The 144,179-nt window shown below is 47.0% G+C and overlaps 1 protein-coding gene across 3 annotated transcripts; it reads right to left on the bottom strand.

The window, feature by feature from the left end:
* Positions 1–1,734: 1,734 nt before the first annotated feature.
* LOC119934454 (CXADR like membrane protein) lies at positions 1,735–103,968 on the bottom strand. Of its 3 annotated transcripts, none has more exons than XM_038753951.1 (7): positions 103,187–103,968; positions 28,835–28,992; positions 14,630–14,831; positions 13,089–13,256; positions 12,115–12,237; positions 7,213–7,354; positions 1,735–4,854 (listed from the first exon to the last, which is right to left on the bottom strand). In XM_038753951.1, exons 1-7 carry the CDS (start codon positions 103,212–103,214, stop codon positions 4,554–4,556), a joined length of 1,122 nt encoding a protein of 373 aa, XP_038609879.1. In that variant the 5' UTR covers positions 103,215–103,968; the 3' UTR covers positions 1,735–4,553. The 3 variants fall into 3 exon arrangements, with proteins under 3 accessions (XP_038609879.1, XP_038609880.1, XP_038609881.1); XM_038753952.1 differs by lacking the exon at positions 103,187–103,968 and adding an exon at positions 45,583–45,605; XM_038753953.1 differs by lacking the exon at positions 13,089–13,256.
* Positions 103,969–144,179: the final 40,211 nt, after the last annotated feature.

Raw genomic sequence — 144,179 nt, forward strand, 5'->3', positions numbered from 1 at the left:
TTCTGGGCATATCACCCCCCCTCCTCAAAAATCTCCAGTGGTTGCCTATCAACCTCTGTATCAAACAAAAACTCCTATTAGTTTCAAAGCCACTAGTTTCCACTTGCACCCTCTTACCTCACCTCCCTCCTCTCCTTCTACATCCCAGCCTGCACACTCTGCTCCTCTGTTGCTAACCTTCTCACTGTGCCTCGTTCTCACCTGTCCCACCATCGACCCCTGACCACTTCCTACCTCTGGCCTGGAAAGCCCTCCCTCCTCAAATCCGCCAAACTAGCACACTTCCCCCCCTTCAAAGCCCTACTGAAGGCTCACCACCTCCAAGAGGCCTTCCCAAACTTCCCAAACCCCTTTTCCTCAGCTTCCCCTCCCCTCCGTGTCGCCACGACTTGCTCCCTTTGCTCTACCCCCCGCTCCCCACCCCACAGCACTCGTGTATATGTGTACATACCTATAATTCTATTTTATATTGATGCCTGCTTACTTGTTTCAATATCTGTCTCCCCCTTTTAGACTGTAAACCCAGTGTGGGCAGGGATTGTCCCTCTTTATTGCTGAGTTGTACTTTCCAGGTGGTTAGTATACAGTACACAGTACACTCTGCACACAGTAAGCGCTCAATAAATACAATTGAATGAGTGAATGAGTTTGTGATAATGGGGAACAAACAGGCTCTGATTACTGGAATCCACAAATAACCCTATTTTAGCCAATCAATCAATCAGCCCACTTATTGGCAAATTTGAGTAGTGAAATAGCCAAAACTCAGCTAATCAGAGGGTACTGGGAAGAGGAGCAAAGACCAGGCCTTCGTTGAATCTTCCAGAGATGGCCATTCATATCTCTGCCTTTCTTCTCTTTGGAAAACGTCAGTGAATACGTTCTTTTGCTGCAAAAGAGTCTTTTTAAGGATAATCAAAACCTATTTATTAAATATCTATGTACGATTGAATGAATGAATGCAATGAGGGGTAGACATATTGGGGAAAGTAGGAGAGAGGTGAGGGCCTGGCTTAGGGGAATTGTTTGATTTAAGAATTGAATATTAATCCCCAGTTTAACAGTTATCTCCCCCACTAAAGTCCTTGAAGGCAGGGACCATGTCTACCAACTCTTTTATACTATACTTTCCCAAGTGTTTCGTATAATGTTCTGCATGTAAGTACAATTCATACTACAATGTAAGTGCTCCATAAATACCACTGACTGATTGATAATCCTATTTTGAAACCCTGTTCTTGGAGCCGTTGTCCTTAGACCCTCCACCCAAAGGAGCTCCCTTCTATCCCATGACCCGGTTTAATGAGAACCCCAAATCTTTCAGTGCTTACAGAGTTATTCTGGGAAGTGAGTGAGGGATAGGGGAGAGAAAAGACAGGTAGCAGATCAGGATGGGAGCTTTTAAAGAGAGAAGGGCCAGATTAGGCTATTTTAGTCATTCATTCATTCAATAGTATTTATTGAGTGCTTACTGTGTGCAGAGCACTGTACTAAGCACTTGGGAAGTACAAATCGGCAACATGTAGAGACGGTCCCTACCCAGCAACGGGCTCACAGTCTAGAAACCGTAGGTACAATTACAAACCATTTTCCGGGCTGAAAGGTAGAGAAGACCAGATGCTGGTTTTGACTCCACCATCTCTGTGTGATTAGCAAACTACTGAGCCTCAGTTTCCCAGTCTCTCAAGATCAATCACTTCCTCTGTGCTCCTCGGAAGAAAAGTGCTCTATAAATTCAAAGACATTTATTTTATTAACAGCACTGCATTTTACAAGTCTTCTTACAACATTCACTGGAGGAGAAAGCCATAACATCAAACCACAAAACTCTGGTTTCCTTTATAGTAAATCAACCACAGTGGCATTAGTTTGAAGCTTCTGCTTTACCCTAGTAGCAGTGCAGCTTTTTGCAATTGCATGAGGAAGCCTTGGTTTAAATTCTGATAAATGGGAAGGATATTCAGCCAGCCCTTGTCCTTTAATGCTTTTTTCCAGCTTTGGTCCTTCACTGCTTCTGCTGAGCAACTGTGCCGAGAAACAATTCTGCAAGGCAGGTAATCTGAGCGGCAACCTTTCCCCTCTGCAAAATCTTTATTTAAAAAAAAAGGTCTACAGTTGTGATTCAAGGGAATCTATAATAAATATTTTGCTTTTATGCCTCTTAAACATGGTTAGTATTACACTGTTGCAGCAGACAGAAGAAAAGTAAAATCAGTTTTGGCATTTGAAACAAAAAACAACTACATAAGCATGAATGCCACAGCACTAGTGAAATCATTTGAATATTACATGAAGTTAGATGCTTTAAGTATTATTTTACAGAATCAAGTTTGGTATATTGCTTTCTCCTTCATATCCTTCTTGTTCTGTAGATAACTCATATCTCCTTTGCAATCAAATTGGTCATCCTTTAAATAAAAAAAAACCTACCTCTAGTAAATTCCCTTTTTGGTTTCATATTAAAGGCTCTAATTCTGCTAACTGGTAATATGGAGTGGAAGAAGGTCAGAACGAGGTGGTTCTGAATTGGACCTCTTTCAATTCAATGATGCGCACTTTGAGTCCTGTCCCCAGTATATCAAGCAAAGACCCTGGAGGATACAATATCTTATGTCCAGACTTCAGCCATTATATAGCTTTCAGTGTCCTTGTATCCATCCCACTCTCCCTCCCTGACCTTAACTAAAATTAATCAATGCTATTTGCTGCCCTGTTTTTGCAAAGGGTGTTGGCAAGAGCAAATAGAAGTGGTCAGGGTGTGCCTGGACCCAGTGTGCAGTGCAGCAAGATGCCAGGAGTTAATTGTGACACCAGAAAACCAACCCTTCAGGGAGCAGTAACCCTTTGCAGCTCCCCCCTCCCGAGTTAAGACCAAGCTGGTACAATCCTAAAGTCCAGGGCCCCTCAGACATTCCGGCGGGCTTGTTTACATGGACTCCCATTTAGAAACCCTCCTCTATTGCTCTAGCAGGGAGCTCTTTCCATTGACGAAAGAGAAAATTCCCCTTTACTGCTGCCAGATTAGCCATTGGGCTTGCCGACCCCCTGTTCCCTGTGGTCACCCCAACAAGTGCCCCTCCCCATTCAGCTCCAAGCTGGCTGCTGAGACTAAAAACAGTATCCGCCGCAGTGGGTCAGGAATGCCCCCATGATAGAAGCGGGGTTCTGGAGAGGGAGGGACTGAACTTTGACCTGGGGATTCAAAGCCTAGCTCCAACCTTGCCAGACACCTTTTGACTTGGGACTCCACTCTCTCCTTGCTTGGTATACCCGGAGTCGGAGAAACCTGGTCTTAGCAGACGAGACGTCGTGTTCCTTCAGGCCTGGGAATCCGTCCCCGTCCCCAGCCCAGAACCATGGGTCTTCTCTGGAAACCAAAGCATAGGAGCAAGCCCAACTCTGGGCAGGTTGAAGGATCGCATCCATTCTAACTCCAGCATTCAGTCCCTTTTCTTCTCCTTGGAAACAGGAGACCCCAGTGCTGTCTCCAGCCCTGCTGCAGGGCCAACCCTCAGTTGGCCTTGGCGATCTCCACAGCTACCACCTTGGCTCTAATCCTCATTTCACTCCAGGCTTCCTTTCCCAGTAAAAAGCCCAAAGCCCTCTTCTGGCCTCCAAAGCCTCCCAGAGGTGTGGAGTGGAGGGAGTGGGTGAGCAGGAGGGAAGCCAGAATCTGGCCTCAGCAGGGCAAGCCAGCATGGATCCAAGGGGTGGGGTGGGTTTTTTCCCAGAGCTCCTGTGTGCCCAGAGACCCACATAGTACTGTTCTTTATGGCTGCTTTGGAACACCAGGGCTCAGTTCCCATTTCAGGGTTCAGTTTCTGGAGATGCAATGAGCCAACAGTCTCTTGCTCTCCTTCTTCCCTCAAGCCTCTCCTCCTCCCTAAGGACTTTTCCTCCACTTCCCTGATCTGGCCTCTTCCCCTCCCCATCCAGAGAGCATCCAGACCTCAGTGCAAGTAGAGCTGCAGGGATGGTAGTGATCAGGTGCTGAGCCAGGAGGAGAAGTGAAAGCTAAGACTGGGTCTCCAAGCTGTGGGGCCCCTGCGTGGAGTGGGGGGGCTGTTCAAATCGCCCCACTGACCCACAGAGGGTACACAGAAGCAACTTTGGGTTGGGGCTAGGAAAGAGAGCGAACCCTGCGGCCCCTGTGTATCTCGGGGCCACTGGGAGTCAATGGGCTGGAGCCAGTCCTAGCCAGGCTTGTTGTGTTCTGGCCTCCCTTTGACCTGCCTTTCCTAACTTACAGCAAGGCAGGAAGCTGGGCAGAGCGGGCTTCCTGCCCAAGCTCTTGCTTTCAGTTTTTGCTCATTTGGTGCTTTGGAGAAGCAGTGTTCTTGGTGAGTCTGTCCCAGGTCTCTAATGGGTTGGAGGGGGATGGATGTGGGGGACGGATGGATAGCTTGGCGGAACCTGGGGGTGGCAGGTGGCAGCTGTTCCTCAGATGCTAAGAGGGCCCTCCCTCCTGTGCCCTCTTCCCCCCAAGAATCTGTGTAGGAGGAGATTCTGCCCTGGGCCAGCCTGGGGGAGAGTCTGTTAAGGCTCAGACCATCTCAGACGGTCTGGAAGGGCTGGCTCAGGCTGGGGGTGGGACCCGGTGGAGTGCTCATCTTGCTCAAGGTGGTGGAATGCACTTTACTAGGCTCTGCACCTGTGGCCTCCAGACCCACCAGGCTGTATGGGTGGGTCGAGATCCCGGGAGGGGGCACAGCATCTGCTGATGGTGTCCGCTGGCTGTGGAAGGCGCTGTTGGCTGTGGAGCGGGTGGAGGAGGAGCCCGAGCGGGAGCTGCGGGACCCCGAAGACGATGAGCTGGGTTTCACCAGACGGGCTTTGGGAGCCTCTGCATCTTCCCTGGGAACAGCAACCAGAAGGAGTTAAAAATGTGGGAGGGCGGGAGCAACCTCAGTCAAACAGTCACAGTTCTAATCCATGCCTTAAGTACTTCCATCAGTCAATCAATCAAAGGAAGTAACGTGACTTGGGAGCCAGAGGACCTGGGTTCTATTTCAGCTCCACCACAAGCCTGCTGTGTGACCTTGGGAAAATCACTTAACTTCTCTGTGGCTCAGTTTCCTCAACTGCAAAATGGGGATTCAATACATGCTCTCCCTCCTACTTAGACTGTGAGCCCCATGTGGACAAGGATTATGACTGACCTGATTAACTTGTATCTACCCCCATGCTTGATAGTAACTGGTAACAAATACCATAAAAAAATCAGATTGATCGAGCACTGGGAGTTAAGTAGAATTAGTACACCTGATCCCTGCCCTCAAAGACCCTACAATCTAGCAGGGGAAACGGACACTAAAATAAATGGATGCACAAGTAATGCAAGATAAGGATTTGTATAGAAATGCTATGTGGGACTGTGGTGCTTGGGTGATGTAGAAGTGCTAACAGCAGTAGTGGGAAATCAGGGTGGGAAGATGGGAAATTAATCAATCAGGGAAGCCTCCTTGGAGGAGATGTGATTTCAGAAGTGCTTTGAAAGAAGGGGAGGGTAGTGATTCGTTGGATATGAAGGAGGAGAGAGTTCCAGGCAGGGAAATGGACTGCAGCATGATGTCCAGGGAGATTTGAGACTGAGACACTGTGAACAGTGAGCTGGACAGGAACAAAGAGTGTGAGCTGAGATGTAGTGACAGAAGAGAGTAGATAAGTGGGATTCCCACTTCCTTTCCATCTTTCTCCTGTCTTCTCCATCCCTGACTTATGGCTCTTCTACAGGCAGAATTCAACACTTCCTACTGAAGGCTTCAAGAGCCAAACTCATAAGTTGTTTCCCATTTGGTAAAGTCTCTCACTCTCCCCACCCCCTGGGCATGAGACCTCTGGCAGCCTCCACACCTGTTATATCTTCCGCTTAGTCTGCTCCAACCTATCCTTTCTTTTTGGGGGCAGCAGGTGATCCTGGTCCCAAGATCCTCCTGGCAAACCCTGAGACCCCTCAGCCTGTAGATGAGTAGGGCAGAGATATGTATATGTGTGTGTTTGGGGGCAGGGGACATGGTTGGAAGAGGTGGCTTGACAGAGCAGACTAGAAGTTGGCAGGAGGCTGGACATTTATAAGGATCAGAGAACAAAAAGAAGTAGGTAGTAGCTTCTGGGTGTGTCCAGAAGTGAGTCAGTGAGAAATCTGGGTGGGCAGGAAAGGGCTGCTAAGAAGAGGGTGAGGAGGAAACTGAGTTGGAGAAAGATGAGGGAGGAGAGCAGCTGGGCGGGGGTAGCGGAGCAAAGTGGGAAAGGGTGCCCCAGGATAGGAATGCACTATCGATTTGTAGGGTGTGTCTCAGCCCAGAAAGCAGTTTGCAGGAAACAGGCCAGCCAGTCAGCCACCGAGCAGGGGATTATGACCGTTCCTTTGAATGGAGGGCAGAAAGTCCGCGATTCCCACAAGCCAAGGACCAACGGGGATGTGAGGTTCTGCTCTAGCCACGGAAGCCTACCCCTTCATCTTCTCCTTCCCCTTTCCCTTCTCTTCCTCCCTCTTCTCCCTTTTCTTCTTCTTTCCCAAACAATCCTTTTTCCTTGGGCAGCAGGGGGAGGGCATAAGGGAGAGCAGCACTGGGAAGCATCTAGTATGGGTGATGTCCTCCTAAAATCCCATCTCCTCCAAGAGGTGTTCCCTAACTAAGCCCTCATTTCCTCTATTTGCCCTCCCTTCTATATCACGTATGCCCCTGGACCTGCACCCTTTAAGCACTTGATCGTCATTTCAACCCCAACCTCACAGCACTTATGTTCATATACTTATACTCTCCCATTTCTCCTACCTGTAATTTATTTTAATGTCTGTCTTCACCTCTAGACTGTAAGCTCTTTATGGGCAGGGATCGTGTCCACCAACTCTCCCTATTTCTGCATATAGTAAGAGTTCAGTATATATCACTGATTGATAAATCACTGTGTCACTCTCCTCCTCCCTTCCCTATCTTCCCCCCCTCTCCCCTCTCTCTCTCCCACTCATTAATGAGGGGGACTTCAGAATAACCATGAGACTAGCCTTATTCGGAGGTCTGCAGCCTGGTACAAGTACCCACCAACAAGGCAGGTTTACAGGCTCTGGCTAGGGTGTCTTCTACCGAGAAATCATTGGTTTCAAAGCCCCTCCGACTCACTCTTCAAAGGCAACTGGACGTGCTTCCTGCCTGGTATGCCACCTCTGCAGGGCTCTCTGGAGCTGGGTGGACACCCAGAGGTATTTACCTGATCTCATTGGGTCTCTCTTCCTCCTCATGCCTCTTCTTGTCTTTCTTCCGAATCAACAGCCACACCAGGAGCAGGACCAGCAAGGCTCCTGCAGCCATCCCGGCCACAGCCCCGGCCATCATGCCGACGCTCTGAACATCTGTTTCCTCAGAAAAGGGCAGGAAAAAAGTGAGCAGGAACATTATTAGTAATCAATGGGAGAGATCCATCAATCGATCAGTCAATTGATTGAGAGGGACAGTGTCTTTACTGTCATCTTTCAGCTCTATCCCTCCTACCAAACTTGTTCATCTCCCACTACAACCCATCCATTATGCCATCATCTCCCTGTGCCTTGCTCTCACTCTTGGCTTCTTGCTCACATCCTTCCTCTTTTCTGGAACTTCTTCCCCCCCTTCATATGCAACAGACCACCACTTTCCCTATCTTTTCCCCATCTTCTAAAATTACATCTTCTCCAGGAAGCTTTCCTCTACTAATTTCTCATCTCCCCACAGTATTTTCCCTCCCTTCTGCATCACCTGTGCATTTGGGTCATACCCCCTAAACACTTTGATATCCGCCCCACCCACTCAGTATTTATATACGTATGCTTATACTCTTCTGTTTCCCTTAGCTGAAATGACTTTCTGCCCTGCTAGACTAAATCAAGCGTATTTATTGAGCGCTTACTATGTGCAGAGCACTGTACTAAGCGCTTAAAAGCTAAAGCTCCAAGAAGGACTAAAAGCTCCATGAAGGTAGGGGCTGTGTCTACCTCCATTTTATTGTACTCTGTAAAGTGTTCTGCCCACAGTGAATGTTCACTCAATCACCTTGCCCCCTCCTACCTGACCACGCCCTCTCCTACCTCACCTCGCCACTCTCCTACTACAAACTAGCCCACGTACTTTGCTCCTCTAATGATAACCTTCTCACTATGCTTCTATCTCATTCAGTCAGTCGTATTTATTGAGCACTTACTGTGTGCAAAGCACTGTACTAAGTGCTTGGAAAGTACAAGTTGGCAACATACAGAGATGGTCCCTACCCAACAACAGGCTCACAGTCTACAAGGGGGAGACAGACAACAAAACAAAACAAGTAGACAGGTGACATATATCATGTGAATGAATGACGATAATAATTTTATCTTGCCATTGACCCCTCACCCACGTCTTTCCTCTGGCCTGCAATGCCCTGATCAATCAATCGTATTTATTGAGCGCTTACTGTGTGCAGAGCACTGTACTAAGCGCTTATTGTCTCCCCCTCTAGACAGTGAGCTCACTGTGGGCAGGGAATGTGCCTATATATTGTTGTACTGTACTCTTCCAAGTGTTCTACAGTGCTTTGCACACAGTAAGTGCTCAATAAATATGAATGAATTAATGAAGGCACATTTCCTCCAAGAGGCCTTCCCTGACTAAGCCCCCCTTTCCTCTTCTCCCACTCCCTCCTGCGTTGCCCTGACTTACTCCAGTTGTTCATCCGCCCCCGCCATCCCAGCCCCACAGCACTTATTTACACGTCTTCCCATAACCTTAGATTATCCTTGACTCCTGTCTCTCATTCAACCCACATATTCAATCCATCACTAACTCCTGTTGGTCCCACCTTCACAACGTTGCCAAAATCCACCCTCTCCTCTTCATCCAAGGTGCTACCACGTTAATACAATCACTCACCCTATCCCACCTGTATTACTGCATCAGCCTCCTTGCTGATCTCCCAGCCTGTTATCTCTCCCCACTGCAGTCCACACTTCATCCTACTGCCTAGATCATTTTTCTAAAGAAACGTTCATGACATGTCACCCCACTCCTCAAAAAACTCAGTGGTTGCCTATCCAGCTCTGCATCAAACAAAAACTCCTCCCTATTGGCTTTAAAGCACTCCACCACCTTGCCCCATCCTACCTCACCTCGCTACTCTCCTTCTACATCCCAACCCACACATTTGGCTCCTCTAGTGCTAACCTTGCTGTGCCGTGTTCTCGCCCCTCTCACCGCTGACCCCAGCCCACATCCTGACTCTGGCCTGGAATGCCCTCCCTCCTGAAATCTGACAGACAATTCAAAGCCTTATTGAAGGCACATCTCCAAGAGGCCTTCCCAGGCTAAGCCCCCCTTTCCTTTTCTTCCATTCTCTTCTGCATCACCCTGACTTGCTCCTTTTGCTCTTCCTCCTTCCTAACTCCACAGTACTTACGTACTCGATGTCTGTTTCCCCCACTCTAGACTCTAAGCTTGTTGTGGACAGGGAATGTGTCTGTTTATTGTTTTACTGTACTCTCCCAAGCACTTACTAGACTGCTTTGCACACAGTGTGTGCTCAATAAATGACTAAATGAATAAATCTGTAATTTATTTATATTAATGTCTGTCTCCCCCATCTAGACTGTAAGCATATTGTGTTCAGGGAATGTGAATGTGTCTGTTTATTATTGTATTGTACTCTCCCAAGCGCTTAATACACTGCTCTGCACACAGTAAGCGCTCAGTAAATATGATTGAATGAATGAATAAATCCCACTGATTGGCTGATTCCTGATTGCTGTATCCAGCAGTGCTTGGATACATTGGCAGTTGAATGGGAGTGACACAAAAGTAAAGTGTGCCAGAGGGTCCATGCTTACATTAGTCAATCAATCAATCAGTTGTATTTGTTGAGTGCTTACTGTTTGCAGAGTACTGTACTAAATGCTTGGGAAAGTACAGTACAATAGAATTGGTCGATGGGATCTCTGCCCCCAAGGAGCTTACAATTTACAGGGGAGACAGACAATTACAAAAAAAACAGAGGGGAAATGGCGGGACTTTAAGGATATGTACAAAAGTACTGTGGGGCTGGGGTGAGTAACAAAGTGCATACAGAGTCCACATCCAAGTGCACAGTGGACACAGAAAGGAGGGCAAGTAGGGGAAATGAGGAAAGGGAACTGCTCCTCCCAGTGTCCCCGGCTGCCTCCCTGCCAGTGGAACGACCACTGGGTTTACTGGAGGCACTGCATTTCTCAGTGTTTTTCCTGAGAAATTTCTTCCTGTGCACTAGGGTGCTCAAGCCAGCTGGAAAGGAAGAACTGAGGCAGGGCTTACCAAAGACACTACTAGCCCTAGGCTCAGGGAGTGGCCAGGACTGAGCTGAGGGTGGCCCTGGAGCTGGGACCCTTGGTGAGACTCAGATTCCCCTTCATTCATTCATTCATTCATTCAATTATATTTATTGAGCGCTTACTGTGTGCAGAGCACTGTACTAAGCGCTTGGGAAGTACAAATCGGCAACATATAGAGACAGTCCCTACCCAACAACGGGCTCACAGTCTAAAAGGGGGAGACAGACAACAACACAAAACAAGTAGTTAGGTGTCACTACCATCAGAATAAATAGAATTATAGCTATATACACATCATTAATAAATAGAGTAATAAATATGTACAAATATACACAAGTGCTGTGGTGAGGGGAAAGGGGCAGGGTAGAGGGAGGGGGGCGATGAGGGGAAGAGGAGGAGGAGAGGAAAAAAGGAGGGGCTCAGTCTGGGAAGGCCTCCTGGAGGAGGTGAGCTCTCAGTAGGGCTTTGAAGGGAGGAAGAGTGCTAGTTTGGCGGATGTATGGAGGGAAGGCATTCCAGGCCAGAGGTAGGATGTGGGCCAGGGGTTGAAGGTGGGACAGGCGAGAAGGAGGCACAGTGAGGAGGGTAGCGGCAGAGGAGCGGAGTATGCGGGCCGAGCTGTAGAAGGAGAGAAGGGAGGTGAGGTAGGAAGGGGCGAGGTGATGGAGAGCTTTGAAGCCAAGAGTGAGGAGTTTTTGCTTTATTTGAAGGTTGACAGGCAACCACTGGAGATTTTTGAGGAGGGGAGTGACATGCCCCGAGCGTTTCTGTAAAAAGATAATCCGGGCAGCAGAGTGAAGTATAGACTAAAGTGGGGAGTGACAGGAGGATGGGAGATCAGAAAGGAGGCTGATGCAGTAATCCAGTCGGAACAGGATGAGCGATTGAACCAGCAAGGTAGCGGTTTGGATGGAGAGGAAAGGGTGGATGCTGAAAGGTCAACCTGGGCTTCTTACCCCACTTCCTCTCTCCTTCTGCCTCCCCATAACAATGAAGAGAAATGGCACCCTTCCCCTGGAGCCCTAAGCAGGGCTGGGTTGGGAGTTGGATTGGGCAATGTGGGATGCAGAAAAAACAGCTCCTGGGCAGGGACGATTGAATTTTTCTCTTCCCAGAATGTAATGTTGAGTCTCTAACTTGCTACACTCAAGTATAGTCAACCGTATGGCCAATAGATGCCCATGCAATTTGGTGGAGCCCTCAGATTCAAAAATTTGATCCCAAGCCCTCAATTACCAGGGATTTCCATTATCCAATCCAGGGATTCGGTTTCCCCTTCCCAGGTTGGGTAGAGGGAAAGCCTTAAGACAATCTGCTGTTCCAGCACCGTCCAGCTGGACCCCCTCATCTGCCTGTCCAGGATTCTGTCTCTAATGTGTTGCTTGGAGATAGTGGGATCATGGCCCTTTTGCTCATCCATCTTCACTCACTCCATCAACCCACCAGGGCTATTTATTGAGCACTCAGTGTGGGCAGAGCATTATGCTAAGTATTTGGGAAAGGACTATACAGTTGGTAGACATTATCCCTGCCCTCCGGGAGCTGACTGTCACGTGGAGAGGCTCTTGCTAAGATTTTCCTAACAAAAATGGGACTGGAATCAATCAACAATATTTACTGAGCACTTACTGTGTGCAGAACACTGCGCTAAGAACTTGGGAAAGTACAATTCAACAGAGCTGAGAGAACACATGAGCTCCCTTAAATTAGGAGGAATCTGGCAATTGGGTTTGGCCCCCAACGGGTCACCTTGAAAGAAAACCAAGGGAGGAAAAAGGCTCTTCCAGCCCGGCCCTGATACTTACACTGTACAGCCACTTCAGCCTGGCAGCTCTCCTTGCCAGCCTCATTGCTTGCAGTGCACTGGTACACCCCAGAGGCGGACAAAGTGAGGTTCTGCAGCAAAACTCGCCCTGGGTGGTCATAGTCTGTCCAAGGAAGAAGGAGAGATCATGAGTCCCCTAGGAGGTGGCGTGGACCCTGGCTGATTCACCTGCTTTGTTCTGCACCCCCAACATCCTTAAGCACCTCTTTCTAAGAATAACAACAGTGGCATTTATGAAGTACTTATACTGTGTGGTAAAGGCTGGGGTAGGCAGATACAAGGTTATGAGATTGGACTCAGTCCCTGACCCACACACATTGCAGGAGTGAGGGCTCCCGATGCTGTCTTCTCCCTCTTTAATGGAAAATAATAATAATAATAACTGTGGTGTTTGTTAAGCGCTTACTATGTGCCAGGCACTGTACTAAGTGCTGGAATGGATACAAGCAAATTGGGTTGGACGCAGTCCCTGTCCCACATGGGGTTCACAGTCTCAATGCCCATTTTCCAGATGAGGGAACTGAGGCACAGAGAAATGAAGTGACTTGCCCAAGGCCACACAGCAGACATGTGGCAGAGCCCGGATTAGGACCCATGAACTTCTGACTCCCAGGCCCGTGCTCTATCCAGTATGCCATGCTGCTTCCCAGGGAAAAGATGAAGAGATAGAGGCCCAGAAAGGTAAAGTGACATGTCCACCATCACCACAACAGGCTCGTGGTGAAGCTGGGATTTGAACCCAGGTCTTCTGGCACCCAGTCCTGTGCTCTTTCCACTAGATCTTGATGCCTAACTATTAGGAGCTCAGAGCCTTTTCCCATATCTTTTCTCATTTTGCGGCAGGATCCTTTTAGAGATGGAGAAAGTTAGGCCTGGATAGGTGAAATGATTTAGTTAAGGTCATCCAGTGAGCCAGTGGGCCAGCCAGAATGAGTGTCCAGGAAAGGGACATACCTATCTGTGATTTGGGGGGCAGGTGTGGGTCACCTCCTTCCCTCTCTACGACACGCTGCCAATGGTAGGTGATGGGCTTGGTGCCTGAGGCCGATGTGCATTGCAAGGTCAGGTCTCCTCCTTCTGTCAGCTCTCCTTCCATTTCACACTTTGGCTTGGATGGCTTCACTGACAAGGGAAGAATTCCAAATCCAATTAATGGTCTTCTCCCACTTGGGAAGATGGGTCCCAATCACCTACTCTGTAGCGCCCCATACTGTCCCTTCTAGACTGTAAGCTCACTGTGGCACTGTAAGCTCTTAGTACAGTGCTCTGCACAGAGTAAGCAGTCAATAAATAAGATTGTCTCTCTGCTTCCATTTCCTCCAGGCCAGATTCCAGCTGCTGCCCTCTCTATATCCCTGGCCACAGAATCAGTGCCAGTTCTGTCCTTCTCAAGGAAAGGGTTTTCCAGGCACATAAATGCTCGGCAGAAACACTCTGGGCATGTTACGCCCCTCCTAAAAAATCTCCAGTGGCTACCAATCAACCTACGCATCAGGCAAAAACTCCTCAATCTCGGCTTCAAGGCTCTCCATCCTCCTACCTCACCTCCCTTCTTTCCTTCTACGGCCCAGCCCGCACCCTCCGCTCCTTTGCCCCTAACCTCCTCACTGTGCCTCGTTCTCGCCTGTTCCGCCCTCGACTCCAGGCCCACGTCCCCCCCCCCCGCCCTGGAATGCCCTCCCTCCGCACATCCGCCAAGCTAGCTCTCTTCCTCCCTTCAAAGCCCTACTGAGAGCTAACCTTCTCCAGGAGGCCTTCCCAGACTAAGGCCCCTCCTTCTTCTCCCCCTCCTCCCCATCCCCCCCCCCGCCCTACCTCCTTCCCCTCTCCACAGCACCTGTATATATGTCTGTACAGATTTATTACTCTATTTTACTTGTACATATTTACTATTCTATTTATTTTATTTTGTTAATATGTGTTGTTTTGTTGTCTGTCTCCCCCTTCTAGACTGTGAGCCCACTATTGCGTAGGGACCGTCTCTATATGTTACCAACTTGTACTTCCCGAGTGCTTAGTACAGTGCTCTGCACACAGCAAGCACTCAATAAATACGGTTGAATGAATGAATGAATGAATGAATAAATGGAAAATTTAGGACAGAACATGTGTGTGAGAGAAAAACATCTACGGGGCAGAGTTGGAAGAGGTTAGTATCCAGTATTTATCTTTGCTAAAGAATAAGGGAATATAAGGAAATATGTAGGAGAGCTTTGGGTTAGAGATGCGCAAGAACTTCCTGACCAGAATTAAATCCCAGAATCGGAGATCAAGGAAAGTGTGGATTCTTCTTCCCTGGGTATAATGGTTCCAAACTGTTTATATTTGCCTCTGGCCCAGAGGCAGGGGGCTGGATTCAATGACCTCTCATAGAGGTCTGCCCCTACTGGGAGAATCTGTAATTTGGGACTCCTGATCCCAGCAGCCGGGAAGAGGGAGGCGGGGTTGGCGCCGGGCTGATGGCCCTCCTTCCAATGGGGCTGGTGGATTCTCACCTAGGACCTTGAGCGTGATGTAATTCCAGTGGTAGCGGCCTGCATTCTTCACCTTGCAGGTGTACTCGCTCTCGTCGCTGGGCTTCAGGGAAGTGATCTTCAGGGAAGCGTCCCCAGCCAGGTAGTTGGCTGCAAAGTCCACCCGGCCCTGCTGATCTTCGTTCAAGTCATCATAAACTTTGCCACTGGAGAAGGAGATCACCTGTGGGCAGGGAATGTGTCTCTTTATTGTTGTATTGTATTGTATTGTATTGTCCCAAGACTGACTGGCTGATTGACCTGTGGAGGGGAGGGTCAGGGCGGAAGGGGGTTACCGAGCTCACAGGACCCATGGGGAGTGTGGAAAGTCACCACAAATACAAGATCCCTGGGGAGAGGGAGAGGTTGAAGGGGTTACCATGTATACTCACCGGAGTCCTGGGGAAAGGGAGGGGTCGAGGGGGTAGAGGTCACTGCACACACAGGATCCCTGGGGTGGGGAGGGTGTCACTGCTTACACAGGAGTCCTGGAGAGAGGGTAGGGACTCCTGGTTGGGATGATGGGTGAACTAGTGCTCATCAGTGAAACCAATGGGAACAGGAAGTTGCCCAAGTGTTCTTTAAGATGGATGATTTGGTGACAGACCTCAGATAATAATAATAATAATGTTGGTATTTGTTAAATGCTTACTCTGTGCCAAGCACTGTATTTTTTATGGTATTTGTTAAGTCCTTACTATGTACCTGGCACTGTACTAAGCGCTGGGGTAGATATATTTAATCAGTTTGCACACAGTCCATGTCCCATATGGTACATGGGACAGTCTTAATCCTCACTTTACAAATGAGGTAATTGAGACACACAAAAGTTAAATGACTTGCCCATGGTCACACAGGAGACAAATGGCACTGTATTAAATGCTGGAGTTAATGATAATATTGATAACGGATTATCAAGAGTAAGCACAGTCCCCATCCTACCTTGGGCTCACAGTCTGAAGGAGAGGGAAAACAAGTACTTTTTCTCCATTTTGCAGATGAGGAAAATAATAATATTAATTATGGTATTTGTTAAGCACTTTCTATGTGCCAAGCACTGTTTTAAGCGCTGTGGTAAATATAAGGTAGTCAGGTTGTCGTATGTGGGACTCACTGTCCTAATCCCCATTTTACAGATGAGGTAATTGAGGCCCAGAGAAGTGAAGTGACTTGCCCAAGCTCACACAGCAGACAAGTGACGGGGTCAGAATTAGAACCCATGACCTTCTGACTCCCAGGCCCCTGCTCTATCCACTACATTGTGATGCTTCTATGAAGTACTGATAAGTTAAGTGACTTGCCCAAGGCCACTCCCCCTCTTCAAAGCCATACTAAAATTCACTTCCACGACCCTATTGCTCTCCCTACTGCGTCACCCATGGATTTAGTCCCACCCCCAAGCAATTTGATCCTCAGCACACAACCACCCCCACAGTATTTACATACGTACCCTTATACTCCATTGCCTCCTCCTTCCAGTAATTTATTTTAATCTGTCTCCTTCGCTAAACCTTAAACTCCTTGAGGGCAGGGATGGTGTTTACTTATTCTGCTGTACCGCCCAAGCCTTTATTACAGTCCTATGCATATAATAAGTGCTCACTAAATGACTGAAGTGGAGGAAACAGGATTAGAACCAGTTTTCCTGACTCAGTCCTGTGCTCTCTCCACTAGGTCACATTGCTTCTCAAGTTTCCTATTTCAAAAAACATGTCCAGCAACTCAGTTATATTGTACTTTCCCAAGTGCTTAGTACAGTGCTCTGCACAAAGTGCTCAATAAAGATGATTGATGGACTCTCAGACCCAAGGTAAAGTTAATAATAACTGTGGTATTTGTTAAGTGTTTACTGTGTACCAGGCACTGTACTAAGCACTGGGATGGTTACAAGCAAATTGTGTTGGACACAGGCCCTGCCCCATGTGGGCCACACACCCTCATTCCCCCTTTTACAGATGAAGTAACTGGCACAGGGAAGTGAAGTGACTTACCCAAGGTCACACAGCAGAAAAGTGGCAGAGTCGGGATTTGAACCCATGACCTTCTGGCTTCCAGGCCCGTGCTGTATTCACTATGTCGTGACCATGCTGCCTTTGGGCTTCCTTCAGGACAGCCTTCCTGGAGCAGACACCAGGCTTATTGGGAAGATAAATCAACCCCTGATGCTTTTGCTCTGTGCAACAGGGAAGGCACAAGGACCTGCCTCTTTATGTTTACTTAATAATCACTATAATTACCGTATCTACAAGCATTTGCTGTGTTACCAAGCACTGTAGTAGGTATAAGATAATCAGATCCTGCACAGTCCTTGTCCCACCTAGAGGTCACAGTCTAGGGGGCATAGACATTGAATCCCCCATTTGACAGATGAGGAAAATGAAGCCCAGAGAAATTTAGTAACTTTTCCAAGGTGGCATAGCAGCCAAGTGGCAGGGTTCGAATTAGAACCCAGGTCCCCTGACTCCCAGGCCCGTGCTCTTTCTCTTAGTTCCCACTGCTTCTCTGTAAATAGCTGGCTTGATTATCCACTGGAGGGGGAGGCGGTGAGGAAAGGAAGCATAAATAATCCATAATTCTTTGGGGCCGTTCATCTCTTTGTTTTCTCCCCATGTTAATTGGAAGCCAAATAGACCAATTTTAAATCTCGTTGCCCCTCCCTCCCTCCCTTCCCATAGATGCCATAGACTCCCCCTCCACCCCCCCACCTCGGGAAAAAGGCCCTTGTTATCACCACGTTATACATTAACGACAACCTCATTCGCACCTACTCAGCCTTCCTGTCCCGCCATCGACCCCCGGCCCACGTCCTCCCCCGGGCCTGGAATGCCCTCCCACTGCCCATCCGCTAAGCTAGCTCTCTTCCTCCCTTCAAGGCCCTACTGAGAGCTCATCTCCTCCAGGAGGCCTTCCCAGACTGAGCCCCTTCCTTCCTCTCCCCCTCGTCCCCCTCTTCATCCCCCGCATCTTACCTCCTTCCCTTCCCCACAGCACCTGTATATATGTATATATGTTTGTATATATTTATTACTCTATTTATTTATTTTACTTGTACCTATCTATTCTATTTTATTTTGTTAGTATGTTTGCTTTTGTTCTCTGTCTCCCCCTTTTAGACTGTGAGCCCACTGTTGGGTAGGAACTGTCTCTATACGTTGCCAGCTTGTACTTCCCAAGCGCTTAGTACAGTGCTCTGCATACAGTAAGCGCTCAATAAATACGATTGATTGATTGATTGATTGATTCCCAGATCTCTGGGAGTGGGACTCAGGAGCAGAAGGGCAGTTCGTGGGAGTAACTGAAAACATGAAAAATCCACCCCTGGGTATTCAAACTGGGATCATCCAAACCGATTCGGTGTGCCCTGGCCACCCCGCAGGCTGGGCTTCAGGGCCTCCCGATCTGGCCCCATGCAGGTCCCCCGGTCACGGGGATTAGAGAAAACAAACGGGCAGCAGCCCCGACTCGACACCCTCTCTCTGCTGTCTCTCAAGCCCCTACTGACAGCAAAATTCCACGCCCACGGGAGTTAGGGCGGGTCACTGTGCCTTCCTCAAAGGGCCTATCATTCATTCATTCATTCAATCGTATTTATTGAGGGCTTACTGTGTGCAGAGCACAGTACTAAGCGCTTGGGAAGTAGAAGAGAAGCATCGTGGCGCAGTGGAAAGAGCTCGGGCTTTGGAGTCAGAGGTCATGAGTTCAAATCCCGGCTCCACCAATTGTCAGCTGTGTGACCTTGGGCAAATCACTTAACTTCTCTGGGCCTCAGTTACCTCATCTGTAAAATGGGGATGAAGACTGTGAGCCCCCCCATGGGACAACCTGATCAATTTGTAACCTCCCCAGCGCTTAGTACAGTGCTTTGCACATCGTAAGCGCTTAATAAATGCCATTATTACAGGTCGGCAACATGTAGAGCCGGTCCCTACCCAACAACGGGCTCACAATCTAGAAGGGGGAGACAGACAACAAAACAAAACATGTAGGCAGTTGTCAAAATCGTCAGAACAAATAGAATTAAGGCTATATGCACATCATTAACAAAATAAAGAGTAAATATGTACAAGTAAAATAAAATAATAAATCTGTACAAATATATATGCAGGTGCCGCGGGGATGGGGAGGAGGCGAGGAAAGGGGCTCAGTCTGGGAAGGCCTCCTGGAGGAGGTGAGCTCTCAATAGGGCTTTGAAGGGATCGAAAGGTTCTAGGCCCAGCTCTACCGCCGACCCAAGTGGGGAAAACTTATAATAATAATGATGGCATTTATTAAGCGCTTACTATGTGCAAAGCACTGTTCTTCTAATGGGCTCCGTCCTCAGTTTGCCTAACTGCAATATGGGGAGCTCCGCTCTTCCTGGCTCCGAGGAGCGGATGAGGAGACCATGAAACCAGAGAAGGTCTTGAAAGACAGGTTTCCCGGGCGCCAGCCTTCGCCGCGGCTTTCTCCCGCCCTTCCCCCCGGCTCGGCTGCAGATTCGGAGCTTGGCGACCGGCTCGGCTCGTTCCAACAGACGACCCGGCCGGCGGCCCACCCCGGGGAAGATCGCCTTTCCTGTCTGGACCGTGTTTGCCTTTCGGGGTCTATAAAACGGAGGGCAGCTTTCCTCAGCAGCCCCTCTGCGCCCGAAAGGGGCTCTGCCAGCAGTGAAGACCCAGGCAGCAGGGTACAGCTCGGGCGGCGGCCGTCGGTTCGCCCCGGGGAGAGTGGGGGCGGGGCGCAATCTGCAGGTAGAATTCCTGGACAGAGGGACAGTTTGGGTTTTCTTGCGCGTTCGGGAGAGAACAGATGGATGGGATTCACTTTCTGGCAAGAGGTTGGTGGCTTCACTTTCTGGGAGAGAGCCTGTCGAAATCTGCAGTATACCAGATTTCAGGGGAACTAGGTCTGTCTGTCTCTGGCTCTCTCTCTGATCTCTGTTGTACTGATTCTATGTTTTGGGCTAGAATCAAAATAGGGAGGGAGACCCAAATAGTCCCGGACACTCAAAACTCCTTGGTCTTTTGTCTGTTTTACCAAGGATCTCCTCGATTTTTAAATGGTATTTGTTAAGTGCTTATTATGTGCCAGGCATTGTAGTAAAAGCTGGGGTAGGTACAAAAAAAATGGTATTTGTTAAACACTTACTATGTGCCAGGCACTGCACTAAGTGCTGGAGTGGATACAAGCAGGTTGGACACAGCCCCTGACCCTTGTGGGTCTCAGTCCCTATTTTACAGATGAGGAAACTGAGGCACAGAGAAGTGAAGTGACTTGCCCTAGGACACACAGCAGACATGTGGTGATGCTGGAATTAAAACCCATGACCTTCTGACTCCCAGGCCTGTGACTACACACCATTCACTACACCATTTGGCTTCTCTGATACAAGCTAATTAGGTTGGACACAGCTCCTGTCCCAGCTGTAAAATCCCTGTTTTACAGATGAGATAGCTGATGTGCAGTGAATACCTTCGATGTGCAGGAGGGCTCTGGTTTTTGCCCTAATTAATTAATTAATTAATTAATTCACTCGTATTTATTGAGCTCTTACTGTGTGCAGAGCACTGTACTAAGTGCTTGGGGGATTACACCACAACACTAAACAGACACATTCCCTGCCCACAACGATTTTACAGTCTGGGGTGGGGGCGGGGGGAGACATCAATACAAATAAATTACAGATATTTACATAAGTGCTATGGGGCTGGGAGAGTGGAAGAACAGAGTCAGGGTGACGCAGAAGGGAGTAGAAGATGAGGAAAAAGGAGGTGCTGAGTCTGGGAAGGCCTCTTGGAGGAGGAGATGTACCTTCAGTAAGGTTTTGAAAGTAGGGGAGAGTAATCGTCTGTCAGATTGGAGGAAGGAGGGCGTTCTTGGCCAGAGTCAGGACATGGTATAGGGGCCGGCGAAGAGGTAGGCGAGATCGAGACACAGAAGTTTAGCGCTATGGAGTTAAGGCTGACGCAACTCCTGTCCAGTGCTCAGACAGTTGGGTAATCATAGGTGGTATTTTCGCTGAAGCCAGTTTGAATCAGTCTCTATTGCCTGAAGCAAAAACTGTTTCACCACGGATTAACAGTCTCACCAAACCTGAATCGCTAATGCCCAGGTGTAAAGACGCACCCACGATGACTCTATATTTTGGGTAGGGCCGAACTGGCCAGTTGTCTACAGACCGCTCAGTGCCACAAGACTTGTAGCTGGGTGAATCAGAGCTGGGGGTGAAGTGCATTTTAGGAGACAGGCTTTGGAGAAGAGTGATTGAGGCTCAACTGGGAGCAATTATTTATTTTTTCTCTGAGGCCCAGTAACTTCCTTTTCTCCCCTTCCATCAATCAGTGTATTAAGCATGAGGAAAAGACCACAATTAATCAATCAGAAGTATTTATTGATAGCTCACTCTGCACAGAACATTGTACTAAAATATTGGAAAAGGACAATAGAGTTAGAAAACACGATCCCAGCCCTTAAGGAGTTTAAAATCTAGAAGAGGAAACAGACGTGAAGACTGACATGGGCTACACTCTATACTAGCTAGATCAAGAGCTCGTTGTGTGCAGGGATTGTTGTATTGTTTATTGTTCCGTTGTACTTTCCCAGAAGCAGCGTGGCTCAGTGGAAAGAGCCTGGGCTTTGGAGTCAGAGGTCATGGGTTCAAATTCTGACTCCACCAATTGCCAGCTGTGTGACCCTGGGCAAGTCACTTAACTTCTCTGGGCCTCAGTTACCTCATCTGTAAAATGGGGATGAAGACTGTGAGCCCCCCGTGGGACAACCTGATCACCTTGTAACCTCCCCAGCACTTAGAACAGTGCTTTGCACATAGTAAGCACTTAATAAATGCTGTCATTATTATTATTATTACTACAGTGCTCTGCATACAATAAAGGCTCAATAAATACGATGAATGAATGAATGAAATTATAGGTAAGGAAAGCAATAGTTCAAAGATACATACTGCAGCCTAAGGGCTGGGGTGAGAAGCTGTGTGCTTGGGAAATACAGGCTCAAGTACAAAGGAGATGCAGTAGGGGGAGAAGAGATTGGGGAGCTGAGAGAGAATGGGCCTGGAAGTCAGAAGGTCGTGGATTCTAATCCATGTTAGTACAATCACTCATCATATCCCAGCTGGATTACTGCATCAGCATCCTTCCTGATCTCCCAACCTCCTGACTCTCCCCACTTAAGTCTTTATTCACTCTGCTGCCCGGATTATCTTTCTACAGAAACGTTCTGGGCATGTCACCCCCCCTCCTCAAAAATCTCCACTAGTTGCCTGTCAACCTCCCTATCCAGCAAAAACTCCTCACTTTGGCTTCAAAGCTCAATAGTGATCCTTGCCCCCTCCTCCTCTCCTTCTACATCCCAGCCTGCACACTCCACTCTGGTGCTAACCTTCTCACTATGCCTTGTTCTTGCCTGTCCCGCCGTCGACCTCTGACCCACTTCTGGCATGGAATGCCCTCCCTCCTCAAATCTGCCAAACCATCATCATCATCATCAATCGTATTTATTGAGCGCTTACTGTGTGCAGAGCACTGTACTAAGCGCTTGGGAAGTACAAATTGGCAACATATAGAGACAGTCCCTACCCAACAGTGGGCTCACAGTCTAAAAGGGGGAAACCAGCACACATTCCCCCGCTTCAAAGCCCTACTGAAGGCTCACCTCCTCCAAGAGGCCTTCCTAAACTAAGCCTTTTTTCAGCTCCCCCTCCCCTCTGTGCTGCCCCGACTCACTCCCTTTGCTCTACCCCCCACCCCACAGGAATTGTGTATATAAGCAAATATTTATAATTCTGTTTATTTTTATTAATGATGTGTATATGTCTATAATTATATTTATTTATAATGAAGCTACTGATACCTGTTTACTTGTTTTGATGTCTGTCTCCCCCTTTCTAGACTATGAGCCCCTTGTGGACAGGGATTGCCTCTATTTGTTGCTGAATTTTACTTCCCAAGCACTTGTTCTGCACACAGTAAGTGCTCAATAAATATGGTTGAATGAATGAATAATCCCACCTCTGCCACTTGTCTGCTGTGTGACCTTGGGCAAGACACTTCACTTCTCTGGGCCTCAGTTACCTCATCATCATCATCATCAATCGTATTTATTGAGCGCTTACTGTGTGCAGAGCACTGTACTAAGCGCTTGGAAAGTACAAATTGGCAACATATAGAGACAGTCCCTACCCAACAGTGGGCTCACAGTCTAAAAGGGGGAGACAGAGAACAAAACCAAACATAGTAACAGAATAAAATAAATAGAATAGAATAGATATGTACAAGTAAAATAAATAAATAAATAGAGTAATAAATATGTACAAACATATACATATATACAGGTGCTGTGGGGAAGGGAAGGAGGTAAGATGGGGGGATGGAGAGGGGGACGAGGGGGAGAGGAAGGAAGGGGCTCAGTCTGGGAAGGCCTCCTGGAGGAGGTGAGCTCTCAGTAGGGCCTTGAAGGGAGGAAGAGAGCTAGCTTGGCGGATGGGCAGAGGGAGGGCATTCCAGGCCCGGGGGATGACGTGGGCCGGGGGTCGATGGCAGGACAGGTGAGAACGAGGTACGGTGAGGAGATTAGCGGCAGAGGAGCGGAGGGTGCGGGGTGGGCTGTAGAAGGAGAGAAGGGAGGTGAGGTAGGAGGGGGTGAGGTGATGGAGAGCCTTGAAGCCCAGGGTGAGGAGTTTCTGCCTGATGCGCAGATTGGTAGCCACTGGAGATTTTTGAGGAGGGGAGTAATATGCCCAGAGCGTTTCTGGACAAAGATAATCCAGGCAGCAGCATGAAGTATGGATTGAAGTGGGGAGAGACACGAGGATGGGAGATCAGAGAGAAGGCTGATGCAGTAGTCCAGACGGGATAGGATGAGAGCTTGAATGAGCAGGGTAGCGGTATGGATGGAGAGGAAAGGGCGGATCTTGGCAATGTTGCGGAGCTGAGACCGGCATGTTTTGGTGATGGCTTAGATGTGAGGGGTGAATGAGAAAGCGGAGTCGAGGATGACACCAAGTTTGCGGGCTTGTGAGACAGGAAGGATGGTAGTGCCGTCAACCTCATCTGTAAAATGGGGTTTGAGACTGTGAGCCCCATGAGGGACAGGGACTGCGTCAAACCCAATTTGCTTGTATTTGCCCCAGTGCTTTGTACAGTGCCTCACACATCACTTAACAAATACCTTAATTATTATTATTTTTTATTATTAAGGATACCAACCAATCAGTCAGTTGTACGCTTACTATGTGGACATATGTGATTTTCATAAGGCTTTGAAGGTGGGGAGAGTGGTGGTCTGTCACATATGAAGGGAGAGGGAATTCCCAGCAGGAAGGAAGTTGTGAGCAAGAGGCTGGTGGTGAGAGACAAGGTCAAGCTACTGTAAGTACGTTGGTGTTAGTGAAACGTGCAGGCTATGTTATAGTAAGAAATCAGCAAGGTGAGTAGGTAGGAGAGAGTTGATCGAGTGCTTTAAATAATAGTAATTATGCTATTTGTTAAGAGCTCACTATGTGCCAAACACTGTTTTAAGAAATGGGGTAGTTGCAAGTTAATTATGTAGGGCACAATCCCTGTCCCACATGGGGCTCCCAGTCTAGGGAGGTGGGAGAACAGGTATTAAATGAGAAGCAACATGGCTTAGTGGAAAGAGCATGGGCTTGGGAGTCAGAGGTTGTGGGTTCCAGTTCCGGCTCTGCCACTTGTCAGCTGTTTGACTTTGGGCAAACCACTTAACTTCCCTATGTCTCAGTTACCTCATCTGTAAAATGGGGTTTAAGACTGTGAGCCCCACCTGGGACAACCTGATTGCCTTGTATCTCCCCCAGCGCTTAGAACAGTGCTTGGCACATAGTCAGTGCTTAACAAATACCATCATCATCATTATTGTTATTATTAAATCCCTATTTTACAGTAGAGGAAATTGAGGTACAGAGAAGTTAAGTGTTTTGTCCAAGGTCACAAAGCAGGCTAGTGAGGGGTGGGGAATAGAACCCATTAAATCAATCAGTGGTACTTATTAAGTGATCTGTGTGCAGAGCACTGTACTTAGCATTTGGGAGAGTATAATACAACAGAGTTGGTAGAGAAAAATAGCATAGCTTAGTGGATAGAGCTTGGGCCTGGGAGTCAGAAGAACCTGGGTTCTAATCCCAGCTCTGCCACATTCCTGCTGTGTGACCTTGGACAAGTCACTTAACTTCTCTGGGCCTCAGTTATGTCATCTGTAAAATGGGGGTTAAGAGTGCAAGCCCAATGTGGGACAGGGACTGTGTCCAACCTGATTTACTTGTATCTACCCCAGTGCTTTGAACAGTGCTTGGTACATAGTGAAACACCTAACAAGTACTTTAATTATTATTAGGGAAGCAGCATGGCATAGTGGATAGAGCACGGGCCTGGGAGCCAGAAGGTCATGAGTTCTAATCCCGGCTCTGCCACTTGACTGCTGTGTGACCTTAGGCAAGTCACTTCACCTCTCTGTGCCTCAGTTACCTCATCTGTAAAATGGGGAATAAGACTGTAAGCCCTATGCAGGACAGGGACTGTATCCAACCTGATTTGCTTGTATCTACCCTAGCACTTAGTACAGTGCCTGGCACATAGTAAATGCTTAACAAATATTATTATTATTATTATAGTCATACCATTCCCACAATGAGCTGGTAAGGAATTTCTGTTTGATGTGTATGTGGATGGGCAACCACTGGAGATTCTTGAGGAGTGGGTAAACATGGACTGAATTTTTTTTAGAGAAATGATCTGGTCAGCAGAGTGAAAAAGCTTGGCATATTGGATAGAGCATAGGCCTGGAAGTCAGAAGGTCACGGGTTCTAATTCTAGCTCTACCACTGATCAGCTGTGTGACCTTGGCAAAGTCTCTTCACTTCTCTGTGCTTCAGTTACTTCATCTTTAAAACGGGGATTAATACTGTGAGGGACAGGGACTGTATCTGACCTGATTACCTCGTATCTACCCCAGTGCTTAGAACAGTGCTTGGCACATAGTAAGTGCTTAACAAATACCATTATTATTATTAAGTAAAAGAAACAGGAGGCAGGGAAGTCAGGGAGGAGGCTCATGAAGTGGTCAAGGTGGAATCAAGAACAAGTGCTTGGATCAGTACAGTTGCAGTTTGGATGGAAAGGAAAGGGAAGATTTTAGCAATGTTGTGAAGCAAGAATTGACAGGATTCCAGGGTTGTATTAGCCTGCCCAAGTCTTGTTTGTCTTCCAAGTTTACCAGACAAATTGCTCCACCAACTAACCTGTCTACTTGTTTTACCCATCTACTTGTTTTGTTGTCTGTCTTCCCCTTCTAGACTGTGAGCCCGTTGTTGGGTAGAGATTGCCTCTATCTGTTGCCAAATTATCATCATCATCATCAATCGTATTTATTGAGCGCTTACTTTGTGCAGAGCACTGTACTAAGCACTTGGGAAGTACAAATTGGCAACATATAGAGACAGTCCCTACCCAACAGTGGGCTCACAGTCTAAAAGGGGGGAGACAGAGAACAAAACCAAACATACTAACAAAATAAAATAAATAGAATAGATATGTACAAGTAAAATAAATAAATAGAGTAATAAATACGTACAAACATATATACATATATACAGGTGCTGTGGGGAAGGGAAGGAGGTAAGATGGGGGGATGGAGAGGTGGACGAGGGGGAGAGGAAGGAAGGGGCTCAGTCTGGGAAGGCCTCCTGGAGGAGGTGAGCTCTCAGCAGGGCCTTGAAGGGAGGAAGAGAGCTAGCTTGGCGGATGGGCAGAGGGAGGGCATTCCAGGCCCGGGGGATGATGTGGGCCGGGGGTCGATGGTGAGACAGGTGAGAACGACGTACGGTGAGGAGATTAGCGGCAGAGGAGCGGAGGGTGCGGGCTGGGCTGTAGGAGAGAAGGGAGGTGAGGTAGGAGGGGGTGAGGTGATGGACAGCCTCGAAGCCCAGGGTGAGGAGTTTCTGCCTGATGCGCAGATTGATTGGTAGCCACTGGAGATTTTTGAGGATTTTTTATAGTTTCTAAGTGCTTAGCACAGTGCTCTGCATACAGTAAGCACTCAATAAATACGATTGAATGAATGAATGAATGAATGAATGAAAGAATGGCCATGCACAGGGTGGGATATGACAAGCATCTGCACGAGGGAGGGTGGCAGTTTGGGTGGGGAGGGAGAGATGAATCCTGGACATGTTGTGAAGGTAAAACTGACAACATTTGGTGATTGACTGAAGATGGGGGTTGAAAGGAAGAGATGAATGAAGGATATTGCCCTGACTTTCCCTTTGCTCTTCCCCTGTCCCAGCCCCAAAGCATTTATGTACATATCTGTAATTTTATTTATCCCTTTGCTCTTCTCCCCTCCCAGCCCCAAAGCACTTAAGTACATATCTGTAATTTTATTTATTTGTATTGATGTCTGTCTCCCCCATTCTAGACTGTGAGCTTGTTGTGTGCAGGCAATGTCACTGTTTGTTGTTGTAGTGTACTTTCCCAAGTGCTTAGTACAGTGCTGTGCACACAGTAAGCACTCAATAAATATTACTGAATGAATGAATGGGAGGATGGTGTGTTTTCCAGAGTGATGTGAAAGCCTGGAGGGGTTGAGGGGATGGAATTTAAGTGGAAATGTCTTAGAGGCAGGAAGAAATGTGAAAGATTGCAAAGGGGGCGAGAGGTCTGGACAGCACCCACCCAAGTTCAGTGGAAAGAGCATGGGCTTGGGAGTCAGAGGTAATGAGTTCTAATCCCAACTCTGCCACTTGTCAGCTGTGTGACTTTGGGCAAGTCACTTAACTTCTCTGTGCCTCAGTTACCTCATCTGTAAAATGGGGATTAAGACTGTAAGCCCCACATGGGACAACCTGATCACATTATATCCACCCCAGCGCTTAGAACAGTGCTTTGCACATAGCGCTTAACAAATGCCATCATTATTATTGTTATTAGTCTGGGTGAAATTCTCTGAGAAACACCATGGATTTTGACAGAGGCAGGGTTGGATGGAATCCACTGCATTTTGAATAGATAGGATCATTTCCAATGTAGATCCAGACTGAACACTTATCTTTGGTAGGAGAGACCATGGCCTTCTGTGACTGGGACAAGCTTATCCCAGGGGTGCAGTACCCCAGCGTCAGAACCTCAGATTTCAGGAGAGGAAGCTGGCACAGAGAGAGTTTAAATTCACTGCTAAGTCTCTTGGATGCACACTCCAAGTACTCCTCTCTAAAGCAGTCTTCCTTAGAGGGGAGAGGAGCCCTGTCTAAACAGCCAGGAGAGCAACATCGGAGGCCAAAGCTCTGTGAGTTCTGCCCCCTGGTAAATTCCACCCTTAGCCTGATTCCAGTCCCAAAAGACCATCTAGGAATGCAGCAGCTAATGACTTCCTCGGGTCATGCCAGCACTAGCCAGCCAAGGCCCATGTTCATTTATTTCAGGGAACTGGAGTGGCCTAGGGGAAAGAACATGGTCTTGGGCCTGGGAATCAGTGGACTTGAGTTCTAATCCCTCCTCTGTTACCCACCTGCTATGTGATCTTGGTCAAGTTCCTTAACTTCTCAGTACCTCGGTCCCTCATCTGCAAAATTGGGATTCGATAAATGTTATTCCTCCTACTTAGAATCTGAGCCCCTTGTGGGACCTGATTATCTTGTATCTACCCCACGCTTAGTACAGTGCTTGGCACATAGTAAGCACTTAACTAATTTTGAGTGCCAGAGGGGGTCAGAGGAAGGACAAGGCCCCAGTGGCTCTCTGTGAGGCTGGATCTAGTTTTCCAACTCATACAATAATACATGTCTAGAAGAGGCCCGGCCTAACATCGTGACGTAGTGGAGAGAAAACAGACCTGGGAGGATGTAGGTTAATCCTAGCTCAACCAATTGCTTGCTGTGTGACCATGGGCAAGTCACTTAACTTCTCTTTGTTTCAATTTCCTCATCCATAAAATGGGAATTCAGTACTCACCTTAGACGGTGAGCCTTGCTGGGACAGGGACTGTGTCTGACCTGATTATGTTGAACCCACCCCCGCACTTAGTACAGTGTTTTGCATATAGTAAGCACTTAAACGAATGCTATAAATGCTGGAAGCTCTTATCTAACACACCAACTGACTGAGGCCATTTAAAAATTCCTTCAGCTCCAAGTCAGTGTCACTTAGAGAATGAGCTCGTGTTTGCCGGGTAGAGACTCACCACTTTGGGCTTTCCGGCTGTGTCTTTCATCAGCCACTCGATGTCCAGGCTGCGCTGCTCCTGCAGGCCCAGCTGGTGGTGGCAGGGCAAGATGACTTTCTCATCGGCCACCTTCTTAATCTCCATGTGAGCCCCAGACATCCCGGCATAACTGGAAACTGGAAGAGAGAAGTGCACAGTAAGGTGAGGATGGGTTCCCCCCTGGATCTCTGAAAATGCAGGCAGGAGGAGTCTTGGGGGCGGGGTCGTGCTCCTGACACCACTGAGGGTCTTCTCAGTCCATCTTAGTCTATCAGTAGACTGAAAGCTCTATATGGAGAGGGATCCTGTCTCCCAACTCTGTGGTACTGTACTTTCCCCAGTTCTTAGAACAATACTCTGCACATGGCTCAGTAAATACCACTGATTGAGTGATCAGTAGTATTAATTCAGTTTCTACTAGATCCTTTAGCGCTTGTTGGAACACAAAAGAAGCAAAGCATAATTTCCCCACCCTCAGGGTTTTCAGTCTAATGAAGGAGACAGGCAGACACAAGAGTGCAAAAGTATAAAAAAGAGAAATAATAATTATGGTATTTGTTAAGTGCTTACTATGTGCCAAAAACTGTCCTAAGCGCTGGGGTAAATACAAGGTAATCAGGTTGTCCCACGTGGGGCTCACAGTTTTAATCCCCCTTTTACAGATGAGGTAACTGAGGCACAGAGAAGTTAAGTGGCTTGCCCAAGGTCACACAGCAGACAAGTGGCAGAGCAGGGATTAGAACCCGCATCTTCTGACTCCCACGTCAGTGCTCTTTCCACTGTCATGCTGCTTCTCTAAATGCTTCTCTGTATGCACACACCAGCTCAATCAGTGGTATTTAGTGAATGCTTACTATGTGCAGAGCACTGTACTAAGTGCTTGGGAGAGAACATTATAACAATTAGTGGACACTTTCCCTGCCCATAATGAGCTTGCAGTCTAGAGCGGTGGACAGCCATTAATATAAATAAGTAATTTATAATGTATAATTTAAAGATAAGTATATAAGTTCTGTGTTGTTGAGGGGGGGGCAAATATCACATGTCTAATGGTCACAGATCCAAGTGCATAGAAAATGCAGATGGGAGAGCAAGCCAGGGAAAAGAGGGATTAATTGGGGAAAGGCTCTTGGAGGGGAGGTGACCCTGATAATGCTTTTAAGGTGGAAAGAGTGGTGACCTGGCATATATGGAAGAGGAGGGAGTTCGAGGCTAGGGGGAGGATGTGGGAAAGGGCAACCCAGCAGCAAGATAGATGCGATCAGGGCACAGTGAGTAAGCTGGTTTTAGAGAAGCAGGCTGGGCTGGTGTAGGAGATTAGTGAGGTGATGTAGGGTGGGGTGAGCTGATTGAGTGCTTTAAAGCTTATAGTAAGGAGTTGGCTGTACAGATGGATGGACAGCCATTGGAGGTTCTTGAGGTGTAGGGAGACACGGACTGAATGTTATTGTTGAAAAATGATCCGTGCAGCAGAGTGAAGTATGGACTGGAGTGGTGAGGGGCAGAAGGTCAGGAGGTCAGCAAAGAGGCAGATGCAGTAGTCAAAGCAGGATAGGATGAGTGCTTGGAGCAGGATGATAGCAGTTTGGATGGAGAGGAAAGAGTGGATTTCAACAACTTTGTGAAGGTAGAACCAATAGGATTTGGTGACAGATTCATTCATTCATACAATTGTATTTATTGAGCACTTACTGTATGCAAGGCACTGTACTAAGCGCTTGGGAGAGTACATTATAACAATAAAGAGACAAATTCCCTTCCCACAACGAGCTCACAGTCTAGAGGGGGAGACAGACATTAATATAAATAAATAAATAACAGATATATACAGAAGTGCCATGGAGCTGGAAGTGGGGGGAATGAATGAAGGGAGCAAATCAGAACCATGAAGAAGGGAGTGGGAGAAGAGGAGAGGAGGGCTTAGTCAGGGAAGACTTCTTGAAGGAGATATCTCTTCAATAAGGCTTTAAAGGTTGGGAGAGTAATTGTCTGTCTGATATGAGGAAGGAGGGCAATCCAGAACCAGAAGCAGGATATGGGCAAGAGGTTGGCAGTGAGACAGGTGAGATCGAGGTACAGTGAGAAGGTTAGCAATAGAACAAAGGGTGTGGGCTGGGTTGTAGTAGTAGAGTAGTCGAGTAGAGGAGGGGGCAAGGTGAGTAATTGCTTTGAAGCCAATGGTGAGGAGTTTTTGTTTGATGCAGAGGTGGATGGGCAACCACTGGAGTTTTTTGAGGACTGAGGAAATATGGTTTGAGTGTTTTTGTAGGAAAATGATCTGGGCATCAGAGTGGAGTATGGATTGTAGAGGGGAGAAGCAGGAGGCAGGGATATAAGCAAAGAGGCTGATACAATAAGTAAGGTGCGATAGGATAAATGCTTGTATTAATATGGTAGCAGTTTGGATGGAGAGGTAGGGGTGGATTTTAGTGATGTTGTGAAGGTAGAACTGATAGGATTTAGTGATGGCTTGACTATGTGGGTTGAATGACAAGAAGGAGTCAAGGATAACGCCAAGGTTATGGGTTTGTGAGACCAGAAGGATAATGATGCCATCTACAGTGATGGAGAAGTGAGTGGGAGGACAGGATTTGGGTAGGAAGATAAGAGGTGAGTTGAGGACAACACCAAGGTTATGGGATTGTGAGATAGGAAAGATAGTGGTATTATCTACAGTGGTGGGAATGACATGGGGAAGACAGGGTTTGGACGGGAAGATAAGTTCTGTTTTGGACATTTAGTTTGAGGTGTCAGTTGGACATTCAGGTAGAGATGCCCTGAAGGCACAGGGAAATGCAAGATCCAGGGAAGGAGAGAGCTCCTGAGATATACTTAAATGCTGGAGGAGTTGGAGTGTAGATCTAGGAAGGCTTACTGGAGGGTACCAATATGGCTTCTTCCATCATTGACTCCCTCACCAGTGAGTCCCACCTACTTCTGACTTTTAACTCCCTCCCAAAGTCTTTGGTGCCCCTATCTCCTTTCCCCTCACCCCCAGTGTCCTCGCTATTATGTGGTAGAGAGAGGCCATTAGAAGTGATTTTTAAACAATGGTATTTGTTAAGCACTTATATGACAGGCACTATATTAAGGGCTGGAGTAGATTCAAGCTAATCAAGTTGTACACTGTCCTTGTTCCACATGGAGCTCTTAGTCTTAACCCCATTTCACAGAGGAGGTAACTGAGGCCCAGATAAGTTACGTGATTTACTCAAGGTCACTCAGCAGACAAGTGGCAAAGCTGGGGTTAAAAACCAGGTCCTTTGACTCCCAGGCCTGTTCTCTTTCCACTAGGCCACTCTGCTTCTCTTGGTGATCTCCCCGAGGGTCTCCTTCACCTTCTTAAAGTTCCCACCCTCTCCTGCCTGCTCTTAAAATCTGAGCCCTCCACCTGTACTATGGACCCCATCCCTACTCATCTCTTAAAAATGCTTACTCCCTCCCTTCTCCCTCCATTTCCCCCTCTTTTACTATATCTTCAACGTCAATCAATCAGTCCGTGGTATTTTTTGAGGGATTACAGTGTACGGAGCGGTGTACTATGCACTTGGAAGAATACAATACAGAAGTACAATATGCACATAGTAAGCGCTCAATAAGTACGATTGAATGAAAAACTGGTAAAAACGTTCCCTTCCCACAAGGAGCTCATAATGTAAAGGGGGAGGTAGATATTAGAATAAACTACAACTATGTACATAAATGCTATGGGGCTGAAGGTGGGGTGAATATCAAGTGCTTAAAGGATACAGATCCAAGTGCATAGGTAACGCAGAGGGGAGCGGGAATAGGAAGATGAGGTTTTAATTGAGGAAGCCTACTCACTGTCTTTTCTGCCTCCACTCCCCAGTAACAGTGGTAACTTCTCACTGTTCTCTGGCTGCAGACTCCTTACTTCTCTCCCTGCTTTCAGCTTCTCTGCTCTTCATTTGACAGCGCACAAAACTACCGGGCTCCGCTTCTTAATACAATATTTAAAAGGCACCATTTCATTCATTCATTTGTTCATTCAGTCGTATTTATTGAGCACTTACTGTGTGCAGAGCACTGTACTAGGAGCTTGGAAAGTAAAATTCAACAATAAAGAGAGACAATCCCTGCTCATAGAGGGCTTACAGTCTGGGGCGGGGGGAGACAGACATCAAAAACAAGTAAACAGGCTTCAATATAAATAAATAGAATTACAGAGATGTACATATATACATAAGTGCTATGGGGCGGGGAGGAGGGGGAAGAGCAAATAATAATAATAATGATGGCATTTATTAAGCGCTTACTATGTGCAAAGCACTGTTCTAAGCACTGGGGAGGTAACAAGGTGATCAGGTTGTCCCATGAGGGGCTCACAGTCTTAATCCCCATTTTACAGATGAGGTAACTGAGGCACAGGGAAGTTAAGTGACTTGCCCAAAGTCACACAGCTGACAATTGGCGGAGCTGGGATTTGAACCCATGACCTCTGACTCCAAAGCCCAGACTTTTCCCACTGAGCCACGCTGCTTCGAAGTGACCTGGGAGGGAGTGGGAGCTGAGGAAAAGGGGGCTTAGTTTGGGAAGGCCTCTTGGAGGAGGTGCGCCTTCAGTAGGGCTTTGAAGTGGGGGAAGAGTGATTGGTGGATTTGAGGAGAGAGGACGTTCCAGGCCAGAGGTATGACATGGGCCAGAGGTCGGCGGTGAGACCGGAGAGATCAAGGCACAGTGAGAAGGTTAGCACCAGAGAAGTGGAGTGTGTGGACTGGGATGTATGGGATGTAGAAGGAGACAAGGGATGTGTGGTAAGAAGGGGCAAGGTGATGGAGAGCTTTGAAGCCAATAGTGAGGAGTTTTTGTTTGATACGGAGGTTAATAGGCAACCACTGGAGATTTTTAAGGGGCGGGCGGGGTGGGGGTGGGGGGTGACATGCCCCAAACGTTTCTATAGAAAGATAATCTGGGCAGCAGAGTGAAGTATGGTCTGAAAAGAGAGGCAGGAGGTTGGAAGGCCAGAAATGAGGCCGATGCAGTAATCCAGTCGAGATAGGATGAGTGATTGTATAATGTGGTAGTGGTTTGGATGGAGAGGAAAGGGCGGATCTTGGTGATGTTGTGAAGTTTAGACTGGCAGGATTTGGTGACGGACTGAATACCTGAGGTGAATGAGAGAGTGGAGTCAAGGGTGACACCAAGGTTGCGGGCTTGTGAGACAGAAAGGATGGTTGTGCCATCCACAGTGACAGGAAAGTTTGGGAGAGGACAGGGTTTGGGAGGGAAGAAAAGGAGCTCATTCTTGGACAGAAGCCTGTCTTCACTACATATTAAGCAAAAATGGATAAGCCCTGATTTCAGGTTCTCTGTCTACCTCTACTCTCTTCTACTCTTCTTCTACCAGCTGTCTATTTCTACTCCCTTCTCCCATTCCATCCCAGCTCATACTCTTCATTCTTCCCAGGCTAACCTCAGCACCGCCTCCCCGCTGCGGCCGAATTCCACGAGCCTGGGCCTGCAATGCGGCGGGGGGGGGGGGGGGGGGGGGGGGCCCATCTCCACTTCGCACCGCCTCTCGCTTATGACTCACCCGGCTCTAACTTTGACTCATCATATGTGACTTTCCTCCTGAACGGAACTCCCTCTTTGCTCAAGTAAACCCAACCTTGTCCTTCCCAGCCTTCAGAGCCTCCAGTGGGGTGAGGTGAATTTTAGTGGACATGCATTCAAGAAGAATGATTAAGGCTCAGATGGAGGAAGTGATTTCCTTGGTGTCCCATAAACTGAGGCCCAAAACTCATTTTTCTCCCCTTGCTGTAGTCTTCCCCACTGAGGCTTTCATTTGTCAGGCTCTCACCCCTGAGAGGTGTTATCTGGATATCCCCACCAGTGCTGAGAGAAGGCAAATCTCCAGTCAGAGCTCCAGGGGCTTTTACCACACCATCGCTGCCCCTTTACTACCCGCATGCCACCTCCACACTGGAAACTTGTGGTTTTTTGAGTTGGGGTGGGGCCTACAGGAGACAACTCCAGGAACAAAGCACAGGGCCTCTAAAATTCTATTTATCTATTTTGAGGCTATTGATGCCTGTCTGCTTGTTTTGTCGTCTGTCTCCCCCTTCTTGATTGTGAGCCTATTGTCGGTTAGGGATTGTCTCCATCTGTTGCCGAATTGTACTTTCCAAGTGCTTAGTACAGTGCTCTGCACACAGTTAGTGCTCAATAAATATGATTGAATGAATGAATGAAATGAATGGGTGGAGAAAAATGTGAGAGGCTGTGGCTGCTGGCAACCAGAGACTGCAGACAGCAAGGGTTGGGGTATATGTGTGCGGGGGTGGGTAGGAGGGCACTTGCCATCCCCACTCTCAGTTTCTGTCACCCTCCCACCGCTGGTCCCCCAACCCAGAACCAGATCCAGCTTACTTCCAGCAAATTCTGGGATAGATACAAGTAGTACTAACAGTTAGCAGCAGTAGTAATAGTATACATTAAGCAATTTCTGTGGGCAGAGCACTGTAGTAAGCAATGGGAGAGAATCAGAAATAATCAGATCCAAGTCCCTATTTACACATGGGGTCACAGTCTCAGAGAGAGAGAGAGAGAGAGAGAGAGAGAGAGAGAGAGAGAGAGAGAGAGAGAGAGAGAGAGAGAGAGAGAGAGAGTGAGAGAGAACCCAGGTCACACAACAGGAAAGTCAGAGTCAGGCAGGCTTGGAAACCAGGACTCCTAATTCCCAGTCCTGTGCTCTTTCAATAGGCCACACTGCTTCCAGGACCTTCCATGACCCTTCCAGAATGTTCCGGGTCATGCCATTCCCTCAGTCTCCTTAGTACTTTTGCATATATTCATTTAGTATTTATTGACTTTTTTAGTTTATATGCTTTTACTACTTCATGTAGTGTAATTTTGCCATTTGTGACTACTCCAGTCAATCAATCAGTAGTATCTACTAAGCACCTAAGCACTCCCTCTAGACTGTAAGCTCCCCCTCTAGACAGTAAGCTCACTGTGGGCTGGGAATGTGTCTGTTGTATCGTTGCAGTGTACTCTCCCAAGTGCTTAGCACAGTGTACTGCACACAGTAAGTGTTCAATAAATATAATTGATTAACTGCAGAGCAGTGTACTAAACACATGGGAGATTAAAATAGAATTAGTAGACATGATCCCTGCCCTCAGAGAGCTTGTGATCTAGCAGAGTCAGATGTTAATTCACAGAATAGAAGGAAATTATGTAATATAAAGTTATGAATGCTGAGGTGGTATGGATGGGCTGAAGTTGTCACTGGAAAGTATGCAATTTGGGGTGGAAAAAGAGATCAGTAGGAGGAAAAATGCTGATTGAGTGTTTTAAAGCCAATGGTTAGCAGTTTCTCCCTGATACTGAGAGGAATGGACCATTGTTGGAGGTCTGGAAGGAGTGGGGAGGTGTACTCAAGGCTGTTTTTGAGAAAAATGACCAACCCGGGCAGTGAAGAATGGACTGGAGATTAGAGAGCCTGGAGGCAGGGGTCTCAGCGAGGAGGCTGATCCTATAGTCGAGTCAGGATATGACAAGGGGCTGAAGTACTGGTGGTAGTTTGGATGAATAGGAAAGGGCAGGTTCTGGAAATGTTTTGGAGGACAAACCATCATGATTTGGTGACAGACTGAATAATGTGCTGAAAAAGAAAAAGGAGTCAAAGATAATGCCAGGAAATAGTGAGGCCCAGTGGAAATAACACAGGCTTGGGAGTCAGGGAACCAGCTCTGTCATTTGCCTGCTGTGTGACCTCGGGTGGATTACTTAACTTCTCTGTGCTTCAGTTTCCTCATCTGTAAAATGGGGATTTCCCTCCTACTTAGACTGAGTCCCAGGTGGGATAGGGACTTTGTCTAACCCAATTATCTTGCATCTTCAGTAGGGCTTGATACACAGTAAGCACTTAACAATAATAATAATAATAATAATAATAATAAAGTTTACAGGCTTGAGAGATGGGGAGGGTGGTGTTGTCAATTTTGATGGAAATATTAGTTGGAGAAGAGGATTTGGGAAGGAAGATAAATTCAGTTTTGGACATGTTGAGTTTGAGGTGCCGGCGGGACATCCCTGTAGAGATGTCCTGGAAAGCAGGGAGAAGTGTAAGATCATAGAGGAGAGGTAGATTTGGGAACCATCCCAATCAAGGTGGTAGTTGAAGCCATGAAATAAAATGAGCTCCCCAAGGAAGAATAGATTGAGAAGAGACGGGTACCCAGATTAAGCCGTCAGGGACCCCCATATTAATAATAATAATAATAATAATGATAATAATAATGGTATTTGTTAAGTGCTTACTTTGTGCCAGGCACTCTACTAAGTGCTGGGGTGGATACAGTTAAATCGAGTTGGACACAGTCCCTGTCCCCATTTTACAGATGAGGTAACTGAGGCACAGAGAAGTGAAGTGACTTACACATAGTCACACAGCAGACAAGTGGCAGAGCCAGGATTAGAATCCATGACCTATTGATTCCCAGGCCCATGCTCTATCCACTACGCCATGCAGTTTCTCATATAAACTAGTTAGATTGGACATAGTCCCTGATCTAGCTGTAAAATCCCCATTTTACAGATGAGGTATCTGAGGCACGAAGATTGCCTTCAGTGTGCAGGAGGGCTCTGGTTTCCACCCAAATTCATTCATTCATTCATTCAGTCAGTCGTATTTATTGACTGCTTATGGCGTGCAGAGCACTGTACTAAGCACTTGGGAGAGTACAAGCGCTGGAAGACAGAGGAAGAGCTGGCAAAAGAGATTGAAAGGATCAGGTAGAGAGGGGGAGAACCAGGAGAGGACTGTGTCAGAAAGACTGAGGTTTGATGGGGTTTCCAGGAGAAGGGGGTGGTCCATAGAGTCAAAGGCAGCCAGGATGTTGAGGAGGATTAGGATGAAGTTGAGATCATTAGATTTGACGAGAAGGAGGCCATTGATGACGCTGGAGAGAGTGGTCTCACTAGAGGAAGGTGGGGGAAGTCAGATGTTACTTTGGGCAAGTCACTTAACTTCTCTGTGCCTCAGTTACCTCATCTGTAAAATGGGGATTAAGACTGTGAGCCCCTGCTGGGACAACCTTGTAACCTTCCCAGCACTTAGAACAGTGCTTTGCACATAGTAAGTGCTTAATAAATGTCATCATTATTATTATTATTATTATTGTAAAGGTTCAAGAAGACATTTAGAGGGGAAGTGGAGGAAGCTTGTGTTTGCAGTCCATTTGATGACTATCTAAATGGTTGCCCATTTCTCTCTGCATGAAGCTGAAAGTCCTAACTTTTGGCTTCAAGATGTGATGAATTGATTTTAATTGATGATATTTATTTAATGCCTTCTGTGGGCAGAGCACTAGGTTACGTGCTTGGCAGATTATCACAGAATTAGTATTCCCGGTCCCTACCCTCTAGGATAATAATAAAAAAAATAATAATGATAATGGCACTTGTAAAGTGCTTACTATGTGTGAAGCACTGTTCTAAGCGCTGGGGTTGATACAAGGTAATCAGGTTGTTCCACATGGGGCTCATCGTCTCAATCCCCATTTTACAAATGAGGTAACTGAGGCCCAAAGTCACACAGCTGACAAGTGAAGGAGCTGGGATTAGAACCCACAACCTCTGACTCCCAAGCCCGGGCTCTTTCCACTAATCCACTAAGTGTGTGATTGCTACCGGGAGCGTGGGGTTGAGTATCCAAGTGTTCAGGGGACACAGAAGTGCCTAGGTGGAATGGGAGGAAGTCAGATTGGGAAATGAGAGCATAATCAGGGAAGGACTCCTGGAGGAGATGTGATTTCAAAGGGCTTTGAACACATGGAGAATGGTGGTCTGCAGGATGTGAAGGGATAAGCAGTTCCAGGGGAAGGTGTGAGCAATAGGCAGCAGGACAGACAAGAGCAAGGCACAGCAAATAGGCTGACTTAAGAGCTGATAAATTCACTCATCCATTCCATCATATTTATTGAGCATTTACTGTGTGCAAAGCACTGTACTAAGCACTTGGAAAGTACAATTCAGAAATAGAGACAATCCCTGCCCACATGGGATTTACAATCTAGAAGAGAGGAGACAGACATCAAAACAAGTAAACAGGTATCAATAGCATCACTATAAATAGAATCATCGATATATACATATCAAAACAAGTAAACAGGCATTAATGTAAGTAAATAGAATTATAGATATGTACATATATACACAAGTGCTGTGGAGTGGAGAGGGGGTAGAGCAAAGGAGTAAGTGGGGGCTATGGGGAGGGGGATCTGAGGAACACCGTCAATCTCTAATGTTTATCAGCATTCATGCATTCATTCAATTGTAATAATAATAATAATGATAATGATGGTATTTGTCAAGCGCTTACTATATGCCAAACACTGTTCTGAGTGCTGGAGTAGATACAAAGTAATCAGATAGTCCCACCTGGGGCTCACAGTCTTCATCCCCATCTTTACAGATGAGGTAACAGGCACAGTGAAGTTAAGTGGCTTGATCAAGATCACACAGCAGACAAGTCCAGACCCTGGAGTAGAACCCAGGTTCTCTGACTTCCAAGCCTGTGCTCTTTCCACTAAGCCATGCTGCTTCTCAATCACATTGATTGAGTGTTACTGTGTGCAGAGCACTGTACTAAGCGCTTGGGGAGGTACAATACAGCAAAGAGAGATTATCCCTGCCCACAACGAGCTCACAGTTTGGGGGTAAGGGGAAAAGGGAGAGGGAAACAGGCATCATCACCAAAGGTGTTTATTGTGCATTCAGTACTTACAGAGTGCTGTACTGAGCACTTGGGAGAGTACGAGATGGTAATCAGACACGTTCCCGGCTCAAAATGAGTTTACAGTGTAGACACCCCCTGCCAGCCCCCTCCCAGGACAGGACAGCATTAATGAGGGGGGTTGGGGAAAGCCGGACCCTCCCCCACCCAGGGCCCCTCTCTGTCTTTTCACCCCTAACGCCCCCCATACACACACACACACACACACACACACACACACACACACACACACACTCTTATTTTTTCAGTCATATTTATGAGTGCTTACTGTGTGCAGAGCATTGCACTAAGCGCTTGGAAAATACAATACAGCACTCACAGTTAGATAAGTGGCCTCTTCCCCCTTTTCTCCTGGGGAGGCAGCATGAAGTAGCAGAAAGGAAACAGGACTAGATGTTCAGTCCTGGCTTCTAGTCCCAGCTCTGCCACTTGCCTGCTGTATGATCTTGGGGAAGTCACTTAATTTCTCTGTGCCTCAGTTTTCTCATCTGTAAAATGAGCCTCTTAGACGGTGATCCCTGGGTGGGGACAGGGACCATGTCCAATCTGGTTATTTATCACTACCCCAGTGCTTAGTAGGGCTGTTAGTATGTACTTGATAAATGCCGTTATTATTATCATTGTCCACTCTCTTTCCTTTTTTTATGATATATGTTAAGCACTTACTGTGTGTCAGGCACAGTACTAAGCGTTGGGATAGATACAAGTTGGATCCAGTCCATGTCCCACATGGGGCTCACAGTCTTAATCCCCCTTTTACAGATGAGGTAACAGGCACAGAGAAATGAAGTGACTTGTCCAGGGTCACACAGCAGACAAGTCATGGAGCTGGAATTAGAACACAGGTTCTTCTGACTCCCTGGCTTTTGTTCTATCCACTAGGCCATGCTGCTGTCTTCTCCCACTATATCCCAGCTCTCATTCTTCTCTCCTCTCAAACTAACCTATTCACTGTACCTTGGTCTCATTACTCTCACCATTGACCTCTTGCTCCTGCCCTCCCTCTTTCCTGGAACTTCCTCCCCCTTCACATATGACAGACCTTTGCTCTCCCCATCTTCAAAGCCCATCTGAAATTGCACCTCCTCCATGAGGCCATCCCGATTTTTATCTAATCTACCCACCTGTTTCTCCCATTACTGCCATTTCAGCATTCCTCCGTGGAAAGACTGCGGGCTTGGTAGTCAGAGGTCATGGGTTCTAATACCGGCTCTGCCACTTGTCAGCTGTGTGACTTTGGGCAAGTCACTTAACTTCTCTGGGCCTCAATTACCTCATCTGGAAAATGGGGATTAAGACTGTGAGCCCCATGTGGGACAACCTGATCACCTTGTATCCCGCCCCAGTGCTTAGAACAGTGCTTTGCGCATAGTAAGCGCTTAACAAATACCATCATTATTATTTTCTGGGCCTCAATTACCTCATCTGGAAAATGGGGATTAAGACTGTGAGCCCCATGTGGGACAACCTGATGACCTTGTATCTCCCCCAGCGCTTAGAACAGTGCTTGGCACATAGTTAATGCTTAACAAATACCAAAATTATTATTATTATTATTATTCCTGCATTTCCTGTGAATTTGTGTTCTCACCATCCTCCATAGCCCATATGCAAATATTTTATGTGCATAAGCACCAACTTCCACATATCTCCCACTTTTCCACTTTCTCCCATCTGTAAATTACGTTAGTATCTGCTTCCGGACTAGATTGTAAGCTCCTTGGAGGCAGGGATTGTGTTCTCTAACTCTACTGAACACTCCTAAGCATTTAGGTCAATGCTGTGCACACAGTGAACTCAGTGGGCCGGAAATGTGTTTGTTTATTGTTGTGTTGTATTCTCCCAAGCGCTTAGTATAGTGTCCTGCACAAAGTAATTGCTAAATAAATACGTTTGAATTAATTAATTAATTGACTGACTTTGTTTCCCAGTGAAAGCAGAGTCCTGAAGCAGGTCGACAGCCCTCTTTAGCCGTGAAAAAATTCCGGCCTGGACCACTAGAGGGAGCGCCAACCCCGGTTTTGACCACCTAGGTCAGCAGAAAAGGAGGGCAAGGGGCGCCAACGGCTCTCTCTGTCCTAGTCAGTCCCGAACTGACCTCAGCTGCTGCCACTCTCTGCCCTGCTGGCCAGCCATACAGGGAAGCCCAGCAGATTGAGTGGTGGCTTCCCGAGTCTAAGCTGGAAGGAAACTTCCACCAGGAAGTCCAAGATTTCTGGGACCTGGATGGAGCAGGGCTGAGGGTAGGGCATGTGTGGCAAAGCCAATCAACCAGTCAGTCAGTCAAGAGTATCAATCAAGAGTATTGATTGACAATGCTCTGCACATAGTAAGCACTGTATACATACGATTGAATGAATGAATTGGACGCCAAGGCTGTGCAGAGCACTGTACTATGCACTTGGAGGGTTCCTCCATCCTTGGAAAGTGTGTGAGTGCGTATACTCATCTGTCATTCCTGATGGTGGTGAAGTAGTAAAGGTGGTAACGGTAGAAGTCTCCCTGGAGAGAGATTTGGATTTGTACCATTCAGAGAGTAAATCAGAATTGAGAATCTGATTTTGAAGGTAGCTCTGATGGAATGGGATTCCGGGAAATGGTGCAACCACACTGGAAGCACTGTAATGTGTAAGGAAAGGTTACGATGAGCATAACTGCTCGGACCGTTGTCCAGTTTAATGGCCATGCTGCAGTATCTAGAGTGTTGCGGAAGGGAGTCGTTCAGAAAAGTTGTATGGTGTTATTAAAGTAATAATAATAGTATTTGTTAAGCATTTGCTATGTGTCAATCACTGTTCTAAGTGCTGGGGTAGATCTCAGCGACTCAGGTGGACACAGTTCCTGTCCCACATGGGGCTCACAGTCTTAATCCTCATTTTACAAATGAGGCACAGAGAAATAAAGTAACTTGCCCAAGGTCACATAGCAGACAAGTGGAAGAGCCGGGATTAGAATCCAGGCCCATGCTCTATCCACTAGGCCATGCTGTTTCTCATTTTAAAATATGAAAGCTGTTATGCCAAAGAAGTTTGTCAAAGTGTATTTTGGTAACTACCTCGATATTTACCAAGCCTCACTCTTGAAACTATCTTCATATTTACGAAGTCTCACTCTCACCCACATCCTACCTCTGGCCTTGAACACCCTCCATCCTCATCTCAGACAGATAATTGCTCCCCCTTCCCTCCCCCCCCCCCCCCCACTTCAAAGCCTTTTTGCAGGCACATCTCCTCCAGGAAGCCTTCCCTGACTGAGCCTATCTCCCCTCTTCTCCCACTCCATTCTGCACTGCTCATACTTATTCCTTCATTCATCTTCCCTCCCTTCTCCACAGCACAATCCTAGCGCTTAGAACAGTGCTTTGCACATAGTAAGTGCTTAACAAATACCATCATTATTATTATGATTGTATGTATATATCTGTATTATTTATTTATTTAATTAAATTAATGTCTGTCTCCCCCTCCAGGCTGTGAGCTCATTGTGGGCAGGGATTACGTCTGATGTTATATTGTAGTCTCCCAAGCACTTAGTGCAGTGCTTTACACAAAGTAAGCGCTCAATAAACATGACTAATAATAATAATGTACATATCTGTAATTTATTTATATTAATGTCTGCCCCCCCCGCCCCCAACACACACACACACACACACACACACACACACACACACACACACACACACACACACACACACTGTAGACCATAAATTCGGTATGGGCAGGGAATGTGTCTGTTTTTTGTTAAATTGTACTCATGCAAGCACTTAGTACAGTGCTTTGCACACAGTAAACGCTCAGTAAATATAATTGACTGACTGACTAAAGTATTGACAAGGATAATCAAGATAAACACTTGAATTGATAATCAAATAGCCGTATATAGGTAAGTGCTGCGGATGGGTATAAATAAAAGCCTTGGGCAGAGCAAAAACACTGACCATTGCCTCCCCAGCTGAACTAGCTGCTCTGCTTCTGGACTGTGAGCCCGCTGTGGGCACGGATTATCTCAGTTTCTTGCTAAATTGTACTTTCCAAGCGCTCACTACAGTGCTCTGCACACTGTAAACGCCCAATAAATACGATTGAATGAATCCGAGATTTGGTCGTGGCCAGAAGGGGGAGGGGCAGAGGAGCCCGGAGGAAGGTGGCCCGGAGCAGGGGCTGGGCTCCAGGGTGGTCTTGCCTCAGGTACGATCTTTCCCGGCTCTGTCCCGCCTTCCACCACCGCTGCCCTTCGCCAGGAGCCGAGTAGAACCTGCACTACCCAACTCCGGGACTCGACCCGAACACTTGGACTTACACTTGGGTGGGTTCTTCCCCCGCCCCTCCCTCTCTCCCCACGTAACTTCTCTGGCACATTGCTTGGCACACTGAAAGCATTTAATACATACCACAGTTATTATAATTCCTAATTTTGTCCCCCTGACGTTGGCAGCCTCCGCGCTGCACCGTACCTGGACCCTTGTGCCCGCGATCCCTCAATGCAGCTCATTTGAAGTCCTCCTCCTTCCCCCAACATTTTTCCCAGTCGAGAGGCATCTCAAAGACCCGGTCATCGTCGCCATCAAACACTGATTTACGACCCTCAAGTACTTGTTGCTCTGGGAATGCAAATTGGAGTGGAAACAGGGGCCCCCTGCCCCAGGGGAGTTTAACAGGCCAGCAGGGAGACAAAACCAACACAGGTCCAGATAAAGAGCAGACTTAGAATACAGAAACTCTCAAGGAACAAAGACACAGAAATGAAAGAAAATTGGATGTATAAATCAGAGAAGGCTTCCTGGAGGCTCTGGGCTTCATCTAAATGCTTATCTCCTCTTGTAAAACACCCAGTGCTCCCACCTCCCTCCCTACCTGGTAGGAACTCCCCTAATTCCTTCCCCTCTGTTTTCAAACATTCCTACTCTCCCCAATCCTACAAAAGTCTTCTCTAGACCCCACTTAACTATCCTCTGCCTCCTAGTCCTCTCCAAACTCTTCAAACAGGTTGATTACACCTACTGCCTCGGCCTTTGCCTCTACTTCCTCTCCTCCAACTTCCTTCTTCGAGCTAATACAATAATCGGTTTTGGCCCCTTTCACTCAATCAATCAATGGCATATACTGAGCGTTTGTTATGTGCAGAGCACTAAGTGCCTGGGAGAGTACAAACAAGAGAATAAGCAGACATGTTCCCTGCCCATAATGAGGTTACAGTCTAGAGGTGGCGGCAGACATTAATATGAATAAATAATTTATAATAAATAATTTAAAGATATGTACATTTTTAATGGCATTTATTAAGCGCTTACTATGTGCAGAGCACTGTTCTAAGCGCTGGGGAATTTACAAGGTGATCAGGTTGTCCCATGTGGGGCTCACAGTCTTAATCCCCATTTTACAGATGAGGTAACTGAGGCCCAGATAAATTAAGTGACTTGCCCAAAGTCACACAGCTGATGAGTGGTGGAGCCGGGATTTGAACCCATGACCTCTGACTCCAAAGCCCGTGCTCTTTCCACTGAGCCACGCTGCTTCTGTAATAATAATAATAATAATAATGGCATTTGTTAAGCACTTACTATGTGCAGAGCACTGTTCTAAGCGCTGGGGGGAATACAAGGTGATTAGGTTGTCCCACGGGGGGCTCACAGTCTTAATCCCCATTTTCCAGATGAGGTAACTGAGGCTCAGAGAAGTGAAGTGACTTGCCCAAGGTCACACAGCAGACATGTGGGTGAGCCAGGATTCAAACCCATGACCTCTGACTCCAAAGCCCGGGCTCTTTCCACTGAGCCACGCCGCTTCTCTACATGAGTGCTGTGGGCTTGGGGTTGGGGCAAATATCAAATGATCGCTCTCTCCAAGGTCACCAACGACATCCTTCTTGTCAAATGACCAAATGACTCCATGACCTCTGCTGCTGCCTTTGACACTATGGACCAGCCCATTTTCCCCAAAACACAATCTAAACTTGTTTTTACCATTTACAGTCCTCTTCTGGTTCTCCTACTTCTGGTAGCTCCTTCTCAGTTTCTTTCACTGAGAAGAAGAAGCAGTGTGGCTCAGTGGAAAGATCACAGGCTCTGGAGTCAGAGGTCATGGGTTCAAACCCTGGCTCCGCCAATTGTCAGCTGTGTGACTTTGGGCAAGTCACTTAACTTCTCTGGGCCTCAGTTACCTCATCTGTAAAATGGGGATAAAAAAAAACTGTGAGCCCCCCGTGGGACAACCTGATCACCTTGTAACCTCCCCAGTGCTTAGAACAGTGCTTTGCACATAGTAAGCGCTTAACAAACACCATCATTATTATTATTATTTCACTGGCTGCTCCTTTTCCTCCCACCCCTTAATTGTAGAGGCACTGTCCTTGGCTCTTTTCTTTTAACCCATATATTGTCTGTCTGTCCTTCCTGTAGATTGTAAACTCATTGTGAGCAGGGAATGTGTCTGTTCATTGTTGTACTCTCCCAAGCACTAGAACGGTGCTCTGCACACAGTAAGCGCTCAATAAATACAACTGAATGAATGAATGAATGAATGACCTTCTAACTACCAGGCCCGTGCTCTATCCACTATGCCATGCTGTTTTTCAAAATATTTACATAATATTTACAGAATTCCAGAATATTCCCTCACCACTGGTCAAAGCTCTCTGTACAGAAGTTTTTTTTTTTTTTACAAAATATTTACAGAATACGCCCCCACCTCCACCCCCAGGTCTTTGCTCTCTGTGTGGAAGTCTTTTTTTTTTTACAGAATATTTACAAAATTACATACTATTCCCCTACCATGAAGCACTTCCCCTTCCCCTCACAGGGGCCAACAACTCTTCTCCAGCCTACCTCTATCCTACGACTTTCTCCACCCTGGAATGGGTCTGTGTCCCTGACCAGGCTGGAAGCCCCTGGAGGACAGCAGTCACGCCCACCCCATAGTCCTCTGGATGGTCAGTTCCTTGTGGGCAGAGGATGTGCCAATTCTGTTATTCTGTTGTCCTCTCCCTAGTGCTTAGTCCAGTGTTCTGCACATTGCGAGCGCTCAATACATATGATTGAATGACACTCTCTAACGCTTAATCCAGTGGTCCGGAGGTGGGCCGCACCTAATGAATAATAATAATAATAACTGTGTTATTTGTTAAACACTTACTATGTGCCAGGCACTAAGCGCTGTGGTGGATACAAGCAAATCGAGTTGGATATGGTCTCTGTCCCATGCAGGGCTCACAGTCCCAATCCTCCAATCCCCATTTACCAGATGAGGGAACTGAGGCCCAGAGAAGTGAAGTGACTTGGCCCAGGTCACACAGCAGACAAGTGGTGGAGCTGGGATTAGAAGCCATGACCTTCTGACTCCCAGGTCCGGGCTCTATCCACTATGCCTATGCCATCTGCTTGTTTGGCCACTTCCTCCTGATTTTTGAAGATGATGATGGTATTTGTTAAGCGCTTACTATGTGCCAAGCACTGTTGGAGAAAGAGGGTGAGCCCTCCTGTTGTTGCTTTCCCCCCTCCTCCCACTAAGTGTGGAGTCATTCAATCATTTATTGAGCGCTTTCTGTGTGCAGAGCACTATACCAAGCTCTTAGGAGAGTATAACACAACAACAAACATGTCTCCCCACTCCTCAAAAATCTTCAATGGTTGTCCATTCCTTTCTGTGTCAAGAAGAATCTCCTGACCACTGGTTTTAAAGCACTGTCAACTCTTTTCCTCCTAATTATCCACTGTCTTCTCACTATATTCCAATTTGCAAACTTCATTCCTTTCAAGCTAAAAGAGAGGTTCACTGCGCCTCATTCCCATCTCTCCTCCTGTCCACTTCTTGCTCATGGCCTGAGGTAATACCATCTGCAGCACTTACCTGTATCTGTCTATTCAGTTGTCCATGAAAGTGTTTATCTTGATTATTCTTTTATGTCAATTCATTCGTTCATTCATTCAATCATATTTATTGAGGGCTTACTATGTGCAGAGCACTGTACTAAGCGCTTGGGAAGTACAAGTTGGCAACATATAGAGACGGTCCCTACCCAACAACGGGCTCACAGCCTAGAAGGGGAGACAGACAACAAAACAAAACATGTGGACAGGTGTCAAGTCATCAGAACAAATAGAATTAAAGCAAAATGCACATCATTAACAAAATAAATAGAATAGTAAATATGTACAAGTAAAATTACAAGTAAAATAAATAGAGTAATAAATCTGTACAAACACATATACAGGTGCTGTGGGGAGGGGAAGGAGGAGGGGAAAAAGGGGGCTCTGCTACTACTACCACTACCAGGTATGACAGATGAGTGTTCTCTCTCACGCACACACACACACGCACACACACACACACACACACACACACACACATTCTCTCTCCCTCTTTCTGGATGGAGGAAGCCTCCAAGTGCATAGTACAGTGCACATAGCGCTCAATAAATTCTATCAATAGACTGATGGACTGATTGGTTCATTGGCTTTGCTACCCCTCTCCATCCAGGTTCCAGGAATTCCAGCTGAGACTCAGGAAGCCACCACTCAATCTGCTGGGTTTCCCTGGATGGCTGGTCAGCAGGGCAGAGAGTGGCAGCAGCTGAGGTCAGTTCGGGACTGACTAGGACAGAGAGAGCCGTTGGCTCCCCTTGCCCTCCTTTTCTGCTGACCTGAGTACACGGGTGGCTAAAACCGGGGCTGAAGCTCCCTCTAATGGTCCAGACCGATAATTTTTATGCCTACAGTAGTATGTCGATCTGGTTCAGGATTCTGTTTTCACTGGAGACACAGATCAGTCAATCTATCAGCACATTCACTGTGTGTACAGCATTGGCCTAAACGCTTGGGAGAGTTCAATAGAATTAGAGGACATGATCTCTGGCTTTAAGGAGCTTACAGTCTAGCCCAGGAGCAGACGTTGAAGTAATTTACAGATGAGAAAGTGGGAAAAGAGGAGATATACAGAAGTTTGTGCTTGATGTATATAAAATATCTACATATGGACTGTGGAGGATTGTGACTACACAAATACTCAGGAGGTGCAGGAGTGCTGAAATGGCAGTAATGGGAGAAACAGGCGGGGAGATTAGAGGAGGACTCCCCACTCCCCCATCTCTTGCCCCTAGTGACCTGGCCAACTTTATTGAGGAAATCAAAGCTATCAGGTGTGATCTCAGTCAAATTTCTCCTGTTCCTCTTCAGTCCCTCCCTCCTCCTGACCCTCCTTCCACTCTCCTATCTTTCTTAGCAGTATCTCAAGAAGAGACCTCCTACCTTCTCTCAAAATCCCCTCCCCCCGCATATCCAACCCCATGTCTTTGCACCTTAATAAAAGACTTGCCCCCTCTATTTTTCCCTCCCTTATCTTCAACTGTTTGCTTTCCAATGGCATCTTCCCTACTGCTTTCAAACATGCCCATGTCTCCCCATCCTAAAAAAATCCTCCCTTGACCCTGTAACTCCCTCCAGTTATCACCCCATCTCCCACCTACTATTGTTCTCCAAACTCCTTGAGTGAGTTGCATAAGCCTTCTATCTTAAATTCTTCTCCAATTTTCTCCCTGACCCCCTCCAATCTGGAGTCTGTCCCCTTCACTCCACAGAAACCACCCTCTCACAGGTCACAAATAATCACCTTCTTGCCAATTCTAATGGCCTCCGCTGCATCCTAACCCTCCTCAACCTCTCAGCTGCCTTATCCAATCTTGGCTTCACCAACACTGTTCCCTCCTGGTTCTCCTTCTATTTCTCTAGCTATTCATTCTCAATCTCTTTCAAGGGCTCCTCCTCTGCCTCCCATCCTTTAACTGTGAGAGTTCCTCAAGGCTCAGTTCTGAGTCTACTTCTATTCTCCATCAACACCCACTCCCTTGCAGAACTCATTCGCTCCCATGGCTTCAACTACCACCTCTATGCAGATGATTCCCAAATCTACATCTCCAACCCTGATCTCTCTCTCCCTGCAGTCTCTCATTTCCTCCTGCCTTGAAGACATCCCTACTTGGATGTCCCACCAACACCTCAAACTTAATATGTCCAAAACAGAACTCTTTATCTTCCCACACAAACCCTGTCCTCCCATTGATTTTCCCATCACTGTAGACAACACCACCATCCTTCCTGTCCACAGGTCTGTAACCTTGATATTTATCCTTAACTCTTCTCTTTCATTCAACCCACAAATTCAATCTATCACTAAATCCTATTGGTCTGACCTCCACCCTTTCTTCTCCACTCAAACTGCTTCCATGTTAATCCAAGCATTTATCCTATCCCACTTTGATTACCATATCAGCCTCCTTGCTGACCTCCATGCCTCCTGTCTCTCCCCATTCCAGTTCATACTTTACTCTGCTGCCTTGATCATTTTCCTACAAAAACCTTCAGTCCATATTTCCTCACTCCTCAAGAACCTCAAATAGTTGTCCATCCACCTCTGCATAATAATAATAATGGTATTTATTAAGTGCTTATTTTGTGTCAAGCACTGTTCTAAGTGCTGGGGTAGATGCAAGGTAATCAGGTTGTCCCACTTGGGGCTCACGGTCTTAATCCCTATTTTACAGATGAAGTAACTGAGGCACAGAGAAGTTAAGTGACTTGTCCAAGGTCACACAGCAGACAAGCCGTGGTGCTGGGATTAGAACCCATGACCTTCTGACTCCCAGGCCCAGGCTATATCCGCATCAAACAGAAACTCTTTACAATGGACTTTAAAGTGCTCAATCAATCTGCGCATCAGGCAGAAACTCCTCACCCTGGGCTTCAAGGCTCTCCATCACCTCGCCCCCTCCTACCTCACCTCCCTTCTCTCCTTCTACAGCCCACCCCGCACCCTCCGCTCCTCTGCTGCTAATCTCCTCACCGTACCTCATTCTCGCCTGTCCCGCCATCGCCCCCCGGCCCACGTCATCCCCCGGGCCTGGAATGCCCTCCCTCTGCCCATCCGCCAAGCTAGCTCTCTTCCTCCCTTCAAGGCCCTACTGAGAGCTCACCTCCTCCAGGACGCCTTCCCAGAATGAGCCCCTTCCTTCCTCTCCCCCTCGTCCCCCTCTCCATCCCCCCATCTTACCTCCTTCCCTTTGCCACAGCACCTGTATATATGTATATATGTTTGTACATATTTATTACTCTATTTATTTATTTATTTTACCTGTACATATCTATTCTATTTATTTTATTTTGTTGTATGTTTGGTTTTGTTCTCTGTCTCCCCCTTTTAGACTGTGAGCCCACTGTTGGGTAGGGACTGTCTCTATATGATGCCAACTTATACTTCCCAAGCGCTTAGTACAGTGCTCTGCACACAGTAAGCGCTCAATAAATACGATTGATTGATTGATTGATTGATCTTGCCCCCTCCTACCTCACCTTGCTGCTCTTCTATCACAACCCAGCCTGCACATTTCACTCCCCTTATGCTAGCCTACTCACTATATCTCGATTTTGTTTATCTTGCCCCTAACCTCTCTCCCACATCCTGCCTCTGGCCTGGAATGCCTTCCCTTTTCATATTCGGTGGACAATTAATCACCTTACCTTCAAGACCTTCTTGAAAGCACAGCTTCTCCAAAAGGCCTTCCCTTACTAAAAACTTATTCCCTCTTTTCCCACTCCCTTCTGTGTTGCCCTGATTTGCTCCCTTTCTTCACCACCCACTCAGGCCCATAGCACTTTTTGTACATACCTGTAATTTATTTATTTATATTAATGTCTGTTTCCTCCTCTAGACTGAGCTCGTTGTAGGGAAGGAATGTGTCCATCAACTCTGTTGTATTGTACCCTCCCAAGCTCTTAGTACAGCACATAGTAAGTGCTAAATAAATATGATTGATTTATTGAAGGACACCAAGATTGGACTTTTGGGATGGGGATGATAGTGGTGTCATTGACTAAGATAGAAAAGTTAAGGGGAGGAGTGGGTGAAGGGGAAAGATGAGTGTTTTTTATTGTATTTGTTACTATGTGCCAGGCACTGGGGTAGAAACAAGCTAATCAGCCTGGACACAGATCAGGTCCTCCATGGGGCTACTTGTCAATCCCTATTTTACAGTTGAAATAGTTTAGGTACAGAGAAGTTAAGGGACTTGCCCAGAATCACACAGCAGACAAGTGATGGAGCTAGGATTAGGTCCCAGATCCCTCTGAGTCCCAAACCCATGCTCTATCCACTTGGCCACACTGCTTCTCACATTGTGAACATTCATTCATTCATTCAATCGTACTTATTGAGCACTTACTGTGTGCAGAGCACTGTACTAAGCACTTGGGAAGTACAAGTTGGCAACATATAGCGATGGTCCCTACCCAACAGTGGGCTCACACTCTAGAAGGGGGAGACAGAGAACAAAACAAAACATGTGGACAGGTGTCAAGTCATCAAAATAAATACAAATAAAGCTAGATGCACAATAGAGTTACGTTCATATCTTATATACTGTTTATATCTTATATTCTCCATTACTCCCTCTATAATCGTTGTATTTATTAAGTGCTTACTGTGCACTGAACACTGTACTAAGTGCTGGGGTAGATACAAGATAGGTTGGTTATAGTCCTTGTCCCACATGGGGTTTATAGTCTAAGTGGGAGGGAGAACAGATATTGAAGCTCCATTCAATTCTGGTTCAGGATCACACAGCAGGCAAGTAACAGAGCCAGGATTAGAATACCCAGGTCCTCTGTCTCCCAGGCCCGTGCTCTTCCAGCTCCTTGAGGAGAGGTATCATGTTTTCTAACTCTTTTATACTATTCTAAGTGCTTAGCGCAGTGCCTTGCACAAAGTAAGTGCTTAATATTGATTAACAGATTGATGATGGGGAGAGGGTATCTGGGGAAGATGGAAGGACAGGCTGTTTTGGAATGAAGGACTGCTTGAAGAAAGAAGCAGAGGCAGCCGGAGGAAGGTTTGCAAGCAGCAGTGAAACTGAGAAGTCAGAGAGTGAGCTGGAGATGGGTCTGCTGTGACTGCCGACCTCCCAGATTGGACAACAGCGCTGGCCAAGAGTCATTTCCCTTCCTTCTGTGCCTGGCCCACCCTTCTGCGACCAGCACTTCCTGCCACTGAGCCAAATGTGCCTGTGACTCAGGCCCCACAGGCCCCCACAAAGCCACCGGCACTGCTTCCTCCAGCTCTGGGTGGGGGCAGCTGGCTGCAGCCAAAGCTCTGGGGCCCCATGACCAGGTCAGTGTATCCATCTGGCCAAGAGGAAAAGGCAGGCCTCTCTCTTAAGGGTAAAAGGACCACAGGACCTGGCAGGGCAAGATGATGGGGCCTGGGTCTGTCCTTCCAGTTCTCAGCAGTGAGTTGCCTGGACCCAGGTCCTCAGGCCTAGTGCCGAGGCCCGGTGCCCAGGCCACAGTGCCCAGGCCTGGGCTCAGCAGGATGGGAGCCCACTGAGCCAGAGTGGGTCTTGGCGATCTAGGGTAAGGCGGCCAGGCTTTTGTTGTGCTCTGTGGCTGTGTTCTTGGTTTATTGGGGTTTGTAGTTTTGTGAAGCAGCAATACCGACTCAGGGAACCCACAGGGATACAGGGGGCCCTGGAGGGGTGGGTGGGGCCCCAGGCAGGTGGGTTTATCTGGGAGGGCCTCAGGAAGGAGGGGGCGGGAGTTGGGTCAGGGCATACCAGGTGGTACTTGGTTCATTTCCCAGCCCGCCGCAATGAGGATTTCAAACCAAGGCCAGGGACAGGAGGATGGGGTGGGCCAAAACAGGTGCCCCACCATTTCACCTGGGGCATGCTATCAGTATTCTTTTTGCCCTCCTGATTTATGCTCATCACCCTGTGTTCATGAGGGTGTGGGTAAGAGAAGCAAGTATGGCTCAGTGGAAAGGGCATGGGTTTGGGAGTCAGAGGACGTGGGTTCTAATCCTGGCTCTACCACTTGTCTGCTGTGAGATCCTTGGGCAATCCACTTTACTTCTCTGTGCCTCAGTTACCTCATCTGTAAAATGGAGATTAAGATTGTGAGCCCCACCTGATTACCTTGTATCTACCTCCGTGCTTAGAACAGTGCTTGGCACATACCATAATAATAATAATAATAATAATAATAATAATAGTAATAATAATAATAATAATAATCTACCCTTCTGAAGCCCAAGACTTGGTCTGCTAGAGGGACCCCGGGCCCAGGAACTCTGCAGGGCAAGTCAGGCATGACGCCAAACCCCAACTGCCACAGAGAGCCCACAGGTCAGGGGTGGGGGATGTGGGGGGCAGGTTAGGCACAAGCCTGCTGCTCCAAGGGGTTGGGGAGCAGGGTTGGGGTGGGGAGTGAGGGAGGAAGGACTGGTGCCCTCTCCCTGACTTTCCCATCACTGTTGACGGCACTGCCATCCTTACCGTCTCACAAGCCTGCAACCTTGGTGTCATCCTCGAATCCACTCTCTCATTCACCCCTCACGTCCAAGCTGTCACCAAAACCTGCCGGTCTCACCTCCACGACATTGCCAAGATCTGCCCTTTCCTCTCCATCCAAACCGCTACCCTGCTCATTCAAGCTCTCATCCTATCCCATCTGGATTACTGTTTCAGCCTCCTCTCCGATCTCCGATCCTCCTGTCTCTCCCCTCTTCAATCCATACTTCACTCCACTGCCTGGATCGTCTTCGTGCAGAAACGCTCTGGGCATGTTACTCCCCTCCTCAAAAATTTCCAGTGGCTACCAATCAACCTACGCATCAGGCAGAAACTCCTCACCCTCAGCTTCAAGGCTCTCCATCACCTCGCCCCTTCCTACCTCACCTCCCTTCTTTCCTTCTACAGCCCAGCCCACACCCTCCACTCCTCTGCCGCTAATCTCCTCACCGTGCCTCGTTCTCGCCTGTCCCGCCATGGACCCCCAGCCCACGTCATCCCCTTAGCCTGGAATGCCCTCCCTCCGCACATCTGCCAAGCTAGCTCTCTTCCTCCCTTCAAGGCCCTACTGAGAGCTCACCTCCTCCAGGAGGCCTTCCCAGACTGAGCCCCCTCCTTCCTCTCCCCCTCCTCCCCCCTCCATCTCCCCCTGCCTTACCTCCTTCCCCTCCCCACAGCACCTGTATATATGTATATATGTTTGTATGTAATTATTACTCTATTTATTTATTTATTTTATTTGTACACATTTATTCTATTTATTTTATTTTGTTAATATGTTTTGTTTTGTTCTGTCTCCCCCTTCTAGACTGTGAGCCCACCCGTTGGGTAGGGACCGTCTCTATATGTTGCCAACTTGTACTTCCCAAGCGCTTAGTACAGTGCTCTGTACCCAGTAAGCGCTTAATAAATACGATTGAATGAATGAATGAATGAATGAATGGTGGCTCCCCCCATCCTCACTGCCTCTGAGCTGAACGCTGGAGGGCTGACCAGCAGGACGGGCCCTGGGAAAAGAGAGGGGGCTAAGCCCCAGCCATGGGTCCACAGCTGGCCAGCTGGCAGCAGCGAGAAAGGAGGAGAGCACATTCCCAGCCCACAACGAGCTTAGTACAGTGCCTGCACCTAGTAAGCACTTAACAACTACTATTTTTTTTAAAAAAAAAAAGGAGGGGAGAAGCCAGTGGGGGTGAGAAGTGTCTGTGAGAGGCTGTCAGGGATGGGAGAGGAGAGGATGGAGAAGAAAGGAAGGGGAAGGAGGGGATGGAGAGGTGGAAGCAGGTTGGAGGATTCTAGGACTGAGCTGGGCCCTGGCTGCAGGCATCTCTGCTGCTCATAATAATAATAATGATGGCATTTATTAAGCGCTTACTGTGTGCAAAGCACTGTTCTAAGCGCTGATCCCAGTGGTGCCCTCATCCACCGGGGGCAGAGAGCCTTCCTGACCAGGCCAGCCAGCTCTGGAACCTGAAATTCTCCTTGATGGACTTGAACCTGGGACAGTACAGCCACTGGGGCTCTCATTTGAGTTTGTTCACTCTCACCGGATGGTGCAAACTGGGTCCTGAGAGAAGGGGAGTGCTCTGCCAGAGAGCATTAGGGCCTCTAGAGTGGACAAAGCATGGGCCTGGCAGTCAGCAGTCCTGAGCTCTAATCCTGGCTCTGCCTTCTGCCTGTTGTGTGACTTTGGGTAAGACACTTTACTTCTCTGTACTTCAGCTTCCTCATCGCTAAAATGAGGATTCATACTTAAATACTTCATGTGGGACATGGAACCGTGTCCAATATTACTTGGCACATAGTAAGTAGTTAACAAATACCGCAATTATCTTTTATCATTTTTATCATCTTTTATCATTTTATCATCTTTTACCATTCCACATAAATTCACTGTTCCTTTTTCCAAATGAGGACCTTCTTCTGTTCACCTACAATTCAACATAAACACAAGTGGAACGCGAGGGAACAATAGGCAGAGAAAGGAGACTGATTTAGGTTTCTGGAAGGAGCTGTGGATCTACAGTTAGGAAAAAGAAATGCAGCTACCAACTGGGAAGAGTTTAGGTGTGGCCCTTCAGAGGCAGGGATGAACTGGATAAGGACTTAGATCCCCTCAAACCCTCTTACAGTTCTGTAACTCTATTTTGTTCAAATCCAAGGATTTGTGTCTTTCACTGATCCTCTGGAATCCTAGACTGGAAGGGAAAAATTCATATAGTGCATCACCCAGCCTTGATACAGGACCACCCCCAATCATACGCATAGCAACAGTAATAATAATAATGATAATAATATCAGTCTGGAAGCTCTCTGTGGGCAGGAATCACCATCTGCCAACTGTATGGTATTGTCCCAAGCAGTGTTCTGCAAACAGTAAGCACTCAGTAAGTACCATTGATTGATAACTGCCATTTGTTAAGCATATACTATATGCCAAGCATTGTACTAAGCGCTGGTGTATGAACAATGTAAGCAGCTTGGACACAGTCTTTTTTCCCGGGTGGGCTCACTACCTTAAAAGAGAGGGAGAAATATCTCAGCAGCATTGCCTAGTGGAAGGAGCATGGGCTTGGGAGTCTGAGGACCTAAATTCTAATCCCAGTTCTGTCAGTTGACTCAGTGCTTCAGTTACCTCATTTGTAAAATGGAAATTAAGACTGTGAGCCCCATGTGGGCCTTGGAGTGTGACCATTCTGATAGTTTGTATCTATCCCAGTGCTTAGTACAGTGCCCGGCACATAGTAAGCTCTTGACAAATACCAAAAAAACCTATTTCATTTGCTATATCCTGTAGAAGAGGTCTTCTATAAATCCTGTGATTTGCAATCAATCAATCAATCAATCAATGGTATTTATTGAGCACTTACTATGTGCAGAGCACTGTACTAAACACTTAGGAGAGAACAATACAAAAGAGTTGTTAGGTACGTTCCCAGCCCACAGGCTTACTCACTCATTTATCTCTAAAGATGTCCAAGCTACATTCCTCTTGCCAGTATGGTAACCAGTTGGTAGTCTCTGGTAATTTTCCAGAGATTGTGAACATCTCATTGCTGGGCTAACTATGCACATGGAAACACATGCATTTAATGCAAGAGTGCAGCCCTGAAACTGGATACTGCAGCCCACACTTGATACTTGTTTTACACATGATGGCAGATGTGCTTGATCAGCACACCCCCTAAGGACCTGGGGAGACTAAACATGGAAGTCCTGGGGTCCCTGGTATCATGTATCTGTTCATTTTAGCTTCCACAGCATCCCTCATCTCTCTGGCAGCACCGTGCTATTTTGGGATCAGAACAGAGGGAAGGGAAGGGTGCATGGATTTCAGTTCAAGTGGACACAGGGCCAGTGGACTCATGGCAAATCCCAAATTTGCCCCAAAGTTGGAAGTGTTTCCGCCTCCAGTGGCATGTGGGAAAAATTTAGAACTCGAGGCCTTAGCCATAATCAAAACTGTCTGAAACCTGCAACGTTCTCTGTGCCTGCAGAGCGGGAAACAAATTCTCACACTGTCACTCTCTCAGTCTGAAGCAATGGCACACGTAGGCAATTGTGCGAGCAAACCCATGTGCTCTGTCATGCTGAACACATTCACACGCCCAGAGAAGGCTATTTATAGATTTCCTCTCACTTTGAAGGCCAAGGTCCTTTCTTAAACATGATTCTCTTATTCCTTTCAGCAGAGAGATTGTCCTAGGGAGGAGCAGTAATTAAAGATTCTTCTTGCCACCGAAAGGAAGTTGGTCTGCTCTCAATTATCCATGGGACTAAAGGTAAGGGAGTGGGTGCCTAAAATAAATTCACAAAGAATCCAAATCCTCATTTCTCCCATCCAATTCAACCTTCTCCTCAGGTAAATAACAAAAAGATGTGAATGTCACCTCTTTGCACATTCTCTAATGGAGTGAGTAGCTGATGAGCAGTGAAATGTCAGCAGGCACTTAGCAAGTGAGGGGAAAAGGAGCAGGCTTGAATAATGTCCACCACGTATTTGCACATTCCTTAACTCAGTGCATTTATTTTGACTGGTCGAGTTGTTATATAGTAAAAAAATTTTTTGTTCATCTACACCATTAGACTGCTAGCTCATTTTTTTTTAATGGCATTTGTTAAGCGCTTACTATGTGCCAGGCTTTGTACTAAGCACTGGAGTAGATACAAGCTAATCAGGTTAGACACAGTCCCTGTCCCACATAGGGCTCACAATCTTAATCCCCATTTTACAGATGAGGTAATTGAGGCACAGAGAAGTGAAGTGACTTGCCCAAGGTCACACAGCAGACAAGCGACAGAGCCAGAATTAGAAACCAGATCCTTTTGAGTCCTAGGCCCATGCGCTATCCACTAGGCCATGCGCCTTATGTAGGCAGGGAATGGGTTATTTTGTCATTTTGTACTTCCCTACCCTTGGGCACAGTGCTACTACAACTATTACATAATGGTCTTCCAAAATGGAGGACTTAATTAGAAGATCCTGAAGTTCCCCAAAAAATGGCACATCTAACTGATCTGGAGTTCCCTACACATTTTTGTTCTGTTCCTGAATTACTTTTCATGTACACCTCAAATGTGTACAGCCCATGCTTTTAAGGAGCTCACAACCTTCTTGAATATTGTCTCCCACCCCCTGGGCACCCACATGAGGTGGACAAGGAGTCTTTGCCTCAATTTTTTTTTTTAAGTTGGGGAAACAGGTGCCTAGAGGTTGTGACTTGCCTAAGGTCAAATAGCAAATGCAGAATTCCTTGGTATAGAATCTAAGATTTCTCTTTAGGCCTCCTTTCCCTTGACTCCCCTGTTTCTTGGAAAAATAATTTGTCGACTCTTGGGATCACTCCAGGTTATCCCCTGTCTGGTTGCAGAAGGCCTCTGGTTCCTGAGGAAAGTAAATTTATGACGGTGCTAAGGACAGGAATGTGCTAGGTAAAGCTTATTGGTGGGAAAATAAATACCGTATCACCATTTAATGCCTCTAGCACAATCAGGCTATTCCAAATAGCCTAGGGGAAAGGGCCTGGGCCTGGAAGTTAGGGGACCTGAGTTTTAATTCCAGCTGTCCTCCTTGCCTGCAGGCAGACCCTGGGCAAGTCACTTCTCTACTTTGGACCTCAGTTTCCTTTTCTGTAAAATCCCTCCCCCTTGGACTGTGTGCAGAATTTGGGCCAGGAACTGTATCCAACCTGATTGTTTTCTATCTTGTACAATGTTTGGCATATAGTAAGTTCTTAATGAATACCACAATTATTATTTATTATTCAGTAGAGGTAATTTATCCAGGTTACAGAAGTCTAAAAATGTGATGCTTTTTTTGGAATGATCTGGCTATCTCAGGTGAAAACACTTTCTGGTCTGAACTGTCTGAACTAATGTCATTTAGAAGCCAGATTTATCTGGCTGGTTTGTGGGTGAAGACACTGGCCATGTCTGTGAAGGACCAATCTAATTGGAGTCTCCTCATCCTTAGCACTTAAGCATCTATGTAGAACACACATATATTTTGATATTTCAGCCTAGTATGTTTACCTACTTTCCATCTGATCTTTGTAAATCGTTTTACCAGTCGTAAATCATTTGTATGTAAAGTGTTTATAAATTGTAGTCCACGTGTAAATTGTTTTTTATGCCTGTCTCTCCCATAAGTAACTTGTGGGAAGGCAATGTATGTTTTCCTCCCACTGTACTAAATACTCTAAGCACTTAGAGCTTGCCTTCTATTGTGTTTAGTAAATACTAACGTCACTATTACTGCTGTCGGGGCCAAGTTTATTTTTACAGATTCCACACTTACTTTATGATCGTAATGATACTTCGAACATTGACTACATAGTGTTAGGGTGCTAAGGTCTGGTAGAAGTCAGTGGTATGTGGCTGAATTGGTGCGATTGGGTGAAGACTGTAATAACCTCAGGCAGGCTTCTTGATTGGTTTAGGAGCCTGCTTGATTAATAGGAGTTCCCTCATCCTGCTGTTCACCCATCTGTCTCAGACTAGCTTTTCTCTGGACAGATTTGGACAGGAAATAGGATTTTCTACAAAAAACTGTTCCTGGTCTATGCCCAGTTGGCCCCAGACCTGAGTCTACCCCAAATCCAGCAGGAGAGAGTTCCCTTGGGTACCCCTCCTTGCTTTGTTCATTCATTTGTTCATTCATTCATTCAGTAAGTCATATTTATTCAGCACTTACTGTGTGCAGAGCACTGTATTACATGCTTGAGAGAGTTCAATATAACAATAAATGGACACATTCCCTGCCCACTAGACAGACATTAATATAAATAAATAAATTACAGATATGTACATAAGTGCTTGGGGACTGGGAGGGGGGAATGAATAAAGGGAGAAAGTCAGGTGACGCAGAAGGGATTGGGAGAAGACGAAAGGAGGGCTTAGTCAGGAAGGCATCTTGGAGGAAATGCACCTTTAATAACGCTTTGAAGTGGGGGTGAATAATCGTCTGTCAGATTTGAGGAGGGAGGGCATTCCAGGCCAGAGGCAGGATGTGGGGTAGGGGTTGGGCAAGGGCTTTGGCCAATGAGAGTGTTAGTCTGGGGTGATGGGTCCTCTGCCTTGGCCCACGGCGTGTTTCCATTGACTGCAGCATTGCCTTGGGCCTCTGCAAAAGTTGCAACATCTGTTGTGACTCCCTTCACTTCTGACACAGTGGAAAATTAGGAAGATGGGATCTATTTTGTCTCAAAACTGATGGAGAGCACCCCCTTCCTCTTCCCCTCCTCACCTTCATTACAAAAGGTAGAAGCTGAACTCAAGAACAGGCTACCTTCAGAGTTGCTGAAGAGTCTATTTGGTTGCTTTTAACAAAGCCAGAAAAGAAAAGAAAATGGAATGAGACTGAATTCTACTTGTGTATTTTGACATGAAAATAAGAATCTCCTGCTACCCTGGAAGTGATTCCCTGGTCTTTTCTTTCTCATGGACAATAATAGTAATTATGGTGCTTGTTAAGTGCTTACTAAGTGCCAAGCATCGTAGATGCAAGATCATCAGTTTGGACGCAGTCCCTGTCTCACTGGGGCCTCATTGTCTAAGAGCACTTAGAACAGTGCTTGACACATAGTAAGCACTTAACATCTACCCTTTTTTTTCAAATAAACATAAGGGGAACAGGTATTTAATCCCTATCATAAGATGAGGAAACTGAGTCACAGGGAAGTTATGTGACCTGCCCAGGGTCACAAAGCAGCTAAATCGGGGAGCCAGGATTAGAATCCAGGCTTCCTGACTCTCAAGCCTGTGCTCTTTCCCTGTCTGGAGCTGGGAAACAGTGTGGCCATGTGAAGGCTTATATCTGTTGAGCAGTTGCACCCTCACCCAGTAGCTAGTAACAGGCTGGGACTTGATGCAGAAAGTTCATGGTTTGGCCCGATTGGAAAGAGGCCTCAATCTTCCACTGAGACTTTGCTGCCCTCAGTCTCTGGGTGGCAAATCAGTGGACTGATCCTCTGGCACTGCCTTCCCTTTTAGATCCTTCAGTTCCTGGAGGATTGTCAGGGGAGAACACATCTCCTCATCCTGCTTCTCTCCCTACTGCGTCACCCAAGCACTTGGATCCCTATCTTCTGAGCACTCTGCTACTCAGCCCACTTCCACCCCCACAGCACTCAAGTACATAGCCTTAGCCTTAGCCATAGCCTTACATAGTCTACTCAGTGGCTTCCTCCACTTGCAATTCATTTTAGGGTCTGTCTAGATTATAAACTCTTTGAGGCAGGAATTATGTCTACCAGTTCCATCATGCTTCCCCAAGTGCTTAGTTCAGTGATCTGCACAATAAGTAAGTACTCAGTAAACTCCATCGTTTGAGGAGGAGCCCAGAATGGTATTTTCTAGTTATTTCCCTCAGCATTTAGCAGCGTGATCTGAAGAGACACGTACGCTCTTCATCATGCCAACTGCCGCACCCCTTCTCCTGTAGTCATCACAAGCCTAGAGAAGTAGCAAGGCCTAGTAGAAATAGTGTGGGCCTGGGAATCAGAGGACCTGGGGTCTAATCCCAGCTCTGCTGCATGCCTCCTTCATGCTCTGGACAAATCACTTAACTTTTCTGTGTTTCAGATCCCACAACTGTAAAATAATAATAATTATGGTATTTTTTAAGCCTTACTATGTGCCAGGCATTGTACTAAGCACTGGGATGGATACAGCAAATTGGGTTGGACACACTCCATGTCTCATGTGGGGCTCACAGTCTCAATCCCCATTTTACAGCTGAGGTAACAGGAACAGAGAAGTTAAAATGGGGATTCAATACCTGCTCTCCCTCTCAGACTGTAAGCCCCATGTGGATCAGGGACTGTGTACAATCTGTCTATGCCCCAATATTTGGCACTGAGCAAGTGCTTCAGAAATACCTTTGTAATTATTAGATGGATGGCTAAGAGAGGGGAGTTTGTTCTGAGGCTCAGATGTGGCTTTGCTCCCCCTTGCCCCACTTTCACTTGTCTGACTGTCACCAGGCTCACAGCAGTGGTGGATGTGAAGCAGTGCCCACTGACCTGGCTGGACTCCTTCCAGAGGGAGAGATTTGAGTGAGAAATCATTGAGGGAGTATCTGATGAACTTGAAACACGCATCATTTCAGCAAGGAGGTGAGTGGGGTGAAATCTGGCAGAGCCCGGAGCCAGGGTTGGGGAGCTTTTCAGTGCAAAACCAAGAAAATCTACTCCCTTTTTGTTCCAGGCCATTCTGCGCTGGGTTGGCACCCTTCTGTTGGGTTGACACTTGCTGCTGAGTGAACAGGCTAGAATGTCGACTTAAGAGTCTTGTTCAGGAGCCCCGGGACCACTTCTCACCTACCATGAGAGAGTGTGAACGATGTCCCTCCTCCTGTCCTCCCCAGCTCCTCCAGCAGTTATATGCTGTGTGATCTTGGACAACTCATTTAACTTCTCTGTGCTCTGTGTTAGACTGTGTCCAACCTGATTAGCTTGCATCTACCCCAGGATAGGATAAGAGCTAGGATTAACATGGTAGCAGTTTAGATGGCAAAGTAAAGGCAGATTTTAGCAGTGTTGTGAAGTTTGAACTGATAGGATTGAAGCAGCGTGGCCTTGTACATAGAGCATGGGCCTGGGAGTCCGAAGGTCATGGGTTCTAATCCCAGCTCTGCCATATTTCTGCTTTGTGGCCCTGAGCAAGTCACTTCACTTCTCTGTGCTCAGTCCCCTCATCTGTACAGTGGGGATTAAGACTGTGAGCCCTATTTGGGACAGTGAGTATATCCAACCCAATTTGCTTGTATCCACCCCAGTGCTTAGTACAGTGCTGGGTACATAGTAAGTGCTTAATAAATACCATAATAATAATAATTATTATTATTCAATAAATATGATTGAGTGAATGAATGAATGACTGCGTCCAACCAAATTGCTTGTATCCACTCCAGTACTTAGTACAATGTCTGGCACAAAGTAAGTGCTTAAGAAATACCACAATTATTATTATTACTCACAGTCATGGACACTTTGGGCACATAAAAAGGCTGCCCCTTGTTGTATCATTACAGTTCATATTTGCAGCTCTGGTTCTGTGTTTCTTCTGCCTCCTTGTCTCTCTTCCTACATGAGGCTTTTGTTCAAAAAGAGTCACTGCTTTCTCGATGGGTGTGCCCCAGGCTGGCTTCTCTATGATAGGTGACTTTCAGTTTTCAGCTGGGGTGGAATATAGTCTGAGATTTCCTTTTACCAGGTCCTAGTTTCTCCACAGGGCCCCAGCCCAACTGGCCTCTGCCCTCCCGTTCCAATTAGAAACATGGATTTCAGTCCAGAGAGTTCCTTGCACTGTCCACTCTATATGAATTAGTGTGGAACCACCCTGAGAGCAGTGGACGTGTCTGTATCTGTTATTGTCCTGTGCCTTCTCACCTCTCTGAAGACAGGGCAGGATCCATCTATGTTTCCACTTGCAATACCAACTGAAACAATGTTGCCTAGTACAAAGTGCACAGGCCTGGGAGTCAGAGGACCTGGGTTCTAGTCCCAGATTAGACCCAGGCTGTCTGAGCCTGGGCAAGTCACCTAATTTCTCTGGGTCTCAGTTGCCTCATCTGTAAAATGGGAATTCAATAACTGTTCTCCCTCCTACTTAGACTGGGAGCTCTCTGCAAAACAGGGACTCACCCGAGCACTTAGTACAATGCTGACACTTAGTAAGTGCTTAAGCTTAGTACAGTGCCTTGCACGTAGTAAATGTGTAACAAATACTATTAAAAAAAAAAACAAAGACCACTATCATTACCTGAAGACAGTGCTCATGGATGGAGGAGGGGAAGAGAAAGAGGCAGGAGACACAGACAACACAGACAGCCACACACATTCCTTTCCCATTGTAACTATCAAATTCCTTCCCCACCCAATTAGTTATACAGGCTGAGCACAGTGCTTGCTGGGAAAACCTCTTCTTGGAAGAAAATCAGTTGGTGAATCAGCATCAAGAGCCAAAGAGGCCGGTTGTTCTAATCTCCAGGCAGATGATGCTAATGCACTAGGCCTGGATCCCTGCAAGCCTCACAAACTTTCTTTCTCTTTTCAATTTTTTTTAATGGTATTTGTTAAGGCTACTATATCCCAGTAGACCCTTTGCCTATGTCCTGCCTGTGGCCTGAGATTCCCTCCCTCTTCATATCCACAGACCCCCCCCACCCTCTCTACCCTTCCCACCGTCAAAGCTTTATTAAAAATACATCACCTCCAAGAGACCTTCTCTTACTAAGTCCTCATTTCCTCTTCTCCCACTTCCTCTGTGTCACCCTTGCACTACAATTTGTACCCTTTATTCACCCCTCTCTCAGCCTCTCAGCACTTATGTACATATCTTTAATTTAATTTATTTACATTAACGTCTGTCTCCTCCTCTAGACTGTAAGCTCGCTGCGAGCAGGGAACGTGCCTGCCAACTCTGATATATTGTACTTTCCCAAGCACTTAATACAGTGCTCTACACAGAGTAAGTGCTCAATAAATATGATTGATTAATTGAGGGGAAACTTAGTTTCCTGTGCTGAGTGGACCCAGGTGTTCTTTTTTCCCCATATCTGGGTACCAACTTCCCTTTTTTGTGAGGACCAATCAATCAATCAATCAATCATTCAGTTAGTGGTATTGGTTGAGTGCTTTCTTTGGGCAGGTGAACTCTGGTTCTTTAGCCCAGCTTGCTCAGAGCTGAGTCCCATCAAGAATGTCAGCTAGAGAAGTGGCTGTGCTATGGGGGCAGAACGAGCGGGGATAATTCTGTCCCAGTGGAGAATGCAGCAGCTCTCCTCAGAGTCAACAGTTCGTTCCACCAGTGGCTCTAACGAGGACATCTGCTCCTTGTTTGTCTTGGACAGAGGACTCCCAGGGAGGTCACCAGGCCACCCTCTGGCCAGAGTCCAGGAGCCGGTCTCCGGAGCCCTGGAGCCCCTCCGCCTGCTGCCTGCTGCCCCGGACCAAGCCCCAGCCCTCCAGGAATTTGGCAGAAGGAGGGGGCGGCGTCTTGCCTGCGGCCGGGCGAAGGCCAGCTCTCTGCTCTGCAGAGGGAAAGGTCAGGCTCAGCGGGCTGCTGGGCCTCCGCACTGGCCGGGAGATGCCAGGCTCTGTGATTGGAACCACATGTGCTCCCTGCGGCTGCTTCACCCGGCTCCTCCCCAGACACCAGGGACCGGAAGCCCTGCTGCTCCCACTGCTCCCCACTGCTCCCTAGGGCTTTATGTTGCTCCCTGGTTCTCCACACTGTTCTGCACTACTCCCCCGCTGCTCCTCCTGCTCCTTTGCTGCTTCTCCACTGCTCCCCACTGCTCCTGATGATCCCCCACTGCTCCCCACTGCTTTCACCACTCCTCACCATTTTCCCACTGCTTTCTGTGACTCCCCACTGCTCCCTTCTTCTCTGCTGCTCTCCACTGCCCCCGACTACTTCCACTGTTCCCCGCTGATCCCCTCTGCTCTCTGCCCTCCGTCTCTCCCCTCCAAAAAAGCTCCCTGCACTGGACCACCACCATGCCTGCATCCTGGCAGCCAGAGCAGTGGGTTGCAAAACAAAGAACTTCATGAAGGGAGGCTTTTGTCTGTAATGGTAAAGGGGCCAAATGGACAAAACGTGCCCACCCCAGGACAGTTCTTCCCCACAGCCTTGATATGGTCTCTGGAAGAGTGGTCCCCTGGGATGGTCTGAGGAGCTGGGTTCTATGAACATTTCTGGTGTGTAGGACCATGGTCTGGAGAACAGAAAGAAACAGCTGGTGAGACTGAGGCTAGGAAGGGGGAAGAACTTTCCCTCACAGGAGAAGGGAGAGAAGTTAGGCAGTTGTCCACAGGGAAGTAGCGGGGCTCAGGGGAAAGAATTCAGGGCTCTAGTCCCAGCTTTGCCACTGTCCTGTTGTGTTATCTTGGGCAAGGCATTCTGCCTCTCTGGACCTCAGTTTCCTCATATGTAAAATGGAGCTCTGAGAGGTGGAAAGCCCCATGTGGGATGGGGTCTGGGCCTGACCGTGTACCCTTAAGTCTTCCCCAGTGCTTTGCACATAAGCGCTCAATAAGTGCCCTAATTATTTCTGTGAGAACTCCAAATGGGTGACTGCAGGAGGTGGTGGACATCCCTTCCCTGGCCACCTTTACAGTTTGGTCAGATCCCCCTCCACCTTCCATGAGATGGTTTGGGAACAGGCTGGCCTAGAGGTAGGGGAATGGAGGGCTGGAGGATTCTAAGTGAATAGAATCCTGAGCAGGAGTTCAAGTTTCTTGCGCGGGATGTTTGTTAAAGTGGCAACTGCTAGTTCTGACGCAGACACATATGGATGGGCCAACCTCCATCGGGAAGAGTCCATTACCATTCTTGTGGGAAGAAGAAAGAGGATGGGGAGTCAAACTTTGGGTCAGTGTTGCCTGAAACAGATGAAACACTGCCAAGTTTGGTCAATCCCTCAAGGATAGGCAGGTCTCCCAAGGCTGGGCCTATCACTTAAATTCTCTAGAAGCAGCTTGGCCTAGTGGATAAAGCATGAATCTGGGAGTCAGAAAAACCTGGGTTCTAATCCTGGCTCCCCCATCTGTCTGCTGTGTGGCCTTGGGCAAGCCACTTGACTTCTCTGTGTCTCAGTTACCTCATCTGTAAATGGGGATTAAGACTGTGAGTCCCATGTGGAATAGGGACGGTGTCCAACCTGATTATCTTGCATCTACCCCAGCACTTAGAACAGTGTTTGACAATACAGAGCCCTTAATAAATACCACCATCATCATTATTGTTATTAGAAACTCCTCACCATTGACTTTAAGGCACTCAGTCAGCTCTCCGCCTCCTACCATACCTCTCTGATCTCCTTCTATAACCAGCCTGCACACTTGGCTCCTCTAACACCAAACTACTCATTGTAACATACTCTCATCTGTCTCTCCACTGACCCCTTGCCCACGTCCTCTCCTTGGCCTGGTACTCCCTCCCCCTTCGTATGTGACAGATGGCCACTCTCCCCACCTTAAAAGCTGTCCTAAAATCGCATCTCCTCTAACAGACCTTCCCTAACTAAAGCTCTCATTTTCCCTACTCCCCCTGCCATCTGTGTCTCCTGCGCACTTGAATGTGTACCTTTTAAATACCTGATATCCGTCCCTCCCTGAACCCCACAGCGCTTAGGTCTATATCTCTAAACTTTCCTGTTTCCCATATCTGTAATTTATTTTAATGTCTGTCTCCCTCTCTAGACTGTAAGCTCCTTGTGGACAGGGGTCATATCTACCAACTCTATTGTATTGTTCTCTTCCAAATACTTCATATAGTGCTCTGCACACAGTAAGTGCTCAATAGATACCCTTGATTGATCGATTTTTCTGGGCCTCAATTTTCTTGCCCGCCAAAATGAGGAGAACAATTCTTGCTCCTCCAAAGATTTAAGGAAAACAATAGCATAAGCAGTGGCGTTTCAGGGTTAGAGCAGTGGTCCATCCTGCCCATTGTTCTGTCACTGACAGAAGCTAGAGGATGCTCATAGGACCTCTGTGTATGAACCAGTCAACCCCTTCAACACTCCAAGCTGTGAAAGTATTTTGTGCCATAACTGTAAGGCTATGAAGTCCCCCATGTCGGTGGTTCCTATAAATTGTCCTGGATTATATCTGATGATATTATATTACATTAGCGCCACAAGGCCTTCCCTGCTCTAAAGTCAAAAACTCACTTGGAGTAACTAATCCTAATCTCAGTCTCTTGCTGCCTGTACTGCTAAAGGGAGACCAGAAACCCTGGATGGCATTGGTCTCTCCTGCTCATTAACATGGGAGGAAAGTCTGGCTAAAGAGCACGTGCTTTGGAGTCAAAGGTCATGGGTTTGAATCCTGGCTCTGCCAATTGTCAGCTGTGTGACTTTGGGCAAGTCACTTAATTTCTCTGGGCTTCAATTACCTCATCTGTAAAAGGGGATTAAGACTGTGAGCCCCCTGTGGGGACAACCTGATCACCTTGTAACCTCCCCAGTGCTTAGAACAGCACTTTACACATAGGAAGCATGTAATAAATGCCATTATTATTATTATTATTATTATTATTATTATTATTATTAGCCTGGCCCTGGGAGTGAGAGGACCTGGGTTCTAACCCCAGCTCTGCCATTTGCCTGCTGTGTGAACTTGTACAAGTCACTTAACATATCTGAGTCTCAGTTTCCTCATCTGTAAATGGGGAATTATTACGTGATGATTACTGCATCAGCCTCCTCTCTGAACTCCTATCCTCCTGTCTCTCCCCACTTCAATCCATACTTCACGCCGCTGCCTGGATCGTCTTCATGCAGAAACGCTCTGGGCATGTTACTCCCCTCCTCAAAAATCTCCAGTGGCTACCAATCAAGCTACACATCAGGCAAAAACTCCTCACCCTCGGCTTCAAGGCTCTCCATCACCTCGCCCCCTCCTACCTCACCTCCCTTCTCTCCTTCTATAGCCCAGCCTGCACCCTCCACTCCTCTGCCGCTAATCTCCTCACTGTGCCTCGTTCTCGCCTGTCCCGCTGTCGACCCCCGGCCCACGTCCTCCCCGTGGCCTGGAATGCCCTCCCTCTGCACATCCACCAAGCTAGCTCTCTTCCTCCCTTCAAAGCCCTACTGCGAGCTCACCTCCTCCAGGCAGCCTTCCCAGACTGAGCCCCCTCCTTTCTCTCCCCCTTCTTCCCATCTCCATCCCCCCCGCCTTACCTCCTTCCCCTCCCCACAGCACCTGTATATATGTGTATATGTTTGTACGTATTTATTATTCTATTTATTTATTTATTTTATTTGTACATATTTATTCTATTTATTTTATTTTGTTAATATGTTTTGTTTTGTTGTCTGTCTCCCCCTTCTAGACTGTGAGCCCGCTGTTGGGTAGGGACCGTCTTTATATGTTGCAAACTTGTACTTCCCAAGCGCTTAGTACAGTACTCTGCACACAGTAAGCGCTCAATAAATACGATTGAATGAATGAATTAGTGTTCTCCTTTCCCCTTAAACTGTGGCTCCCGAATGGGACAGGGGCTGTGTCTGCCCTGATTATCAGTCAGTCAGTGGTATTTACTGAGCGCTTCCTGTGTACAGATCTTATACTTAGTAATAATAAGTAATAATTATTACTAAGAGAGTAATAATAATAATAATGATAATACGTGGCTTTTATTAAGTGCTTATTATGTGTTATGCAGTACTGTAAGTGTTGGGGTAGAAACAGGACAAATTAGGTTGGGCACAGTCCCTGTCCCTCATGGGGCTCACAGCCTAAGTAGGTGAAAAAGAAAGTATTGAAGTACCATATTTAAAGATGAGGGAAATGAGGCAAAGAGAAGTTAAATGACTTGCCCCAGGTCACATAGGCAAGTAGAAGAACTGGTATTAGAATGCAGGTCTTCTGATTCCCAGGCCCAGGCTCTTTCCACTAGGCCACACTACTGGTCCATCCATAACTAGGAGGATGTATTACTAAGTACAATTGGGAGAGTACAATATAACAATAAACAATAGTGGACACAAATCTGCCCTAGTGCATCTCCCATCCTCCTGTCTCTCCCTACTGCAGTCTATACTTCACTCTGCTGCCCAGATTATCTTTCTACATAAACACTCTGGGCATGTTGCTCCCCTCCTCAAAAATCTCCAGTGGTTGCCTATCAACCTTCGCATGAAGCAAAAACTCCTCACTACTGGCTTCGAAGCTCTCCATCACTTTGCCCTCTCCTACCTCACCTCCCTTCTCTCCTTCTACAGCCCAGCCCGTACACTCCACTCCTCTGCCGCCAACCTCCTCATTGTGTCTCGTTCTTGCCTGTCCCACCGTCAACCCCTGGCCCAAGTTTTACCTCTGGCCTGAAATGCCCTCCCTCCTCACATCCTCCAAACTATCTCTCTTCCCCTCTTCAAAGCCCTACTGAGAGCTCACATCCTACAGGAGGCCTTCCCAGACTGAGCCCCCCTTTTCTTCTGCTCCTCCTCCCCTCCCCATTGCCCCTACTCCCTCCCTCTGCTCTACCCTCTTTCCCTCCCCACAGCACTTGTGTATATTTGTACATATTTATTACTCTATTTATTTTATTAATGATGTGTATATATCTATAATTCTATCAATCAATCAATATAATTCTATTTATTTTGATGGTATTGACACCTGTCTACTTGTTTTGTTCTGTTGCCTGTCTCCCTCTTCTAGACTGTGAGCCCATTGTTGGGTAGGGATTGTCTCTATCTGTTGCCGAATTGTCCTTTCCAAGCACTTAGTACAGTGCTCTGCACATAGTAAGCGCTCAATAAATATGATTGAATGAATGAATGAGTGAATACAAGAGTGTTTGGTATATAGTAAATACTTAACAAATGCCACCATGATTATTAATTAAGCTACTTTGTCCATCTATCTATCGATCCATCCATCCATCCATCCAGCTAGCCAACCAGCCAGTCTAGATAGGAGGGAGAACAGGTATAGAATTACAATTTTGCAGATGAAGGAACTGAGGTAAAGAGAAGTTAAGCGACTGTTCCATGGTTACAGAGCAGACATGGAGTGGAGTCGGGATTATAAACCAGGTCTTCTGATTTCTGCCCATGCTCTTTCCACTAGGCCTCACTGCTTCCTTATGGAGGATCACATTGGAGTAGAGCCTTTGGGCCTTGGCTCTTGCCACTAGACCATGCTGCTTGATTGATTGATTGATTGTAGTGTCCTCCTGGTTTTGGAAGTTCCACATCGATTGAGGCTCAGCTACTCCCCTGAGAACCCTGGCACTGAGAAACAGCATTGATTATTTGAGGAAACCAGTTGTTTTCTGCTCAGGCACTAAACAGAACTGCAAGGGACTGAGGAAAGTAGTCTGACTTCTTCAGGGGCCTCTCCATGTCTGGGGACTAGCTTGGGCCCGGGGTGAATCCTTAGAAAACTCCACCAGCTGTCTGAGTCCAACAGTGTTATCCCAGGCAATTCATGTTTCCATCCTCTTCCCCCACTTCCACCCTGACCCGACCCTGGAAGCAAGAAGAAGCTAGTCCCCCCTGAGTGGATGTTCTTGGGGAGGCTGATCCTCTCCCGTTCTGGGGGTCTGGGGTCTCTATGTCATGCTGCTCCATCCTGCACAGGAGTGGAACCGCAAGCCTGCATTCTGCCCAGTCAGTGGTATTTGAGCATTTACTGTGGTGGGCAGTGAGTTGGCTGCCAATGGGCAATGTTTTTGGAATATTTACCAGTTGACCCCAACTCCAACTCATTGCAAGTGTTGTTGGGCCAAGGGGGTGAGGGTGGGAGGGTAGGAGGTGAATGTGTTGGTTGGGAAAGCTGACTCCCAAGGAACCAGCCCATGGTCTGGCTTCTCATTGACTTGAATGGCTGAGGAGATTTGGGCTGACAGTGCAAACGGGGTAAAGAAGTCTTGCAGAGAGCCTGCAGGCTAGTTTACTATTTCTGCAGAGATCCCTCCTGCCACATTCCCTCTGTACTGGTCTTCTCTCTCCCGCACAACTGCTATCCACATCACTAGACCAAGACAATTCCAGAGTTTGTTTGTGACAAGAGCAAGGGTTCTCCCCAAGGACTTTAATTCCAATTGTCAGAAAGGAAAAAGAAGATGAGTCCAGTTTCAATCCATCTGACTGATTCATCTTGCTCAGTGTTTGACTCCCAAATAGAAACACCATAGGATGCTGGTGGGAACAGTGTGAGTGCAATCCTACTGAACATATATCCTCTTAGTTATGGTTGGACCATGCTACTGGCCTACTGGAAAGATCCTGGGCCTGGGAGTCAGAGGACCTGCATTCTAATCCTAGTTCTTCCACTTGCCTGCTGTGTGACCTTGGACAAGTCACTTAACTTCTCTTTGCTTCATTTCCCTAATCTGTAAAATGGGATTTCAGTACCTGTTTTTCCACCTACTTAGGCTATGAACCCCTTGTGGGACAGGGACTGTGTCCAACTTGATTATCCTGTATCTACCCTAACACTTAGAATATTGCTTAGCACATAATAAGCGCTTAACAAATGCCAATTATTATTATTATTATTTCTCCCTGCATCCTGATTTCCTTTATCCCCGACCAGATTTCTTTTCAGTCCCAAATGGGTAGGCAGCTAAATAACGGCACAGCTGATTGAATCCGACTGTGTGGGTGGTCCCCCACATTCACACCCTCACACTCCCTCCTGCTCTCTAAAGCACAAACCTTGCTTAACCTAGAAATCTAGGTGGAATAGATGCCAGAACTTGCTAAAATGAGAAGCCTTCAGCCTCGTGGAGATGGCCATCACGTCTGTCCACATCCATCAGATGCAATGAATTTTAATGCCATGACATTTGAATGTGAATTACGATGAATGTCACTGCTCTTAACTCACTTGGCCAAGGATGGTTCTGGGTGAGGAGTTTCCTGCACAGAACCTTTCCAGAGGAGAGGAGCAAAGGCTAGGCCTTTCTCTAGGAGAGATTCAGCCCCACCCCCATCCCAGCTTTAGCTAAGTGAACACATTATTGAGTGGGGTGGGAGATGTTCCCCGTGAGTGAAGCCCCCTGGAGAGTGAAGCCCAGAGCTATGTCCTGCAGCCGGGGTCACCTAATGTTATATGCTGTAAGGGGATGAAACAAAGTGCAGCAAGACAGAGCTACATTTCTCGTATTCCACAGATCAACCAACACAGTAATTTAGCATCCCCTGCTCACCTCTTATGAACACTGGATTCCCCTCTTCTCCTTTCCCTTCCACTATCTTCAGTCTCTCATGGTCAAGTGCCACCCTGCCCAACTGCAGTCAAATCTCTCTTGTAGTGAAAGTGATTCCTCTGTATCCCACTATCCCCTTGGCCCTTCCTGGCTATGGTCCCATCACCGTACTCCCATTCCTGCCAAACTCCTCCAACCTCCTCCAGTTGCCTACACCCACTGACTTCACTTCTTTGCCACCAACTCCCCTGTGACCTGCTAGAATCAGGCGTCTGCCACTCCACCAATGATCACCTCCGAACCAAGTTCAGTGAGATAGACAGGCCTTATGCTCCTTGACCTCTGAGCCACCCTGGTCTTTATGGGCCACACCCTCTTGGCAGAAACCCAGACTTTGGGCATGCTCCGTATTAGCCCTCATGAGAAATGATACAAACAATTTTCTCCACCCTGCCTGGACCTGGCAGATTAATTTCACGAAAGGCAATTTCTTAAAAAAAATCTTGCCTAGCTCCCCAGTTTTGTTTTCTAATGATCAATGCTTGTTCAAGAGAACAATAACTGTTTATTTGAAGCAAAAAAACGCTACGAGGGACACACAGTTATGTAAACAGAAGAGCTTGGAGTTCGCCTGAACAACACTGAATTACTTTGGATTAGTCAGTGTTTGGGGAACAGCTTGGATGCACAGGAATTCCAAGGTGGAGCAGATCATCCGGGTCTAATTCTGCTTTCCTCCATCAACCAACTTCTTGCTCCCTGACAGTTTCCTCCCTTCTGAGCAGATCAGGAATCAGGAGGCTGATTCCATGATCTTGACAATAGCTTCCTCTTGCTGACTATATCCCACTGGGGGCTTCCTGCAAGCTGGGAAAGGCACCCCTGGCATCCGGGCAGGGAGGGCAGCCTCCATACTATACTTGGTTCTGCCCTCATGCCCCATAGGGGAGGAACCCAAAAATGGGGACTTTGGGGCTGGTTGGGAGAGCATTCTGCCATCTGGCTTGTGGAACAGCTGAGCTGGGCTTTGGGTCTTGCTCAATTGAAAGAATAATAATAAATAATAAGAAAATCTTGTTAATGGAATTTTTTACCATGTGCCCAGCACTGTACTAGATGCTCGGGTGGATACAAGAAAATGAGGTCACAGTCCCTGTCCCACCCAGGCTTACAGTCTAAAGGGGAGGGAGAACAGGTATTTAATCCCATTTTACAGATGATGAAACTGAGGCACAGTGAAATGAATAATAATAATAATTGCAGTATTTGTTAAGCACATAATTGTGCCCAACACTGTACTAAGCACTAAGGTAGATACTATACAATCAGATTGGATAGAGTTCCTGCTCCACATGGGCTTCACTAAGAGATGGCAAGAATAGGTATCAAATCCCCATTTTACAGATGAGGAGACTGAGGCACAATAGTGAGGTGAGTTGTCCACAGCAGGCAGGTAGCAGAGCTAGGATTAGAATCAAGGGACAAGTTTCACTCAAAGGCAACCTCATGAACTGGGTGAAATAGCTGCTGAGAGATGAAAGAGCTAATGATTTCCCAGCAGGGGAAATCAAAATGAGAAAAATGCAGGGGAGACCCCTCCTGGGTCCAGGCCTAAGGTGGCCACTGGATTGCTTTTATCCCAGCTAGTCAGGTTTTCAGCTGGTTTATCCAGCTGGCCTATCCCTTGGCTGGTATGGATTTGGTGCTAGACACTTTTTGGCTGGCATTTTGTTTTCAGAAGCAGCTTCCTAACCTCCCTCCACCCCGAGTCCTGCCATCAAATTCTGACTCTCAGACTTAGCACCCACTTGGACCAAATGCCAGGAAAGGAATGCAGTGGTCCCGGAGTAGGGGTCTGGGGTTGGCCGGGGAGGGGTCACTCATGGAGAAATGCTCTAGGTTTGAATGAGATTGGTGTACTCCCACAAAATGGAGCATACGATGTCATGTTTCACTGGGCCTTTGGTGTGATTGATGCCATTAACCTATTTCTTTCAAACCCTCACATTCAGTCTGTCATCAAATCCTATTTTCACAACATCGCAAGGATCCTCTCCATCTAAACTGCCAACATGCTGGTCCAGGTGCTTGTCATACACTGTCTTTGATTACTCATCACCTTTGCCAGACTTCCCTGCCTCCAGCCACTACCCCTCCCCAGTTTTTACTTCACTCTGCTGTCTGGATCACTTATCTGTACATGTCTTCCCACCCTTCAGAAACTTCCAATGGTTGCCCATCCATCTCCAGATCAAACAGAGACTCGTTATCATCACATCCAAGTCGTCACCAAAACCTGCCGGTCTCAGCTCCGCAACATTGCCAAGATCCGCCCTTTCCTCTCCATCCATACCGCTACCCTGCTCATTCAAGCTCTCATCCTATCCCGTCTGGACTACTGCATCAGCCTTCTCTCTGATCTCCCATCCTCGTGTCTCTCCCCACTTCAATCCATACTTCATGCTGCTGCCCGGATTGTCTTTGTCCAGAAACGCTCTGGGCATATTACCTCCCTCCTCAAAAATCTCCAGTGGCTACCAATCAACCTGCGCATCAGGCAGAAACTCCTCACCCTGGGCTTCAAGGCCCTCCATCACCTCGCCCCCTCCTACCTCACCTCCCTTCTCTCCTTCTACAGCCCACCCTGTACCCTCCGCTCCTCTGCCGCTAATCTCCTCACCTTACCTCATTCTCGCCTGTCCCGCCATCGACCCCCGGCCCACATCATCCCCCGGGCCTGGAATGCCCTCCCTCTGCCCATCCGCCAAGCTAGCTCTCTTCCTCCCTTCAAGGCCCTACTGAGAGCTCACCTCCTCCAGGAGGCCTTCCCAGACTGAGCCCCTTCCTTCCCCTCCCCCTCATCCCCCTCTCCATCCCCCCATCTTACCTCCTTCCCTTCCCCGCAGCACCTGTATATATGGATATATGTTTGTACATATTTATTACTCTATTTATTTATTTATTTATTTATTTATTTATTTATTTATTTATTTATTTATTTATTTTACTTGTGCATATCTATTCTATTTATTTTATTCTGTTAGTATGTTTGGTTTTGTTCTCTGTCTCCCCCTTTTAGACTGTGAGCCCACTGTTGGGTAGGGACTGTCTCTATATGTTGCCAACTTGTACTTCCCAAGCGCTTAGTACAGTGCTCTGCACACAGTAAGCGCTCAATAAATATGATTGATTGATTGATTAGCTTTAACCACTTATATAAATATCAGTAACTTATTCATTTATATTAATGTCCATATCCCCCTCTAGACTGTAAGCTCTTTATGAGCAGAGAATGTGTTTGTTATACTCTCCCAAGTCCTCTGCATACGGTAAGCACCCAATAAATACAATTGACCAATTGATTGATTGTCTTTAGATGATGAGCCTCATGTAGTTCAGGGACTGTGTCTGACCTACTTAGAGGATATTTACTACAGTGCTTGACACAGAGTAAGCACTTAACAAATGCTGTTATTATTATTATTTTCCAAAGTGCTCAGTGCAGTACACTGCACTTAGTAGGTGCTCAATAAATACCACACTACTATTGACACCACTTGCTCGGGACACTGTTGGCTGACTGGCCTAACAATTACAGTAAAATCTGGAATGGGTCAGCATTTTTAAGTTTCTCCAGGGCTTTCACAGCCACTATCTGGTTTTATATTTTCCACCACCCAACCTGATCCTGAGAAGGAGGTGAAGGCAGGAATTATTATTTCTTTTTTGCAGATGAGGAAACTGAGAAACTGAGAGGTTAAGGGGCTGGCTAAGGTCACCTGAATGGCCAGTGGCAGAGATGGGCCTGAAACCCAGGTCCCCTGACTCCCAGACTGCTATGCCCTCCACCAGACCACACCTTCTGGCACTCCAGGGATGGGTCTTGCTCCAGTTTTCAGTGGCAATGATCTGGAGTGGCCCTAAAGTCCTTTCAGTTAAATACAGTTGGGTCAGACTGGCTTGGAGGCAGAAGCCCCAAGCAATTCCTTTTCCCTTGCCCGATTCAAGCCAAAAATGTTTTGGGCGGTGGCAGGGAGGGGTGGCAGTGTGTGTGTGTGTGTGTGTGTGTGTGTGTGTGCGTGTGTGCGTGCGTCCGTGCGTGCGTGCAGCATCTGGATCTCTGTGTGATCTATGTGGTATGTGTGATGTGTGTTTGTATGTATGTATATGAGTGTGTGAATGCATATGTTTATGTATGAGTAAGTGTTGCATGTGTAGTCTGAGGTACGTATGTATGTGTATATGGTGTCCGTGTGTGTGTAGGGGGAAGGGCTACTGCTCACAGCCCAGTGGCCACATCCATGTGCAAAGCCCTTGGCTGTAAATGGTCCTGAGCTAAAAACCATCTAAGGGCTCAGAGAAGGGGCAGCCAATTCTCAAGGAGGCTGCCTATTCCTCTGCCACTTCCTCAGCCCCATGTAGTTCCTCTTCTTCCTGCTTCTCCTTCCCCTCTTCAATCAGTCAATCAATTGATAGCATTCATTGAATGCTTACTGTGTGCACAGTACTGTAATAAGCACTTGGGAGTGTACAATATAGCAGAATTGGTAGACATGTTTCCTACCCAAAAGGAGTTTACAGTCTGGAGGGGGAGACAGGCATTATTACAGATAAGTACGTAAGTACTGCTCTTCTGCGTAAGAGTGACGCAGAATAGAGTGGGAGAAGAGGAAATGAGGGCTTAGTCCAGGAAGGCCTAATCACTGCAACCACTAAACTAGCTCTCTTCCTCCCTTCAAAGCCCTACTGAGAGCTCACCTCCTTCAGGAGGCCTTCCCAGACTGAGCCCCCTCCTTCCTCTCCCCCCTCCTCCCCCTCCCCATCCCCCCGCCTTACCTCCTTTCCCTCCCCACAGCACCTGTATATATGTATATATGTTTGTACATATTTATTACTCTATTTATTTTACTTGTACATATTTATTCTATTCATTTTATTTTGTTAATATGTTTTGTTTTGTTGTCTGTCTCCCCCTTCTAGACTGTGAGCCCGCTGTTGGGTAGGGACTGTCTCTATATGTTGCCAACTTGTACTTCCCAAGTGCTTAGTACAGTGCTGTGCACACAGTAAGTGCTCAATAAATACGATTGAATGAATGAATGAATGTGCTTTCATTAAGTCTTTGAAAGCAGAGGCAGGACTTGGGTGAGAGGTCAAAGGCAAGATAGGAGAGATCGAGGTACAATGAGAAGGTTGGTTTTAGAGGAGTGAAGAGTTTGGACTGGGTTGTAGAAGGAGAGAAGCTAGGAGAGGTAGGAGGGGCAAGGTGATTGAGTGCTTTAAAGCCAATGGTGAGGAGTTTCTGTTTGATGTGGAGGTGGATGGGCAACCACTGGAGTTTCCTGAGGATTGGAGAAACATGGCCTGAACATATTTGGAGAAAAATGATCTAGGCAGCAGAGTGAAGTATGGACTGGAATGGGGAAAGACAGGAGGCAGGAAGATCAGCAAGGATGCTGATGCAGTAATCAAGGTGGGATAATAATAATAATAATGATATTTCTTAAGCACTTACTAAGTGCAAAGCACTGTTCTAAATACAAGGTTATCAGGTTGTCCCACGTAGGGCTCACAGTCTTAGTCCCCATTTTACAGATGAGGTAACTGAGGCACAGAGAAGTTAAATGACTTGCCCAAAGTCATCCAGCTGACAAGTGGCAGAGCCAGGATTCGAACCCATGACCTCTGACTCCAAAGCCTTTCCACTTTCCACTAAGCCATGCTGCTTCTCAATCAAGCTTTTAGTACAGAGCTCTGCTATAGTAAGTGCTCAATAAATATGATTGATTGATTGATTGATTGACCTAGGTTCTAATACCAGCTCCATCACTTCGGGCAAGTCACTTAAGTTCTCAGTATCTCAATTCCCTCATCTGCACAATGGGAATTACTGTTCTCTCTCCTGCTTAGACTGTGAGTCCATGTGAGACCTGATTATCTTTTATCTACCCAAGAATTTAGTAAGTGTTTAACAAATACCCTAATTATCCTCCTCAATCTCTCTACAGCCTGAATCACCCCCCCTTCTTTATAACCTCTAACCTTATCCCTTAGCACCTTATCAAAACGTTTGAGACCTCCCTTCTTCCCTCTCTGACCATCATCTTCTGACGATCATCTTTCTGATGACTGTCCCCCCTGCTGCTTACAAACATGCTCCTGTCTCCTGAACAAAACCCGCCCTTGACCCCACAGCTCCCTCCAGTTACCACCTCATCTCCGTCAGTAAATCAATCAATCATATTTATTGAGCATTTACTATGTGCCAAGCACTGTACTCAGCACCTGGGAGAGTACAATACAACTGAATTAGTGGACATGTTCCCTGCCCATAATGAGCGAGTTGTCTATGCCTGCTGCCCTCACTTCTTGTCCTCCAATTTTCTCCTTGACCCCCCCTAAAATCTGGCTTCCACCACCTTCTCTCCACAGAAACTATCCTCTCTAAGGTCACAAATGACCTCCTTGCCCAATTCAGTGGCCTCTACGTCATCCCATTCCTCCTCCACCTCTCAGCTGCCTTTGACACTGTGAACCACTCCCTTCTCTAGAAAACATTATTTCAACATTAGCTTCACTGACACTGTCCTCTCCTGGTTCTCCTATCTCCCTGCCCACTCATTCTCAGTCTCTTCTGTATGCTCCTCCTCTGCCGCCAACCCTCTAGCTGTGGGATTCTCTCAAGGCTCAGTTCTGGGCCCCTTTCTAGTCTCATTTTCTCCCTTGGGGAACTCATTTACTTTCACAGCTTTAACTACCCTCTCTAGGCAGATGATTCCCAAATTTACCTCTCCAGCCCTGACCTCTTTCCATCTCTGCGATCTCCCATCTTGTTCTGCCTTAAGGAATCTCTACTTGAAAGTCCCGCCAACACCTCAAACATAACCTGCCCAAAACAGAACTCCTCATCTTCCTATCCAAACCCTGTCCTCCCGCATGTTTCCCATCATTGTAAACAACACCAGTATCCTGCCCATCTCACAAGTCCAGATCCTTGACATTGTCCTTGACTCATCTCTCTCATTCAACCCATATATTCAGTCTGTCACCAAATGATATCAGTTTTAACCTTCAATAAAAATACAAACTGCTACTGTGCTGATCCATGGACTTATAACTTGCATTGAGTACTGCATCAGCGTCTTTGCTTCCTGTCTCTCCCTACTCCAGTTCATACTTTGCTCTACTGCCCTCATTTTCCCTACTCCCTCTCCCTTCTGTGTCGACTATGCACTAGGATCTGTACCCTTTAAGCACTTAATATTCACCCCACCGTCAATACTGCATAACTTATATACTTATCCACAATTTATTTTAATGTCTGCCTCCCCTTCTAGACTGTTAAGCTCCTGGCAGAAAGGGAGTATGTCTACCAACTCTGTTGAACTGTACTCTCCCAAGCACTTAGTACGGTGCTCTGCAATACTATTGATTGATTGTGTGAATAACACTATCAGAACTCGATTTTACATCAACAGCAGTAACTTCACTCTCCACCTACCTCTCTGACCACTCCTGCTTTCTTCACTGACTTCTTTTTGCCTCTCATCTTTACTGCAGACATCCCCCAAGACTCTGCTCTGAGTCTCTGACTCTTCTCACTTTTACAACCTCTCCCTCTTGGGGAGCTTATCCACTCACATAGCTTCAGCTACCACTGCTTTGTGGATGATTCTCAAATCTTTTGCCCTAGTCCCACTCCTCCCCCTGATTTTTCCATCTCAGTTGGCATCCTCCCTCCCTGAAGACAACAGCCTGTATTCAAATCTTAGCTCCACCACTTGCCTGCTATGTGACCCTGCATAAGTCGCTTACCTTCCCTTTGCCTTAGTTTCTTCATCTGTAAAATGGATCTTAAATACATGTTCTCCCTCCGTCTTAGGCTTTGAGCCCCAAATGGGGCAGGGAGTGTGTCTGACCTAATTATCTTGTATCTATCCCAATGCTTGTCACAAGTAAGCGCTTAATAAAAACCACAGTTATTGTTAACTTGAGTGTTATCCTTGAAAATCTGTTATCATTGAATTCTCACATTCAGTCCAGTACCAAACCCTGCAGATTCTTCCTGCACAACATCTCCTGGATATCCCCCTTCCTCTACATCCAACTTGCTACCCTGCTGGAACAGGCTCTGGTCTTGTCACAGATGAACTATTGTATCGGCCTCCTCACCAGCCTCCAGTCTCTCCCCGCTCCCATCTATATTCCACGATGCTGCCAGGATCATCTTCCTGAAGCACTGTTCAGTCCACATCTCTCCTCTCCTCAAAACCCTCCACTGGTTCCTTATATCCTTTCACATCAAACAAAAACCTCTCACAACGTTCGGTTTATTACACTTATTTACACCCTCCTTAGCACTCACGTATATATGTCTGTTGAGTTAATTTATTTTGATCATCCTGGTTGCATATATTTTATGTCTTGCCCATTAAAGTGTAAGCACCTTGTGGACAGCAATCACGTCACTATGTTTTTCTGTACTTCCCAAGAGCCTAGTACAGTGCACCACACCAAATGGGTGCTCAATTAACATTACTCCTCTTTCTCCTCCTGCTACTGATAGGGAGAAACAAGGTGAGATCTATGCAAGAGGGACTAATTGGCACCCTCCCATCCTAAAGGGAATGCAGCTTCCAAAGGGGCCTTGGTCCCGCTGGGAATAGCTTAGCCCGAGGACACTCACACTGAGAGCATCCTTGGGGAGGGCTCAACTCAGCCCCACTGGGAGAACTGGAGTTCAGGCAACAGTTGTGGGGAGGTGGAGGGGACAGAGATGGCCTGTGGGTTAGTGTGCTGGAGGGCAGGGAGGGAGAGTGGTGGATGCCGAGTGGGAGAAGCTATCTCTGCTCAGCCAGGATTGTGTGCAGAAAAATGGGTCAGGTAACAGTCCCAAGCCATCAGTGTTGTCTCTGAGGCAGTGGCTAATGGATTGAGTTAGCATCTGGGTTATTATTAATATTAATAACAATAATTGTGGTATTTGTTAAGTATTTACTATGTGCCAAGCACTGGGATAGACAGTACAATCAGACACAATCAGGGGGCTCAGAATCTACAGGGGCGAGAGAACAGGTATTGAATCCTTATTTTACAGAGGAGGAAACTGAGGCGCAGGGAAGTTACGTGACTTGCCCAAGGTCACATAGCAGGTAAGTGGCAGAGTCAGAATTAGAACCCAATTCCTCTGACTCCCTTGATCTTTCTACTAGATCACCCTGCTTCCCCTCTGGGTTACCTTGAGATTAGGCTGAGCAAGGGAGATGCCTCCCTGTGCCCTCATCTCCTCAGTTCCCTAACTACCCGACTATGGGTTTGGGGGTCGTTAGCACTCTCTGGCTCTCACACATCACAGGTGGTGACTCCAGCCCCCAAAGGGGTAGATGCCGGGATCCGGAGGGGGCAGGTACTTGGGTTAGGGCCGGAGCATACTCTCCTGTGCACAGGTGGAGTTGGGCATCTGTGTCCTTCCCTGAGTCCTCCCACCCCCAGCCGTGGCTTGGTGTGTCCAGCGAACATAGGTGTGTTCACGTAGTAAAGGGTGTACTGCCCCTTTCCCCCCGCATAACACACACCCCTCCGCGTCCCCGCCCCCTTCCCCTTCCAGGCCTTGCTATCTGCCCTGCTGCATAGAAATCTGCCCGGGCTCTGTAACCGGCTTCAGCAGTTTGCGGGAAACTTGAAAAACTCCCTCCTGAGGCGGCACTTATCCTCCCCTTTCCCGGTCTGGTGCCGGTCAAGCCAAAAGGAGATGAAAAAGGACCATTCGGACCCCAGCCGTCTTCTCTTCTGCGTTTGGACCTCTTCCCAATTCGACCCTCTGACAGGGTCTCCAAGAATGGACTCTTTAGCCTTCAGGGCAGGCAGCGGACCTCCTCCAGCTGTTTGGGTTAGCTCAGTAAAAATAAACACCCCCACCAGTCTCCTTCCTCCCTTCCTTCCCTCCCTTCCCACCGCCAGAAGAAGGGTGTGGGGGAAGGGAAGCTCTCTCCAGACTATCCATCTTCTGCCTGGGGGCCCCTGAACTCTGCGGTCAAAGCCTCCGCTTTCCCCCGACCCATCCTTCCAGAAAGGGTTACTTCCTGAAATCTAGAAACAGCCAGACATTTGTGGGTTTGTTTTTTTTAAATGGCCGTTTCAGGCTTCTTGATTTGAGACGTGTTACACAATCCAGCATCTCCCCTAGATGAGGCCATCTGGGCTGTGTTGGTTATAAAATACGGGGACAGGATCTTGCAGCCCTTGGGGAGGGAAGGAAGAGGAAGACCAAACAGGCTTCTTGCAAAAGTCGTTGGGTCTCTTTGTTTATTACAACCCTCGGAAAATGCATCTGGAAGCTCGTTAGCTGGGGGAGGATTTAAATGCGTTTAATTATGCAATAAATGGTCAGAGCTGCCTCCAGGGATGGGCGTATGCTGTCCTGACGGGGAGTGGAGAAGCAGCAGGCATCCTTCACTAGCATCAGATCAAGATGCTGGCTGAAGGGTGAAGATACAGTCAGTTCAGCTTTAGTTGACTTAAAGAGATTCCAGGTGAGGCACAGGCCTGGACTCTGGGGACCTGGGTTTGAAGCAGCGTGGCTCAATGGAAAGAGCCCGGGCATGGGAGTCAGAGGTCATGGGTTCTAATCCTGACTCTGCCACACTGTGTGACTCTGGGCAAGTCACTTAACTTCTCTGAGCCTCAGTGACCTCATCTGTAAAATGGGGATTAAGACTGTGAGGCCCATGTGGGACAACTTGATCACTTTGTATCCCCCCCACTGCTTAGAACAGTGCTTCACACTTAGTAAGCTCTTAACAAATGCCATCATTATTTATTTAGAGAAGCAGTGTGGCTCAGTGGAAAGAGCATGGGCTTTGGAGTTAGAGGCCATGGGTTCAAATCCCAGCTCTGCCAATTGCCAGCTGTGTGACTTTGGGCAAGTCACTTAACTTCTCTGTGCCTCAGTTACCTTATCTGTAAAATGGGGATTAAGATGTGAGCCCCCTGTGGGATAACCTGATCACCTTGTAACCTCCCCAGCACTTAGAACAGTGCTTTGCACATATTAAGCGCTTAATAAATGCTATTATTATTATTTGAATTCCACTGTGTGGCCTCGGACAAATTAGCTTCTCTAAGCCTCAATTTCCTCATCTGTAAAATGGGGATTCAATACCTCTTGTTTCTCCCCACTAGACCATAAGGCCCTTGAGGGGCAGAGATGAATCTGATCTGATTTTCTTGTAACCATCCCAGTGCTTAGTAAAGTGCTTGGCATTAGCTAATCCCTTCAATATTATTATCGTTATTACTATTATTATAATTATCGTTATTATTAGTAATAATAATAACAACAGTAATAATTGTGTCGAGCTTGGCCAGCTCAACATGTCCTGCTGAAGGGACAGCTTTGGTTCCGAACGTGCTCTGGCTGGGGAGAGAGAAGAAGGGGAAGGAGGGAGGGGAAGGGAGAGGGATAGCAAGGAAGAAGGAATAAGAGGGAGGGGGAGGGAGGGCAAGGTCTCTGTGGGTTGGCAGTGATCACCTCTGGCAGGGTAGACCGGGAAAACAGTCTGGGATCTGTGTGCTGAGCTGCTGTGTGCAACGCCCATCCCCCGACACTTCCCCAACCCCACCACTAGAGGGTTCCCAGCCCAAGCTGGCCCTCCCCAGCCTGTACACAGTGCCCCTTCGTGTCTAGACCTTTTGGGGATTCCCACCACTGTGGCTGGTAGCTTTGGGGAGGAGCCTGTTCCAGCCCCCGGCTTGGCCCTTCCTTTTGGAGTTTCCCCGAACCTGGGTGGGACGCCAAGGGGGACAAGCAGGATCAGCCTGGCACAGGCTCATGCCCTGTTGGCCCAGTGAAGTGTGGGGGGGTGTCCTCCATCTCTTGCCAGCCTGAGGAGGATGCCCCTGGAGGGCTTGGACCGCCATATGCCATTGACTGGTTTAGCACCTGGCACTGACATTGGCAGTGGGCCCTGGGATATCTGCTGGAAGGAGGCACCCAGGAGTTAAAAACTAGATGTCTCTGGGGCAGCCAGGGGGAACACCCAGTGCTCCTAAATCTTAGGGGCCTCATTTGAGATCCTGGGGCCCTCAGCTACCTGTGGATGTCAGGGTGTTTGGGAACTGCTGCAAATATAAAACAGCTTCCCAAGTGCATCTGTGTCAGAGGCCCAGAGCATGCACATGATGGTGGCTTTATGACTTAATTTTACAAGCCGACGAGTTCCTGGGACTGGATGGTAACTTACTATCTTCCTCCCAATCATTTGCTAGGACCTTCATGCAACTCTTCTGCCCAAGTCACAGTTACATGGTCTGCTCTGGCTCCTGATCAGGGCGTCTGACCCCTAGTTCCCAAGATTCCATGTGCTTTCCAGCCTGTCGTCATCATCATCATCATCATCATCATCATCATCATCATCATCAATCGTATTTATTGAGCGCTTACTATGTGCAGAGCACTGTACTAAGCGCTTGGGAAGTACAAATTGGCAACATATAGAGACAGTCCCTACCCAACAGTGGGCTCACAGTCTAAAAGGGGGAGACAGAGAACAAAACCAAACATACTAACAAAATAAAATAAATAGAATAGATATGTACAAGTAAAATAAATAAATAAATAAATGATCCTGTCCTGTGGCCCAAGATCTCTGCCATCATCTCCAGTCCTCTACCTCTTCCCAAGCACCAGGACCTGGGAGGACAGGAACAGGTTTGGGACCCCAGGGTAGGAGAATGGGAGGCAGCAGAAATTCCATAGAAACCTGGAACTGTGGAGAAGGAGAAGCTTCTGAGATGTTGTTGGAAGCTGCCTCTACAGGCACCCTACTGACTTCCTCCACAGGCCCTCCTGGAATAACAAGATAGGGGGCCCCCAGTGCCTAGCCTAGCATAGCATACACAAGCTGTATTTGGGGAACCCAGGCATCTTTGCCCAGTCTCTTCTCCTCCGGGACCCCTGCCTCTTCTCCAGGGTTGGACTGGGCTGAGCTCAGGGCTGAGCTCGGGGCCCTGCTGGCATTTATCCAGAGGCCCGTGCATGCTTGTCCAGAGGGTGAGAAGAGAGACTGGTACCTGAGTTCCACTAACCCTAATGCCAGCTCCTGGGATGTCACCAGTAGGTAGAAAACCCCTAGAACCCTCCTCGCCAGCCAGCTTCACTCAGGGCTGAACTGTGCCTGACAGAGATTGATGTCAGGGGAAAATCCGGCCAGCTCGTGGGTGATAGGAACACTACCTGCCTGGCTCTGCCAGCTACCGATATGTTCTTAGTCTTCAGCACCTCGCAGCCCAGTCAAGAAGGCAGGGGTGGGGGCCAGACCGAAAGGGAGAGGGGATCAAGAGTTGCAGAGAAGTGGAAGTGGGCTAGCTGCTAAGAGCTACTGCAGTGACAACACCAGCAGAAGCCAGAGGAAGTGGGAAGGGGCTGGAAGGGACCGGGAGACCACAGTCACAAAGCCGACTGGGTGAAGGTGTTGTTTCCAAACTCAGCAAGTCTTCGTTGCTGCCCCAGTCAACAAGAACCATCTTGCTCTCAAACCCCTGGGCTAGGGGTGGGACCTGGGGAGGATGGGGAGGGGTTTTCCGAGAACTGGAGAGGTCTATTTGTCCGTTCAGCAGTAACAGGACTGTGGCAGTGGCCGCAAATCCCAAGACTGCAAGTTTTTTTTTTCCCAGAAACCTGAGTCTGGGTATTTGCATATCACCCACCAGGGGTGGGCAGGCTCATTTGCAACATCTGCATAGCACTTTGGAAGAGCCCCATCTCTCCCTGTGTAACCTAAATGGATCCATGTAAGTGACTGCGTGTGTTTTCAAGGCTGAGAATTTAATTGACTGGCTGAGGCTGAGGGAGAGGCAGAGACAGAGAGCTGTTCCCCGCACCAGGATGCTAGCTCTGGGAGGTGTGGAAAGGCATCAAGGCACCAAATAGCGATTGACCCTGCAAGAATGACTCAGACTGACAGCTTGGCCCCAACTGCCCCTCAGTGGGCATCTGCCTTCCCCCCACCCCCTCCTGCCCCCGTGCCCCACCACAATTCATCACCCTGCAGCAGACACCCTCTGCTTAGAGAGACCAATTCCTAGGCTTAGCTGAAAGAATCAACCCATTGGTGCTTTTATTTAGTAGTTACCATATGCAGAGCATTGTGCTAAGCACTTGGAAGAGTAATAATAGTGGTGTTTGTAAAGCATTTACTATGTGCAAAGCACTGGGGTAGGTACAAGACAATCATGTTGGACACAGTCTGGGTCCCACAGTCTAAGTAGGAGGGAGAACGGGCATTGAAGTGCCATTTACAGATGAGGAAACTAAGGCACAGAGACTTACCCAAGGTCACACAGCAGACCTCGTGGCTCCAGACCTGTGCTCTGTCCAATAGGTCACTTGGCTTCTCACTACATAGAGTAGGTAGACATGATCCAGAGAAGTGAGAGCATGCTCAGTTCTCCTGTGACATGGGGATCCCATTGTCAATGAGGGAAGCTTTCGTTGTTGTACATGCACCTGGCCAATACCACTGGCCCCTCACTCGCAACTTCCTCTTCTGACACAATATCTCATCCTCTCCAGACAGAGGTACATTGTCAGAGGAACTCTTCCTAGTCCCTTGACAGCATTCTATCCAAAATGCAGAGTGAAGACTCCACTTATGGAAGAACAAAATGTGTTGGCAGAGTGTAAAAAGCCCAGTGGCTGGGAGGGGTGAAGGCACTGGACTAAGGCTGCTGACTGCTGATCCTGGATTTGCCATTTGCCTGCTTGGGCAAGTCATTTAACGTCTCTGGGCTCAGTTTCCTCATCTGTAAAATGGGAAATAAATACACATTCTCTTTCCTACTTAGACTGTGAGGCCCACTTTGGGACAGGGGCTGGGTCCAAACAAGTTATCTTGTATCTATCCCAGCACTTAGTATAGTCGTTGGCACATAGTAAGCATTTAACACATACCATTATTTGTACCATTATTTATTATTATTGTCGTCCATGGGCAGTACGGCCTATGCCACTTGGTCTTGTCTCTCCCTTTTCCCTGGAGTTCAGGGAGCCACCAGGGTCTGTAAGAGAGAGATAGTGACAGTGTCTTCTCCTCTCATTGTTGCTGGGTGTCCGGTCTGTCCGGCAACAGGTGGTGGACCCTGGGCTGGCCTGCCAGAACAGTGTCAAACCTGAAAACGTTTCCTTTGGATGAAATTTACCCTCGCTAATATTTATGATAATAATGCTCTTTGCTAAGTTTTTACTATGTGTCTAACACTACACTTGAGCACCAGGATAGATACAAGACCATCAGATTGGAAACAGTCCCTGTCCCTCACAACAGTCACAGACTAAGGAGGAGAGAGAACAGATATTTCATTCACTGTTTTATAGATGAGGCAACCAAGACAAAGAAAAGTTAAGTGGCCTTCCCAAGGTCATAGAGCAGACAAGTGGCAGAGCCAGGAGAAAACCCAGGTCTCCTGACTTCCAGTTTTAGATTCTTTCCACTAGGCCACATGACTTCTCAATGCATATGTTGTTTATATTGTTCTTGTTTATGTTCTTTTGCAGTTTCCTTCATTTCAATCTTCCCTAATACTTCCATTGCAAGTATCCCCACCCCCTTAGACTTAGTGTCTGAGCCCCCTATAGGTCAAGGGCCCTGGCTTAATGGTTATTCTGGAATTCTCCCAAGCTTTTGGTACAGTGCGCCACACCCAGTGGTTCTCAATAAAGACTCCTGAGTGAATAAATGAGTGAATGAGTGAGCAGACTAGAAATGAGGAGAACTGAACGTGTCTCTCAGCTTTGGACCAATAGGCTGTATGGCTCTGGGAAATTACTTAACCTTTTTGGGTTTTGTTTCCTTATGTACAAACTGTAACTGATGAGATTGGTCCTCTGCTGACCTCCTGGGGTAAGGGGCATTTAATGATCCTGGGGACTTTGTGATCTCAGGGAAAAGACAGTTCATAGAAGGAATCGTTATTGTACTTATTATTATGATTGCTGGGAAGAGCCCTGTTCTGAAGCCCTGCTCTGGGACCCTCAGCCCACGTCCTTCCCCTGGCCTGGAATGCCCTCCCTCCGCACATCCGCCAAGCTAGCTCTCTTCCTCCCTTTAAAGCCCTACTTAGAGCTCACCTCCTCCAGGAGGCCTTCCCAGACTGAGCCCCCTTTTTCCTCTCCTCCCCATCCCCCTGCCCTACCTCCTTCCCCTCCCCACAGCACCTGTATATATATTTGTACAAATTTATGACTCTATTTATTTTACTTGTATATATTTACTATTCTATTTATTTTGTTAATGATGTGCATCTAGCTTTACTTCTATTTATTCTGATGACCTGACACCTGTCCACATGTTTTGTTTTGTTGTCTGTCTCCCCCTTCCAGACTGTGAGCCCGTTGTTGGGTAGAGACCGTCTCTATATGTTGCCAGCTAGTACTTCCCAAGTGCTTAGTACAGTGCTCTGCACACAGTAAGTGCTCAATAAATGTGATTGAATGAATGAATAAAGCATCACTCATTAGCAAAGGTAACAAAGAAGACACAATTTCATTTGCAGATGAGAGTCTAAAGTTAACAGTGGCAGACAATGTGGGTGTGTCCCAAGCAATTCGTTTAACAGGCTGGTTAAACAGATCCTTCCACATGCCCTCTCACCCTCATCCTCAGTTGGGTTTTCCAATGACCAGAGCTTGATGTCCAACTCAGAATAGACTGAACCATAACCAAGTTGAAATGCCAATTTGCTTCATATGAGTTCAAGGCCAGTCTGTGGGGTCCAGAAAGTTCTGCTCCCATGGGGTGTTTTATCCCCATGTTCTTAAAGGACAGAATCTCTTCCTGTTTCAAAGAATTGGCTCACTCTCTGGATCCCATTTAAAGCTGGGATAAACTGAGGCCCAGAAGAGGGTGGGAGCCATCTCTTCTCTTTCAACCTGCACATTCAATCAGTCAACGAATCCTGTCAATTCCACCTTCCTGACACCTCCAAAGTCCACTCCTTCCTCTCCATCCAATCTGCCACCAAGCTGCTCCAAGCACTTATCCTATCCCTCTTCGACTTTACCAACAGTCTCCTCCTGACATCCCTGCCTCCTGTCTCTCCCCACTCCAGTCCTTACTTCACTCTGTGGCTCAGACCATTTTTCTACAAAAAAAATCGTTCATTGTACATCTCCCCTCAAAAACCTCTACCAGGTGGTTGCCCATCCATCTCCACATCAGGCAGAAATTTCTCAGTGTTGGCTTCACAGCACTCAATCAGCTCTCCCTGCTACCTAACCTCTCTCCTCTCCCACTACAGCCCAGCTCACACACTTCACACCTCCAACACCAACCTACTGTGAGACATTAATATAAATAAATTACAGATATGTACATAAGCACTGTGGGGCAGAGAGAGGGGTGAATAAAGTGTGTAAATCCAAATGTGAGGGCCACACAGAAGGGAGTGGGAGAAGAGGAAATGAGAGCTTAGTCAGGGGCAGAGATGTGCCACTAAGGCTTTGAAGGTTGGGGAGAATGATGTCTGTTGGATATGAAGAGGGAGGGCGTTCCAGGCCAAAGGCAGGATGTGGGTGAGGGGTCAACAGGGAGATAGACGAGATTAAAGGAACAGTGAGTAAATTGGCATTAGAGTAGCAAGCAGCATAGCACAGTCGATAGAGCACAGGCCTGGGGGTCAGAAGGTCATGGGTTCTAATCCCCATGCCACCACTTGTCTGCTATGTGGTCTTGAGCAAGTCACTTAACTTCTCTGTGCCTCAGTTACCTCATCTGTAAAATGGAGATTAAAACTGTGAACCCCATGTGGGACAGGAACTATGTGCAACCCAATTTCTTTGTATCCACCCCAGTGTTTAGTACAGTGACTGGCACATAGTAAGTACTTAACAAATACCACAGTTATTATTATTAGTAGTAGTAGTAGTAGTAGTAGTAGTAGTAGTAGGAAATCGTGGAGGTAAAGTGATTGAGTACTTTAAAGCCTATAGTAAGGAGTTTCTGTTTGATGCAGAGGTGGATGGGCAACCACTGGAGGTTTTTGAGGAGTGGGGAAACATAAACTGAACTTTTTTGTAGAAAAATGATTCCGGCAGCAGAGTGAAGTATTTACTGGAGTGGGGAGAGTCAGTAGGTAGGGAAGTCAGCTAGGAGGCTGATAGGCAGGATTGGATAAGTACTTGGATTAATGTGGTAGCAGTTTGGATGGAGAGGAAAGGGCAGGTTTTAGTAATGTTGTGAAGGTTGAACTGACAGGATTTGGTGATAGACCGACTACCTCTCTCCCCATCTAAAAGTCCTCCTAAAATCACACCTCCTCCAGAAACCTTCCCTGACTTATCTCTTATTTCCCCACCCTATTTCCCCTCCCCATTGTATGTGGGCAATGGGACATTTGCAGGTGGTAGGAAATATATGGGCAGTAGGAAGTATGTGACTGGTGGGATGTGTGTGGATAGTTGTAGGAAAGAGGATGGTAGGATGTGTGGGATGTATACATGCAGTAGTATATATGTGAGCAGTGGTACATGTACAGGCAATGGGATATGTGGCCTTGGTAGGGAGTGTGTGGGCTGCCATTGAGGATGGCACAGTGAAGTGAGGTGATGCCATGTCTATCTGGTAGGCCCCTGCAGCCCCAGTCCAAACCCATCTGCTGGGCTGGTCCTGGCCTCCTGCCCTGGCCTCCTAGCCCCTGGCCACACCTCTGTGTTGTGAGGGAGGCAGGGAAGATGTGGGACAGGTCTTGTGCCCTTCCCATCTGTGTCCAACCCGATTTGCTTATATCTACCCCAGCATTTAGTACAGTGACTGACCCCTAGTAAGTGCTTAACTAATACCACAATTATTATTATTATTATTATTAGTAGTAGTAGTAGTAGTAGTAGTAGGAAGTCAGCTACTGACCCCACAGACCCCTGAGCCCCTGTGGCTTCTCCAAGGGTTGCCCCTTCCAACAGCCCAGCAGCCTCCCACCCAGTCCTGCCCTGTACTTCCTCAGCTGCCTCAGAGGCATCTTTGCCTTCCAAAGATGGGCTGGCAGGCAGGAGGGCCAGAATTGCTCTAATGACTTAATTATCTCCCCATTTAGCAATGCCCCAGGCAGATTGTTTCCACCTCGCTGACACACAGAGCTGTGGCCTGCTCACAGAGTGGTGAGCAACTCTGGGCATTCCCGGGAAACCTAACTCTGGGCATTCCCGAGGAATGCAGCAGGGATGATACTGTGGAGCTGGGCTGGCATCCTTCTCTCCACCAATTCAGGGTGACCCAGCTTCCTAGCTTGGGTCCCCAGCTCCCACAAGTTGTCAAGCTGTAGGCTCGGGCACAGGGAGCACCAGCCAGCTCACCCCCAGAAAACCCCATGAACAGCAGGAAATCCAGCTTGGCTCCCAGGCAGCTTCCCCCTTTCCCTTCAGTGCAGCTGTGCAGCCCCACTCTCTGAGGCTTGCAGCCTTTCAGCCTGTCCTCCATAAGCCCTTCCCCACCACCCTCCCATCCCCAGCTCCCCAGGCTTCCTCAGCTTCACCAGGACTCTCACTCTCCAGGCTTCCCTGGCTCCCTTAGCTTCCCTAACTTCCATAGCGCTCTCAGATCCCCTGGCATCCTCAACTCCCCTGTCATCCCCAGTTACCTAGCTCTGGCTAGGTGTGTGCCAAGACGTGTTGGCCTGTGGTTCCTCCCTAGAGCTGCCCTAGTGCTTGGCTCCAGGGCCGTGTGGGCAAGGTGGCATCTGGAAGTTGCCCCTGGGGCACGGCCAAAGGTAGAGGCTGGGGCCTCTCCAGGCTCCACCTCCCACTCTGGGCTTAGCTCTGGGACTGTGGCTGCAGCTGTGATTGGGGCTTGGAGCTAGGCTTGACTTTGGGGCTGGGGCTGAGGCTGGGCTGGGCCGGGCTCTGGGCCTCTCTGCTCCTGGTCACTCTTCACTGTACCCCACTCCTCCCTCTGTCTGCTCGCCCTGCTGGACACAGGTTCCCTCTGCCTCGGGTCCACCCATCCATTCCTGCCACACCTTCCCCTTCCACCCACCTTGTACCATTTAGCCCCCTTTAGAAACATTTTAAAAAACAAATAACCTTGGAGCGAGATGATTTTGTTTTAGGGAATAGTGAGGGGGATAAGCTGGGAGGGGGGATAACTGCACACAGTAAGCGCTCAATAAATACGATTGAATGAATGAATGAAAAATGAGGTAAAGGTGGCTGCACACGTACACAATGCCGGTGAGGGGGGCTGGGGACAGCGGGGCCCCTGACTATGCATGGCCTTTCGTGTATGTATGAAAGATGCAGAAGACATCTTTCTGTTTTCTTGTGTGGATGCCATCTTAATGACGTCCCAAGTTGTGGTCATCTTGAGTGGGTTAGGCAGCAGTTAGGTTAGGTTTAAGGGTTAGGCAGGGTTAGTGGGTAACATGTCTACCCATTCTGCCACCCCCGCGATGTGCTGCCCCGAAATGACCTTTCTTATCACCTGATGCTGGTCCTGCTCAGGCACAGTCTGGCTTAGGCAAAAGCTCAATGCTGAGAAATTTGGACCTCTCCTTTCAGCTCTGAGAAACAGGGAGAAGAAAAATCACCATTCCTGATGTTCAGGGGAGCACAGCCTTCCCTTCTCTCTTTGAGGTTTTCTGTTTCTCCAAAAATTAAAACAGAAATTGAAGTCAGCACATTTCCCATGTGGGCATTTTTTGGTGCCACACCATTTATAGGACTTGGCTTTGGTAGGAACTCTTCACTTCTCCAGAAGGCTCGTGACTCAGAAAGCAATCCCTACTTTTTCATAAAACCCTGGCCACCCTTTCCAGAGGTCACTTAATCTTTTCCTCTACTTCCAGGCAGTTGAAGAGCTAAATTAGGGAAGAAGATTTCACAGCTTGCCTCAGCTAGCTGCCTAGCTGGCTTGTTTTCTCTCTAAAACAATTTTTCCTTCAGACCAACTGACTTCTGTGCTCTGGGATTTCAGCACATTTCCTCTTGTTCCATGCTCTGTGCCATATTCTTCTCCTATAAATACCCATTAGGGAACAATTACTTCTATATTTCCTCGACAGCAAGTTTGTAGAGGGCAGGGAACATGTCTCCCAACTCTGTTGTGTTGTACTCTCCCAAATGCTGAGTACAGTGCTTTGCACACAGTAAGTGCTAAATAGATACCATTGATGATGATGATGATGACGACCCTGATATACCTGCATTTGCTTTGACCTGAAGCCAATTTTAAAGTACCCAATCCAGGGTGGCTCAGTGCAAAGAGCACGGGCTTTGGAGTCAGAGGTCATGGGTTAAAATTCCGGCTCTGCCACTTGTCAGCTGTGTGACTTTGGGCAAGTCACGTCACTTCTCTGGGCCTCAGTTCCCTCATCTGGAAAATGGGGATTAAGACTGTGAGCCCCCCATGGGACAACTGGATCACTTTGTAACCTCCCCAGCGCTTAGAACAGTGCTTGGCACATAGTAAGTGCTTAATAAATGCAATTATTATTATTATTATATGAAAACATGATACATAAAAGAAGGCACATAACCAACCATTTTGTTTAAGCCAACATCTTAGACCCTTAGTTTAACAGGATTGCACCTTTTTCTGCCCTGGCCTGAAATTTGGGCAAGGGAAAACCCCACTGAGGTACCTGGAGCCCTTCCAAATTAGTCCTGAAGGTCCTCCAGTCTCCTCTTCGCTTTCTTATGCAATCAGGTAATTGGTCTTTGGGCAGAGGAACCCCAGGCTGGGCTGGGTTTTCCTTCCTCTCCTCAGGATGGTGATTGGAAATAATTGAAACTGTCACTGGAAGTAATGAGAAGTGACAGAGGCTGGGCTAGAAGGGCTTTTCTCCCAGTCTTAACGATCCCCTCAAAACCAAACCTAAATTTAAACAATGAAGTCACAAAGCAATTTGCCTTTAGGGGATTTTATTTTTTCTGGAATGGAGAGAAAAGATGTCTGAGTCTGTGCTTCAGTTTGGAACTTAGGTTTCTCTTGGTTTAAAAGGGTGTGTATTGATTGAGCTACTTCTATTTTCCTCCCATGCCTTCTTCGGTAATAATAATAACAATAACAACAACAACAATAATAATATTCATTCATTCATTCAATCATATTTATTGAGCGCTTACTGTGTGCAGAGCACTGTACTAAGTGCTTGGGAAGTACAAGTTGGCAACATATAGAGATGGTCCCTACACTGAATGTATACAGCTGTTTCCACCCAAAAATCCTTTTTCTCATTTCTTCTCACCATCTCTATCTGAGGTAGGAGATATGAGACTAGGCAAAAAGCAAACTGTGGGCAGTGAACATGTCTACCAACTCTGTTGTGCTGTACTCTCCCAAGCACTTAGTACAGTGCTCTGCATATAACAAGTGCTCAATAAAGACCATTGATGATGAGGGGCACCGTGAGGCTAAATGATTTGCCCAAGGTCACCTATAAGATCATGGCTAAAGATCATAAGACAGTGTCCTGAATGGCCAGCCTGGGGCTCGGTCCATGGAAGCAGGAGCAGCCTAATAGGGGAGACGGATAATGACCTCACTGACATGAAAGGAATTCCACTTGGCTTTTCTTGAAGTAGTTTGATTGGAGAAGTACCAGGATAGCAGTTCAGTCTTCAGGCCAAGTGCTTCTCAAGCCAACACCAACTCATTCCTTTTCCTGACCCTTCAGAAGCCGTAGTGTCCCTTTCTGGCCCAACCTCCCCTCTGAACTCCCTTCCTCCAGTTCTGTAAAATGGCCTCAGTTCTTATTCTAATGCCATTTAAAATAATAATGATAATTGTGGTATTTGTTAAGTGCTTACTGTGTGCCAGGCACTGTACTAAGCCACTGGGGGAGTTGCGGGGCGGTGGGGGGAATACAAGCAAATCTGTTTGGACAGTCCCAGTCCCATGTGGGGCTCACAGTCTCAATCCCCATTTTACAGATAAGGTAACTGAGGCCCAGAGAAGTGAAGTGACTTGCCCAAGTTCGCATACCAGACAAGTGGCAGAGCCAGGATTAAAATCTACAACCTTTGGGCTCCAAGGCCTACGCTATGCACCTTGCTCCTCTTCCTTTTCTAACTTGAGAAACAGAATTTAGCAATAGGATGATCGGACATTCCAGTCACCTCAGGGTTTCTCCTGAGTAGTATAGATGCCTGAAATTCAGGACACCTGCTCTGATACCACTACTTGGCATGTAACAAACTGGACAACACACAATACACATTTGTCACACCATAATGAACCCCATTGTGCATCCAAACATGTTGGGCAAGCATCTGGGCACAATAAACCATAGAGAGCTGATTTCCTGAAGCAAGGGGATCCAAATGACTATTTTCCCAAATTAAGCCTAGTTTGGATGTTGGAAAAAGAGAAGAGCTTGGATCGCCAAACAAATATGATTATGTTCGGTTATCCAAACTTTTGCGGCTCAGAATGATGCCCTGGTCCAACTACTTTGGATAACTGGCTTCTTACTGTAAAACCTCACTGCTCAGTTCCACAGTTACTATCTCTATATTTTTCAGTCCCTACTCTTGAAAGAGTAGAAATGTATTCAGTCACATGCACATGAACACACACACACACATGTACACTCAGGTCTTCATAATTTCTTTCCTCCCTTCACAGAGTCAGCTTCACATACTCCCTGCAAACTACCTCCACCTACCTACCCGGAGGAGTATGCATTGCACGTACATGCACACACATGCTTGCAGGCACACACCCCCCGCCCCCCCCACAACACACACACTCCTTCTTTTTCAGGGAATTCCTCAAGATTCCAACAACTTGCAAGTTTACAGCCTAGCTACCCTGCTCAATTCAACCCAATTCAGCCAGAGACACCTGGTGTTGAGGGGAAAGAGAGCTTTGTTGTAGGCTTAGGGAACTAAGGGAGGAAAGAGAAAAGTTCCTGTTTTATTAGAACACTGTGCTAGGGAGGATGATACTTAAATATTCAGGTCATCATCATCGCATAGTTGTCTATGAAGCATTCATCCTCTTCTGCAGCAGTGCCAGGCACAGAACAAAGAAGCAGAACAAACCAGGTTGCCGTGCCCCATGACATCTTACTATCTAGAGACTCCCAGAGCAATGCTGACAGCTAACAAGAAGCATTCAGGCCACACAACCCTGATTGACACTTCGAGGGAAAATTGAACGGCACAGCGAAACACACACAAATAAATGAACGAATTAATGAATCTGTATTAACCAGTGGGCTAGGTCTGCCCACCCTAAAATAAGGAGAGAATCACGACTATTATAGACTAGATGGTTCGCCCCCATTAGGCTGTAAGCTTCTTACAGGATTGTTTCTACCAGTCCTATATTGTACTCTTCTCACTGCTTGCTAAGTGCTCTACACACAGTAAGTGTTCCAGAAATGCCTTTGATTAGTGGATAGTGGACTGATGCAAAATGCAGGACACAAATACTTTCACCTAACAATTGACAATGCAAATTTTTCTTGTTTGAATGGTCTCAGTAATTTGTCATTCTAGACCTGAGCCACATAGACTCACTGCTTCACAGGTGCACTTGGCCAGTTAAAGGAAAAGAAGCTTCTCCTTGACTATGTATGACAGCCGGGCTTTTGATTGACACAGAGGGAATGGATCCAATTTGAGGGAAAGTAGGACAGTTGCAAATAGTTCACTGCTATTTTACCCATGTCCTCCCTCTGTCTTGGAATTCCCTCCTCCATCATATATGATGAATGAAAACCCACCACATTCAAAGTCTTATTCAAATCTTTCCTCTCCATCCAAACTGCTACCCTGTTAAACCAAGCACTTAATCTATCCCGCCTTGATTATTGTATCCACCTCCCTGCTGACCTCCTTGCTTCCTGTCTCTTCTCCACTCCAGTCCATACTTCACTACACTGCCCAGATCATTTTTCTACAAAAATGCTCAGTCCATGTTTACCCACTCCTCAAGAACCTCCAGTGGTTCTGTTCTGCCACCCCCTTCTGCGTGGCCCGGATTTGCTCCCTTTATTCACCCCACCTTCAACCCCACAGTACTTATGTACATATCTGCAATTTATTTATATTAATATCTGTCTCCCCCTTTAAACTGCAAGCTTTTTGTGGGTAGGGAATATGTCTACCATCTTGGTTGTATTGTTGTATTGTACTCCCCCAAACACTTAGTACAGTGCTCTGCACACAGTAAGTGCTCAATTACTACTATCAATTGATAAACTGATTGAAATCACACCTCCTCCAAGAGGCTTTCCAACTAAGCCCTTTTCCCCCCAACTCCCTCTCCTTTCTGTGACACCTCTGCACTTAGATCTGTATGCTTTAAGTACCTGGTATTCACCCCACCCTCAGTCCCAAAGCACTTATGTACATTTATTTTAATGTCTGTCTTCACCTCTAGACATGTCGAAGACTGAACTCCTTGTCTTCCCTCCCAAACCTTGCCCTCTCCCTGACTTTCCCATCTCTGTTGACGGCACTACCATCCTTCCCATCTCACAAGCCCGCAACCTTGGTGTCATCCTCAACTCCGCTCTCTCATTCACCCCTCACATCCAAGCCGTCACCAAAACCTGCCGGTCTCAGCTCCGCAACATTGCCAAGATCCGCCCTTTCCTCTCCATCCATACCGCTACCCTGCTCATTCAAGCTCTCATCCTATCCCGTCTGGACTACTGCATCAGCCTTCTCTCTGATCTCCCATCCTCGTGTCTCTCTCCACTTCAATCCATACTTCATGCTGCTGCCCGGATTATCTTTGTCCAGAAACGCTCTGGGCATATTACTCCCCTCCTCAAAAATCTCCAGTGGCTACCAATCAATCTGCGCATCAGGCAGAAACTCCTCACCCTGGGCTTCAAGGCTCTCCATCACCTCGCCCCCTCCTACCTCACCTCCCTTCTCTCCTTCTACAGCCCAGCCCGCACCCTCCGCTCCTCCGCCGCTAATCTCCTCACCGTACCTCATTCTCGCCTGTCCCGCTGTCGACCCCCGGCCCACGTCATCCCCCGGGCCTGGAATGCCCTCCATCTGCCCATCCGCCAAGCTAGCTCTCTTCCTCCCTTCAAGGCCCTGCTGAGAGCTCACCTCCTCCAAGAGGCCTTCCCAGACTGAGCCCCTTCCTTCCTCTCCCCCTCGTCCCCCTCTCCATCCCCCCCATCTTACCTCCTTCCCTTCCCCACAGCACCTGTATATATGTTTGTACATATTTATTGCTCTATTTATTTATTTATTTATTTTACTTGTACATATCTATTCTATTTATTTCATTTTGTTAGTATGTTTGGTTTTGTTCTCTGTCTCCCCCTTTTAGACTGTGAGCCCACTGTTGGGTAGGGACTGTCTCTATATGTTGCCAATTTGTACTTCCCAAGCGCTTAGTACAGTGCTCTGCACATAGTAAGCGCTCAATAAATACGGTTGGTTGATTGATTGATTGATTGATTGATTAAGTTCCTTGTGTGCAGGGATGGGATCTACCAACTCTGTTGTGGTGTACTCTCCCAGGCACTTAGTGCAGTGCTCTGCACCCAGTAAGTGCTCAATAAATACCACCGATTAATTGATTTTGGAAAGAAACTCAGGAAACAACACACACAGATGCATTGCACGTACATGCACACACATGCTTGCAGGCACCCCCTACCCCCCCCCCCCACATGCACACAAACAAACCCCACACCCACACCAACACAAAAAAAGGCTCAGTGTTGCTTAGCTTGGATTGGACTACTAAACCCGCTGCTTCACTCATCCTTGGGAAAGAAGATGCTGCAGAAATACCATGACTGACCAGATTGGTTTAATAAGTGCCTATTATGAACCAAGCACTGTACTGAATGCTGGGAAAGATTCAATATATTTGTGTTGGACAGTCTTTGTCCCCCATGGGATTCACAATCTAAGAGGGAAGGAGAGCAGGTACTGAATCCCCATTTTACAGGTGAGGAAACCAAGGCATAGAGAAGTTAAATGACTTGCCTATGGTCACACAGCAGAGAAGTGGTGTTGATGAGATTCAAACCCAGGTCCACAGAAGATTTTCTGCCCCTGTGAGCCCACGCCCTCATTCTCCATCATAGGATTCTGAGCCCTTCATCTCCCGTCTTCTTGGTTCTTCATTCCCTTCTCAGGCTTTGTGAACCTGGAGCAAGGAGTGGCTGGCCTGGTGAATCCCAGGGCCAGGGGGCATGGGGAGGAAGAGAAGTGTTTTCTGGGTAGGACTCCACCAAGTTCAGGAGCCTTCCAGCAGCAGCCACAATTGGTGTCATGAAATGAGATGGGGTAGAGCCATTACTCATTGTGTTTTCAGCATTTCCCTGAAGACCAGGCTGCCATCCAGTCCCCATGGTGAAGTTGGCTGGGCCAGACCAGTGGACACACAGCTCAAGGGTCTAGTCGGGTGGTGTCCCATCAAGATCTGATGTTTAAAACCCCAGCCTGCTGAAGCCTAATTAGCCACAAGGAAGCTCAGGGAACCATGGCAGGTGGAGGGTGATGGGATGAGGGGAGTGGGGGGAAGGCTTCATGACAGGCGATTCAAAGCAGAATGGAAGACTATTGAACATCTCCATGGTAGTGGTTTTGGTGGAGTATTGGTTAAAGGCATTCAGATACCTGAATGACCCCTGCCCTACACACACACACACACACACACACACACACACACACACACACACACACACACACACACTCTGAAAGTTCCCTTCTCTCCACAATCACACACACACACACACACACACACATATTCAGATCACACCTCCTCCCTCCCCAAACTCACAAAAACACATTCACGTGCATACAGATTCCCAATTTCTGTCTTACCTTAATCAATCGATCATATTTATTGAGTGCTTACTGTGTAGAGAAGCAGTGTGGCTCAGTGGAAAGAGCACGGGCTTTAGAGTCAGAGGTCATGGGTTCAAATCCCGGCTCTGCCAATTGTCAGCTGTGTGATTTTGGGCAAGTCACTTAACTTCTCTGGGCCTCAGTTACCTCATCTGTAAAATGGGGATTAAGACTGTGAGCCCCATGTGGGACAACCTGATTGCCTTGTAACCTCCCCAGTGCTTAGAATAGTGCTCTGCACATAGTAAGTGCTTAATAAATGCCATCATTAGTATTATTACAGGGCACTGTACTAAATACTTGGGCGAGTATAAACAACCATATGACATTTTCTGCCCACAACTACACACACACACACACACACACACACACACACACACACACACACACATTCCCTGATTGCTCCCTTCCCTACACACAAACACACACACACACACACACACACACCCGAGTCATACACGCATTCAGGTCATATCTCTTTGCTCCCCAAATTCGAACACACCCACTCATATACACAAATGCACTCGCACACACAAATGTATTCACATACATTCAGATTCCCTGAATACCTTCTTCCCTCCACAAACACACACACACACACACACTCCCTGAATAAGCCCTTCCCCCCACAAGTACACACTCATACATGCAGATTCCCTGAATACCCCGATTCTGTACATATATACATACATGCATAAATACATATATATATGCACACACACACACACATTCACACTCACTGTCTCTTGGTTACTTTGTCCTGAATAAGTGATGGTGAATTTAAAAATGCCAATTTAATTTATTCCTGAAATAAATTGGGTTGGTAAAAAACCTTGGGCTGAATAGTTATGTTGAGGGCTGTTCCACAGAGCCCCCTTAAAAGGCTTCAAGACTGAATGGAGTAGTCTTGTCTCCACTGTACCTCCACAGCCCTCACAGATTTCCCAACTGCCAACCATGCAGCAGACATGATGTAGCCTACTCCTGTAGCTCGTCTCCCATTCTCTGATTTTCAAGCTCAACTTGAGTGACTCATACTCAACAGGCCCCGTGCCTGCTCTCCACCCCGGCTATGGCAGAACCCCGGCCTCTGTCCTTGGGCTCTCAGCCCAGCACCCTTGTACCCCCTCCCCATAAGTGCCCGAAGCTTCACTTCCATCTCCTCTTGTGTTTACCCAGCTCTGAAGGGCATCTTCTCCCCAACCCCTCTGCCCGGCAGCTGGAGCCATTAGTGAAAGGGAGGCAGTCTTTCAGAGTCTCTTACTCTGTCTTGAGAAATCTGAGAACCCTGGGTGTGCCCCCAAGGTTTTTTTTTTTCCCAAATCCACCAAACTCCTCCTATCCTAAAGTCTTTCCTCTAAATGTGCTCAACCCCTCATGTCTCAGCTCTCTGTTCTTCTCCCCTCTCCTGTATCCCCTACTTGAGCTTTCCTCTACTTTTTCTTCAGTTTGTTCACTCTTCTGCCTTCCTGTCTTCTTTCCTCTTCCCTTTTCCCTCTCCTCCCTTTCTATTCCTTTCCTTCGCAATGCAGGTTTTCCCTCCTGCTCTCCCCTTTCTCCCATTGCTCCTCTCGCCTCTCCACTTTCCTCACCATTTCCCCCCTCCCCTCTCCCTCTCTCCTTTTTTTCTCCCCCTCCCTGGCTCTTACACTTTAACACATCTGTTTCTAATCTGAGCACTCCAAGGCGCCGGGTAGAAAGAAAAAGCTTTTCTTTTTTCTTTCCTCCTCTTCAGGAACCTGAACAAAAATTCCTGTAGAAAACCCAATCCCAGTCCCTCTGTTTTCCCCAAAACATTCCCTTAAATCTATGACCCGGGCAAGAGACCCCAACTACTAAATAGGACAAAGAAGTCAGACCATTCCTGCATCTAGGAAACCCCAGATCCCAAAACAGTTTCATCCCCGGGGCTCACAAATGTTTAAAACCTGGTGTTCCCAAGTTGAAGACATTTTAGACTTCAGAATTCACAATTTTCCCCTCCTCCCATCTGCTGAAAATTATTGTGATGGGGAAGGGAGAGGGATAGAGAGAGAGACAGAGAGAGAGAGAAAGATGGAGAGAGAGAAAGAGAGAAAGAGAGAACAGAGAAGAGAGAGAGAGAGAGAGAGAGAGAGAGAGAGAGAGAGAGAGAGAGAGAGAGAGAGAGAGACTTTCCTGGGCACAACCAGGAGCAGGGGAAAAAAAGCAGCTTTCTTCCTGAATTTCAGTGCAGGATCCAAGCTCCCAATCTTTCTCCAACACTCACCTAAGAAGAGGATGGAAAGCAAAGACATTCCGTTTCCAGGATGTGGGGACTTGGTCTCTCTGAGTCTGCTTCTCTCAGAGGCAGGGCGGGCAGACCTGCCCTGAACGCAAAGCGACGCCTCTGGAATGCACTCTGAATAATTGCATCCATGTGCCAGGAGAAGAAACCAACTTTTTTCTCCCCCTCTCTTCCTCTCAGTTCTCCTTTTCCCGGCTTTGCTTGCAGGGTCTTGGCGGGCTAGCTGCTAGATCTCTGTTTCCTTCTCCGGCGGCTTAGACGTGAACCCCAGGAAAGAGTGAGGCAGAGACTAGTCTGGTGAAGGGGCTCACTTTTCCCTGGGAGGGGAGAAAAGGAATGAAGAAGGAGAGAAAAATCCTCTGAGTCCTAACCCACACAGTTGCCTTCTGCCACCAGCCCCTCCCTACCCCGATCTGGGATTAGCAGTGAGCGTGGGGGATGGTGGGGGTGGGGTTTCAGGATCCTGCAATAAGTTTTGAGGCAGTTTGGCTGGAAGAGGTAGAACCATTCAGAACCATCCAGGCCTCCTGAAGAACACGTTCTCTTTTAAAGGACTTTTCTGCTTCTCTGCATATGTCCTCACTGTTGGCCCCCAGGAGCTGTGGGGGAGGTCGGGCGGGCCATCATTCCAGCAAAGTGAAAAGGCTGGGGTCTCTGGTCAAAGACTTCCTGCTCTGGTGCAATTGTCAGGGTTGGGGGCCAGGCCTCTCCCCCCAACCCCTGCAGGCCTCACATGTCCTATCCAAAAAGGGCAGGAGGAGAAACCGTCAGTGCCTTCTGGCTTGAAACAGCCCATCTCTGGCTGCAGATCCCAGGAAAAAGAGGGCAGCAGGCAGGATGGAGGGAGGGAGGGAGGGAGGGACAGACTGGTGCCAGGGAGTGAGGCTGTCGTGTGCGTGGAGAACCGCCTCTCCAGGCACAGGGACTTGAAGGCTGTCATTCAGCAGGGCTGCTGGAGGAATTGGAGAAGGCTGGAGCATCAGGGCTGAGGGGGCTGCAACAGGGCCGGCTTCCTGGGTCTAGGCCATTGCTCTCTCCTCCACAGTCCCTGGGGGTCCCCACAGCTCAGCCCCAGCCCCAGGCTTGCAGCCTCACATCCCTGCAGCTGCTTCCAGCTCCAATATTTGCAGGGCTCTCTGGGCTCCAGCAGCCTGCTGGGATTAGAGGGTGTAGCCCAATGGGCAAGGGAATGAAATCCCCCATCCTGACCCTTCCTAGTGACCTACATCAGGGGCTGAAGCCAGGCCCCTAGAGGACGGGTCTGCTCTCTGAACAGAGTGTTAACTCCACTATGCCCAGCCACCCCAAGGCTCCATCCCTGCTGGTTACTGTTGATGCTAGAACCCAGGCACCCTCCACTTCTTTACTGATGAGAGGGACCACCCCCTCATGACCTCCAGACTCTGACTTTTGAGTTGGCTCCTCTGGCTGAGGCCACTGTCTCCTCCCGCCAAAGCAGCCTTTAATCAATCTTGCTAGTCCTGATTGGTCTCAAGCTGGACTGAGGTCTTAGGAGATCCATGGGCATGTATCTAAGCCAGGTGTAATGCCTTGCTTGATGGCTGCTGTCCTCAAGGCACAGGCCCATTGATCAATTTGGGAATAACAACAGCAATAATAATAATAATAACAACAATAATAATAATAGTTAAGTGTTTATTATGTGCCAAGCACTGTGCTTAGCACTGGGGTAGATGCAGTGCAATCAGATCAGAAACAGTCCCTGTCTCTCATGGATCTCGTAGTCCTAGGGAAGGGGGAATGGGCAGTTAGTCCCCATTTTACTAATAAGGAAACCGAAGCCCAGAGAAATGACGTTGTCTTAAGATTGCGTAATAGTAGACCTGGGATTAGGCCCCAGACCTCCAGGCTCCTAGTCCTACAGCCTTACCACTGTCAATAGGGGGTCCGGACTCTGGGGTCATCATTAGTAGTAGTAGTAGCCGTGGGGAGAAGGGCCAGCTGGTGGGGAGAGCTGGGTCCAGCTCTGTCTCAGGATAGCTATGCATCTTAAAGTAAGTTGGTGTCCCAGTTCCTCACTGCCCACTGTCCCACTTCACCTGAGGAAGGGGTCATGCTAAATGCATCCCCCATTGCCCTGAAAGGGTCTTGCAATGTTTCATGAGAAGGCTTTGGAGAACAGGTGTTGTCTTGACTCCACCCTGTTCTGTCTAACTATTCCTGTCCAAAGCTAAGAGTCAGTAGCTTTCTCCCACACATATCCTTTTTTATTTTGTGAAAACAAACACATCTCCATCCCATTCCTTCCCTGTCATACAAGGATATTTCAGACTTGGCTATAAACTGTTGTTTGGAGTATTTGTGGCTGGAAAGGAAATGGATTTGCCAGGTTGTCTGATTCACAGAAGGCGCCTGAGTTATGTTAACTCCAGGTTCTGTCAGAGGTCCTGGGTGCTGGGGGCTCTTACATAAAGACAAGCCTTGCCTCTCTTTTCCTTATCCACTTGCTGCTGTTGCAGCAACCTGGAGCAAAATGAACTTATGCACACCATAGTGGAAAGTTCTTCCTAGTAGCTAGCTTAAATCCCTTTTGGTCCTGCCTAGGCCTCTTTGCTGGCTGTGGTCAGAGGGCTTAAATAATAATAATAATAATGATAATTATGGTATTTGCTAAGTGCTTACTATGTGGCAGACACTGTACTAAGCATTGGGGTTGATGCAAGCAAATGGAGTTGGACATAGTCCCTGTCCCAAGTGGAGCTCACAATCTCAATCCCCATTTTACAGATGAGGTAACTGAGGCACAGAGAAGTTAAGTGACTTGCTCAAGGTCACACAACAGACAAGTGATGGAGCTGGGATTAGAATCCATGACCTTCTGACTCCTAGGCCCATGCTCTATCCACTACACCATGCTGCTACTCAAAAAGAAACACTTGCATTGGCTGGGAGTCTTCCTCTACTACTGAACCACCAATGGGGATAGCTGGGTTGTGTCTGTGTGCATGCTATGAAGCTGACTAGTTGGGGGCTTCAGGATTTCTGCTGAAAGAAACAAGCCAGTGGCTTTCAAACAGTTCATTGGTGTTACCAGAGCACAGGGAACTGTCGGGGTTGGGTGGAATCCAGGGGCCGGGAATGACATTTGAGTCACTTTTCTGCTCCTTGGGACCCAAGCAGAGCCAGGTCTATCTGTCTGCAGTGCTCCTTTGACCCCAGTTGGCTTATCCGCAGATGGCTAGTGGGAAGCCATCTCTGTATCTTGTCCTTTCCAAAAAAAATCCAGGCTCGGGGACCCAAGGGCCGAGAAAGTCTCTAGGCCATCTCTTGGATAGTCCAAATCTCCCAGAACTGACGTAAGTGTGCGGTAGCCCTTCTGACCAAACAATTTAAGAAAAGCAAGATGGTTTTGAGGCCTACACCGTGGATCAATCAATGAATCAATGATATATTTAGAGTGCTTACAGCATGCAGAGCACTGTACTAAGTGCTCAGGAGAGGACAATAGAATAGAGTTGGTAGACATGAGACTCCCCTGCTCATTCCCTCCAATAAATTCTGAGCTGCTAGAATCCCTTTCCCAGTCTTTGGCATCTGCTCCCTCACCCCTAGATGAGGCCCAGAGAAGTGAAGTGAGTGACCCACAGTCACACAGCAGGCAAGAGGCAAAGCTGGGATCAGACCCTGTTCTCCTGCCTCCCGGGTCCATGCCCTTCCCACTAGACCACAATCCTACAGGCTAGCAGTGCCAGTAGTTTGTCTGTAGGCAGTTTCTAGTAACATCAGGTCAGAGGCCTTTTGCAGAAATCTTCTTCACTTTTTCATTTTATTAGCACTTCCTATGTACCAGGCTCTGTACTAAGCACTGGGGTTAACACAAGCTAATCAAGTTGGATACAGTCTGTGTCCCACATTGGGTTCACAGCCTTAATCCCCATTTTACAGTTGAGGTAACTGAGTCAAAGAGAAATTAAGTGACTTGCCCAAGGTTACGCAGCAGACAAGTGACAGAGCCAGGATTAGAGCCCAGGTCCTTCTAATTCCCAGGCTGATGCTCTATTTACTAGGCCATGTTGCTTCATCCTCACAACATCCCTGGAAGGCCCAGAGCAGGCCTGAATCACCCTGCTTTTCTGAGGGAAGAAGAGGCGCCGAGAGGGGAAGGGATTTTCCAGGGTCACACAGTGAGATGGGGTCAGAATACAACATCGCCACAGGAGCCTTCTGCCCTCCCCCTCATCAGGCTGACAAAGAACAAGCACAGAACTAGAACCAATCCACACCCAGTTCTTCCACCTTCACAAATCCCCATGAATATAAAACAAATAGAATGGTGCTGGAAAGGAGACCTCTCCTTAAACTCCCTGATTATTTCATCTTCAGAGCTGGGCAGGTAGATTCTCCCGGGTCAGTGAGAGGAATTTCACTTCCAGGCTACCCAAGGGGAACAAGCCACAGAGTTTTCTAAGAATCCCTGAGACAGTACGCTTTCCTCTGCTGGAGGCCACGAGTCAGAGCCCTCCCCAGGCGAAACTAAAGCAGCTCAGCTTGAAAAACCCCCTCCCACTGGGGCTCACTTGTGCTCTTCATTTATTCAGACATAGACAGGAAAAGAGGGTCAATTCAACACTATTTCCACCTCCTTGCAGCTGCTGCCTGCACTCTCTAAGGACCATGGAGCAGCAAACGAACAGGCAGGAAAGGCAGTTCTGGGCCAGAGTTAGTTGGGAAACCTCCTTGCGGGGATTGCCATGGGCAGAGAAAAGAAACACCATGTCTCAAAACAAGGGAAGCAGCTTGAACCAGCTGTTTCTCTCACCAGGGGGCTCAGGGAGCCTGTTCTGAAGGATGGATATTACAGGGGCTTTGCCTCCAATCCCTGGCTCCCCCGGTTTTCCCTTCAGTCAAACCATAGTTGTGGGGGGGGGGGTGTTAAGTGGCCCCACCTAATGGAGATACATCTGAGGGATTGCCTGTTAATAAGGGCTTGGATTTCCCAATCTCCTCACTTAGGAAGAGCTCGAAGCACTTTCCCAACAATTATCTTATTTATTCTTCTAACATTCCCAGGAGGGAAGGAGAGGCAGAAAGTTTCACTCTCCATTTTACTGAGTATCAGAGAGATCAAGTGACTTGGTCAAGATCACACAGCAAGTCAGTTGGCAGAGACAAGACTAGAACTCAGGGGTGTCCTCTCTGCTGAACTACAATACCAAGATGAGAGCTTATCAGATCCATAACAGCTTCACTGGGAGTATTAGAAGTGAGCTGTTTTGCAGTCAAATTCTCTCAGCCCTTTCTTGGTGCTTTATGCTGCTAAGGGGGAGTCTAACTCAGAGGGAAGCTTTGGGGTTCACCACAATATTTTCAGAGGAATAAGAGAGAGAGGAAATGGGAAGGTAAACCTTTGGTACAAATAGAAACATTTCTTGCTAGGTGGTGTAATTAAAAATGATGTAATATAATTGCTCTTTCCACCATCTCTGGGAAGTGAGTTGGGGAATTTTACCCTCATTTTATAGGAATGAAAGTCCAGGGAGTCACACAGAAAGCCTGAAGCGGGGGCTAGAAAAGGATGGGTAGAAGAAAGAATATAATTAAAATCATCCCACCCCAGCCAAACAGCTATTGAGAATCCCCAACACTGTTCCTGGTGAACTAATGTTGTTAAGACATCTTTTTTACCTCCTTCCTGGCCTCTTCCCTTTTCCTCCAACTCCCTGATCACTCTTTCTCCACCTACCCCTTCTCTAACCTCACCTTGACAAGGTTTCAAAACCAGCAAGCCAGGCCTGGGCTGGTAAGGCAATCATTCTAGGGCATATTTCTGGAGGAAAGCAGCCCTGACTGTTTAAATGCAAGCTCTCTCTCTCTCTCTCTCTCTCTCTTTCTCTCTCTCTCTCTCTCTCTCTCCTTCACACACTGTCACAAACACACATCCAAAACCACCCACATCCACACACACATCCCCATAATTATAATCTTAAGGATGGAAGGGATTTCAAAAGTCATCTGGTCAATCCTCCTGCCTTCAGGCAGATCTGTACCTATCTTGGAACATCTTTTCCATTTTTAAAGAGAGATTTCACAACTTCCTTGCTCATCATTCTAGTGTTTACAATTTCATGGTCAGAAAGTTCACAGTATTTCCCCTAAATTTTCCTGTTGCAGTTTCAGCTCTCTATCTGTCTGTTTTTCTATCAGTTCTTCTCTCCAGGTCTTTCTCTCTTCCCTTCTCTCTTTCTCGCTCTCTTGCTTATCAGTTGTTCAAGGAATCGAAACTCCAGGGATGAAGCAGCTAAGATCCTTCTCTTTAAATAGGGATCAAGTTGAAAAGGGGAACCTTTAGCAGAGCCATTTGGATCGACTCATGGTCTGGATTGAGCAGAAAATTCCTTTCAGTGTCCGGTTGGGATTAGAAGCTCCCAGCCGCCATAGCAACCCCAAAAGCAAGGGAGCTCCGGCCTCCTCTGTGAGGTTGTTTAATGTCTGGTTTGGATGAGCTAGGATTCAGCCTGGCTGAGGTTAGCCAAGAATAAACACGGTTCCCGGGAAACGGTCCCATCCATCTCAGGATTGGTGAAGGCGAGGGCGAGGGCAAACCTGGCTCTGTTTCAGCTTTCCAACCCCCTAGCCTGTTATTCAGTATAACTGACAGGATTAATGTGCGGAGGACTTTGTGGGGCTGCAGGGAGAAGGGAGAGATTTTAAAAGAGAGGAATTAGGGAAGTGAGGGAAGTAGAGAAGATAAAGGAGGAAGAGAAACAGCGTGGCCTAGTGGGAAGAGCACGGACCAGAGATTCAGAAGGCCTGGCTCTAATCCCGGCTCTGCCACCTGCCTGCTGGGTAACCTTGGGCAAGTCACTTAACTTTTCTGTGCCTTAGTTTCCTCGTCTGCAAAATGGGGTCAGTACCTCTTGACCTCAATGTTCAATGTTCTCCCACCCTCCTAGATTGAGAGCCCCATGTGGGACAGGGACTATGTCCTGCCTGATTATCTTACATTCATTCATTCATTCATTCATTCAGTTGTATTTATTGCGTGATTACTGTGAGCAGAGCACTGTACGAAGCACTTGGAAGAGTACAATATCACAGTTAACAGACACATTCCCTGTCCACAATGAGCTTACAGTCTAGAGGGGGTGAGACAGACATCAATGCAAATAAATAAATTACAGATATGTACATAAGTGCTGTGGGGCTGGGAAGAGGGAAGAACAAAGGGAGCAAGTCAGGGCAACCACAGAAGGGAGTGGGAGAAGAGGAAAGTTGGGGGGGGGGGGGTCTTAGTCTGGGAAGGCCTCTTGGAGGAGATTTGCCTTCAGTAAGGCTTTGAAGAAAAATATGGAACGCTTCACAAATTTGCATCTATCCCAGTGATCAGCACATAGAAAGCACTTAACAAATGCCATTATTATTATTATTATTTAAACACCCAGTCTGCAACTGGACTGCCTGGTATATAACTGGGCAAGTGGTCACTCTAATTGTGTTCCATGGAGCCCAGTGCATGCCTCTCCCCTCCCCCGCATGTGCTCCAAGGGACTCAGAACTCCCATCCCCCGCGGTGTCTGTCCAGCGCTTTGGCTTGCAGCTAGTTGGTACCTTTCTCGGTGACCCGATGGGGGACGCTCGCCCAGCTAATCACTGAACACCGAGGGCTAATGTGATCTAAGCTGCAGAGAGTGAAGGCTACAAGACAAGTCATTTCCGGAGCAATTAAGATGCTGCCCTGATTCCTGATGTGTTGCCAGCCTTGTGGAGCTGATAAAATGACCTCAAACTGGGTTACCCCACGTATGCTTAACCCTTCCTGACAGCCCAGCTAACACCAGCTGCTGACAGATCGCAGAGCCCACAGGCCAGGCAGAATTACCAGAAATCATCTAGTCCAATCCCTTGTCTCCACTAGGCCTGCTCCTATGCCATCTAGGGCAGGTGGGTGTTAATCTGTATGTAAAAGAAATCCAGGCTAGGAGATTTCATCAGACCCTAATAATTGTGGGATTTGTTAGGTGCTTACTATGTGCCAAGCACTGTACTAAACCTTGGGGTAAAAGCAGGATGAGGTCAGACACAGTCCCTGACCCACATGGGGCTCACAGCCTAAGGAGAAGGGAGACAAGTATTGAATCCCCATTTTGTGGATGAGGAAACTGAGGCACAAGGCAACTGAGGCATGTGGCAAAGCTGTGTTTAGAACCCAGGTCCACTATCTCCCCTACTTGTGCTCTTTATGCCAGACTACGCTGCTTTCCCAAGAACATATTCTAAGATTTAGCAATGCTTTTGGGCAGCAGGTTCTTTCTTATATTTCCCCAAATATATCTTGGTTCAGTTTGGACCTATTTTCTCTCTTCTCTCATCCTTCACTTTCCCAAACTAAATAATCTCAGTTTCATCAGTCTCCCATTCTGGGTCCCATTTCCCTTCAGCCCACCATATCTCTCTCTCTTTCTCTCTCTCTCTCTCTCTCTCTCTCTCTCTCTCTCTCATTCCCATTTCACAGTGGGATCCATAACCATGTACAAGGTAGCCATCATCCGGGGCCATGTGCCAGGGGAAAGGTATCTTGGAGGGGGGACAGGGGATGGGAGTGCTGGGCCAGATGCATCAAGGGGACTGTGGAAGTCAATGGACTAACCAGGGCAGGAAGGGCATATTGTACTTGATTCAGGCTCCTCCTTGGACCACTGAGTGAATATTTTACCATCCTCATTAATTCCCTATGATGACTCACCTCACTGAGTCTCTTCATCCCTGATGGGCTGTGGCTTTTTCTCACCCACTCAGCCCAAGAGCCCAGAAGATTTTCATCTAATTTAGAAGGAAAAGAAGTTAAGTGTGAGCAGCTCGGCAGCTTGGGAGCTGTTATTGTCATCGTCATCATCATCATCATCATTATCATCATCATCATCATCCTGGTTATCAATAGCATTTATTGAAGGTCTACTATGTGGGGAGTACTGTACTAAGCCCATGGGAGAGTGAGTTGAATTGAGCAGAGTTTCACAGGGTTCTGCCAATACAATTCTTCCCTTTTACATTTAATGTCCATCTCCCCTGGTAGACTGTAAGCTGCCTGTGGGCAGGGATCACATCTACCAACTCTGTTGTACTTTCCCAAGCCCTTAGTACAGTGCTCTGCACACAGTAAGTGCTCAATAAATACCATTGATTGAGGGTGGAGTTGAGGGTGTGAATTGGCGCATTAAGAGAGGAGAGGTTGTGAAAGGAGTCCAATTGGGGCATAATGATCTGGGACAAGTGGAGGGAGCCTAGGGGTCAGAAGTCTCTGTCGGGGGCAGTGCAGTTTTGTGGGGAAAAGGGTGAGAAGACAAGTGACAAGATTTTGTTAAAATGATGGGATTTCAGAGTTGGTGAAGTTAGAAATGGTTGAATATAATGGTGATATAATGACTGGTGAAAATAAAATATAGCATGTGTCCAAATGGGTGAGTGGGTAAGGAGGGATGGAACAAGAGATCAGCGGAGTTGAAGAGTGAGAGGAAGCAGGTGGCTGGGGGTGGGGGTTGCCAGAAATGTCCAAGTGAAAGTTTAAATCCCAAAGGAGCAATGTAAAAGCAGGGGAAAGAGAAGAAAGGTGAGAAAGATATCAAAATAACTCAGAAAATTGGAAGTGGGTCCAGGGAGGGGCAGCATATGACTGTGACCAGTATTTGCAGTGGGTGGTAGGGGCAGATGATGTGAGATTCTAAAGAAGAGATAGTTGAGGAATGGAGGGGGTTGGAGGGTGAGAAAGCAGCTTTGTGGGCAAAGAGCACATTAACCACTCCCCCTTTCCCAGCGAGTCTTGTGGAGTAGAAGATGAGGCCTCCTCAGGAGAGAGTGGCAGAGGAGCACATGCCATCTGATGGGAGCCAGGCAAGAAAGGCCAGTGACTGGGTCAGGAACAGGTCAAGGGGGAAGGGGAATTTGCCCAGGATGGATTGGGTTCCACTGGCTGCATTTTTAGATGGGACTGGAGGGCAGGGAATTGGGAGTGGGGATGGCAGGATGGTACCAGATCAAATTCAGTTGATGAGGTGTGATGCAGACGATGGAGTTTTCGGGTGGCAAGGAGATAGAAGGAATAGGATGTAGAGAGCAGAGGTTGGAAAGGGAGGCCTTTGGAGAGTAAGCTAAGTGGTTCAGTTCCCAGGCCCTGGTCCTGCATGACGGCTATTTCCAGTCCCTGTCCCTCTTCCACTCCTCTGACTTTTATATATTGTGGTGGGGCACAGAATCTGGGTTAGGCAGTATTTCACTATATTTTGACAGTATTTCACTTATCTACCTGTTCTGATCTCAGTTTCTTTGTCATCCACTTGTACACACATACCATAGCAGCAGTGGCAGCAGCAATGAGACAAAGTCAGTTCCCTGCCTCAATCCATTCCCCTTAGTTAGGAAACTCATTCTGCACTTAGGGGGTGATGGGGAGGAGGGCCCAAATTGATCCCTTTCATGCTCTGCTTACCTGACTGGCTTGAGTGGTCTTTAGGGAAGGATTCTCCTCCTATCTCTCTGGCTGCTCTTTCTCAGTCTCTTTCACAGGCTCTTCCTCTGCCTCCCACCCCTTAACTGTGGGAATTCCTCAAGGTTCAGTTCTGGGTCCCCTTCTATTTTCCACCTACACTCACTCCTTTAGAGAACTCATTTGCTCCCATGGCTTCAACTGCTATCTCTATGCAGATGATTCCCAAATCTGTATCTCCAGCCCAGATCTTTCTCCTCCTCTGCAGTCTCAGATTTCCTCCGGCCTTCCAGGCATCTCTTCTTGGATGTTTTGCTGACATCTCAAATTTAACATGTCCAATACATAACTTCTCAACTTCCCAGCCAAACCCTGTCCACCTCCGACTTGCCCAGAACCACTAAACTCCCTGTCTCACAATCCTGTAACCTTGGCATTATCCTCGACTGATCTCTCTCATTCAACCCGCATATTCTGTCACCAAATCTTGTCAGTTCTACCTTCACAATATCTCTAGAATATTCCCTTTTCTCTGTATCCAGATTACTACCATGTTGATCAAAGCACTTATCTTATCCCACCTTAACTACTGCATCAGGCTCCTCACTGACCTCCCTGCCTCCCACTCCAGACTGGGTCATTTTTCAGAAAACCTTTCAGTCCATGTTTCCCCATTCCTCAAGAACCTCCACTTGTTGTCCATCCACTTCAGCATCAAACAGAAACTTCTTACCACTGGTTTTAAAACATTCAGGCACCTTGCCCCGCCTATCTTACCTTGCTGATTTTCTTCTACAACGCACAATGCTCACTTTGCTCCTCTAATGCCAACGTACTCACTGAACCTCAATCTCATCTATCTCCCTACTGACCCCTCACTTGTATCCTGCCTTTGGCCTGGAACTCCCTTCCCCTTCATATCTGACAGACACCTTATTAAAATCACATCTCCTCCAAGAGACCTTCCTCACTAAACTCTCATTTCTCCTACCCCCTTTAACTTCTGCATCACCCTTGCACTTGAATTTATATCTGTTATTCACCCCATCCTCAGCCCCTCAGCACTTATGTACATATCTATAATTAATTTTAATGTTAGTTTATCTGGACTGGGAGCTCCTTGAGGGTAGGGATTGTGTCTACCAACTCTGTTGTGTCGTTCTCCCCCAAGAACTTAGTACAGTGCCCTGCGCATAGTAGGCACTCAATAAATACTATAGATGATGATGATGATGATGGTGATGATTACTCACCCAAGTGCTTAGTACAATGCTCTGCACACAGTAAGTGCTCAATAAATACCAGTGTGTGATTGATAACCCTTGAGTGAGGTCCTCGCTCCATCTTGAGGTGGAGTACTGAGACACTTCCTGGAAACCCCTGGAGAGGTGGTCCAACCCTGCCCGGGTGCTCTTCCAGATGGGATTCAGTCTGGAATGGAAGAGAGGAGATGGTGGAGATCAAGCCTCCTTCTATGCCCCCATTTCTTTTCCTGTTCCACCATTCTCTCTCATTCCTATCTCTTCCCCTGCAGGACGAACAATATTCCACTTCCCACTTAGCCATATTGGGAACCTGCAAGAGCATTAAGCATTTTCAACTGGCTTTGCCCCTGGCTTGTCCTACCAGGCTGTGGCTGGTTCATACTTGATTGGGCCAGGCAGGAGATGGGCTGAGGAAGCTCTCTATATAAACATCTGGCTCACTTTCTGAGATTGTTTATAAGGCAGCTTCTGGGTGTCCAAGAAGATTCTTGAGGCTGGAAGCCTTTGTCCTTCAGGTAGACAAATGGAGACTGTTTTTTAGTTGTTTTATAATGGGACTTGTTAAGCACTAATTCTGTGCTGGGCACTGTACTAAAAACTGGGGTAGGTATAAGATAAATAAATTAGATCCAATCCCTGTCCCACATGGGACTCATACTCTAAGGTGGAGGGTGAGCAACTGACATAACTTAGACACAGAGAAGTCAAGTGACTTACCCAAGGTCACACAGCAGACATATGAGAGAACCTGAATTAGAACCCAGGTTATCTGATTCCCAGGCCTCGTTCTTTCCACTAGAACATGCTGCTTGGCAAAGGATATAGAGCTCTCTAGGAAGAGCAGTGCTCCCTTGGCTAAGACTAAAATAATAATAATAACAGAGGTATTTGCCAAGTGCTCACTATGTGTTGAGCACTGAACTGAGAACATGGATAGATAGATAATCCCTGTCCTACACCACTCCCCTCATTAAGACTGTGAGCCCAGTGTGGTACAACCTTGATTACTCAGCACTTAGAAGAGTGTTTGGCATATAGTAACTGCTTAACAAATGCCATAATAATAATAATAATAATGATAATTTTCAAAGTCTTAGTAAGGTCACATCTCCACCAAGAGGTCTTCCCCAATTAAGACCTCTTTTCCTTGACTCTCTCTCCTCTCAGCGTCATCTGTGCATTGAATCGGTACCCTTGAGGTACTGGATATTCACCCTACCCTCAGTCCCATGTCACTCATGTACATATCAAAATTTTTTTTATTTCTATTAATGTTTGTCTCCTCCTTTAGGCTGTAATCTTGTTGTGAGCAGGGAATATGTCTACCAATTCTCTTGTATTGTAATCTCTAAAGCACTTAGTACAGTACTGTGCATGAAGTCAGGGCTCAGTAAGTATCATTGATTGATTGGTTGACTCATAATAATAATAATTATTATGGTATTTGTTAAGTGCCTACGATTTGCCAAGCACTGTTCTAAGTGTTGGGATAGATAGAAGGTTACCAGGTTGTCTCACATGGGGCTCACAGTCTTAAATCCCATTTTATAGATGAGGTAGCTGAGGCACAGAGAAGTTATGTGACTTGCCCAAAGTCACATAGCTGATAAGTGGAGGAGCTGGGATTAGAACCCAAGACCTCTGATTCCCAAGCCCACGCTCTTTCCACTGAGCCACGCTCGTGGGGAGAGAGAACAGTTATTTAATGCTCATTTTACAGATGAGCAATCCAAGGCACCAAGAGGTTAAGTGACTTGCCCAAGTTCACACAGCAGGCAAGTAGCAGAGGCTCTCAGACTCCAGCTGGACAGAGATGCCATCCCAAACACACAACTCCCACTGGGAGAGAGAGAAAGTCAGACACTGAGATGCAAGTGCTGTCTTGCAGGACAAGCAGGCTGAAAAGCTGCCAACCCTTTCTACAGAAATTCCAGTGATGTCACATCTTTGTCTTGCTACGTGGAAACTGCAGCCAGAAAGAAGGCATTTTCTGGGATCAGGGCACGTGGGCTAAAAGCTTCAAGGCTTTGCCCTTTAAAGAGGCCAGCAGTTTTACCTTCTTTCTGGAAACAAACAGGGCAAGGTCAAGCGATCAATCAATGGTATTTATTGAGCACTTGCTTTGTGCAGAGCACTAACTAAGCACTAACAGAATTAAATAGAACAGGGTTGGTAGAGATGTTCTCTGCCCACAAGGAGCTTACAGTGTAGAGGTCTGAAGCTTTTTTCTACACTTTTAGCTTTCAGTCTGTGGGTGTGATTGATCATGGTGGTTAGACTGTGAGCCCCATGTGGGACAGGGACTGTGTCCAACCTGATTAACTTGTGTCTACCCAAATGCTTAGAACAGTGCTTGGCACATAGTAAGTGCTTAACAAATATTATCATTATTATTATTATTATTAACAGTGCCCCTGAATTGAGTCATTCCAAGGTAGAGTGGAAAGAAGGCTAAAAATGCCAGATCAGTAGAGGATCTGTGAAGGCAAAAGGTCAGGGCATCTTCCCATTGAGAGTTGTATGTGAAGGAAGAGAGGAAACCCACAGTCTAATCTCCATATGCCTGCTTTTCTCCTCTGACTCCGCAGAGTGTGGACAACTGAAAGTGGAAGGGAACCCCATGCCTCAGCTCTCTGAGTGGGGGAAACAGCATGGCCTAGTGGGCTGATCATGGGTCTAGGAGCCAGTGGACCTGGGTTCTAATTTTGGCTCCACCACATACCTGCTATTTGACCTTAGGTAAGTCACTTAAATACTCTGTGCCTCATTTACCTCACCTGTAAAATGGGGATTCAGTGTCTGCCTCCCTCATTTTAGATTGTGAACCCTGGGACTGTGTCTGGCCTGATTATCTGTATCTTCTCCAGAGCTTAGAACAGTGCCTGGCACACAATAAACAACTAGCAAATACCGTTATTATTTTTATTATTGCTATTATTGTAAGCTCCTTGTGGGCAGGGAATGTATAATAATAATAATAATAATGGCATTTATTAAGCACCTACTATATGCAAAGCACTGTTCTAAGCTCTGGGGAGGTTACAAGTTGATCAAATTGTCCCATGGGGGGCTCACAGTCTTAATCCCAATTTTACAGATGAGGCAGCTGAGGCACAGAGAAGTTAAGTGACTTGCCCAAAGTCACACAGCTGACAATTGGTGGAGCCAGGATATGAACCCATAACCTCTGGCTCCAAAGCTCGTGCTCTTTCCACTGAGCCATGCTGCTTCTCTAATGTATCTGCAGGCTATGTTGTAGTCTACTCTTCCAAGCACTTAGCACAGTGTTCTGCACACAGTAAGCTCTCAATAAATGCCATTGATTCACTAATTGATTCACTCTACTACCTTGCTGACTATTCTTAAATGATGGAATGTACATGGCTCCCCACCCATTCAATTATTCATTCATTCATCCATTCATTCATTCAAACGTATTTATTGAGTGCTTACTGTGTGCAGAGTACTGTACTAAGTGCTTGGGAGACTACAATATAACAATAAACAGAATAATTCCCTGCTCACAAGGAGCTTACAGTCTAGAGGGGGAGACAGACATTAAAGTAAATAAATAACAGATATGCATATCAGTGCTGTGGAGCTGGGAGGGGGGATGAATAAAGGGAGGAAGTCAGGGTGACACAGAAGAGAATGGGAGAAGAGGAAAGGAGGGCTTAGTCAGAACAGGAATCTTGCAGGAGTTGTGCCTTCAGTGAGGCTTTGAATGGGGGTAGAGTCCTTGTCATTCACTCATTCATTATTGAGTGTTTACTGTGTGCACAGCACCGTACTAAACTCTTGGGAGGGTTCAATATAACAATGAACAGATACACTCCCTGTCCACAACAATCTTACAGTCTAGAGGGGGAGACAGACATTAATATTAATTAATTCATTAATTAACCAATTACAGATATAAGTGCTGTGGGGATATGAGGAGGAGGGCATTCCAGATCAGAGGCAGGACATGGGCAAGAGGTTGGCAGTGAGATGGACGAGATTGAGACACAATGAGAAGATTAGTGAGCCCAATGTTGGGTGGGGACTGTCTCTATATGTTGCCAACTTGTACTTCCCAAGTGCTTAGTACAGTGCTCTGCACACAGTAAGCGATCAATAAATACGATTGATTGATTGATTGATTAGTATTAAAGGAGCAAAGTGTGCGGGCTGGGTTGTAGTAGGAGAGTAGTGAGGTGAGATAAGAGGAGGCAAGGTAATTGAGTGCTTTAAATCCAATGGTGAGAAGTTTTTGTTTGATGCGGAGGTGGATGGGACAACCACTGGAGTTTCTTGAGGAGTGGGGAAGCATGGCCTGAACATTTTTGTAGAAAAATGATCCAGACATCAGTGTGAAGTAAGGACTTGAGTGGGGAGAGACAAGAGGCAGGGAGGTGAGCGAGGAGGCTGATACAGTAATCAAGGCAGGGTAGGATAAGGGATTGGATTAAAATGATAGCAGTTTGGATGGAGAGAAAAGGGTGAATTTTAGTGATGTTGTTAAGGTGGAACCAACAGGATATAGTGATGGATTGAATATGAGGGTTGAATGAGAGAGAGGAGTAAAGGATAACACCAAGGTTATGGGCTTGTGAGACAGGAAGGATGGCGGTGTAGTCTACAGTGATGGGGAAGTTAGTGGAAGGACTCCTCAAGAATCCCTACAGTGTTCATGATTCACAGTCTTCACATGATTCAAGGAATGGAATCCCCATTCCTCTCCTTGTCAAGCAGAAACTCCTGACCGTTGGGTTTGAAGCACTCAATCAGCTCTCTTGGGAGTCAGAGGTCATGGGTTCTAATCCCAGCTCCACTGCTTGTGAGCTGTGTGACTTTGGGTAAGTCACTTAACTTCTCTGTCCTTCAGTTACCACATCTGTAAAATGGGGATTAAGACTGTGAGCTCCATGTGGGACAACCTGATCACCTTGTATCCACCCCAGTGCTTCACACATAGTAAGTGCTTAACAAATGCCTTCATTATTATTGTTATTATTGATACACTCTACTCTCACACCTCACCCCAGCTCACAATCTTTTCCCTCTCAAGCTCAGCTTATTCTCATCTCTCCAACCACCTACCTCTTGCTCACATCTTCTCTAAAGCCTAGAGCTCCCCCCGCCCTTCTCCACCTGACCAATCAATCAATCAATCAATCATATTTATTGAATATTTACTGTGTGCAACACACTGTACTAAGCTCTTGGGAGAATACAATATAATCAATCAATTAGTGGTATTTATTGAGCTCTTACCATGTGCAGAGTGCTGTTCTAAGTGCTTGGGGGAGAATTAACAAAAAAATTCCCTGCCCATAGTAAGCATGCAGGTGGGTATATGGGAAAGAGAGCAGATAGAGGAATTTCAGAATTGATGATTGAACAGTTATTGGAGATTATAAAATCAAGTCTGTGCTCGAGTTGATGAGTGTGTGAGATGGGTTGGAGCAGGAGGTCACTGGAATAAAGGAGTGAGAGGATGTGGACGTTGGAAGGATCATCGGAGATGTCCACACGAATGTTGAAGTCCCTAAGGATCGACCTAAGGATGGAGAATGAGAGAAGAAATATAGGAAAGTGATCAAAATGGTTCAGGAAGTTGGAGGAGGGACCTGGGTGTGGCAGATGACTATGACTAGGAATCAGAGTGGGTGGTAAAAGTGATTGATATGGGCTTCAAAGGAAGAGGAAAAGGGGGGTGGGGGAGGTGGGACGGTGTAAAAGAGACATTGGGGAGGGAGAAGGAAGTCGACACCTCCTCCTTTCCCAGTGAGTCTGGGGGAGTAGGAAAAGATGAAACCTCTTCTAGAGAGAGTGGTAGGGGATGACTGTGTCATCTGGGGAGGGCTAGGTTTCTGTGATGGCATTGAGGAGCAGTGATTGGGTCGGGAAAAGGTCAATAATGAAGGGAAGCTTTCCTATGATGGATCGGGGGTTCCAAAGGCCACACTTGGCTGAGGCTGGGGGGAGGGTGTGTGGGGTGGGGATGGTGCAAGGGGTAGAAAAGAGTTGAATGGGAGTGAGCTGGTGGATGCCGGTGCAGGGAGAGGGGCATGATGGGTGGTGCTGGGAGAAAAGGGTGGGGTCAGCAGAAGGGCTGGGTAGGGGTGAGATGGGAGTGCACTGAGGATGGCAGGCCTGTGGGGAGGAGGATTAAGAGGGGTACTGGTTGCAGGTGCAAGGGAGGGGAGATAAGAGGTAGGGGACTGAAAGCACATGGTGGGGCAAGGGCCTAAGAGAAAGAAAGTCCTGAGCTGCAGCAGCTGATCGGTAGGCCCAGTGACCTGTAGTAGGTTCCTCAAGTAGGGGGCAACTCAGCAGCTCCCATCTGGGGCGAATCCACAAGTTTTGAGCTGCAGTTAGGTAGTTCGTTCATTCATTCATTCATTCATTCAATCAAATTTGTTGAGCGGCTTACAAAGCACTGTACTAAAGTCTTGGGAGAGTACAATACAACAACAGACACAGTCCCTGCCCGTTACGAACTCACAGTCTGGAAGGGGAGACAAACATTAATTTACATAAATAAATAAATTATAGATATATACATATGTGCTGTGGGAATGGGACGGAGGGATGAATAATGGGAGGGAGGGATGAATAATGGGAGCAATCAAAGCAACATAGAAGGGAGTGGGAAAAGAGAAAATGAGGGCTTAGGGATGGCCTCTTGAAGATGTGCCTTCAATAAAGCTTTGGAGGTGGGGAGAGTAATTGCCTGTCAAATATGAAAAAGGAGGTGTTTCAGGCTAGAGTCAGGATGTGGATGAGAGGTTGACAGTGAGATAGACAAGATCGAGGTAAAGTGAGTAGGTTGGCCTTTGAGGAGCGAAGTGTGCAGCCTGGGTTGTATTAGGAGAACAGTGAGGTAACATAGGAAGGGGCAAGGTGATTGAGTGCTTTAAAACTAATGGTAAGGAGTTTCTGTTTGATGTGAAGTTGGTTGGGCAACAACTGGAGGGTCTTGAGGAGTGGGGAAACATGGCCTGAATGTTTTTGTAGAAAAATGATCTGGGCAGCAGAGTGAAGTATGGACTAGAGTGCCAGGGAGACGCAGGAGGCAAGGAGGTCAGCAAGAAGGCTGATACAGTAATCAAAGCGACATATGATAAGTGCTTGGATAATTCATTCATTCATTCAGTTCATTCAATCGTATTTATTAAACACTTACTGTATACAGAGCACTGTACTAAGCGATTGGAAAGTACAATAAAGCAATGAAGAGAGACAACCCCTGCCCACAACGGGCTTACAGTCTAGAAGAGGGGAGACAGACATCAATACAAACAAACAGGCATCAATATAAATAAATAGAATTATATATATTTATATATACATATATAAGTGCTGTGGGGCTGGGGGTGGAGAGAGCAAAGTGAGTGAGTCGAGATGATGCGGAAGGGAGGGGGAGCTGAGGAAAAGGGGGCATAATCTTGGAGGAGATGTGGCTTCAGTAAGGCTTCAAAGAGGGGAAAAGTGATTTTTTGGTGGATTTGAGGAGGGAGGGCTGTCCAGGATTAACATGGTAGCAGTTTGGTTGGAGAAGAAATGGTGGATTTTAGCAATGTTGTGAAGGGTTGAACTGAGAGGATTTAGTGATAGATTGAATATGCAGGTTGAATGAGAGAGATGAATCAAGGATAATGCAAAGGTTGCGGGCTTGAGTAACAGCAGACTCAGCCAGTGAAGCCCCTCTCCAGAGAAAGTCACTGGCTGAGGAGCTTCTCCAAGTGGAAGTGACATTGGATGGAAGAGAACTCATAGATAGCCATTCCAACCGGCTCCTTTTCAGCCGGGGTTTTGGGGGAGTGAGGTAAAAGGCAAGAACACGTGTGCTCACTGGGTACTTGGGATAGGAGGCCACTCTTCGCATGGTGCCCTTCTGCCTGGTTACGGCACAGTGACAGATTTCAGTCCGCATGAAACCCAGTCCAGGCTGGAATGCTGTAATGTGAGGCTCTTTTAGAAACTCCACCTTGCATTAGGGCAGAGCTAGCTTGCTTAGTCTCCCTTGGCCAGTGAGAGTCTGAGTGGGACAGAGATGGGGGTGAGAATGTCCTCTAGACTGTAAGCTTGTTGTGGGCAGGGAATGTGTCTGTTATATTGTTCTACTGTACTTTCCCAAACTCTTAGTACAGTGGTCTGCACAGAGTAAGCACTCAATAAGTACAATTGACTGACTGACTTAACAGACAGGAAAGATGGTGGTACTGTCTAAAGTGATGGAAAAATCAGGGGGAGGACAGGGTTTGGGTGGGAAAATGAAGAGTACATACTCGATTGCTTCCTCCTATCTGAAATTTTTTAAGTGTCTGTTCCCCTCACTAGATTGAAAACCTCTTCAGGGCAGGGATTGGGTCTTCTAGCTCTTTGTACTCTCCAAAGCACTTAGTTCAGTGCTCTCCACATAGTAGGCATTCAGTAAATGCTACTGATGATGAAGATAATGATGATGTTAGTTGTTTTTTTTTTTACCTAGGACAGGTAATTAGAAAAAATGAGTTTAATTTCCTAAGTGCTGGGGTTATCAGAGATTGTGATGGGAGGTCTCTCCTAGTAGGCCTTTAAAAATTGGAGATGGTTTTCTGAAAGCGATGGTTTAGGTGTAGGCTTGTCTCTAAGAAAGCAGTGTGGCCTAGAGGGAAGCTTGGCAGTTAGGGGATCTGGGTTCTAATCCAGTTTCTACCACTTGCTTGCTGTGAGATCTTGGGTAAATCATTTAACTTCTCTGAGTCTCAGTTTTCTCATCTGTAAAATGGGGATTCAATACTTGTTCTCACTCTCCCTTGGAATGTGAGTGCAATGTAGGCTAGGGACCAAATCTGGCCTAATTATCTTGTACCTACCGCAGTGCTTGGTACATGGCAAACACTCAACAGATGCCCTAATTATTATGATTAGGGAGGAACAGACATCCTCACCTAAGGAATTCCTCTAGGTCAGAAACTGTTCATCAGTTATAAAAGGCTTATGATCATTTTCATGGATTTAGCCTTGATAATTGACATACGCCTACTGGCCCAGAACTTCGATTATTTTCTTTTCCATCTCAGCAAACTGGAAGTATGATCATCAGCATTCCTTGCCCTCCTGTGTGCCTGTGTCTCCATCTAAAATGACTGCTGCTATCTTTCCCTCCCTCCTAGACTTTCCTCTCAAGTGACCATAGAGTTAATATTCTCCAAATCCCACCACCAAGAAGAGAGGGAACCACAGCTATGATAGGTTTACATATGTTCCTGGATGAGTGACTGGTGCTGTGCTGGGTTATTAGAGGGAAAGTTAAGAACATTAAAATGAGAAGTTGGGGCTATAGCAAGGTTAAATGAAATGTGATGAGCCATCCATGCTAGGTCAGAGGGAAAAGTGAGAGAGATGTTCAGTGGTCTGCTGTATTCTCCTGAGTGCTTAATACCGTGCTTTGCACACAGTAAGTGCTCAATAAATATGAATGATTGATGGACTGATTGGGCCATTCCAAGTCAAGAGGAAGTGTGCCCAGGAGGGCAATCCCCACATTTCCTTCAAGTGTCCTTAGCGTGGTGGAAAGAGCTCTGCTCAGGGAATCAGTGTTCTTGGGTTCCAGCCCTGGTTCTGTGTGCTGGAGCTTTGCCATCAGTAGACAGTAAGCACCTTACAGGCAGGAATTGTGTCTACCAATTCTATTATTGCAATATACTCTCCCAAGCACTTAGTACAGTGCTCTGCACACCATAAGCTCTCAATAAATACCACTGATTGATGGATTGATAATAATAATAATAATAATAATATTAATAATAATAATAACAACAACAACAATAATGGTATTTAAGTGCTTACTATGTGCTGAGCACTGTTCTGAGCACTGGGATAGATACAAAGTAATCAGGTTGTCCCACGTGGGGCTCACGGTCTTAATCCCCATTTTACAAATGAGGGAACTGAGGCACAAAGAAGTTAAGTGACTTGCCCAAAGTCACACAGCTAAGTGGCAGAGCCAGGATTACAACAAATGACCTACCCATGACCATGATTACAACCCATGGGTAGGGACCTCTGACTCCGAAGTCCGTGCTCTTTCCACTGAGCCACTCTGTTTCATCTCTCTGATGAAAACTTCTGACCGAAGAATCACTTAGGACATTCTGCGAGGGGCTCTGACCCAGCAGGAATAGTTGCCCAACTTGGGAAAGTAAGGCCTACAGCATTTGCCAAGGCTGCCAGGTCATAGGCCACAGCTCTGCATGGCCACCATGCTCCCTTAAGTCTGATTAACTTGTACCTAATACAGCGCTTGGTACAGAACTTTTTAAAATAAAGGTACTTGTTGAGTGCTTACTATGTGCCAAGCAACTGAGAATGGGATAGGTACAAAATAATCAATTTGGACAGTCCCTGTCCTACATGGAGCTCACAGTCTAACTAGGAGGGAATAAGATTTAATTCTCATTTTACAGTTGAGGAAACAGAGGCCCAGAGAAGTTGTGACCTGCCCAAGATCACAAAATAGACAAGTGGAAGATCTGGGATTAGAACTCATGTCCTCTGACTTCCAGGCTTGGGCTCTTTCCATTAGGTCAGTCATCAAACCTCGAGTGTTTGCTGCGTGCTACGCCCCTGCCTGCTGACTCACTTGTCACATCCATTCAGCAGGGATGAGAAAGTGCAGTGGTGCTGTCAGTTCTTTTGAGCAAGTCCTCATTCCTGATAGCCTCTATGCCACAGATGGAGACAGCTGTGCTAGGATATTTTTTGAGCACTTTGGTGCCAAGCAAGATCACTGAGTATGACACAGTCTCTACCCAACATGGGGCTCCACAGGTTGCTAGAGAGGGAGAACAGGCATTTAATCCCCAGTTCGCAGATGAGGAAATGGAGGCCCAGAAAAGTTAAGTGACCTGCCCTAGGTCATGCAACAGGCAAAGCTGGGATGAGAACCCAGGTCTCCTGCCTCTTAGGCCTGAGCTCTTTCCACTAGACTATGTTGCTTCTCTGATCTGGCATAGTCATGGGTTTATGAAGCTGCTTCTGCTGATGATGATTATGATATTTTTTAAGGGCTCACTAAATGTTGCGTACCATGCTAAACTCTGGGGTAGATACAAACAAACAATCAGAATCAGACCTGGACAATCAGGGAGCTCACAATCTAAGTGGGTGAGGACAGACACATAGACAAAGAAAAGATTCTAAGCAGTGAAAACCTGGGATTCAGAGATGACCTGGAAAACAAAGTAACTGGAGGGAGGAATCCTGAGGAACATGATGGCTCTAGGCCCCAGCCACCAGCTCTGGGCAGCTTGGCCTTCCCTGTGCTCGCACCTTTTCATCAGTTGGGAAGGCAGTCCCACTGGGTTCTCTTCTCCTACAGGGATGCTGGGGGCAGGGGAATCTGCTTGGACACTGGGCAGCTGGTGGACACACGGGGGTGCTGGGTTCCAGACTCTGGGGACTTCCCCCGTCTGAGCTACAGAATAAGAAACTTCGGTTGTTGAGGCTTTCCCAATAAAACAATCAATCAATCGATCATATTTATTTAGAGGGGGAGACGGACATTAATATAAATAAATGAATTACAGATATGTAAATTTATTCTAGACTGTGAGCCCGCTGTTTCTAGACTGTAAGCCCGCTGTTGGGTAGGGACCGTCTCTATATGTTGCCAACTTGTACTTCCCAAGCGCTTAGTACAGTGCTCTGCACACAGTAAGCACTCAATAAATATGATTGAATGAATGAATGAATATGTACATAAGTGCTGTGGGGCTGGGGGTGGGGTGGTGAATACAGGGCAACGCAAAGGGAGTGGGAAAAGAGGAAATGAGGGCTTAATGATGGAAAGCTTCTTGGAGGAGATATGCCTTCAATAAGGCTTTGAAGGTGGGGTGATTAATTGTCTGTCAGACATGAAGAGGGAGGGCATTCCAACCAGAGGCAGGACTTGGGTGAGAAGTCAGCAGTGAGATAGATGAGCTCAAAATTCGTTCATTCATTCATTCAATTGTATTTATTGAGTGCTTACTGTGTGCAGAGCACGGTACTAAGCGCTTGGGAAATACAAGTCGGCAACATATATAGACGGTCCCTACCCAACAACGGGATCACAGTCTAGAAGGGGGAGACAGACAACAAAACAAAACATGTAGACAGGTGTCAAAAGTTAGAATAAATAGAATTGTAGCTATATGCACATCATTAATAAAATAGAGTAGTAAATATGTACAATTAGAATAAATAGAGTAATAAATATGTACAAATATATACAAGCGCTAGCTTACAGTGCTATAATTAAGAGGTGGTCTAAAATTAATGACTGCAGGGCCAAACCCTTAAAACAGAACCTTCCGGAAAAAGCAGGAGGAGATCACACCTAAAATGTCAAGGCCATTAGGATTTACAATGGTCCCAGGAGCAGCATGACACAGTGGATAGAGCACGGGCCTGGGATTCAGAAGGATCTGGGTTCTAATCCCAGCTCTGCCACTTATCTACTGTGTGACCTTTGGCAAATCACTCGTCTGTGTCTATTACCTCATCTATAAAACGGTGAATGGGACTGTGAGCCCCAAGTGGGACAAGGATTGTGTCCAACCCGATTCACTTATATGCACCTCAGAGCTCAGTACAGTGCCTGGCATACAGTAAGCACTTAACAAATCCCACAATCCCATGAAGTTAGCCCATGGACAACTGCTTTCCCAGAGCGGTCTGTTGCCCCACCGCCACCGCTTAGTCCCTCCCCTCTCACTTCGCCCCGCCCTGCCACGTCCATAAACCTCGTAATCATAATAACGATGACAGTATAATAATAATAATGATGGCATTTATTAAGTGCTTCCTATGTGCAAAGCACTGTTCTAAGCACTGGGGAGGTTACAATAATAATAATGACAGCATTTATTAAGCACTTACTATGTGCAAAGCACTGTTCTAAGTGCTGGGGAGGGTACAAGGAGATCAGGTTGTCCCACGGGGGGCTCACAGTCTTAAGTCATTTTATAGATGAGGTAACTGAGGCACAGAGAAGTTAAGTGACTTACCCAAAGTTACACAGCTGACAAGTGGCAGAGGCGGCATTAGAACCCACGACCTCTGACCCTCAAGCCCGGGCTCTTTCCACTGAGCCATGCTGTATCTGTGAAGCGCTCACTATGTGCCAGGTGCTGGACTAAGCACCAGGGTGGATACAAACCGGAGTGGACACAGTCATTCAGTCATTCGTTCAATCATATTTATTGATGATGTAGTGAATAGGTTGGCATTAGAGGAGTGAACTGTGCAGGCTGGTTTGTAGTAGGAGAGTAGCAAAGAGAGGTAGGAGGGGTCAAGGTGATTGAGTGCTTGAAAGCCAATGGTTAGGAATTTTTGTCTGATGCAAAGGTGGATGGGCAACCACTGGAGGTTCTTGAGGGTTGGGGAAACACAGATTGAACGTTTTTGTAGAAAAATGATCTGGTAGCAGAGTAAAGTTTGGTCTGGATAAGGAGAGACAAAAGACAGGGAGGTCAGCAAGGAGGCTGATAGGCCTCCTTCAAGGCAGGATAGGGTAAGTGCTTGAATTAATGTGGTATCAGTTTAGATGGAGAGGAAAGGACAGATTAAAGCGATGTTGTGAATGTAGAACTGACAGGATTTAGTGACAGACTGAATATGTGGGTTGAATGAGAGGAGTCAAGGATAACTCTAAGGTTACGGGCTTGTGAGACAGGAAAGATGATGGTACTGTCTACAGTAATGGAAAAATCAAGCAGAGGAAAGGGTTTGGGTGGGAATATAAGGAGTTCTGTTTTGGGCATATTAAGTTTGAGGTGATGGCAGGACATCCAAGTGGAGATGTCTTGAAGGCAGGAGAAAATAAGGGGCTACAGAGAGGGAGAGAGATCGGGGCTGGAGATGGAGATTTGGGAATCATCAGTATAGAGGTGGTAGTTGAAGCCATGGGAGTTAATGAGTTCTCCAAGGGAGTGGGTGTACATGGAGAATAGAAGGGGACCCAGAACGAAACCTTGAAGGACACTGACAGTGAGTAGGAGGCTGAGGAGGAGCATGTAAAAGAGACTGATAGAGAGTGGCCAGAGAGATAGGAGGAGAACCAGGAGAGGACAGTGTCAGTGAAGCTGAGGTTGGGTAATATTTCTAGGAGAAGGGTATGGTTGACGGAGTTCAAAGCAGCTGAGAGGATGAGGAGGATTAGGATGGAGTAGAGGCCACTGGATTTAGCAAGAAGGAGATCATTTGTGACCTTTGAGAGGGCAGTTAATGTGGAATGAAGGGGACAGAAACCAGATTGGAGGGGTTCAAAGAGAAAATTGGAGAGGAACTTGAAACTCTCCACCTCTGTCCCATTCATCACTCTGGACATTTATTGAGCAATGACTATAAGATCAGTGCTCTTGGGGCTACACCAAGAAGATGTCAGTTGAAGACAGTCTTGGCAAGGAGTTTATAATCTAGAGAAGATGTGTTATTTTATCATGTGCTCTCCATGTGGGACAGGGATTGTGTCTTACCTCATTATCCTATATCTACCCAAGTGCTCAGCTCAGTGTTTGGCACATACAAAGTACTCACTGAAAGCCATAATGAAGGAAGGACCTAGAAACTACCTCTGCAAGGTAACATTGCAGAGCCACAATCCTGCCTCCCCCAGTCTAGTAAATATAATTGCATTTCTTGGTTTCTCCCATTTTTCCAGGCCTTGTCCTCATATCTCAAAGGTTTCAGTAGGTCATTCTCCTCCCAAATAGCAAATGAGGCGTGATCCTGGCCTGACTGTGTGGTATGATTCTGGAATGATCCTGGTCTGTTTGTCGTGTGATTGTGATATGATCCTGGAATGGTTTTGGTGTGAATTTGACATGATCAAGGTGTGATTCTGGCCTGATTGTGGTGGGATTCTGGCACCTCTCTAGTGTAATCCTGTCCTAATTGTGATGTGATTCTGGTATGATCTTCACTCTGTAAATTATTTTGTGTCTTCCATGCCCTCTAGACTGTAAGCTCCTTGAAGGAAGGGATAGGGACTTCCAACTCTATTGTATTCTTTTTAGCACTTACTACAGTGTTCCACGCACCCTCACCCACTCAATCTATGTTTTTTATTGAGTGCTTACTGTATGAAGAACACTGTACTAAGCCCTCTGTCTGCCTCCTGTCTTTCCCATACTGTAGACAATAACTCTATCCTCCCACCTCACAAGCCCATAACTTTGGCGTTGTCCTTGACTCATATCTCTCATTTGACCCACATATTCAATCTGTCACCAAATCCTGTCAGTTCTACCTAGTGATAGTGAAAATAATTATGGTATTTGTTCAGTGTTTACTTTGTGCCAGGCACTGTACTATGATACAAGGTAATTGGGTTGGTTACAGTCCATGTCCCAAATAGGACTCACTGTCTTAATCCCCATTTAACAGATGAGGTAACTGAGGCAAAGCCAAGTGAACAATAATAATAATAATAATAATATTAATAACTGTGGTATTTGTTAAGCACTTATGGTGTGCCAGGCACCATAGTAAGCGCTGGGGTGGATACAAGCAAATCGGGTTGACACAGTTCCGGTCCCACATGGGTCTCACAGTCTCAATCCCCATTTTGCAGATGAGGGAACTGAGGCTCAGAGAAGTGAAGTGACTTGCCCAAGGTCACATGGCAGACAAGTGGCTGCCATCAGGCAAAAGCTACTCACCCTCAGCTTCAAGGCTCTCCATCACCTCACCCCCTCCTACCTCACCTCCCTTCTCTCCTTCTACAGCCCAGCCCGCACCCTCCGCTCTGCCGCTAATCTCCTCACTGTGCCTCGTTCTCGCCTGTCCTGCCATCGACCCCCGGCCCACGTCCTCCCCCTGGCCTGGAATGCCCTCCCTCCGCACATCCGCCAAGCTAGCTCTCTTCCTCCCTTCAAAGCCCTACTGAAAGCCCACCTCCTCCAGGAGGCCTTTCTAGACTGAGCCCCCTCTTTCCTCTCCCCCTGCTCCCCCTCCCCATCCCCCCCACCTTACCTCCTTCCCCTCCCCACAGCACCTGTATATATGTATATATGTTTGTACGTACTTATTATTCTATTTATTTATTTATTTTATTTGTACATATTTATTCTATTTATTTTATTTTGTTAATATGTTTTGTTTTGTTGTCTGTCTCCCCCTTCTAGACTGTGAGCCTGCTGTTGGATAGGGACCATCTCTATATGTTGCCAACTTGTACTTCCCAAGCACTTAGTACAGTGCTCTGCACACAGTAAGCGCTCAATAAATACGACTGAATGAATGAATGAAGTGGCTGAGCTGAGTTTAGGCTTCAGGTTCTTCTGACTCCCAGGCCCTTGCTCTATCCACTAGGCCATGCTGCTTCACAACATTGCTAAAATTCACCCTTTTCTCTCCATCCAAACTGCTACTATACTATCAAACCACTTATCATATCCCTCCACCCTGACCTCTCTGCCTTCTTTCTCTCCTCACTCCAGTCCATACGTCATTTTGCTGCCTGGATCAACTTTTCTAAAAAAAGTTCAGTTCATGTCTTCCCACTCCTCAAGAACCTCCGATTGTTGCCCTTCCACCTCCACATTAAACAAAAATTCCTTACAATTAACTTTAAAGTACTCAATCAGCTTGCCCCCTTCTACCTCACCTCAATGATCTCCTACTGCAGCCCAGCTCGTGCACTTCATGTGCCCCAATCATGTCTGTCTCACCTCTGACCACTTTCCCACCCCATCCCTCTGGCCTGGAACTATCTCCCCTTCCATATACACCAGACCATCACTCTCCCCACCTCAAAAATCCTGTTAAGGTTACATCTTTTCCAAGAAGCCTTCCCCAATTAAGCCCTCTTTTCCCTGGCTCCCTCTCCCTTGGGCAGTATCTAAGCACTTGGGTTTGTGTCCTTTGTGCAATTAGTATTTGCCCCACCCTCAGCCCTACAGCATTTATGTACATATCTATAAATTACACATTATAAATTATTTATTTGTATTAAGGTTGGTCTCCCCCTCTAGACTGTAAGCATGTTGTGGCAGGGAACTTGTTTGCCAAATCTGTTGTATTGTATTTCCCAAATACTTAGTACAGTCCTCTGCACCCAGTAAGTGCTCAATAAATACCACTGATGATGATGTTGACTAAACACTTGGGAAAGTCCAATACAATACAATGAGCTCCTGCCCACAATGAGACTAGACACGGAGACAGATATTAACATCAATTACAGATAGAAGTGGCAGAGTAAAAGGAGATGGACACATGTGCTGTAGGGTTGGGGGTGGAGTGAGCACATGGAAGGGACTTAGTGAATAATACTGATCAACTGATTCATTGGTTCAGGGCTCTGTACCCAGTGGGAGCTTGGTTATACCCCTACCATCGTGCCATCCTGGGCCTCCTTTCAGACCTGCCTGGCTCCATCTTGGTGGGAGGGATAGAAGTAGCGGCAGCAGAATGGCGCTGCCTCCCCAGAATGGAGAATGCTGGGAAGGCCATAGCAGTGATAGTCACTGTGTCTCAGAATTTGGTCTCCGTGCTGCAAGTACCATGACCTCTGCTCTTAATTCTGTGATTACCCTTAATCCACCCAATTGCTCATTAAGAACTCACAGGAAGGAGTACCCAGGCCTCTAGTGGCGACTTTCCATTGGGTAACAGCAGGACAAACACAGATGTCACATCCTTAGGGGCAGATGTAGCCTTCTCATCCACCCTGGGCTTTGTGTTCCCCAGCCATTGACTGGGAACCTTGAGGCATTGACGGTCCCCTCAGGAGTTTTGGAATGGCAGAATCCCAAACTTCCACTTAAATAAAACAACATCTCAGCACTATTCTAAGCCTTTCAAAGGCTGGAAAAAAGAATGTAATTTCAGGTGGCAGTGAAAGCAGGGGCCCAGGGGGAGGGTTTTTAGCCCAGGCTGGAGGAAATATTCATGAACAATGTTCCTTCCTATGGACTGTGGGACTGAGAATAGCTTATCAATAAGTAAAGGGCATCAATGTAATACCTTGGTTCAAGGAAGCTGACATCCTTTTGCTTTTATTTCCTTCTAATTTAGAAGACTGCTTTACTTTCCGCCACCCCAGACATTTTCAGCAAGCTTCAGACAGTTTACTAAAGAAATACACTGCATCAGGGGGAAGAGAGTCAATTTAGAGTAGCAGAAGGGTCTCCTTTGAACATCTGTCTTCGCTCTGGAAGGAGTGGTCAGCTGGTCTCGGATGATTATTCTGAACTCTGCTCATATGGGGAGAAGCTCAAGGCTTCTGATGGATATATTCTGGAGAGAGGAGAGAAGCACTTTTTGGAATCTTACTCTCTTCTTATGTTGGAAGACTCTTTTTTTATCTCGCCATCCTATTTCCCTCCCTATTACATAAATCAAGTAATCGATGATATTTATTGAACACCAACTATGTGCAGAGCACTGTACTAAGCACTTGGTGAGTTCAAATAAATAGAGTTGTTAGTTTGTTCTCTACCCTCAAGGAACTTAGAGTCTAAGTGTCAGTGACAAGTGATGTGGCCTAGTTAGTGGACAGAGCAGGGGCCCGGGAATCAGAAAGACCTGGATTCTGATCCCAGCTCTCCCGTCTGTCTGCTGTGTGACCCTGGGCAAATCACTTAACTTCTCTGTTTCTGTAAAATGGGGATTAAGACTGTGAGCCCCATGTGGGACAGGGACTCTGTCCAACCCAATTTACTTGTATCCACCCCAGCACTTAGTACAGTGCCTGACACATAGTAAGTACTTAACAAATGATGCAATTATTATTATTATTGTAATTAAGGAAGCAAAAGAATATTAGGATATGTATATCAATGCTAAGGAAGTAGGGGAGGAATAAACTATTTAAGGGGTATGGAACAAAGTGCATCGGAGAAACAGAGGGAAGAGAGAATAGGGTGGGGAAATGAGAAATTAATTTGAGAAGGCTTCCTGGAGGAGATGGTAGGCTTTTAGTAGGCTTTGAAGATGAGGGATATGAAGGGGGACAGAATTCCAAGTGCAAGAAGGAGTGGGCAAGGGGTCAACACCTATATGCTTGAGTCTGTACCTCCTAGTCATCTGGGTTCCCTGCCTTTCCTCACCCTTGAGCACTTATATCCATATCCTTATACTCAGTTGTTTCCCCTACTGGTGATGTATTTTACTGTCTGTCTCCCCTGCTGGACTGTAAGTTCCTTGAGGGCAGGTATCATGCCCTCTCTCCCAAGTGCTTAGTATAGTGCCCTGCCAAAAGGAAACAGTACATCAATCAATACCATCGCTTAATTGTTTGGTTACTCCAGACTATATTCATTCATTCAGTCATTTTTATTGAGTGCTTACTGTGTGCAGAGCACTGTACTAAGTGCTTGGGAAGTACAAATCGGCAACATATAGAGATGGTCCCTACCCAACAATGGGCTCACAGTCTAGAAGGGGGAGACAGACAAAAAAACAAGTACATAGGTGTCAATACTGTCAGAATAAATAGAATTATAGCTATGTACATATCATTAATAAAATAAATAGAGTAGTAAATATGTACCAGTAAAATAGAGTAATAAATATGTACAAATATATACAAGTGCTATGGGGAGGGGAAGTGGGTAGGGCAGAGGGAGGGAAGGGGGTGACAGGGAGGGGAGGAGGGGGAGGAGAGGAAAAAGGGGGGCTCAGTCTGGGAAGGCCTCCTGGAGGAGGTGAGCTTTCAGTAGGGCTTTGAAGGAAGGAAGAGAGCTAGTTTGGTGGATGTGTGGAGGGAGGGCATTCCAGGCCAGAGGAAGGATGTGGGCCAGGGGTCGACGATGGGACAGGCAAAAATGAGGCAAAGTGAAGAGGTTAGCAGAGGAGTAGAGTGTGTGGGCTGGGCTGTAGAAGGAGAGAAGGGAGGTGAGGTAGGAGGGTGCAAGGTCATGGAGAGCCTTGAAAGTGAGAGTGAGGAGTTTTTGCTTGATTCGTAGGTTGACAGGCAACCACTGGAGATTTTTGAGCAAGGGAGTGACATGCCCAGAGCATTTCTGTACAAAGATAATCCAGGCAGCAGACTGAAGTATATACTAAAGCGGGGAGAGACAGGAGGATGGGAGATTAGAAAGGAAGCTGATGTAATAATCCAGTCGGGATAGGATGAGAGACTGAACCAGCAAGGTAGTGGTTTGGAGGGAGGGGAAAGGGCGGATCTTGGTGAGATTGTGTAGGTGAGACTGGCAGGTTTTGGTGACGGATTGGATGTGTGGGGTGAACGAGAGAGTGGAGTCGAGGATGACACTAAGGTTGCGGGCTTGTGAGACGGGAAGGATGGTAGTGCCATCTACAGTGACAGGAATGTCAGGGACAGGACAGGGTTTGGGAGGGAAGATAAGGAGCTCAGTCTTGGATGTGTTGAGTTTTAGGTGGCGGGTAGACATCCAGATGGAGATGTCCTGAAGTCAGGAGGAGATACGAGCCTGGAGGGAGGGAGAGAGAACAGGGGTGGAGATGTAGATTTGGGTGTCATCAGAGTAGAGATGATAGTTGAAGCTGTGGGAGCGAATGAGTTCACCAAGGGAGTGACTGTAGATAGAGAACAGAAGGGGACCAAGAATTAACCCTTGAGGAACCCCTACAGTGAGGGGATGGGAGGGGGAGGAGGAGCCAATGAAGGTGATTGAGAATGAATGGCTAGAGAGATAAGAGGAGAACCAGGAGAGGACGGAGTCTGTGAAGCCAAGGTTGGATAGCGTGTTGAGAAGAAGGGAGTGGTCCACAGTGTTGAAGGCAGCTGAGAGGTCGAGGAGTGTTAGGATAGGAGCCATTGGATTTGGCAAGAAGGTCATTGGTGACCTTTGAGAGGGCAGTTTTGGTGGAGTGTAGGGGGCAGAAGCCAGATTGAAGCGGGTCTAGGAGAGAGTTGGAGTTGAGGAATTCGTGGCAGCGAGTGTAGATGACTTGTTCTAGGAGTTTGGAAAGGAAGGGTAGAAGGGAGATGGGCGATAACTAGAAGGGGAAGTGGGGTCAAGAGAGGGTTTTTTTAGGATGGGGAGACATGGGCATGTTTGAAGGTAGAGGGGAAGGAACCAGTGGAGAGTGAGCGGTTGATGATGGAAGTTAAGAAGGGGAGGAGGGAAGGGGCGAGAGTTTTCATGAGATGAGAGGGAATGGGGTCCAAAGCACAGGTGGATGTAGTGGCACTTGAGAGGAGGGAGGAGATCTCATCTGAAGTTACTGCTGGGAAGGATGGGAGAGTAGCAGAGAGGGTTGAGAGTGGTGGGGATGGAGAAGGGGGAGAGGTGAGTTTGGGGAGCTCAGACCTGATGGTGTTAATTTTAATAAAAAAGTAGGAAGCCAGATCATTGGGGATGAGGGATGGAAGAGGGGGAGGAACAGGGGGCCTGAGGAGGGAGTTAAATGTCTGGGACAGCTGACGGGGGGTGATGGGCATGAGTGTCAATAAGGGAATAAAAATAGTTTTGCCTGGCAGAGGAGAGGGCAAAGTTAAGGTAGGAAAGAATAAATTAAAGTGAACAAGATTGGCTTGGTGTTTAGACTTTCATCAGCAGTGTTCAGCAGCTCAAGCATAAGAGAGAAGGAGGCGGACAGTGGCAGTGATCCAAGGCTGTGGGTTAGTGGTGCGAGCGCGACGAAGGGAAAGGGGAGAGAGCGAGCTGAGTTGGGTAAAGAGGGTAGAGTTGAGTGCAGTAACCTGGTCATCAAAAGTGGGTAGAGGGGATAGGGAGGTGAGATGGGGTGTGATGTGCTGAGAGAGTTGGATGGGGTCGAGAGAGCGGAGGTCTCTGTGCAGTAGTAATATAGATTTACAGGGGGAAGGAGTGTGAGTGAGGAGGCAGAGGAGAAGGTTATGATCAGAGAGAGGGATTTCAGAGTTGGTGAGGGTGGAGATAGTGCAGCAGTAGGAGATGATGAGGTCAAGGGTGTGACCCAGTTGGTGAGTGGGCAAGGTTGGGTGGAGCAGGAGTTTGGCAGCATCAAGGAGAGATAGAAGGCGGGTGGCAGAGGAGTCAACGGGGACATCCATGTGGATATTGAAGTCTCCGAGGATCAGAATGGGCATGGAAAAGGAGAGAAGGAAGGTGAGAAAGGGGTCAAAATCGTTGAAAACTTGGAGGTGGGCCGGGGGTGGGGGGTAATAATAATAATAATGTTGGTATTTGTTAAGCACTTATTATGTGCTAAGCACTGTTCTAAGTGCTGGGGTAGATACAAGGTAGCGCTGGGGTAGACACAAGGTAGGTGACGGCTACAGTCTACAGCCCAACCTGCACCCTCCGCTCCTCTGCCATTAACCTCCTCACTGTGCCTCGTTCTCGTCTGTCCCACCGTCAACCCCCGGCCCACATCCTTCCCCTGGCCTGGAATGCTCTCCCTCCACAAATCCACCAAGCTAGCTCTCTTCCTCCTTTCAAAGCCCTACTGAGAGCTCACCTCCTCCAGGAGGCCTTCCCAGACTGAGCCCCCTTTTTCAATCAATCAATCAATCAATCGTAATTATTGAGCACTCACTGTGTGCAGAGCACTGTACTAAGTGCTTGGGAAGTACAAGTCGGCAACACATAGAGACAGCCCCTACCCAACAGCGGGCTCACAGTCTACCCCATCATCATCATCATCATCAATCGTATTTATTGAGCGCTTACTATGTGCAGAGCACTGTACTAAGCGCTTGGGAAGTACAAATTGGCAACACATAGAGACAGTCCCTACCCAACAGTGGGCTCACAGTCTAAAAGGGGGAGACAGAGAACAAAACCAAACATACCAACAAAATAAAATAAATAGGATAGATATGTACAAGTAAAATAAATAAATAAATAAATAAATAGAGTAATAAATATGTACAACCATATATACACATATACAGGTGCTGTGGGGAAGGGAAGGAGGTAAGATGGGGGGATGGAGAGGGGGGCGAGGGGGAGAGGAAGGAAGGGGCTCAGTCTGGGAAGGCCTCCTGGAGGAGGTGAGCTCTCAGCAGGGCCTTGAAGGGAGGAAGAGAGCTAGCTTGGCGGATGGGCAGAGGGAGGGCATTCCAGGCCCAGGGGATGACGTGGGCCGGGGGTCGATGGCGGGACAGGCGAGAACGAGGTACGGTGAGGAGATTAGCGGCGGAGGAGCGGAGGGTGCGGGCTGGGCAGTAGAAGGAGAGAAGGGAGGTGAGGTAGGAGGGGGCGAGGTGATGGAGAGCCTTGAAGCCCAGGGTGAGGAGTTTCTGCCTGATGCGCAGATTGATTGGTAGCCATTGGAGGTTTTTGAGGAGGGGAGTAATATGCCCAGAGCGTTTCTGGACAAAGATAATCCGGGCAGCAGCATGAAGTATGGATTGAAGTGGAGAGAGACACGAGGATGGGAGATCAGAGAGAAGGCTGGTGCATCCCCGCCCTACCTCCTTCCCCTCCCCACAGCACTTCTATATATTTGTACAGATTTATTACTCTATTGATTTTACTTGTACATATTTACTATTCTATTTATTTTGGTAATGATGTGGATATAGCTATAATTCTACTTGTTCTGACGATTTTGACACCTGTCTACATGTTTTGTTTTGTTGTCTGTCTCCCCCTTCTAGACTGTGAGCCCATTGTTGGGTAGGGACTGCATATGTTGCCGACTTGTACTTCCCAGGTGCTTAGTACAGTGCTCTGCACACAGTAAGCACTCAATAAATACGATTGAATGAATGAATGAATGGTAGAGGCAAATAATATGGGCTTCAAAGGAGGGGAAGGAAAGGGAAGTGGGAGGAGGGATAGTGTGAAAGCGCTAATAATTAAATATATTTAATTATTTCTCCACTGCTCATAGTGGGAAGGAAATGTTGCCAGAGATTGTCTATTGCATGTTATTACTGAGCCCTTCAGGAGCCCTTCCCACTATGTGTTATCAATTACACCACAGGGTCCCATCACTCCTAGTGGAATCTGGACCAGAGACATCCAATACGATTGAATCCAACACACAGCCCATGGATCGGATGTGGCCCATTTGACAGCAGAGTGGGGCCCACCTGAGATTTTTGGCTGGATGCTTTTACCTAATTAACAAATATCCATGAACTGCTAGGCCAGTGGGCCCTGACCAGCAGCCTGTGGCTACCATCTGTATATGGCTGATGCCAGGTGTCATGTCACCAGGGTGAAATTGGTTGAATGGCTCACAGGCTGTACTTCACCATTGTTGGCAATAAAAAATTCATGTGACCCATGCACAGATGGATTTCTGGACACATGGTGCACTAATGAAAAAACTTGGATGTCCCCGATCTAGGGTTTCAGAGCTCTGTTCAGAGGGATTGATGGAAGCTCAGTAGGTAAAAATCCACATCAATGGATTAGTCTTTGAGTCCCATATAGGAAAGGGACTGTGTCTGACCTGATTATCTCCTATCTATCCCAGTGTTCAGTACAGTGCTTGGCACATGGTAAGCACTTAACAAACACCACAAGTATTATTGCTGTTATTATTATGAGCATGAAAAAATGCCCTGGAAATGTCTGGATAAATGAGTTAAATATGGAAGAGTTTTGAAAGTAGTTACTTTAGAGGGTTAGAGAGACACAGTAACTCTTCAAACCTTAGGTGACCCTTTAGCAATAGCCACACCACGGAGCAGGCTTTACAGCTTCTCTGGACATTCTAGCTAACCCTGCCAAGAAGTGTATTTTGAGAGCAGGAGTCTCTGGTGGAGTTCTCTGGGTGGAATCTCTCGGCCCCCTGAGACCCCTGTTCTGCCTTGGGGGCTAGGGGTGTGGAGATGGCTGGGTGGGGGCCATGCAGGCACAAGTGCTTCTGAATGACTTTACCTGGAGATGATCTCTTCTGCCAGACTGATTTTGACATTAAAAATAGAAGAGGCGGGGGACACTTCCCACCCAGATCCCAATGGGAAGTGGCAGGTGTCAGACTGGCAAATTTCTCACTGGAATGTACAGGATATTGCTGACAGGGGTCGTGGCAATTCCAACGTGGAAAAGATCCAGCCTCAATGGCAAAAGCAAACTTGAAGAGGAAAAGCACCCAAAGCATCTAGCTACTCCAGAGGAGGGTAATAATTGTGCTATTTGTTAGGCACTTATTATGTGCCAAGCAGTCAAACTGTTAGTAACTGTTCTAAGCTGGGGGATAAAAGATAATCAGGTTGTACCCTACCCCTATCCCTTACAGGGTTCCCAATCTAAAGGGGAGGAAGAACAGTCATTTCATCTCCATTTTACACTATAGGAAACAGAAGCACAGAGTAATTAAGTAACTTGTCCAAGGTCACCCAGCAGATAAGTGACAGAGCTGGGGTTGGAACCCAGGTTCTCTGACTCACAAGCCTAGGCTCTTTCCACTAGACCACAAAGTTCAAATCCCAGATCATAAATTGGGCAGGGAACAGAGCGTGGTAATGTTAGAGGTTAAGGATATTTTTCTAGCATGAAAACCTAGACTAGATTCTGTTTACATCCAGGGAAAGGGTGGAAGCACTCAGGGGGAAAAGATGGTGATGAGCTCATGGGTCTGGATGAGCTCTCCAGGTCAGCATATCCATCCCCCTGCCTTCATAGATGGGAAGTGGTGGAAAGGACTGGGGTTATAGAGTTGAGATAAGATTGCCTGGAGAAGCAAGTCTTGGAGTGGGATTTGTTTTTCAACTATGGGACTAAATGACAGATCCCAGTTGCAATTTTAATTTTTTGCAGAGAGGCTGCAGCTAAAACTGATGGGCTAACTAAACCTTGATTTCTATAGCATTGTCCCCACAGACCTGAGAAACTGAACCCAACCGTACCCCAAGGTCTGGGGCCCAAGGCTGGAAGACTGAAGGGAGTTAAATTTTAAACCAGATTAACCTTGTTGCCTTGGATGATTCAAGCAGAAAAATGCTGGAAGAAAAACCCTGGCTCAGTTTAGTTTCTGGAGATAGAAATGTTCACAAATCCCTGAGCTACTCACTTCTGGGGAATATCACTCATATCAGATCTATCTAGACTTCCCATTTATTTTTCAGAAGTATTTACCATATTTGGAAACCTGTAAAACAAGGTGTAGATGGAGGTTTCTTGCATGACTTAAATCTAGAAGGATAATTTAGACCACCTTCTTTAGGAAGAATCTCACCAAGAATCCTGGGTAGGTGAGACTTAAGTTATAAAAATTTCAGGTTATCTCCACATCCCAGTTTGTAGCATTTCTTCAGCCTTAACTCTTTATTAGTGATGATTCCTGGTCCCAGCCTGAGAAGCAGTATAGCCTAGTGGAAAGAGCATGGGCTTGGAAGTCAAAGGACCTGGGTTCTAATCCCAGCTCCACCACTAATTTGCTGTGTGACCTTGAGCCAAGTCACTTAACTTCTTTGCCTCAGTTACCTCATCTGCAGAATAGGTACTCAATACTTGTTCTTCTTCCTACTTAGACTGTGAACCCCATTTGGGATCTGATTGTGCTATATTTAACCCAGTGCTTAGTACAGTGCTTGGCACATAGTAAGCACTTAACAAACATGATGATGATGATGATGATGATGATGTAGGATTTAGATATAGACAATGATCCTTTGGACTATAAACTCCTTAAAGGTAGATGGGTGTAGATTAATTCTCTTGAAGGCTCAAGAATGTTAGATTTTCATGGGGACCCCCATGTGAGAAAATGATTCTGTGATGTCTTGCTGCATCTGAAGTCACTGGATTGCATTGTGCCTCTCCCTCCTCCCTCTGCACCTCACAGATTCCTCCCTGACACTTGGCAAGGGGACAGGTGCCAGCTAACATATCCCCTGAAAACTCCTTTGTGTGGCAAGGGACCTATTTTGACCCCCACCATCTGGGCAGCTTACAAGTGTGCCTATTGTAAACCTTGTCCTCCCCATGACTTTCCCATTACAGTAGACAGCACCACCATCCTCCCTGTCTCACAATCCTGTAACCTTGGCATTATTCTTGATTTCTTTCTATCATTCAACTCAAATATTCAATCCATCTTTCAATCCTGTTTGTTCAACCTTCATAACATAGCTAAAATCTGCCTTTTCCTTTCCATCCAAAATGCTACCACATTAATTCCAACACTTATCCTATCTCGCCTTGATGACCGTATCAGCCTCCTTGCTGACCTCCCAGCCTCCTGTTTCTTCCCACTCCAGTCCATACTTCACACTGCTGCCAGGATCATTTTTCTATAAAAACATTCAGACCATGTTTCCTCACTCCTCAAGAACCTCCAGTGGTTAGCCATCCACCTCAGCGTCAAACAGAAACCTCCTAACTTTAAAGCACTCAATCACCTTGCCCCGTCCTACCTCACCTGATTACTCTCCTACTACAACACAACCCATGCACTTCACTCTTGTAAAGCTAACCTTCTCACTATACCTCGATCTCATCTATCGCACCTCTGACTTCTTGCCCACATCTTACTTCTGGCTTGGAATGTACTCTCTCTTCATTTGCGAAGGACAATTGCTCTCTCCCCCTTCAAAGCCTTATTGAAGGCACATCTCCTCCAAGAGGCCTTCCCTGACTACACCCTCTTTTCCTTTTCTTCAACTCCCTTCTGTATTGCCCTGACTTGCTCCCTTTATTCATCCCTCTTCCCAGCCCCACAGCATTTATGTACATACATGTAATTTATTTATTTATATTAACATCTGTCTCCCATTCTGGACTGCAAGCTTGTGGACAGGGAATGTATCTGTTATATTATATTGTACTCTCTCAAGCGCTTAGTACAGTGCTGTGTACACAGTAAGTACTTAAATAAATATGATTGACTGATTGACAAAGCATTATATTAAGTATTATAGAGTTTGTAGATGTGGTCCGTGCCCCAAATGAGTTTATAACATAGTGGGGAAAACAGGCACTTAAAGAAGTGACAGGTAGCATGAACCAGTGTAGTATAAAGAGGTGTTCATAACCACGCTGGTTGGAGAGGGCAGAGAGGGCAAGTAGGTGGCACAAGAGGCTGAAGTGGCAGTAAGAGGGGTATTTGGTGGAGAGATGGGAGATAAATTGGGGAAGGATACTACATTTGCTAATCTATGTTTTCCTCATCAATTTGTAATCTCGAGGTCAAGGACCTGATATTCCAAATGCTCCGTAGGTGACTCTCACTGGATTTAACATGCGGTAGTGGCTTACATCAACACTGCTGATATTGACAGTCTATCCACAATCTATTATAATAGTCCTGTAGACTGTAAGCTCTTTGTGGGCAGGGATCATATCTACTAACTCTGTTGTACTGCACTCTCCCAAGTGCTTAGTACAGTGCTCTGCACATAGTAAATGTTCAATTAATACCATTGGTTGATTAGTTCATCTTTACTCTTGGACAGTGCTCCCTTAGGCCTCACTCAAATACCTTCTGCTGCAGGATAAGTCTAGTTCCTCTGGTTCTGTCCTGGGGTCCAGTGAAGATCACCAGGTCACCCAATTGAAAAACCTGGATTGGACTTGAAGACCAACATGGACTTGCCTTTTGTGCCTTCGCTCAGTGGTATCTGCTAGTGCTTGCTGTGGGTAGAGCAAGGAGCCTCTCAGTCCAGGCCGCCACTTCCTCTCATCATGGAAAATGCCTTAGACAACACTTTGTGAATGTCCATCCAAAGAGCTGCCTCTGCTTCTGTGTTCTCCCCTCCCCTTGGAGGAATAATGATGATAAATAACAGTAACAATGATAACTGTTAACTCTATACTATGCACACACAGCCCTGTCCCACATGGGGCCCACAGTCCAAGAGGGAGGGAGAAACCCCACACCCATGTTTTTTCCACTAAACCACCCTGCTTTTCATGACACAGGTGGCTGTGAGTTCCAGCAGCTTGGCTTTGAGGCTGTGACTTCTGCCTCACCACACATCACTCATGTCCCACACCATTTTAGAGAGAGAGAGAGTGATGCAAGTCACGCCTCAGCCACCCTTGACAGGTGAAGTTCCTGGTCGCTGCCCCTTCCCCCAGAGCTACCACTATGGCCACAGTCACTGGGGCCCCCGGAGCAGGGCTCCCTAAGGTGGCTGCCTTGCTCACATGCCATCTAAGCTGGCCCTGAGCTCAGCCTTCTCTTCTCCAGATAAACAGCCCTCATTCTTTTAGCCTTTCTCCGAGGTCTCATTTCCTTCATCTCTGTCTTTCTTTACCCACATCACCTCTCCCACCACTCTGCCATTTCCCTGACGATGTCTCTCTCAATTCTGCCCCCTTTGCTTCTCTCTTCAGCCAGCCCTAGACTGTGAGCTTCTTGTGGGTAAAGAATGTGTCTATCAACTTTGTTATATTGTACTCTCCCAAGTGCTTAGTACAGTGCTCTGTACACAAAC

Source organism: Tachyglossus aculeatus, chromosome 11 (assembly GCF_015852505.1).
Source record: "Tachyglossus aculeatus isolate mTacAcu1 chromosome 11, mTacAcu1.pri, whole genome shotgun sequence".
Lineage (NCBI taxonomy): Eukaryota > Metazoa > Chordata > Mammalia > Monotremata > Tachyglossidae > Tachyglossus > Tachyglossus aculeatus.

Coding starts and splice junctions, on each gene's coding strand:
- LOC119934454 (XM_038753951.1), bottom strand. CDS start 103,214: ATGTCTTTGCTTTCCATCCTCTTCTTAG. Junction 28,993..103,186: donor GCTTTCCATCCTCTTCTTAG/GTGAGTGTTGGA, acceptor TCTCTCTTCCAG/TTTCCAGTTATGCCGGGATG. Junction 4,855..7,212: donor GAGAGACCCAATGAGATCAG/GTAAATACCTCT, acceptor TGCTGTTCCCAG/GGAAGATGCAGAGGCTCCCA.